Source organism: Oncorhynchus mykiss, chromosome 28, assembly GCF_013265735.2.
Source record: "Oncorhynchus mykiss isolate Arlee chromosome 28, USDA_OmykA_1.1, whole genome shotgun sequence".
Taxonomy (NCBI): Eukaryota; Metazoa; Chordata; class Actinopteri; order Salmoniformes; family Salmonidae; genus Oncorhynchus; species Oncorhynchus mykiss.
The window spans coordinates 32354627-32498805 of NC_048592.1; the positions used below are offsets into that span (position 1 = coordinate 32354627).

Genomic DNA, 144179 nt, shown 5'->3' on the forward strand with positions numbered 1-144179 from the left:
CAGCACTACAGACAGCCATGCCCTCCCCAGCACTACAGGCAGCCATGCCCTCCCCAGCACTACAGACAGCCATGCCCTCCTCAGCACTACAGACAGCCATGCCCTCCCCAGCACTACAGACAGCCATGCCCTCCTCAGCACTACAGACAGCCATGCCCTCCCCAGCACTACAGACAGCCATGCCCTCCTCAGCACTACAGACAGCCATGCCCTCCCCAGCACTACAGACAGCCATGCCCTCCTCAGCACTACAGACAGCCATGCCCTCCTCAGCACTACAGACAGCCATGCCCTCCCCAGCACTACAGACAGCCATGCCCTCCCCAGCACTACAGACAGCCATGCCCTCCTCAGCACTACAGACAGCCATGCCCTCCTCAGCACTACAGACAGCCATGCCCTCCCCAGCACTACAGACAGCCATGCCCTCCCCAGCACTACAGACAGCCATGCCCTCCTCAGCACTACAGACAGCCATGCCCTCCCCAGCACTACAGACAGCCATGCCCTCCCCAGCACTACAGACAGCCATGCCCTCCCCAGCACTACAGACAGCCATGCCCTCCCCAGCACTACAGACAGCCATGCCCTCCCCAGCACTACAGACAGCCATGCCCTCCCCAGCACTACAGACAGCCATGCCCTCCCCAGCACTACAGACAGCCATGCCCTCCCCAGCACTACAGACAGCCATGCCCTCCCCAGCACTACAGACAGCCATGCCCTCCCCAGCACTACAGACAGCCATGCCCTCCTCAGCACTACAGACAGCCATGCCCTCCCCAGCACTACAGACAGCCATGCCCTCCTCAGCACTACAGACAGCCATGCCCTCCTCAGCACTACAGACAGCCATGCCCTCCCCAGCACTACAGACAGCCATGCCCTCCTCAGCACTACAGACAGCCATGCCCTCCCCAGCACTACAGACAGCCATGCCCTCCCCAGCACTACAGACAGCCATGCCCTCCTCAGCACTACAGACAGCCATGCCCTCCCCAGCACTACAGACAGCCATGCCCTCCTCAGCACTACAGACAGCCATGCCCTCCCCAGCACTACAGACAGCCATGCCCTCCCCAGCACTACAGACAGCCATGCCCTCCCCAGCACTACAGACAGCCATGCCCTCCCCAGCACTACAGACAGCCATGCCCTCCCCAGCACTACAGACAGCCATGCCCTCCTCAGCACTACAGACAGCCATGCCCTCCCCAGCACTACAGACAGCCATGCCCTCCTCAGCACTACAGACAGCCATGCCCTCCCCAGCACTACAGACAGCCATGCCCTCCTCAGCACTACAGACAGCCATGCCCTCCTCAGCACTACAGACAGCCATGCCCTCCTCAGCACTACAGACAGCCATGCCCTCCCCAGCACTACAGACAGCCATGCCCTCCTCAGCACTACAGACAGCCATGCCCTCCCCAGCACTACAGACAGCCATGCCCTCCTCAGCACTACAGACAGCCATGCCTTCCCCAGCACTACAGACAGCCATGCCCTCCTCAGCACTACAGACAGCCATGCCCTCCCCAGCACTACAGACAGCCATGCCCTCCTCAGCACTACAGACAGCCATGCCCTCCTCAGCACTACAGACAGCCATGCCCTCCCCAGCACTACAGACAGCCATGCCCTCCCCAGCACTACAGACAGCCATGCCCTCCCCAGCACTACAGACAGCCATGCCCTCCTCAGCACTACAGACAGCCATGCCCTCCCCAGCACTACAGACAGCCATGCCCTCCTCAGCACTACAGACAGCCATGCCCTCCCCAGCACTACAGACAGCCATGCCCTCCTCAGCACTACAGACAGCCATGCCCTCCTCAGCACTACAGACAGCCATGCCCTCCCCAGCACTACAGACAGCCATGCCCTCCTCAGCACTACAGACAGCCATGCCCTCCTCAGCACTACAGACAGCCATGCCCTCCCCAGCACTACAGACAGCCATGCCCTCCCCAGCACTACAGTTGAGAACACCTTTATTTAACCAGGTAGGCTAGTTGAGAACACCTTTATTTAACTAGGTAAGCTGGTTGAGAACAAGTTCTCATTTGCAACTGTGACCTGGCCAAGATAAAGCATAGCAAATTCAACACATACAACAACACAGAGTTACACATGGAACAAACAAAACTTAGTCAATAATACAGTAGAACAAAAGAAAACAAAAAGTCTATATACAGTGAGTGCAAATGAGGTAAGATAAGGGAGTTAAGGCAATAAATAGGCCATGGTGGCAAAGTAATTACAATATAGCAATTAAACACTGGAATGGTAGATGTGCAAAAGATGGATGTGCAAGTAGAGATACTGGGGTGCAAAGGAGCAAGATAAATAAATAAATACAGTATGGGAATGAGGTAGGTAGATGGGCTGTTTACAGATGGGCTATGAACAGGTGCAGTGATCTGTGAGCTGCTCTGACAGCTGGTGCTTAAAGCTAGTGAGGGAGCTAAGAGTCTCCAGCTTCAGAGATTTTTGCAGTTCGTTCCAGTCATTGGCAGCAGAGAACTGGAAGGAAAGATGACCAAAGGAGAAATTGGCTTTGGGGGTGACCAGTGAGATATACATGCTGGAGCGCGTGCTACGGGTGGGTGTTGCTATGGTGACCAGTGAGCTGAGATAAGGCGGGGCTTTACCTAGCAGAGACTTGTAGATAACCTGTAGCCAGTGGGTTTGACGACGAGTATGAAGCGAGGGCCAACCAATGACAGCGTACAGGTCGCAAGGTTGGGTAGTGTATAGGGCTTTGGTGACAAAACGGATGGCACTGTGACAGACTGCATTCAGTTTGTTGAGTAGAGTGTTGGACGCTATTTTATAGATGACATCACCAAAGTCGAGGATCGGTAGGATGGTCAGTTTTACGAGGGTATGTTTGGCAGCATGAGTGAAGGATGCTTGGTTGCGATATAGGAAGCCAATTCTAGATTTAATTTTGGATTGGAGATGCTTAATGTGAGTCTGGAAGGAGAGTTTATGGTCTAACCAGACACCTAGGTATTTGTAGTTGTCCACGTATTCTAAGTCAGAGCCGTCCAGAGTAGTGATGCTGGACGGGCGAGCAGGTGCAGGGAGGGAACGCTTATTTTCCAGCCATTGCAAATAAATTCATTAAAAATCCTACAATGTGATTTTCTGTATTTCTTTCCCTAATTTTGTCTGTCATAGTTGAAGTGTACCTATGATGAAAATTACAGGCCTCTCTCATCTTTTTAAGTGGGAGAACTTGCACAATTGGTGGCTGACTACATACTTTTTTGCCCCACTGTATTTAGTTATAAAGAGACCTCTCAATACTCATTCTCATGATAGCAAATGGGTAATAATCAGGTGACAATTATGAAACCTAAGCAGGTTTAGGCTTGGTTAGAACCTTGGATGGGAGACCAAATAAATTGCAGTATATAAATAAACTCCTCAGTAGGAGGTGCTGCACAGCCTATTGATTTTAACATTGAAGATCTGACTTTGTTTCAAAGGTACAAATTCAACATATTGTATACAAGATTTGTCTACGTTGAAAATTGGTTACCATGATGACATAATTCTGTGGTTGAAATGTCACCCTCAAAACAACAGTTTACTAGGTTGAAGACTTTTTCCAATCCAATGTATTTTCCACATAGATCCCATGGCACAATACGTTGACAAATTACATTGAAACAACGTTGATTCAACCAGTTTGTGCCCAATGTGTAGTTTATTCTGCTTCATGCTGGCAGCATTAAAATTGACCATGTGTCTTTCAGTAGAGTATGTCTTTCAGTAGAGTATGTGTCTTTCAGTAGACTATGTCTTTCAGTGGAGCATGTGTCTTTCAGTAGACTATGTCTTTCAGTGGAGCATGTGTCTTTCAGTGGAGCATGTGTCTTTCAGTGGAGCATGTGTCTTTCAGTGGAGCATGTGTCTTTAAATAATATTGAGTTGACATTACACATGAGTTTGAGTTGACATGACATATGTGTCATGTCAACTCAAACTCATGTGTAATGTCAACTCAATATTATTTGTAATGTCAACTCAATCACATTGGTTGCTGATGTAACGGATGTGAAATAGCTAGCTAGTTAGCGGGGGTGCGCACTAAATAGCATTTCAATCGGTGATGTCACTTGCTCTGAGACCTTGAAGTAGTAGTTCCCCTTGCTCTGCAAGGGCCGCGGCTTTTGTGGAGCGATGGGTAACGATGCTTCGTGGGTGACTGTTGTTGATGTGTGTAGAGGGTCCCTGGTTCGCGCCCGGGTATGGGCGAGCGGACGGTCTAAAGTTATACTGTTATACTGATGTAAGTGTATTTCAAGCATACTTTGAACATCACATTTAACAAGCGAAAAGTACAAGTTGGAAAGTTGAAATTGATAATACTTTCTAATGATTTGACATGAACAAAAGCATCAACACATCAACAGAGACTGAAACTGACACATTCAACAATTCAGAGGTGTGGTGATTATACTGTAATACAAAACTAAAAGTTGGGAAAGCATTTGAAAGTAGTAAATAACCTAAGTAAAGTAGCATGGAGTGTGTCACACAAGGTCAGCGGCATTAGGAGGACATGCGTCATTAGAGAGATAATGGGAATACAGAGAGGTACAGCAACCGTTACATTATTCAATAACATGGAGGACGTACGGGCTTATTCTTAATTACGCTCTCAAAATGGTGGTGACTGTAAAACGTACGCAACCATCTATAACCAATACGTTCTTCTCCATGTTTATGTGTAGGGGGCTTTATGATGGTGTGATGGCAGAATTTGGGGTGAGCTGTTGTAACTTCTCAAGGGGATATGTTCTGTGTTGGACTGTGATGTCATGCCTTTCATAGACTCCTGGTATGTCTGCACCCTGACACAAGGCCATTGTGTTCGCGGAACTTTTGCTTGTATAAAGAACTGTTGTGTAAACAATATGATTGTATCGTCACTTCCCACAATATAAGAGACATGGAACCATTTACTCTTTGAGTTCTTCCCCGTGAAACCAGAGGTACATCTCCACTGAAGCTGCTTGTACTAAAGATTTTTCTATTATATAATTACATAGTCTCTGATTTAATCTTTTGGATCTAATTTTCCACAACAATGGTTAGTTGAATACTGTCTCCCATTTTCTCCAGTAAATCCTGAAATTAATATATATAGATTATGGAGACGTAATTTATAGAGCGGCAAGTAAGGGTGCTCTCGAGCGGCTAGATGTTCTTTACCATTCGGCCATCAGATTTGTCACCAATGCTCCTTATAGGACATCACTGCACTCTATACTCCTCTGTAAACTGGTCAACTCTGTATACCTGTCGCAAGACCCATTGGTTGATGCTTATTTATAAAACTCTCTTAGACCTCACTCCCCCCTATCTGAGATATCTACTGCAGCCTCATCCTCCACATACAACACCCGTTCTGCCAGTCCCATTCTGTTAAAGGGCCCCAAAGCACACACATCCCTGGGTCGCTCCTCTTTTCAGTTAGCTGCAGCAAGTGACTGGAACGAGCTGCAACAAACACTCAAACGGGACAGTTTTATCTCCATCTCTTCATTCAAATACCTAGTCATGGACACTCTTACTGACAGTTGTGGTTGGTTCAAGTGATGTAATATTGTCTCTACCTTCATGCCTTTGTGCTGTTGTCTGTGCCCAATAATGTTTGTACCATGATTTTAGCTGCTACCATGTTGTGTAGATACCATGTAGTTGTCATGTGGTGTTGCTACCATGCTGTGTTGTTGTCTTAGGTCTCTCTTTATGTAGTGTTGTGGTGTCTTTCTTGTCGTGACGTGTGTTTGTCCTATATTTCTTTGTTTTATCCCAGCCCCCGTCCCCGAAGGAGGCCTTTTGTCTTTTGGTAGGCCGTCATTGTAAATAAGAATTTGTTCTTAACTGACTTGCCTAGTTAAATAAAGGTTTAAAAATAAAACATAAAAATATACATTCAAGGATTTTTCTTTATTTTAATATTTTCCACATTGTAGAATAATAGTGAAAAAATCAAAACTATGAAATAACACATATGGAATCATGTAGTAACCAAAAAAGTGGTAAACACATGTAATTCCTCAAAGTAGCCACCCTTTGCCTTGATGACAGCTTTGCACACTCTTAGCATTCTCTCAACCAGCTTCATGAGGTTGTCACCTGGAATGCATTTCAATTAACAAGGGTGCCTTGTTTAAAGTTCATTTGTGGAATTTCTTTCCTTTCTTTCCGATCATAGATACAATTTGGCTACATAGGCCTACAAACATTTACAATGAAAAGCAAAATCACAATAATCACTAGAATGGCTTCAGATCAAAGTCCACGTTGAGACCGAAGGGAGCAAGAGTCCTTAAATTAAAGATCCAGGCAGCCTCTCGTTTTAACAATAAATTGTCGAGGTCACCCCCTCTCCTAGGGAGGGTGACATGTTCAATGCCGATATAATGTAGGGACGAAATCGAGTGGTTTGCTTCCAACAAGTGGGCCGCAACTAGTAAGTCGAGTTTTTGCACCGAATGGTGCTACGATGCTAACATCTGCAAACAATGTGTATGTGACCAATAAAATTTGATTTGATTTGACTTGTCCCGAAGCTACTCCTGCGTTGTCTTGGATGTCTGCTTAGGGTCATTGTCCTGTTGGAAGGTGGCCTTTCACCCCAGTCAGCGGTCCTGAACGCTCTGGAGTAGGTTTTCATCAAGGATATCTCTGTAGTTTGCTCCGTTCATCTCCCTCGATCCTGACTAGTATCCCAGTCCCTGCCACTAAAAAACATCCCCACAGCATGATGCTGCCACCACCATGCATCACAGTAGGGATGGTGCCAAGTTTCCTCCAGACGTGACACCTGGCATTCAAGCCAAAGAGTTCAATCTTGGTTTCATCAGACCAGAGAATCTTGTTTCTCATGGTCTGAGAGTCTTTCGGTGCCTTTTGGCACACTTCATGTGGGCTGTCATGTGCCTTTTACTGAGGAGTGGCTTCCGCCTGGTCACTCTACCATAAAGGTCTGATTGGTGGAGTGTTGCAGGGATGGTTGTCCTTTTGGAAGGTTATCCCATCTTCACAGAGGAATTCTGGACCTCCCTGACCAAGGCCCTTCCCCCCCGATTGCTCAGTTTGGGCGGATGGGCAGCTCTAGGAAGTCTCTTGGTGATTCCAAACTTCTTCCCTTTAAGAATGATAGAAGCCACTTTGTTCTTGGACCTTCAATGATGCAGAAATGTTTTGGTACCCTTCCCCAGATTTGTACCTCGACACAATCCTGTCTCTGAGCTTTACGGACAGTTCTTTTGGACCTCACATGGCTTGGTTTTTGCTCTGACATGCACTTACAAATGTGGGACCTCATATAGATAGGTGTGCCTTTCCCAATCATGTCCAATCAATTGAATTTACCACAGGTGGACTCCAATCAAGTTGTAGAAACTCAAGGATGATCAATGGAAACAGGATGCACCTGAGCTCAATTTCGAGTCTCATAGCAAAGGTTCTGAATGCTTATGTAAATAACTTATTTCTGTTTTTCATGTTTTCACTTTGTCATTATGGGGTATCGTGATGTCATTATGGGGTATTGTGATGTCATTATGGGGTATTGTGTGTAGATTGCTGATATTTGTATTTATTTAACCAATTTTAGAATAAAGCTGTAATGTAACAAAATGTGGAAAAAGTCAAGGGGTCTGAATACTTTCCAAAGGCACTGTATATAAAATAGGAAAATGCATTTTCACTGCTTAAATGAACTGGCTGTTTCCATGACACAATCTGTAGAGTACCTGGGGCAGCCAGCGGAAAATACGGAGCGCAAGGGTTGGTAATGTTCTTTAGTTTCCCTGCGATTGGCTCAGTGTTCTGTCACTCATGGGAACACTACGTCACAGCAAAATCTACAGGGAGAGCTCGAAAAATCAAGCCCTTTGGGTGCTGCCATAGAGTTACATTAGAAGTGCCCATTCAAGAAGTCTCACGGTCATTGGCAACAGACAAAACAACGTCAAATCACATATCTGCCGTAGTTTTGATTGGACTGATCATGTCAACATCATACTTTCAAAATCTTAGCTAGCAAGTTAGACAAGCAGTCATCATCATGAATCACGTCGACAGTCTACATAACACATGTTTTTATTTTTGCCCCACCAGGATTTACATGCTAAAATCCCCACTGCTAAAGAACATGGCCCTGGCTGCTGCCCAATTGAATATGCATGCGACTTTTAATGGGAGAAAGCTGCGTGCTATTGGGTGGAATGTTCAGTGACCATGATTCAATGTGCCAGCCTTGGCAAGTTGTTAATGTTAAATGAGAGGACACAATGAGTTTGTGTTGACAGGTGTTGCATTCATATGGTTCATGCTCCAGGAGCTACGTCTTTCATGACAAGTTCATCGACATTAACACCTTTTATCCATGTTCATCGATCCTCCTGTCTCACCTTATTAACGTTTCTTTGTGTTGCAAAATGAGATGTTTGTTTAGCTGGTGGCGCTGCACCTGAATGTCAACTATATTAAAGGAACACTTCTGTCCTATTCAAGTCATTTGTTCTTCTTCCTGGTTATGGTGGATCACGACTACGTACTTGTTGATGTCGTAGGATAAATACTTAGTCGTTACTTTTGAATTGTATAAACCAAATAATATTTTGTCAACACCTTGGCTTTCACACGTAGTGAATTTGACAGCAAAGTCATGCAACACAGGTAGGCTTTATTTTGCTCTATCTCTATCTTTGAGCTTTCACACATAGTGAATTTGACGTCAAAGTTATGGAACACAGGTAGGCTGTCTGTCTTTGAGTTGCACAACTATCTTGAAAGAACAGTAGAGCATATTTTAACATGTTTCTCTGTGATGGTAAAGCTATGTTTCAAACAATAGTGTTCTAGTTCAGTGTTGTTTCCATGACACGAAAGTGGGCAAGAGTGGTCATAAGCGGGTTGACTGAAGATTTACGGTGAAGAAATACAATGAATTACCATCATTAATCTAAATTAATGTTATAGTTGACAATCTGTCATTGAGTATGATTCATGCCATTTCATTCCTTAATATATAATCTATGAAATCGCTATTGAGCAAAATGTATAACTACTGTTGATCTGTCTATCTGTACTATCTAGTAGTCGAAAATCTTATGTAGTAATGGCACAATATAATGGGTAGTATAATGGGTAGTTAACAGCACAGGGTAGTTAACAGAATATTTAACAGTGTAGATAAGATTGTAGTTAACAGGGCAGTTAACAGCATATTTAACAGGGCAGTTAACAGCATATTTAACAGGGTAGTTAACAGCATATTTAACAGGGTAGTTAACAGCATATTTAACAGGGTAGATAACAGGGTAGTTAACAGCATATTTAACAGGGTAGTTAACAGGGTAGTTAACAGCATATTTAACAGGGTAGATAACAGGGTAGTTAACAGCATATTTAACAGGGTAGTTAACAGGGTAGTTAACAGGGCAGTTAACAGCATATTTAACAGGGTAGATAACAGGGTAGTTAACAGCATATTTAACAGGGTAGTTAACAGGGTAGTTAACAGCATATTTAACAGGGTAGTTAACAGGGTAGTTAACAGGGCAGTTAACAGCATATTTAACAGGGTAGATAACAGGGTATTTAACAGCATATTTAGCAGGGTAGTTAACAGCATATTTAACAGGGTAGTTAACAGCATATTTAACAGGGTAGTTAACAGCATATTTAACAGCGTAGATAAGAGTGTAGTTAACAGGGCAGTTACCAGTGTAGTTAACAGGGTAGTTAACAGGGCAGTTACCAGTGTAGTTAACAGCGTAGTTAACAGGGTAGTTAACAGCATATTTGACAGCGTAGTTAACAGGGTAGTTAACAGGGTAGCTCCCAAATTCAATCCTAAAATGTATTTTTAACACTACACAGCTGATTCAAAATATCAAAGCTTAAAGATTATTATGATTATTTGAAGCCATGTAGTGCTAGGGAAAAAAAACACCAAATAAACATGCACCCCTTGGGGTCGCGAGGACCGAGTTTAGGAAACCCTGCAGTAGTATATCTCATTGCCAACTGTCCAGCAATTTGAACTGTTGGCGAGTGTCTGAGAACAAACAGGTATATTGAATAGAGCAGTGATTCCCAACCAGGGGTACTTGGCCTATCCACAGGGGGTACTTGAGAAGACTCATAAAACCATTGGCCTACTGGTAAAATGCACATGACGGGGTACTTCAGGGGTACTCCGGTAAGAGCAAAATTCAGTTGCTGGTACAGTAACCAAAAAAGGTTGGGAACCACTGGTCTAGAGTGATAACAGACTGTTATTTTGTGCAGGTCATTCCATCAGTCTTTCCGCACCACTTCTTCTGTGAGAAGAGGAGGTCGTGAGACATCTGGAAAGAGGCTCTTTGTGACAGGTGCCAAAAGTGTGGGATGGGCAGCATCAGGAGGAGGAGCGACGAGGTACACTGTCACTCTTAAAAACACTATATTTTAGTCATTCATTTTAATATATTTTTTTCTGACATGCAGTGGGGGTTCCTCCAAGAAGGAAACAGATAATGGTTCTCCTAATTTAAATTGAGAAAAATGTCGATTCAACAAACTAAAAAAATCCTCTTTGTAAAATGAATTGAAATGGACTTGACCCCAACACTGGCCTGACCACTACCTCAGGTCCATCTACCAGAAGTTCCGAGATGTTGACCTGCTGGACAAGAAGAAGACGATGACAGCTATGAAGGCTGGGGAGGACCGGGCTATTCTCCTAGGCCTGGGCATGGTCATTGCGTCGGCCATGATGTACTTTGTCCTGGGCATCACTGTACTGCGCTCCTATGCCGACAGGTACTGGACTATCAATCTGACAGTGGATTGTTTTGTGTGGATTTTGTACTTTTGGGTGGACTCTGCTTTTGTTCATTCTGAAAGACTGTAATTCAATCAATCTGCCTTTGTAGTGTTGATGCGGTATGTTTGTTTGTCAGTCTTTTCTTTGTGCAAGTCACTGCACAGCATGCCACAGTATTATGGAGGGTTATCAGCGCCAATTCTAAAATGCAATGCTTAAATGCTAAATTGAAATGTTGAAAATGACGCATCTACCTCTCTACTTGGTATTTTTACACCCCAACATCTTTCTGCAATTTGATTTGAATACAGAGAAAAATCTGTATTTACATGCCACTGTGTAAATCCTACAATAGCCTTGAATTATTACCTTTATCTCTCCATATAGTGTGTGGACAGAGGGGAGTGTCTGTATCGTGCTCAACTCCACCATTACGGCAGACATGAACTGCTCTTACAGCTGTGGCTCGGACTGCTGGAGAGGCTCCAAGTACCCCTGTCTGCAGGTCTACGTCAGTGTCAACACCACGGGCAGGGTCAGCCGCTTATCCCACAATGAGGAGAGCTGGGACGCCAACTTTGAGGTGAACGGGGGGTCAGAACGGAGGTTGTGAAAGACTGGATAGCGTATGTTGACACTGGGCTTGTGATATTCTGACCACACCATATGTACACATACATGTTATTCACTCATTTCATCTAAACTGCTTGCGTGCGCCAGCGAGCGTCTGAGTAGCCAGGCGCTAAAATAGAACTTGGTTCTATTTTTGACGCTTGACACACTGCAAGTCCTACCTCTTCCATCTCCTCATTGGTTTTTAGGAGCAAATAGCTGTCACGCCCTGAGCATAGAGAGCTGTTTATTCTCTGTTGGTTGGGGCGTGATAGTGACTAGGGTGGGTCATCTAGGTGATTAATGGTTTATGTTGGCCTGGTATGGTGCGACAGAAGATCCCACCACCAAAGGACCAAGCAGCGTGGTCAGGAGGAGCAGGGATCCTGTGCCCGAGAGAAAAGTGAGTGGAGGACATCATGGACATGGGAGGAAGTTATGGCAGGGGATAAGACCCTGCCATGGAAGTAGGCAGAGGCAGCGAAGGAGGAGCAACGGCGACTCCGAAATTCACAACGACGACGGAAGCCCGAGAGGCAGCCCCCAAATTTTTTTGACAGCTAAGTCCGGAACCTCCTGAGACGGTCTACAGTCCGGAACCTCCTGAGACGGTCCACAGTCCGGAACCTCCTTAGACAGCCTACAATCCGGAACCTCCAGAACCTCCTGAGACGGTCTACAGTCCTGAACCTCCTAAGACGGTCTACAGTCCAGAACCTCCTGAGACGGTCTACAGTCTGAAACCTCCTGAGACGGTCTTCAGTCCGGAACCTTCTGAGACGGTCTACAGTCTAAAACCTTCTGAGACGGTCTACATTCCGGAACCTCCTGAGACGGTCGGCGGTCCAGAGCCTCCAGTGACCGTCGGCAGTCCAGAGCCTCCAGCGACGGTTGGCAATCTAGAGCCTCCAGTGACCGTCGGCAGTCCAGAGCCTCCAGTGACGGTCTGCAGTTCGGGGGGGGGGTACTGTCACGCCCTGACCATAGAGAGTTGTTTATTCTCTGCTGGTTGGGGCGTGATAGTGACTAGGGTGGGTCATCTAGGTGATTAATGGTTTATGTTGGCCTGGTATGGTTCCCAATCAGAGACAGCTGTTTATCGTTGTCTCTGATTGGGGATCATATTTAGGAACTCTACGCACGCTGCGCCTTGGTCTACTCCTTTCAACGAGTGTGACAATAGCCGCGTGGGTGATTGAAAGATGAACCAAGGTCCACACTCCAGTCCAGTTGGTGGTTTCATGTGTTTTGACCTGTTCCCAAATTAATATGGTTGGTTCAGAGTTCATTTTGATATTTCAACCTGCATGTTCCGATTTCATCTGGTGGGGATGGACAAAATCAAACGCGGACACACGCACGTGCCCTGTCTAGCCAGCATGGCCTGCTTCTTCCTGTTCAGGTGGTCTGGGAAACTCCTAGCCCTATGCCTGACTCATGATGCGCTATGTACCTGTTTCTCTCAACAGGAACAAATGTTTATACAAATAAATATTTATTTTGACTATCAAAGGATGCTTACTAAGCCTGTAGGTTAGGTATGCATGCTGAAAGCCCCTGAACAAACATCAATGTCACCCACCCACTTTTCTATTTCCAGTGTTTCTACGTGCCAAAGTGCCAGAAGGACACCAATGCCATGCACCACATTATCGTGAACATCTCAGAGCGCCTGAAGCCGCACCACCAGGTCCTGTGCTACTACGACCCCAGTGACCAGCAGGAGAGTGTCCTCCTGACCCGGCAGTACGGCCACAGTCCCGTCTTCCACTCGCTCTTCTGGCCCTCCTGTATGCTCACGGGGGGCACCGCCATCATCTTCATGGTCAAACTCACCCAGTACCTCTCCATCATGTGCGAGCAGGTTATCAAGATCGAAAGGTGAAGCTTGCTGGCGTGGCAGCTGAGAGCGTCAAACATGGCCGCCAGTCCGGACAGATGATGACATGAAAGGGATTGTTTCAACCGAAGGACCCTGTGACCTCTTGTAATGTCGCTCTCTCAGCGCTGAGAGATTTGGAACAGGTGGCTGGACTGGTTTCTGTTCTGAAACTGACATCTTGGAAAGCAGATAAATGAATGTTCGACCCCTGTTGCCTGGAAAGCAACTTGCATGCATGTTTTCTTACTGAATATGTAAACTTTTTATATACATTAACCGTCTATTTGAAAGTTATTAAATTATTCACCAACGTTGAACATGGGACTTTCACAGAAAGTTGGGTACAATCCTAAGTGTTGAGTATTGGTGAGCACTTTATCTAACACAGATGACAATGCCAAGCTACATTTGTGCTGACGGAGTGAGACAGAGAGTTCATTCTCCTAAATTGTCCAATGTATTTGCTGAAGATAACTGTTCACGTCCTACTGTGTCAAAGTTAGAACCCTGTTTCAGTTCCTGTATGTTCACAATGAAGAGGGTTAAAGACCATTGTGGATATACTCGAACTAGGTAGAATATGCAGAATCTAATGGGGAAAATGCTGAATGACACCATCAACATATTTTAGGGGTCAGCTATAGCTTATATTATTTATAGTAGATACCATTTTATTGTTCAGTCTGTCATACAGAACTTGTGTGCTATGCAGCAACAACAAAAATCAGTGTCTTGTTCTTGTCTTGCTCTGATGACAACCCCAGGGAAGCTGCAAATTCCATTCTGTTTATTTTGAATACATTTTGCTCTGTATGCAATAAATTGACCTCTCATTACATATACATGTACTTATGCCTTCCCATGGTGAGGCATATCAAAATGAAATAAATAATTTCATTGTTTACAAATGATGAAACTGTAATAAACCCTACATTCTTGTTCAGAAATTCCTTCCTTTGAGGGCATTTGGCATAACAGCCTTTGAGCCTTTCCTTGCTTGAGAAAAATGTCACACCTGGCTTTGCATAAGACTGGCTTTGGATAGAAATACACATTTTATGGCCGCATTAAATCACATCTTTGATATTGTCGGTTTCACTGCTCTCCCTTGTTATGACACACGTGTTGTTTGCTTGGCCAACTGCCGCTTCCATCTCCCTTTTACAGCAATGGAACGCAGCAAATATTTTACAATCAAGCAAGGGGGTTTCCTTGAATTTTCCCCCCTTTGCTGTCCCCTTCATGACAAGGTTATTACCCCTGACCAGAAGCAGTGTAGGCGGCCTAGTCCATTTTAGAGTGGGAGAGCTATAAGGCGTGCCCGGTAGGCCTAATGGCTGTCAAGACGGTTTCGGAAGATACATCTGCGTTTATGAAAATGGCGTCCCTTCAGAGGACAAGAACAAGATGTATGTCAGGAGAAGTGCAATATCATATGGAGACGTATACTTGGAATACAGAGGACTAATGGAAGGAAAAAGAGAGGCAGAGGAGGTCGAAGAGAGAGAGCGAAGATGAGGGGGAGCTTGAAGCAGAGGGAGCTGTACGCCAGATTTAAGACAGGAGGAGAATTGGAAGTGAGTGAGGGCAAGGTATTGGAGATGGTAGGTGTGATGAAGTTCTCGGAGTCTGAGGATTGCACCGAGGGTCAGGATAAATATGAGTCAGCGACGGTAGGAGGGTAATTTTGTGATAAGTGAACCTTTGCCTTCAGGCTGATCCATTTGTGGTTTCAGGATGGGTGAAAACAGTTGGATGCTGTGGAATCGGTGAAGGTGATAATTGTCTTGTGATAATTGTCTGTGTTTCTGCTGGTCAGAGGGAATAGGTGCTCTGCGTGTAACGAATGGCGACAAAAGATGTGAATTGTTTTCTCTCAAAAAAAGGGCGCCATTGACAGGAGTGATTTCTGGGATAGCGGTAAATGCAGTGGTGTAAAGTACTTAAGTAAAAATACTTTAAAGTACTACTTAAGTCGTTTTTTGGGGTATCTTTACTTTACATTTACCTATTTATATTTTTGACGACGTTTACTTTTACTTCACTACATTCCTAAAGAGAATTATGTACTTTTTACTCCATACATTTTCCCTGACTCCCAAAATTACTTTTTACATGTTGAATGATTAGCAGGACAGGAAAATTGTCTAATTCACACACTTATCAAGAGAACATCCCTGGTTATCCCTACTGCCTCTGAGACAGAAGACAAAGGACAGTGAGACACAGGCTTAATCCTAGACACATGGAAGGTAGGGTGAATACGGAGGGTACGGGGTAACACAAGACGGACAGCAGTGGAACTCTGGACTCTGGAGATGGGAAAAGGACCAATGAACCGAGGTCAAACCGAGGACCAATGAACCGAGGACCAATGAATCGATCCCTTCGGGGCAGATCCCGAGTTGAAAGCCATACCCTCTGCCCAATGCGGCAGCGGGGAGCTGGGGTCCGGCGACGATCAGCTTGTCGACGATACCTGGAGTTGGTCTTGAGAATAGCCGCCCTGGCTCTTCTCCAGGTATGTTGACAGCGGCGGACAAACCAAGGGTACACTGTCACGCCTGCTCCCGCTCTTCCTCCCCCTCCCCCAGCGCCTATGTCTCGGCCGGTTCGCCCAGGTGGGGCGCTGGGTGGCGGCCCTAGAGGGGGGGGGGTACTGTCACGCCTGCTCCCGCTCTTCCCCCCTCTGGCGCTCGAGGGTGCCAGACTCCCCAACATTACGCACTCAAGCCACCTTCAGTACGCACACCTGCCTTTACCCATCACAGGCATCAGCACTCATTGGACTCACGTGGACTCCATTACTTGTGTAATTTCCTTCGCTATATCTGTCTGTTTCCTAGCTCTGTTCCCTGCTTCAGGATTATTTGTCTCATGTCCATGTTACCCGTGTTCTGACGCGGTTCCTGTCTTGTTTCCTTGTCTGTCCCTGAATAAATGTCTGACTCCCTGTACCTGCTTCTCCTGTCCGGCGTCGGTCCTTACAAAACGTGAAAGTTGACCAACTGAAGGGGAAGTTTCCTGGTGTTTGTGATGCTCATTGTTTGGTAAGACGCAGAGAAACAGTGGTGGTGAAACAGAAGAGTCGTTGTCTGTTATTTTGAGTTTTGATGTTGAGTCTTTGTTCGACAAAGTGATGTTAGGGTATATAAGTTATCATGTACTATCTTTTGTGCCGAATACATTACGTTGTTACAGGTGTCAAGCTGATGGGCATGTGGCAGCAGTGTGTAGGAGGGAGGTTCATAGGTGGGAGAAGTGTGCAGAAGGGCATGAGACAAATGAATGTGTAGTATTGGGGAAAGTAGTGGTATGTGTTAATTGTAGAGGTGCCCATGGGGCTGGGGATCAGAAATGTCCGGTGAGAGAGAGGCAGGTTGAGGTTTCCAGGGTCAGAGTAGTGCAGAAGTTGTCTTGTGCTGAAGCAGTGAAGAAAGTAGAGGAAGTTGGTGCAAGGGGAAGGGATCCTGAGAAAAGTGGTGTGAGCAGTAGATCTCTACCAGTACATAGGGATAGGCCAGCAAGTGATATATTCTTCAGTAAGATTGGAACCAGAAGCCATGGATTACAGGCAACATTCGCACTGAGCTAAAGGGTAGAGCTGCCACTTTCAAGGTGCGGGACTCTAACCCGGAAGCTGATAAGAAATCCTGCTATGCCCTCTGACGAACCATCAAACAGGCAAAAAGTCAATACAGGGCTAAGATTGAATCATACTACACCGGCTCAGATGCTCGTCTTATGTGGCAGGGCTTGCGAACTGTTACAGGCTACAAAGGGAAGCACAGCCACGAGCTGCCCAGTGACACAAGCCTACCAGACGAGCTAAATCACTTCTATGCTCGCTTCGAGGCAAGCAACACTGAGGCATGCATGAGAGCATCAGCTGTTCTTGATGGCTGTGTAATCACGCTCTCCGTAGCCAATGTGAGTAAGACCTTTAAACAGGTCAACATACACAAGGCTGCGGGCCCAGACGGATTACCAGGACATGTGGTCTAGGCATGTACTCACCAACTGGCAGGTGTCTTCACTGACATTTTCAACATGTCCCTGATTGAATCTGTAATAAAAACATGTTTCAAGCAGACCACCATAGTCCCTGTGCCCAAGAACACAAAGGCAACGTGCCTAAATGACTGAAGATATTCTGAATGCTATTCATTGACTATAGCTCAGTGTTCAACAGCATAGTACCCTCAAAGCAAATCACTAAGCTAAAGATCCTGGGACTAAACACCTCCCTCTGCACCTGGATCCTGGACTTCCTGACAGGCCTCCCCCAGATGGTGAGGGTAGGTTTCAACACATCTGCCACCCTGATCCTCAACACCGGAGCCCCTCAGTGGTGCGTGTTTAGTCCCCTCCTGTACTCCCTGTTCACCCATGACTGCATGGCAAGGCATGACTCCAACACCATCATTTAGTTTGCAACCGACACAACAGTGGTAGGCCTGATCACCGGCAATGACAAGACTGCCTATAGGGAGGAGGTCAGAGACCTGGCCGGGCGGTGCCAGAATAACAACGTATCCCTCAACATAACCAAGACTAAGGAGATAATTGTGGACTACAGGAAAAGGAGGACCGAGCACGCCCCCATTCTCATCGACGGGGTTGTAGTGGAGCAGGTTGAGAGCTTTAAGTTCCTTGGTGTCCACATCACCAACAAACTAACATGGTCCAAACACACCAAAAGTCGTGAAAAGGGCACGACAAAGCCTATTCCCCCTCAGGAAACTAAAATGATTTGGCATGGGTCCTCAGATCCTTAAAAGGTTCTACAGCTGCAACATCGAGAGCATCCTGACTGGTTGCATCATTGCCTGGTACGGCAATTGCTCGGCCTCCGATCGCAAGGCACTCCAGAGGGTAGTGTGTACAGCCCAGTACATCACTGGGGCTAAGCTGCCTGCCATCCAGGACCTCTACACCAGGCGGTGTCAGAGGAAGGCCCTAAAAATTATCAAAGACCCCAGCCACCCCAGTCATAGACTGTTCTCTCTATTACCGCATGGCAAGCGGTAGCGGAGTGCCAAGTCTAGGACAAAAAAGGCTTCTCAACAGTTTTTACCCCCAAGCCATAAGACTCCTGAACAGGTAGTCAAATGGCTACCTGGACTATTTGCCTTGTGTGTGCCCCCCCCCCCAACCCCTCTTTTACGCTGCTGCTACTCTCTGTTTATCATATATGCATAGTCACTTTAACTATACATTCATGTACATACTACCTCAATTGGCCCGACTAACCGGTGCCTGTATATAGCCTCGCTACTGCTATTATCACTATTTTTTTATCGTTGTTTTTCTTTTTTTTTCACTTTTGGTTAGAGACTGTAAGTAAGCATTTCACTATAAGGTCTACCTACACCTGTTGTATTCGGCGCACGTGACAAATAATCTTTGATTTGATTTAATCTAGCATGGGTAGGATAGTCATCTGAATCAGTGTTAGTTTGGCAGCTGGAGTGAAGGGGAGCGATTACGATAGAGGAAATCAAGTCTAGATTTAACTTTAGCCTGCAGCTTTGATATGTACTGAGAGAAGGACAGTGTACCGTCTAGCCATACTCCCAAGTACTTGTATGAGGTGACTACCTCAAGCTCAAAACCCTCAGAGGTAGTAATCACACCTGTGGGGAGAGGGGCATTATTCTTATCAAACCACATGACCTTTGTTTTTGAGATGTTCAGAGCAAGGTTAAGGGCAGAGAAAGTTTGTTGGGCATTAAGAAATCTTTGTTGTTGAGTGTTTAACAAAGATCCGGGGAGGGGCCAGCTGAGTATAAGACTGTATAATCTGCATATAAATGGATGAGAGAGCTTCCTACTGCCTAAACTATGGTGTTGATGTAAATTGAGAAGAGTGTCTGGCCTAGGCTCGAGCCTTGGGGTACTCCCTTGGTGAAAGGCAGTGGCTGAGACAGCAGATGTTCTGACTTTATACACTGCACTCTTTGAGAGGTCGTTAGCAAACCATGCCAAAGACCCCTCAGAGACACCAATACTCCTTAGCCGGCCCACAAGAATGGAATGGTCTATCATATCAAAAGCTTGGATATAGTAATGGATATCATCTGTACTGCAGGAATTTAAGTTGTAGAAAATGTAATTTGTAGTGGCAACTGCAGAGAGGTATTTGAGTGTATGAGATTTGACCTCAAAAGAGTTACAGGGTGTGTTGAGTGGTGGTGTCCTGTTCTTTCAGGCTGTTGGCCTGAGGTAGGGTTAGATATATTAAAATAGTGGAGTTGGGTGGTGGGTGTATGGTTAGATGGTAGGGTATTTGTTGATTTATTCGTATTTTGTTTTTATTTAAAAAATAATAACAATTCAAGCAAAGTATAAGGGACGTATACTCCAGTTTAGTAGGTGGCCGTAATGCAACATTTATTGGATGCTAACCGCCATTAAACCTCAGATAAAAGCGTAATGGCTCTGGTGGGCTGTAGGTCAGGGTTTTGTTCAAGTCCCTCATTAAAACATTCGATTCCAACCATCAGTGGAACCCACCCCTGGTCCTCCCTAATAGCAATCCCTGGCCACCCAACTCCTGGCCTACTATTAAAGCATTTTTACTTGAGTTGTGTTGCTATGCTGTCAGAATTGAAATTGTGTTATTTATTTCAAGAGTGTGTTTTCTTACACGTTTAAACAGTATGTAAAAATGTATACAATGCTGTTGGTGAAATGAAAACGTTCTATGCATCATGTCTTCGAGGTCAAAGCCCGATGCCACTGGGGGTCTCTGATGGGGCGGTACTAACGACAAGCCAGGCGGCTAGCTGTGGCTAAACGAACACTAGCGGGCTTGTGAGCCATCAAAAAATGCCGTATTTTTCGCTATTGGGTTGGACTTCACATCATGGAATGTAATGAACTTATTCCTTGGGGAAAATTATATATTATAGCCAACGGACGTCTTTGTTGAGAAATCGGACTGCCCCTGAGACTTGGATGGAGTTGCAAGCAAGCGCCACGACCGAGGAGGTGTAGAACGGGTACGAATCGGGTTTGTTTAGCTAACGTCAGCTAGCTATTATCGGGAGAAAGTTGCCTGTTACGAGTGAAAACAGGGCGTTACTTGCGCGAGACAATAACCAAACTATTGTTTGTCTGCAGATGCCAGGTATTTAATCATAAAAGGTGTCAAAATACATATAAAATAAATACATACTTTTCAACGAGACGACAGTACGGTGTAGTTGTATAATGAGACGTTGGACAATTAGCTAGGCTAGCTGGCACACGCTAGCTAAGTCGGCACAAACAACTAGCTAATGGCTAGCGGTTTGTCAGCTAATATTAGCAAACTTGCTATAGGTAGTAGCACCGGTGTTTTAGCTAGCTAGGTAAAGTGTTTAAGCTAACTCTGTAACTAGACGCATTCTAGCAAGGAAAAATAAAATAACAATTGCCGGTTAGTTCTCGAACTTTTGCCATCCTAATACACCCATATTGGGCTGAATTAATAGGTTGCTAAACAACTGGCTAACTAGTTACTTTATTAGCAAGCTATCTAACCAGCTAGCTACTGTCTTCAAATTCCATTGGCATTGCTTGCTGTGACACAGCTTGTTCATTAGCTAGCTAATGATTACAGTGACTGAGCTGTCAACCTCTCCACTTAGCTACCAAACGACCTATTGTTATGTTAAATATTTTCTTCGAGCAACATATGTCCTTTTTCATGCTTGAGCTGCCCCCATGCATTTACATTTTCTGAGACAATTAACAATTTGAGTTCATCATTTTGTAATCTACTGTAAGCAACCGCCTGATTATAATGTGATAGTAATTCGGTTTTTGCACTTCCACTCTCATTCAATATATTTAGCTAGCAGTATGGAGATTTTTTAAACAGGTCACTGCGTCTTATGGAATTGTCCCCCTCTCTCTGTCCAGTTGGTCGACCCGTCTCATCCTAATTATTAGCATAGTGAGGAGCAGCCGACCTGACCATCATGCCTCCCAGACCGTCTTCTGGGGAACTATGGGGCATGCACTTGATGCCCCCGAGCATCCAGGTGGACTGCCTTCTCCCAAATGGGATGATTCTGACATTGGTGTGCACACGCGAGGCAACACTCATCTCAGTCAAACACGAACTCTTCAAAGAGGCCAGGAAGTATCCTCTCCACCACCTCCTACAAGAGGAGACCTCCTACATCTTTGTCAGCGTTACCCAAGAGGCTGAGAGAGAGGAGTTCTACGACGAGACAAGGAGACTGTGCGACCTCAGGCTTTTTCAGGCCTTCCTGAAAGTCATCGAACCAGTGGGCAACCGAGAGGAGAAAATACTAAACCGAGAAATTGGTATGCATGTCTCTCGTATTCTTTATACTTGGTCACTGACGTCACATAGGCGCTTTCTTTGAGTATAGTGTGACATCTGGCTGTTTTCAAATACAGCACTCAAATTTCATTAATGAATACTGAGTGTGATTAAGATTGATACAATGTGTCTTGAAGCTATAGGAGTACATGAAATGTTATTTTTCTTTGTACAGGTTTTGCAATAGGAATGCCTATATGCGAGTTTGACCTGGTCAAGGACTCGGAAGTGCAGGACTTTAGAAGAAACATATTGAATGTCTGCAAGGAGTCTGTGGACCTCCGAGACACTAATGGACCCATCAGTAGAGCGTTGTACGTCTACCCTCCCAATGTAGAGTCGTCAGTAGAACTGCCCAAGCACATCTTCAATAAACTTGACAAAGGTAGGAAATGGGAGACAGTGACACACATAAAGACAGGTTTTGGTCTGGGAAAGGCAAAATGTCCCAGCCACGTACAGCCTAATATTCTATAAACAGACACTATTGTGAACATTGATAGAATCACCATCCACTTGTTTCAAATATGTTTTTTTGTGATTTTAATCAATTAAAATAAAATTGAATTTGTCACATGCGCCAAATACAACAGGTGTAGTAGACCATACCGTGAAATGCTTGCTTTACAAGCCCTTAACCAACAACGCAGTTCAACAAATGGAGTTAAGAAAATATTTACTAAATAAACTAAAGTGCATATATATATTTTTTTTAAGTAATATAATCAGAAATGAATGGTGTGACATTTCTGATTGGATGGTGGAAGACTTGAACATTTACCTCACTTACTTTTACCATGTTACTGTAGTAGCACATTTATTCAGAACCCTGGGACTGACCACCATATTGTTTTCTCCCCCAGGTCAAATCATAGTGGTCATCTGGGTCATCGTGTCGCCGAGCAACGACAAGCAGAAGTACACCCTGAAGATCAATCACGACTGCGTGCCGGAGCATGTGATCGCAGAGGCCATCCGCAAGAAGACGCGTAGCATGCTGCTGTCCCACGAGCAGCTCAAGATGTGTGTGCAGGAGTATCAGGGAAAGTACATCCTCAAGGTGTGTGGCTGTGACGAGTACCTGCTGGAGAAGTACCCCCTTAGCCAGTACAAGGTAAACACAGACCCACACACACATTGCTCTGACGCGTACTCCACATCTTGAATAGGAAGGAATACAATTACACATCTGATGTAGTTCGACTCTTGCCGGTGTGTTTTTAAATATAATATAGAAATATGATACCAAATAAATAATTCCCAAATGCTGCTTTTTATGGAAACAGTCTGATCTGAAATGTTGGCGTTTGAGAGTAAAATAAGAAGAACACCACTTTTTTTACAAGTGTACTCTGTTAGGACATTTTTCCTTTGAATCCTGTCTGAAGCATTTTAGAATGACTAGCAATGTTGCACAGGTAAAAGCAGATGCGCAAAACATAGGTAGCCATTCGTTGCATGTTCAATTACCTCTGGCTTGGTGTAGTGTCTAATGTCCTTATGTCTATGCCTTTCCTTTCCAGTACGTGAGGAGTTGCATCATGCTGGGGCGCATGCCTAACCTCATGCTAATGGCCAAGGATAGCCTTTACTCCCAGCTGCCCATCGACACCTTTACCATGCCCTCGTACGCCCGACGGATTTCCACGGCAACGCCCTATATGAACGGCGAGACGGCCACCAAGTCCCTGTGGACCATCAACGGCACGCTGAGGATCAGGATACTGTGCGCAACCTATGTCAATGTAAACATCAGGGACATTGACAAGGTACTGTACTTGAGGACTTTTGGGTTGTGTTCAGTAGTGCATATCGTAATGAAATGTTTTGCAATTGATAACGAATACCTGTGTTTAGGGCTGTGGCGGTCATGCCATTTTTGTCAGCCGGTTATTGTCATGCAAAAGACTGCCGGTCTAACGGTAATTGATCGTTAATTAACAAACACGTTTAGCATCTCCAGGCTCCATGCATACAAGCCTCTGATGCCTGCCTTTGGAATATCTACATTTTAAAAAAAGTCTAATTAATTGATTATGCACCAACACAATAAATGCATTATTTATTTTAGGCAGGTCTAAAGAAACATGATATGAAGAAAAGGTATTTCAGAAGAACAGAATATGAGTTGGCCTACTGAATGTTATCTGGATATTCTCCATGTCATAGGCTGTAGGCTTGTTAGCATACAATATATGCTTATAAGTCCTGTGACATTATTTAATATTATGATTTTATAGTAAGCAAGAATATAATTCACAAAACAAAAGTTGGTGTTCTGTTCTTTGCCTCACGCTGTTCTCTCAAGTAATCATATTTTCACCCATCAGACTTCTCAATTTAATCTTTACTAACATGTACAATTAGTTTCAATTTAGAATGCCACATAATCAAATGGGCAGGGGAATATTATTTTAATGCATATGCACTGGAATAGCGAATGGAGGCCATTTTCCCACCGGTACATTTTCCACTCAAGTTATGTAGTCTACTCCGGTCATTTCGCTGTGCCACAGGGATATTGTGCCCAAACTCTGTATGCCATAGGCTCACCCAAACCCGTGTCCTGCAGCTACCCAGTGCTTAGTTTGAGTCTCTGCGTGTTGGAGAAAGGAATGAAGGAGAGGGGGAGACAGAAATGCAGTGGTTAGATATTCTGTAGCTGAAGGTATTGTCAGCCTATTAATTATATAAAAAATGCCCTCTTACTAGGTTATTAAAAATCTAAAGCAAATTCACTATAATTCTAGGCTAAATCTCAGTTTGATTTATTTAGGCTAGACCAATTATGTTTCGAAGAGATCTTAAGTCACTATGTTGGGGTATCTTTACTGTGTGTGAATGTTTTTCTGCCATGTGTAATATGCGGTAGACTATGTATTATATAACAGCACAATCATTATTTTAATTCTGTAATTTTTTGGGGTGCTTGGGCTCATATTTACTAATTTCATATGTAAATACTGTATTCTATTCTACTGTATATTAGTCAATCAAATCAAATTTTATTTGTCACATGCGCCGAATACAACAGGTATAGATAGCCCTTACTGTGAAGTGCTTACTTACAAGCCCTTAACCAACAATGCAGTTCAAGAAAGAGTTAAGAAAATATTTACTAAATAAACTAAAGTAACATTTTCTTTTTAAGCAACACAAGAAAATGACATAACAATAACGAGGCTATATGCAGGGGTACCTACAGTGCCTTGCGAAAGTATTCGGCCCCCTTGAACTTTGCAACCTTTTGCCACATTTCAGGCTTCAAACATAAAGATATAAAACTGTATTTTTTTGTGAAGAATCAACAACAAGTGGGACACAATCATGAAGTGGAACGACATTTATTGGATATTTCAAACTTTTTTAACAAATCAAAAACTGAAAAATTGGGCGTGCAAAATTATTCAGCCCCTTTACTTTCAGTGCAGCAAACTCTCTCCAGAAGTTCAGTGAGGATCTCTGAATGATCCAATGTTGACCTAAATGACTAATGATGATAAATACAATCCACCTGTGTGTAATCAAGTCTCCGTATAAATGCATCTGCACTGTGATAGTCTCAGAGGTCCGTCAAAAGCGCAGAGAGCATCATGAAGAACAAGGAACACACCAGGCAGGTCCGAGATACTGTTGTGAAGAAGTTTAAAGCCGGATTTGGATACAAAAAGATTTCCCAAGCTTTAAACATCCCAAGGAGCACTGTGCAAGCGATACTATTGAAATGGAAGGAGTATCAGACCACTGCAAATCTACCAAGACCTGGCCGTCCCTCTAAACTTTCAGCTCATACAAGGAGAAGACTGATCAGAGATGCAGCCAAGAGGCCCATGATCACTCTGGATGAACTGCAGAGATCTACAGCTGAGGTGGGAGACTCTGTCCATAGGACAACAATCAGTCGTATATTGCACAAATCTGGCCTTTATGGAAGAGTGGCAAGAAGAAAGCCATTTCTTAAAGATATCCATAAAAAGTGTTGTTTAAAGTTTGCCACAAGCCACCTGGGAGACACACCAAACATGTGGAAGAAGGTGCTCTGGTCAGATGAAACCAAAATTGAACTTTTTGGCAACAATGCAAGACGTTATGTTTGGCGTAAAAGCAACACAGCTCAGCACCCTGAACACACCATCCCCACTGTCAAACATGGTGGTGGCAGCATCATGGTTTGGGCCTGCTTTTCTTCAGCAGGGACAGGGAAGATGGTTAAAATTGATGGGAAGATGGATGGAGCCAAATACAGGACCATTCTGGAAGAAAACCTGATGGAGTCTGCAAAAGACCTGAGACTGGGACGGAGATTTGTCTTCCAACAAGACAATGATCCAAAACATAAAGCAAAATCTACAATGGAATGGTTCAAAAAGAAACATATCCAGGTGTTAGAATGGCCAAGTCAAAGTCCAGACCTGAATCCAATCGAGAATCTGTGGAAAGAACTGAAAACTGCTGTTCACAAATGCTCTCCATCCAACCTCACTGAGCTCGAGCTGTTTTGCAAGGAGGAATGGGAAAAAATTTCAGTCTCTCGATGTGCAAAACTGATAGAGGCATACCCCAAGCGACTTGCAGCTGTAATCGCAGCAAAAGGTGGCGCTACAAAGTATTAACTTAAGGGGGCTGAATAATTTTGCACGCCCAATTTTTCAGTTTTTGATTTGTTAAAAAAGTTTGAAATATCCAATAAATGTCGTTCCACTTCATGATTGTGTCCCACTTGTTGTTGATTCTTCACAAAAAAATACAGTTTTATATCTTTATGTTTGAAGCTTGAAATGTGGCAAAAGGTTGCAAAGTTCAAGGGGGCTGAATACTTTTGCAAGGCACTGTATACTTAGTCAATGTATGGGGGTACAGGTTAGTCGAGGTCATTTGTAAAGTGACTGCATAGATAATAAACAGCAAGTAGCAGCAGTGTAAAAACAAGGGGGGTTCAATGTACAGTAAATAGTCCGGGTGGCCATTTTGATTAATTCAGCAGTCTGATGGCTTGGGGGTAGAAGCTGTTAAGGAGCCTTTTGGTCCTAGCCTTGGCGCTCTGGTACAGCTTGCCATGCGGTAGCAGAGAGAACAGTCTGACTTGGGTGACTGGAGTCTTTGACAATTTTTTGGGCCTTCCTCTGACACCGCTTAGTATATGTGTCCTGGATGTCAGGAAGCTTGGCCCTAGTGATATACTGGGCTGTATGCTCTGCCCTCCGTTGCGCCTTACGGTCAGATGCCGAGCAGTTTCCTTACCAGGCGGTGATGCAACCAGCTGTAGAACTTTCTGAGGATCTGGGGACCCATGCCAAATCTTTTCAGTCTCCTGAAGGGGAAAAGGTGTTGTTGTGCCCTCTTCACAACTGTCTTGGTGTGTTTGGACCATTCTAGTTTGTTGGTGATGTGGACACCAAGGAACTTGAAATTCTCAACCTGCTCCACTTCAGCCCCGTCAATGTTCATGGGGGCCTGTTCGGCCCTCCTTTTCCTGTTGTCCACAATCAGCTCCTTTGTCTTGCTCACATTGAGGGAGAGGTTCTTGTCCTGGCACCACACTGCCCGGTCTCTCAGTTCCCGATAGCCTACCTCATCGTTGTCTGTTCTCAGCCCTACCACTCTTGTGTCGTCAGCATACTTAATGATGGTGTTGGAGTCGTGCTTGGCCACGCAGTTGTGGGTGAACAGGGAGTACAGGAGGGGACTAAGCATGCACCCCTAAGGGGCCCCGGTGTTTTAGGATCAGCGTGGCAGATGTGTTGTTGCCTACCCTTACCACCTGGGGGTGGCCCGTCAGGAAGTCCAGAATCCAGTTGCAGATGGAGGTGTTTAGTCCTAGGGTCTTTAACTTAGTGATGAGCTTTGTGGGCACTATGGTGTTGAATGCTGAGCTATAGTCAATGAACAGCATTCTCACAGGTGTTCCTTTTGTCCAGGTGGGAAAGGGCAGCGGGGAGTGCGATTGAGATTGTGTCATCTGTTGGGGCGGTATGCGAATTGAAGTGTGTCTAGGCTTTCCGTCATGGTGGTGTTGTTGTGAGCCATGGCCAGCCTTTTAAAGCACTTCATGGCTACCGACATGAGTTCTATGGGGTGCTAATCAATTAGGCAGGTTACCTTCACTTCTTGGGCACAGGGATTATGGTGGTCTGTTTGAAACATGTATGTATTACAGACTCGGTCAGGGAGAGGTTGAAAATGTCACTGAAGACACTTACCAGTTGGTCATCGCATGCTTTGAGTACATGTCCTGGTAATCCGGCTGGCCCCGTGGCTCTGGGAATGTTGACTTTTTTTAAGGTCTTGCTCACATTGGCTATGGAGAGCGTGATCACACAGTCGTCCAGAACTGCTGGCGCTCGCATGCATGCTTAAGTGTTGCTTGCCTCGAAGCAAGCATAAAAGGCATTTAGCTCGTCTGATAGGCTTGCTCCACTGGGCAGCTCGCGGCTGGGTTTCCCTTTGTAGTCCTATAACATTTTTCAAGCCTTGCCACAGCCGACGAGCATCACAGCCGGTGTAGTGGGATTCAGTCTTAGTCCTTTATTGATGCTTTGCCTGTTTAATGGCTCGTCTGAGGGAATAGCAGGATTTCTTATAAGCATCTGGATTAGTGTCCCACTCCTTGAAAGCGGCAGCTCTTACCTTTTAGCTCGGTGCGGATGTTGCTTGTAATCCATGGCTTCTGGTTGGGAAATGTACGTACGGTCACTGTGGGGACAACGTCGTCGATGCACTTTATTGATGAAGCTGGTGACTGAGGTAGTATACTCCTCAATGCCATTGGATGAATCCCGGAAAACATATTCCTGACTCCGACATTGCTCGTCCTAATATTTATTTTACTTTTAGATATGTGTGTATTGTTGTGAATTGTTAGATATTACTGCACTGTTGGAGCATTTTGATACACCCGCAATAACATCTGCTTAATATATGTGACCAATACAATTTGATTTGATATGTATAGTCATATGAACAAGTTCAGGCAGTACTGCTTTACAAAAGGTTTTCTCCCCACTGAACACACGATCCTGTTGTCAGTTCTGTTGTACATGTCAGTGCAGGTCCTCGTGAAGAAGAGGAACAACATTTAGATGTAATATCTGAATAGATCCGGTTTGGGCCCTAATGTCCTGGATGTCAGTTTCTGTATCTATGTAAATGATTGATGTGTCCCTGCTATTGATCTAGATCTATGTACGGACTGGGATCTACCACGGTGGGGAGCAGCTGTGTGACAATGTGAACACTCAGCGTGTGCCATGCTCAAATCCCAGGTATGCCATCCAGCGTCATAATAAACTGTGCTTTCTTTATGAAGTACTTGCTAAATCACATACTGCAGGTCGTTACAGTGAGACCATTTTTACTCGCATATGTATTTTGCTGTGCGACCTGGATTTTTAATTTAGGAGCACCAGTGTGCCTAGAAAAATGTATGATTCTACCTTTTTACTACCTCACATTTTGCGTTTGTGCTCCTAAATGTCTTTCGGTGTGCCTTTATTTTTCAACTTAGGCTCACATGTGCTCCTTGTAAATAGCGACGCCTATTGTTAGCTTCATAAGTATGTTTATTTGATTGATTGGTGAAATGTTCTTGTTGTCCATCCCAGGTGGAATGAGTGGCTGAACTACGACATGTACATTCCAGACATCCCACGTGCCGCCCGCCTCTGTCTGTCCATCTGCTCTGTGAAAGGGAGGAAGGGGGCTAAAGAGGTGAGCTCTCCCTCCTGCCTACCGGTGCCAGGAACTTAGTTGGGCCAAACCAAAAGTCACTTTTTTTCCCCTGTCAGAAAGTATCAGAGGTCTCAAACTCAAAATACCAGAGGGCCTATGTCGGTCTTACTGTTGTCAGGGGGGGGCCTATGTCGGTCTTACTGTTGTCAGGGGGGGGGCCTATGTCGGTCTTACTGTTGTCAGGGGGGGCCAATGTCGGTCTTACTGTTGTCAGGGGGGGCCCAATGTCGGTCTTACTTGTCAGGGGGGGCCCAATGTCGGTCTTACTGTTGTCAGGGGAGGCCAATGTCGGTCTTGGTGTTGTCAGGAGGGGCCAATGTCGGTCTTGGTGTTGTCAAGAGGGGCCAATGTCGATCTTGGTGTTGTCAGGGGGGGGCCAATGTCGGTCTTGGTGATGTCAGGGGGGGGGGGGCAATGTCGGTCTTGGTGTTGTCAGGGGAGGGGGCCAATGTCGGTCTTGGTGTTGTCAGGGGGGGGGGGCCAATGTCGGTCTTGGTGTTGTCAGGGGGGGGGGCCCAATGTCGGTCTTGGTGTTGTCAGGGGGGGGGGCCAATGTCGGTCTTGGTGTTGTCAGGGGGGGGCCAATGTCGGTCTTGGTGTTGTCAGGGGGGGGGGCCAATGTCGGTCTTGGTGTTGTCAGGGGGGGTGGCCAATGTCGGTCTTGGTGTTGTCAGGGGGGGGGGGCAATGTCGGTCTTGGTGTTGTCCGGGGGGCCAATGTCAGTCTTGGTGTTGTCCGGGGGGCCAATGTCGGTCTTGGTGTTGTCCGGGGGGCCAATGTCGGTCTTGGTGTTGTCAGGGGGGCCAATGTCGGTCATACTGTTGTCAGGGGGGGCCAATGTCGGTCATACCGTTGTCAGGGAGGGGGGGGGGGCAGGCAATGTCGGTCTTAGTGTTGTCAGGGGGGCCAATGTCGGTCTTGGTGTTGTCAGGGGGGGCCAATGTCGGTCTTGGTGTTGTCAGGGGGGCCCAATGTCGGTCTTGGTGTTGTCAGGGGGGGGCCAATGTCGGTCTTACTGTTGTCAGGGGGGGGGGCCAATGTCGGTCTTACTGTTGTCAGGGGGGGGGGCCAATGTCGGTCTTACTGTTGTCAGGGGGGGGCCAATGTCGGTCTTACTGTTGTCGGGGGGGCCAATGTCGGTCTTACTGTTGTCAGGGGGGGGCCAATGTCGGTCTTACTGTTGTCAGGGTGGGGGCCAATGTCGGTCTTACTGTTGTCAGGGGGGGGGGGGCAATGTCGGTCTTACTGTTGTCAGGGGGGGGCCAATGTCGGTCTTGCTGTTGTCGGAGGGCCAATGTCGGTCTTGGTGTTGTCAGGGGGGGCCAATGTCGGTCTTGGTGTTGTCATGCGGGGGGGGAAATGTCGGTCTTGGTGTTGTCAGGGGGGGGCCCAATGTCGGTATTGGTGTTGTCGGGGGGGGGGGGGGGCAATGTCGGTCTTGGTGTTGTCAGGGGGGGCCCAATGTCGGTCTTACTTGTCAGGAGGGGCCAATGTCGGTCTTACTTGTCAGGAGGGGCCAATGTCGGTCTTGGTGTTGTCAGGAGGGGCCAATGTCGGTCTTGGTGTTGTCAGGAGGGGCCAATGTCGATCTTGGTGTTGTCAGGGGGGGGGGGGGCCAATGTCGGTCTTGGTGATGTCAGGGGGGGGCCAATGTCGGTCTTGGTGTCGTCAGGGGGGGGGGGCCCAATGTTGGCCTTGGTGTTGTCAGGGGGGGGGGGGGGGCAATGTCGGTCTTACTGTTGTCAGGGGGGGCCAATGTTGGTCTTGGTGTTGTCAGGGGGGCCAATGTCGGTCTTGGTGTTGTCAGGGGGGCCAATGTCGGTCATACTGTTGTCAGGGGGGGCCAATGTCGGTCTTACTGTTGTCAGGGGGGGCCAATGTCGGTCTTACTGTTGTCAGGGGGGGGGGGGCAATGTCGGTCTTGGTATTGTCAGGCGGGGGGGGGGGGGGGCAATGTCGGTCTTGGTGTGGGGGGGGGGGGGGGCAATGTCGGTCTTGGTGTTGGGGGGGGCCCAATGTCGGTATTGGTGTTGTCAGGGAGGGGGGGGAAATGTTGGTATCACTGTTGTCAGGGAGGGGAGGGGCAATGTCGGTCTTGGTGTTGTCGGGGGGCAATGTCGGTCTTGGTGTTGTCAGGAGGGTGAAAATGTCGGTCTTGGTGTTGTCAGGGGGGGGGCCAATGTTGGTCTTGGTGTTGTCAGGGGGGGGGAAATGTCGGTCTTGGTGTTGTCAGGGGGGGCCAATGTCGGTCTTGGTGTTGTCAGGGGGGGCCAATGTCGGTCTTGGTGTTGTCAGGGGGGGCCAATGTCGGTCTTGGTGTTGTCAGGGGGGGCCAATGTCGGTCTTGGTGTTGTCAGGGGGGGCCAATGTCGGTCTTGGTGTTGTCAGGGGGGGCCCAACGTCGGTCTTGGTATTGTCGGGGGGCCAATGTCGGTCTTGGTGTTGTCAGGGGGGGGCTAGAGCGAAGCAGCTTTTGGGCCTGACGTGGCCCTCGGGCACCCGGTTTGAGACTCCTGTTGCAGATGGATATGGAGAAAAATACATTACCAGTACATTTCCTGGCTTTAACCAATCCTGCTGTTGTCTTTGTGCAACCATTGCCTTCAATTTTATCCTTCCATTGCTTGGAATGCTATATCGTTTAACAAAATAATTAACTATTTACATTAACCACGATTCCAATCCAACTCCATACATTTGACTACAATACAATCCAACGTTGCTCTATTGTTGCTGCAGGAGCATTGTCCGCTAGCCTGGGGCAACATCAATCTGTTTGACTACACCCACACTCTAGTGGCCGGGAAGATGGCCCTCAACCTGTGGCCTGTGCCCCATGGCCTGGAAGACCTGCTCAATGCCATCGGAGTCACTGGCTCCAATCCAAACAAGGTCGGAGGTGTTAGCTAGCTCGACTACACACACACACACACACACACAGAGACCGATGCAAAGACACACTTCCTCAAAGACACTCAGCTAGAGTGGCGAACGAGGAGCCGCACACACACATCTACACACACCTACAGAGACAAAGTTACACACACCATCACGACCCCAAATTCATTCACATACAGCTTGAGCGGCTAGCAATAATCCTCCGCTCTCGCTGTCTAAGCCTCGTATCTCCCTTATTAATGACTAATTGACGCGCCACCTAACCCCACAATAGGACACCGTGGTTCTCTTAAGGCCCTTTTGAATGACCCCGTGTGACCTTTTCATTATATCACCATGGGCCCACAGGAAACCCCTTGTCTGGAGCTGGAGTTTGATCACTTCAGTAACCCGGTCAAGTTCCCCGACATGCCGGCCATCGAGGAGCACGCCAACTGTAACATATCCCGGGAGCTGGGCTTCAACTACTGCCACACCGGTTTGGTAATTCCCAAGCGTTTGTGTTTCTAAGTCAATATTAACATTGTACGTTAATCTGTTATGTTGATTTAATGCTGTTGACAAGTCGGGTATACTAGAGACGTCACTAGCAGTCACCGCACAACCGGAGACGCCTGTGGTTTCATATTTCATTCATAGTGTCTCTCCCTGAGGCATGTTCATTAGGCTCAAAACAGGAAGGAAAATCCCCCATCTTGAAACAGGGAGGGTACTACCTGAGTGTGTCCAATAAGAACACAGATTTGAGTTTCCTGTGTTCATTGTGTTTATTGAACACAACCCTGTTTCCCACCAGTACTGTCGTTTTAATAAGCAGCATAATTGTCTCTATTGCAGAGTAACAGACTGGCGAGGGACAACCCCCTGACGGACAGTGACAATGAACAGCTGCGCTTGGTGTGTAACAGAGACCCACTGTCTGAAATCACTGAGCAGGAGAAGGACTTCCTGTGGAGGCACAGGTAATATGCAGTGTGTGTGTGTGTGTGTACATACAGTGTGTATGCTTCATCAACAAATGCATATTTGTTATGAAAAACTCGTAAACAAAACCCTTGCAAGATCTATCTAACATTTCTTACCTGAAATTGTTTGGTTACTTGCTCAAGCTACTCAACAAGCTCTTCTACTAACTATCCCAGTGTGTGATGTTAGGAGAGGAAACTAATGCACTATACTCTCCACCTGTAGACATTACTGCGGGACTATCCCAGAGATACTTCCCAAGATTCTCCTGGCAGTGAAATGGAACTCCAGAGATGAGGTTGCACAGGTAAACAGTCTCACATTTCAACTGCTGACACTTGTCTTTTTTAATAGCCTAGCATAGCATGGGCTATTTGCTGCATATTCATTTTAATTGATTTGACTCATTTAGCCATTTGGTTCCATTTCTGAGACGGTCATGTCAGTAAATATGATTTTTTTTTTTTTTTTTTTTTTAATAATTTCCTCGAGCTTTGCATTTTATTTTAGACATGCATTTTTATATTTGTTGTTCTTTGTCTCAGATGTATTGCCTTCTGAAGGACTGGCCAGCCATAAAGCCAGAACAAGCCATGGAGTTGCTGGACTGCAACTTCCCCGATCCCATGATTCGAGACTTTGCCGTGAAGTGCCTTGAGAAATACTTAACAGACGACAGACTCTCTCAATACCTCATCCAGCTGGTCCAGGTACAGTAATAAATACCTACTAGACAGACTCATTACCTCATCCAGCTGGTCCAGGTACAGTAATAAATACCTACTAGACAGACTCATTACCTCATCCAGCTGGTCCAGGTACAGTAATAAATACCTACTAGACAGACTCATTACCTCATCCAGCTGAACCAGGTACAGTAATAAATACCTACTAGACAGACTCATTACCTCATCCAGCTGGTCCAGGTACAGTAATACATACACTCGTGTTCAAAAGTTTGGGGTCACATAAAAATGTCTTTGTTTTTGAAAGAAAAGCACATTTTCTGTCCATTTTAAAATAACATCAAATTGATCAGAAATACAGTGTAGACATTATTAATGCTGTAAATGACTATTGTAGCTGGAAACGGCTGATTGTTTTATGGAATATCTACATAGGCCTACAGAGGACCATTATCAGCAACCATCACTCTTGTGTTCCAATGGCACGTTGTGTTAGCGAATCCAAGTTTTTAATTTTAAAAGACTAATTGATCATTAGAAAACTGTTTTGCAATTATGTTAGCACAGCTGAAAACTGTTGTTCTGATTTAAAGAAGCAATAAAACGGACCTTCTTTAGACTTGTTGAGTGTCTGGAGCACCAGCGTTTGTGGGTTCGATTACAGGCTCAAAATGGCCAGAAACGAATACTTTTCTTCTGGAACTCGTCAGTCTATCTTGTTTTCCTTTGCAGAGTTGCAAATAAAAATCCCTATCTCAGACTGGCCAATAAAAAGAAAATATTAAGATGGGCAAAAGAACACAGACACTGGACAGAGGAACTCTGCCTAGAAGGCCAGCATCTCAGAGTCTCCTCTTCACTGTTGACGTTGAGACTGGTGTTTTGCGGGTACTATTTAATGAAGCTGCCAGTTGAGAACTTGTGAGGTGTCTGTTTCTCAAACTAGACCCTCTAATGTACTTGTCCTCTTGCTCAGTTGTTCACCGGGGCCTCCCACTCCTCTTTCTATTCTGGTTAGAGCCAGTTTCCTCTGTTCTGTGAAGGGGGTAGTACACAGCGTTGTACGAGATCTTCAGTTTCTTGGCAATTTCTCGCATGGAATAGCCTTCATTTCTCAGAACAAGAATAGACTGATGAGTTTCAGAAACAAGTTCTTTGTTTCTGGCCATTTTGAGCCTGTAATCAAACCCTCAAATGCTGATGCTCCTCATACTCAACTAGTCTAAAGAAGGCCAGTTTTATTGCTTCTTTAATGAGCACAACAGTTTTCAGCTGTGCTAACATAATTGCAAAACTGTTTTCTAATGATTAATTAGCCATTTAAAATAATAAACTTGGATTAGCTAACACAACGTGCCATTGGAACACAGGAGTGATGGTTGCTGATAATGGGCCTCTGTATACAGATAATGGGCCTCTGTATATGTAGATAATCCATAAAAAAATCTGCCGTTTCCAGCTACAATAGTAATTTACAACATTAACAATGTCTACACTGTATTTCTGATATTATTTTAATGGACAAAAAAAATGATTTTCTTTCAAAAACAAGGACATTTCTACGTGACCCCAATCTTTTCAACTGTAGTGTACCTACCAGACAGACTCTCTGAATACCTCGTCCAGCTGGTCCAGGTACAGTCATACGACCCACTCATGGTCTGTGCTGTGTAGAGACAGAATGGCCACATAGAAACCACATACTATACTATTCTATTCATTTTCTTTGACTCAACATGAATGCCACTGCCATCTTGATAGTTGGGGTTTTGACACCATCTGACAACGTTTTAAATAATTAACACTACGTAATGACATAATTCAATATGATCCTTTAGGCTAAAATGCTTTATTTTACATGGTGGCTTTATTCCGTCTTATCTCTTTCTGTGGTTTGCTAAAGTAATCCTTTTTGATTTACAGTGTATTCAGAAAGACCCCCTTGACTTTTTCTACTTTTTGTTACGTTACAGACTTATTCTAAAATCGATGAAATTGATGAAGGAAAAAAACAATCTACACACACTACCCCATAATGACAAAGCAAAAACAGACATTTTTGACATTTATGCAAATTTCTTAAAATAAAAAAACAGATATAGTTTATTTACATAAGTATTCAGACCCTTTGCTATGAGACTTGACATTGAGCTCAGATGCATTGATCATCCTTGAGATGTTTCTCCAACTTGATTGGAGGCCATCTGTGGTAAATTCAATTCATTAGACATGATTTGGAATGGCACACACCTGTCTATAGAATGTCCCACAGTTGACAGTACATGTTAGAGCAAAAACCAAACCATGAGGTCAAAGGAATTGTCTAAAGAGCCCTGAGACAGGATTGTGTTGAGGCACAGACCCGACTTTCAATCCACATAAATCAAATCACATTTTAGTTGTCACATGTGCTAACTACAACAGGTAAAAAGACCTTACCATGAAATGCTTACTTACAAGCCCTTAACCAACAATGCAGTTCAATAAATTAGAGTTAAGAAAATATTTACTAAATAAACTAAAGTAAAAAAATAAACACAATAATGAGGCTATATACAGGTGGTACCAGTACCGAGTCAATGTGCGGGGGTACAGGTTAGTTGAGGTAATTTGTACATGTTGATAGGGGTAAAGTGACTGCATAGACAGTAAACAGAGAGTTGCAGCAGTGTAAGAACAAGTGGGGGGGTCAATGTAAATAGTCTGGGTGGATATTTCATCCCCCACATGGACATTCTTCCTGCTCGTATCTCATTTAGGCTACACTGGTTTCCAGTTAAGAGTTTACATCTATCAGCTCCTACAGAGAGGTAATGAACTCAACAGTTTAATGAATTGGACAAGTCGCTCCTAATTTTAGGCTCCTGCTATTAAGGAGAAGAACACGAAGGGTGAAATCGACTATTCACCTCAAATATTTAATACATTTCAGAACAAGGCTGTAATGTAACAAAATGTGGAAAAAGTCAAGGGGTCTGAATTAGAGGTTGAGCGATTATGATTTTTCAACGCCGATACAGATTATTGGAGAACCAAAAAAGCCGATGCCGATTAAAAAAATAAATAAAATGATAGTAGTAATAATAATAATAATATAAAAAATATAAATAAATAAATAATAATATAATAATAATAAAAAATTATTATACAGAATAATTTTGCACGCCCAATTTTTCAGTTTTTGATTTGTTAAAAAAGTTTGAAATATCCAATAAATGTCGTTCCACTTCATGATTGTGTCCCACTTGTTGTTGATTCTTCACAAAAAATACAGTTTTATATCTTTATGTTTGAAGCCTGAAATGTGGCAAAAGGTCGCAAAGTTCAAGGGGGCCGAATACTTTCGCAAGGCACTGTATATATATAATTATTTTACATGTATTTTATTGTTATTTGTAATAATGACAATCACAACAATACTGAATGAACACTTATTTTAACTTAATAAAATCAATTTAGCCTCAAATAAATAATGAAACATGTTCAATTTGGTTTAAATAATGCAAAAACAAAGTGTTGGAGAAGAAAGTAAAAGTGCAATATGTGCCATGTAAGAAAGCTAACATTTAAGTTCCTTGCTCAGAACATGAGAACATATGAAAGCTGGTGGTTCCTTTTAACATGAGTCTTCAATATTCCCAGGTAAGAAGTTTTAGGTTGTAGTTATTATAGGAATTATAGGACTATTTCTCTCTATACCATTTGTATTTCATTAACCTTTGACTATTAGATGTTCTTATAGGCACTTCAGTATTGCCAGTGTAATAGTATATCTTCCGTCCCTCTCCTCGCCCCTACCTGGGCTCAAACCAGCAACACAACGACAACAGGCACCATCGAAGCAGCGTTACCCATGCAGAGCAAGGGGAACAACTACTAGAAGGCTCAGAGCGAGTGATGTTTGAAACGCTATTAGCGCGCGCTAACTAGCTAGCCATTTCACTTCGGTTACACCAGCCTCATCTCGGGAGTTGATAGGCTTGAAGTCATAAACAGAGCAATGCTTGACGTACAACGAAGAGCTGCTGGCAAAACGCACGAAAGTTCTGTTTGAATGAATGTTTACGCGCCTGCTTCTGCCTACCACCGCTCAGTCAAATACTTAGATACTTGTATGCTTGTATGCTCAGTCAGATTAAATGCAATGCAGGACACGCTAGATAATATCTAGTAATATCATCAACCATGTGTAGTTAACTAGTGATTATGATTGATTGTTTTTTATGAGACAAGTTTAGTGCTAGCTAGCAACTTACCTTGGCTTACTGCATTCGCGTAACAGTCAGTCTCCTTGTGGAGTGCAACGAGAGAGAGGTAGGTCGTTATTGTGTTGGACTAGTTGACTGTAAGGTTGCAAGATTGGACCCCCCGAGCTGACAAGGTGAAAATCTGATGTTCTGTCCCTGTACGAGGCAGTTAACCCACTGTTCCTAGGCCGTCATTGAAAATAAGAATGTGTTCTTAACTGACTTGCCTAGTTAAATAAAGGTATAACATTTTTTTTACGGCAAATCGGCGCCCAAAAATACCAAATCTGATTGTTGTGAAAACTTGAAATCGGCCCTAATTAATCGTCCATTCCGATTAATCGGTCGACCTCTAGTCTGAATACTTTACGAATGCACTGTATGTGGGTGTGTGTTGTAAACGTGCCCTGTTTTTTTTCTTCTTCTGGCCACCAGGTTCTTAAGTACGAACAGTACCTCGACAACCCGCTGGCCCGCTTCCTGCTGAAGAAGGCTTTGACCAATCAGCGGATAGGACATTTCTTCTTTTGGCATCTCAAGTGAGTTTGTTTTCCGGTTGTTTCCACAGCGTGTATTATGGATGGCTTGATGTTGCCACAGGCAGCTGGAATGCCATTCTGCTGGTATAATACATCTTTCTCCAAGGTCCTCTAAAAAGCTTAATTTGTGCATATCAGGGTTTATGTAAAGAAAAGCTGACCGAGGGCAATTCGCCAGATCAAGTTACACATTTATTTTCACACATTTATTTGCGTAATCACAAGACATGTGTTTTTGAAAATGTTTTTGCATACATTTCTATGGGTCATGCATTTTGAGAAGTCTTGCATGTACATTTTGTATGAGGGTGCACAATTAGAGGTCGACCGATTTATGATTTTTCAACGCCGATACCGATTTATTGGAGGACCAAAAAAAAGCACATACCAATTAATCAGACAATTTTTTAAAATGTATTTATTTGTAGTAATGACAATTACAACAATACTGAATGAAGACTTTTATCTTAATAAAATCCATTTAGCCTCAAATAAATAATGAAACATGTTCAATTTGGTTTAAATAATGCAAAAACAAAGTGTTGGAGAAGAAAGTAAAAGTGCAATATGTGCCATGTAAGAAAGTTAACATTTAAGTTCCTTGCTCAGAACATGATAATATATGAAGGCTGGTGGTTCCTTTTAACATGAGTCTTCAATATTTCCAGGTAAGAAGTTTTAGGTTGTAATTATTATCGGAATTATATGACTATTTCTCTCTCTACGATTTGTATTTCATATACCTTTGACTATTGGATGTTCTTATAGGCACTTTAGTATTGCCAGTGTAACAGTATATCTTCCGTCCCTCTCCTCGCTCCTCCCTGGACTCGAACCAAGAACACAACGACAACAGCCACCATCGAAGCAGCGTTACCCATGCAGAGCAAGGGGAACAACTACTCCAAGTCTCAGAGCGAGTGATGTTTGAAACGCTATTAGCGCGCACCCCGCTAACTAGCTAGCCATTTCACATCGGTTACACCAGCCTAATCTCGGGAGTTGATAGGCTTGAAGTCATAAACAGCGCAATGCTTGAAGCATTCGAAGAGCTGCTGGCAAAACGCACGAAAGTACTGTTTGAATGAATGCTTACGAGCCTGCTGGTGCCTACCATCGCTCAGTCAGACTGCTCTATCAAATCATAGACTTAATTATAACATAATAACACACAGAAATACGAGCCGTAGGTCATTAATATGGTCAAATCCAGAAACTATCATCTCGAAAACAATACGGAACCGTTCCGTATTTTATCTAACGGGTGGCATCCATAAGTCTAAATATTCCTGTTACATTGTACAACCTTCAAAGTTATGTCATAATTACGTCAAATTCTGGCAAATTAGTTCGCAACGAGCCAGGCGGCCCAAACTGTTGCATATACCCTGACTCTGCATGCAATGAACGCAAGAGAAGTGACACAATTTCACCTAGTTAATATTGCCTGCTAACCTGGATTTCTTTTAGCTAAATATGCAGGTTTAAAAATATATACTTCTGTGTATTGATTTTAAGAAAGGCATTGATGTTTATGGTTAGGTACAGTCGTGCAACGATTGTGCTTTTTTTGCAAATGCGTTTTTGTTAAATCATCCCCCGTTTGGCGAAGTTGGCTGTCTTTGTTAGGAAGAAATAGTCTTCACACAGTTCGCAACGAGCCAGGTGGTCCGCAACGAGCCAGGCAGTTAACCCACTGTTCCTAGGCCGTCATTGAAATAAGAATGTGTTCTTAACTGACTTGTCTAGTTAAATAAAGGTGTAAAAAAAAAATATTGGCCAACTCGGTGTCCAAAAATACCAATTGCCGATTGTTATGAAAACTTGAAATCGGCCCTAATTAATCGGCCATTCCGATTAATCGGTCGACCTCTATGCACAATCAGGTCGATGATATATGATTAAATCTCATATGATGGTATTTGACATTGACGATATATCTTGAAGGTCAAGACTATGCTGTATTTGAACCTTACAAATCCATACTGTGCAGTTTTATCAGTTGAGCAATATCTATCTGTTAAATGAAGTCTAAATGAATTAACTAAGCCTTATTTTTTTCGCCATACTAAGATTGTTGAATGACTATGCGACTAAAATATATATATATTTTTATTATTATCTACTTATATTAATGTTGCAAAACGATTATATTGCAATATTTATAGTAGCATATCGTAGAAGAGGTCTGCTGCTGAACCAATCACAATCACATAAGTTATTGTCTCTGCCTCCAGGTCGGAGATGCACAACAAGACTGTGAGCCAGCGGTTTGGCCTGCTGCTGGAGTCCTACTGCCGGGCCTGTGGCATGTACCTCAAGCACCTGAGCAGACAGGTGGAGGCCATGGAGAAACTCATCAACCTTACCGACCTCCTCAAGCAGGAGAAGAAGGACGAGGCCCAGAAGGTCAAGTTTACACTGTGGTCAAGGCCCTTCCACTTCACGCCCTAATATGGAAGCCTCAATAGATGACCACGTTTTTCTTATCCTCAATACAACACAAAATAACAACCCACAGTCATACAACAAACTAGCGATACTAAGCAAAACGAGTAGAACTGCTATACAAGCCAACAGGCCCAAATGGTCTTCACGACTATGGACTCCTTGCAGTAAAGTGAAGCTCTCTCTCTCTGCCCTCAGGTTCAGATGAAGTTCCTGGTGGAGCAGATGAAACGGCCTGACTACATGGATGCCCTACAGAGCTTCACCTCTCCACTCAACCCAGCGCACCAGCTGGGAAACCTCCGGTACAGACGCTTTTTCATTCCAGAAAGCGCAGTAGACATGACCACAAACGTCCACATATTTCCCCGGAATGTTTGAACAAAGAAACCAAGAAATGTATCCTGTGAAATTGAGGGTTAATGACAGGTCAAATGTTTTGTTAACGTTATTCTCAGCATCTCCGTGTTGATACAATGTTTACGATCTGTTTTAGCTTGGAAGAGTGCCGGATGATGTCATCGGCCAAGCGGCCCCTGTGGCTCAATTGGGAGAACCCCGACATGATGTCAGAGCTGCTCTTCCAGAGCAACGAGATCATATTTAAAAACGGAGATGGTATGTCTCGCTAATGCATATCGAATCACTCAACCCCCTTGACTCGCTAGACGATAAACATGCTTACAGGATCCCATTTTACATGCATGTCCCCAAACTCACTTTGCATTGCCCTGGCACCGATTCATAATGCATTAAGGCAGGGTTTCCTAAACTCAGTCCTGGGGACCCCAAGGGGTCCACAACACTACACCACTGATTCAACTATCCAACGTTGATCATTAAGCTTTGATTATTTGAATCAGCTGTGTCGTGTTAGGGGTAAAAACCAAAACGTGCACCCCTTTGGGGTCCCCAGGACTGAGTTTGGGAAACGCTGCATTTTAAAGTGTGATCAAAGCTTGAACTGCTCATCATCTTGCTATTCTACCCCGCCCCCCCCGTCTCCTTCAGATCTGAGGCAGGACATGCTGACTTTGCAGATCATTAGAATAATGGAGAACATCTGGCAGAACCAGGGCCTTGATCTCAGGTACTGTCTCTTTGTATCCGCTCAGCAGCAGCACGCATGAATAGTCGATTTCACCCTTCGTGTTCTTCTCCTTAATAGCAGGAGCCTAAAATTAGGAGCGACCCGTGTAGCCTAAATGAGATACGAGCAGGAAGAATGTCCATGTGGGTGGACTGAAAGTCAGGTCGCTTTCTTATTAGTCTATTAACTAATTTATCACAGGCAGGCCAAAACTCCATCCCACCAAAAACAGGCTGACATTTCAGGCTGTCTTTTCAAACCGCTCTTACACTAAAAGGGCATTTATTATAATTTTCACAATTCCACAGTATTATTCCAACCTCATAGGTTGGAATTCCATGACAGACTGACCAGGTGAAAGCTATGATCCCTTATTGATGTCGCTTGTTGAATCCACTTCAATCTGTGTAGATGAAGGAGAGGAGGCAGGTTAAAGAAGCAGTTTTAAGCCTGTGTCGATGGCTGGATAGACGGAGGCATAGATGTGTTGGACTGTAGTATTTTGAGGGATTTATAGACCCATCCAAACTTTCATGATCATATTTTGTAAGTTACTTTTCTTAAATTGTAAATATTGTATATTTTGTTGGAATTGTGAATTTGTATGATTGTGTGCAGGGCTTCTTGGTCTCAAATGGGATTTCCTGTTTTAAATCAATTGAAATATATCCTATTGCTTCCTCTGTGTCATTCAGGATGCTGCCGTACGGCTGCCTGTCCATCGGCGACTGCGTGGGCCTGATAGAGGTGGTGAGAAACTCCCACACCATCATGCAGATCCAGTGTAAAGGAGGCCTGAAGGGGGCGCTGCAGTTCAACAGCCACACACTGCACCAGTGGCTCAAGGACAAGAACAGGGGAGAGATGTGAGTGATGCCTGGGCTAGGTTCCAATAGCCACACTTGAACACTACATAGAACGAATGCCCAGTAGGCCTATGTAGCTTTGTTCTTCTACATTGCTTCATTCGAAGCAATCCTAATTCATTCTAAATGATACTATTGTAATGGATAGAGATTTGGTGAGACATTTCATAGTTCTAAGCAGAGAAACTATTTGGAACAGTCCGTTGCTTATGGGGGGACAACATATCAAGTTTATTCTCCACAGGGCAAAGGTTTCCTGGAATTGCTTAGGAGTGGATTGTACTGTGTTTGGTATTCCTATTATGACAACTTCCTCTTCAGTTAAATGCCATAGGGTTATGACAACTTCCTCTTCAGTTAAATGCCATTTGACTCATGGAAAACCCATTAAACTGTGTCCAGGTACGACCAGGCCATTGACTTGTTCACACGGTCGTGTGCGGGCTACTGCGTAGCCACCTTCATCCTGGGGATCGGTGACAGACACAACAGCAACATCATGGTCAAAGATGATGGACAGGTACTTCACAGACTAACGGCGCTGCTACACTATAGCCGTCAGCCGTTGAGGAAATGCTTCCTTTTAAAATCAATGAAAGCTGCTTCACTGCCTGCGCTACGTCAAGTCCAATGGCAGGATCCAAGCTCAAGACTCTGAGGTTCAATTCTTGATGCACACGATCATTATATCTTGTGAATTGAAATAATGAGAAATCGTTTATTGGTTGCATATGGCCTCGACTACACACAACTGGTTATTTTACTAAGATTTATGACATCAAGAAGCTACTAGCAAAAACTCTAGCGAGATACATTGACTAGCTAAGTTCAGAATATAAACAAAAACAACTTAATTAGAGGATCATTTAGAACGACCACTAGCAACAATGTACAAATTTAAATAAAAAAAACTGGACCTAAGCTGTTGTACTGACACATAATTGATGACTGTGGTGCAGTAGGGGAGAATAGAGTAAAGATGTTCCTCCGCTCTCAAAACAACACGCTCTATGTAGCAGATAGAACTGGTTGGAAGATTCCTGGAATAAGCAGGAAACCTGGGAATCCTCCAACCAGGATTTCTGAAAAACTGGGGAATTTTGTGAAAGTTGCCAGATTTTTTTGCAATCCTACACACTACTCTTTTCTCTTGACGTTCTTTGGTTATAGGTTAAAAAATAGTTGTAAAAAATAGTTTCTCCTTGCAGCTATTCCACATAGACTTTGGCCATTTCCTGGATCACAAGAAGAAGAAGTTTGGCTACAAGCGAGAGCGGGTGCCCTTCGTCTTGACACAGGACTTCTTAATCGTCATCAGTAAAGGAACCCAGGAGTGCACCAAAACCAGGGAGTTTGAGAGGTACAGTTTCACTATTTTGTTATGTTTTATTATGTTAGCGTTCCTACAAGTGAATATTAGGTGTTAGGTTCACTACCCCAAAGGGAAAGGTACGTGTTTGAATATACGATGCCGTACCTTTTTTGACTTCCTTTGCTTTAAATGGATGAGTACATGTCATTGTGTTACAGAATGATATCATTACTCCAACCGATACATAAAAATGCAACTTTTTATGTATCTCTCTCAGACACTCCTAACCCAGGTAGGTTCAACATTTCGCAGACTAATCGTCCCTCACCGCTGTCCTTCCATTCCCACCAGGTTCCAGGAGATGTGCTACAAGGCCTACCTGGCCATCCGGCAGCACGCCAACCTCTTCATCAACCTGTTTTCCATGATGCTGGGCTCGGGGATGCCCGAACTGCAGTCCTTCGACGACATCGCTTACATCCGCAAGACCCTGGCGCTGGACAAGACGGAGCAGGAGGCTCTGGACTACTTTATGAAGCAGATGAACGACGCCCACCACGGCGGCTGGACCACCAAGATGGACTGGATCTTCCACACAATCCGCCAGCACGCCATGAACTGAGATGGGGCCATCTGCCCGGAGAGTAGCAGCAACGCAGAGAGGACGAGGGCGGATCTTTACATCATCCGCCTGGACTGTGTGTCAACGGAGAGACTAGAGCGGATCTCTGCACCATCCGCCAACTAAGCATGCCATGAGCTGAGATAGCAGAGCGGACAACACTAGCGTTCACGGATGGAGCTATGAATGGATAGAAACCATTGACTGAATTGAGAGGCTAGAACGGATCGCTACATCATCTGCTAACTTCTGAGCTCTGAGGGAAATGCACATCTGTACACCATCCACTAGGAGGCGCCAAAAGTGGATATTAGGGATGCATCGATAGGGAAATGACGGACTGATGCGATAATCATATTTACTGGACATTATCTTTCTCATATTGGTATGGCAATATAGCCACAGTTTTCTCTTTGTAAAATTAGGGGAACAACCACGATTGTAAACAGCCATTTTGCAAAAGTTATGTCATTTGTAAGATGAAAGCGATCTATTGTATTATCAGCCGATACCGATATGATGCCCGTTTTTTTTCTTCCTATATCAAAGCCTGCCCAGGGTCATGTCCTGCTAACACACCAGGATACCGTGAAGGCCTGCCCAGGGTCATGTCCTGCTAACACACCAGGATACCGTGAAGACCTGCCCAGGGTCATGTCCTGCTAACACACCAGGATACCGTGAAGGCCTGCCCAGGGTCATGTCCTGCTAACACACCAGGATACCGTGAAGGCCTGCCCAGGGTCATGTCCTGCTAACACACCAGGATACCGTGAAGGCCTGCCCAGGGTCATGTCCTGCTAACACACCAGGATACCGTGAAGACCTGCCCAGGGTCATGTCTTGCTAACACACCAGGATACCGTGAAGACCTGCCCAGGGTCATGTCCTGCTAACACACCAGGATACCGTGAAGACCTGCCCAGGGTCATGTCCTGCTAACACACCAGGATACCGTGAAGACCTGCCCAGGGTCATGTCCTGCTAACACACCAGGATACCGTGAAGACCTGCCCAGGGTCATGTCCTGCTAACACACCAGGATACTGTGAAGGCCTGCCCAGGGTCATGTCCTGCTAACACACCAGGATACCGTGAAGACCTGCCCAGGGTCATGTCCTGCTAACACACCAGGATACCGTGAAGGCCTGCCCAGGGTCATGTCCTGCTTACACACCAGGATACCGTGAAGACCTGCCCAGGGTCATGTCCTGCTAACACACCAGGATACCGTAAAGACCTGCCCAGGGTCATGTCCTGCTAACACACCAGGATACCGTGAAGGCCTGCCCAGGGTCATGTCTTGCTAACACACCAGGATACCGTGAAGACTTGCCCAGGGTCATGTCCTGCTAACACACCAGGATACCGTGAAGACCTGCCCAGGGTCATGTCCTGCTAACACACCAGGATACCGTGAAGGCCTGCCCAGGGTCATGTCCTGCTAACACACCAGGATACCGTGAAGACCTGCCCAGGGTCATGTCCTGCTAACACACCAGGATACCGTGAAGGCCTGCCCAGGGTCATGTCCTGCTAACACACCAGGATACCGTAAAGACTTGCCCAGGGTCATGTCCTGCTAACACACCAGGATACCGTGAAGACCTGCCCAGGGTCATGTCTTGCTAACACACCAGGATACCGTAAAGACCTGCCCAGGGCACGCAACGGAAAATGGATTGATACGGAAAACAAAACAAAAATTCTTATTGGACAAATCTTGTCAGTCTCTTTCTCTTTCAATCATGTTTTCTTCCTCTTGGTGCCCATTGAACACGACCCAGAATACCACCAGCATTGTTAATTCCCAGTGATGGATGGTTGACAGACACTAGGATGTCCTTTTCATCGTCTACTGTCAACTCTAAGACTAGCGAAGAGAACTGACAAATCGTGTTAGATCTCAATTGATGATCACACATCTTGTCCCCCCCCCCCCCTCCACAGATGGAAACGGTCATGTTTCGTGACCTCAAAGTTTGAGATTTTGTACAGAAGTATCCCAATGGTCTTGTATGCATACATTATTCCTTTTTAGTCTTCATTTTCTACTGAGCCAAAGTACTATATATATATATATATATATATATATATATATCTCCCCTACTACATCGGACTTATCAGTCTAACCATGAGTCACTACTATTCCAATCCCTGTGTATCTCCTTTGTAGCACTGATCTCTACAGTATTTGTTTGTCCATCAGTATTATGATGCGTGTGCAGCGTTCTGGAGTAAAATGGCTGCCGTCCAGCACCCAGTTGGATGCAACACAGAAGTTTACGATGACCGACAGAAAATAACTGTAGATTTATCCTGTAACTGTAAATTCATTGAATTCATCCTCTTCGTTTTGTTGTTTTTTCAGGGTTGTATTTTTAAAGGGAAATGGGGGCAAAATGGATGTGCAATGTTATAGTTCTGTTACACTATGCAATTTGTGATCTTTATGTACTGTACTGCAAAGTAGAGTCGATGGGAGTATCTAATCATATACACAGCATTAAAGATGTCTTATCAACTGTACAGACAAGACAGTACACAGAAGACGAATGCACAATTATGCACTGACAGTATCACCGATTTCTTCCCTCACAGGATGACTCTGGAAGAACGGAAGAACTGTTAAAAAAAAAAAGAGCCTCTTGTACCCTGCCTTACACTTTAGTTTTTTCTTCAGATCTAACCAGACATTTTCAGAAAGCGTTTGGAACTACCGTAGATTTCTTTTTTTTTTTTTTGGTGACTTGGAATTTGCTTCATCCTATATTTTCAGAATACAAGTATGTATAGATTTGACCCTATTCCAGACTTCCCCAGCATTCTATGTCATATGAACTCCCTAATCAGTAAAGTTGTTTAAGATCAATAAAATAAAAGTGTAACAGGTGAATTTGTGGTTTTGCCTTCCCTGACAACTACCCTTTTTTAAGTGTGGATTCTGCAGTTTTCTCATTGCATACATATCATTTTATTAGTCAGTTGTTTGCCAGTTTTTACCAAATTACATGGTATGTGTTTCTGTGCAGGTTACAGATGGTTGGGCAGGTCCCATTCAAAACAAGACAACTACAATAACTGTATTACAAACAATATGCAAGCGCTATCATAGGACATTTTTCCTTTTCATTTGTGTTGTGGTTAAATGTCATTATTTTCTTTTCACTGTTAATGCATGAGGTCCCTGAAGATACTTTGTTCTTGAAGTTCATGTTTTAAATGACATTTTGTTACTTGTGAGGTACAATGTCATCACACCATGAAGATAAGCAATACTACCCTGGGGCCAGGGAATAATGTCTGGCACTCATGAACTATATGCGTGTAAATCGCTTTCCTTGAGTAACTACAGAGGTAATATATTTTTGTATTCTAAATGTAGACTAACTCTCAATATAATCACTAAACAAAACAAAAAACTGGAATTATGCATAGTACATCGTTTCACACCCCACTAGACAGCTTGTAGTTATTGAAATATGAGACACTAGTGATGGACAACATGAGCTTGGTAAGGAGGAGAATGTACTGAGTGTAATTTCACTGAAGGTCTTCTGCTCTGGCTAGGAGTACAGTGTAAAAGCACAACGATGAAAAGCGATCCTGCATGTTTTCAAACCCACTATTCATGAGTTATCTATTCATCCCTGTACTATGCACTCATTATTCTTTCAAACTAATTCATATACCATGTCTGGATAGAACCCTGTATTCATTCACTCATTGTACTGTTTGCTCTGTATCCCCAGATATTTTGAGAACCAATAAATGTCATTTCTAATGATCCATTTCTTGCCTCATTTTATCATTAATCTCATAATTAAAAGAAAAATATATTTATAAAAACCTAAATGAATCCTAAATTGTTTCAATTTGATACATTCAGTGTCAGTAAGATCTAGCCTCTTCGTCAGTAAGATCTAGCCTCGTCAGTAAGATCTAGCCTCGTCCCCAGGCTAACTGCTGCCCCATATCGACAAAGTACCTGCTATGAGAAACCAGACCAGGAAAAATGTCCCTTAAAATCAGCAAATTCAGACATGCAGTGGGAGTTCCTATAGTCCTTCGTGCATGAAACTAACTTTCCAGGAGATAGTTGGTAATGTGATCATCCTCTTTTCCATTTCACACTACATCAACCCATTGACTTCTCTCCATACAGTGGGAATCACATACACAGTATATAATCTCCATATCCTGTCACTGGCTATGTTCAAATACACATTGCAGTATGCCACTGTCACCTTGACTTGAGTTATCCTACGTAGGAGACCTAGACCACCTTGGAAGCTGGTAGATTTAGCTTTTCGTCAGTGTCTGCCTACCCGTCAGCGCTGCCTCACTACCCAGCTCCAGTCTCTGGTTGAGCTTCGCCAGGCCACCAAGTAGGCCACCAGCCAAATATTTTTTCATAACTAACCCAAGATAGATCACAGCCTGTCATTTCCAACACAAGACGCAAAAGCCTTCGTACCTGTTTAGGTGGGGTTTGACCAGAGTACATGGTGAAGCCCAGGATGACGATCTGTTACTATTACCTGGGCCTTGGCCCTGTCCCTTCCCCTACCCACACCTGTTCCTGGAGGATCTTCCTGTGACATACAAACATATGGAATACACACAAGATACAGGTGGCCGCTAAAGGGTGTCCTACCCTACTGGATGTGTTCTGCCAAGCCTCCTTGTCACGTTGGTCTCCCAAGTTGTTGGTGGAAAGACTGAAATGTCCAATCACATTCTATATGACCGTGACATCAGGAGTTTCATAAACATACATTTATGAATAAATTATTAATGATTTTACTATACCAAAACAACTTGTATTATTCATGCAATGTTGATTATGTAAAAGGAAAACATATGGACATGTGGAGATATTAACTCAATGACGTAATTGTTTAACACCCCCGGGGCATCTGGCCCACACCAGCTTGTGAATGGGGAAAGGCAACTCAATAACGCATTAGCCTACAGTAGTTAGGCCTATGTCCATTAGTAACCTGAGTCTGAGCATGATGGAGGAGTAAGCTCTATATTTTCTGTGATGGAGGATTTACAGTATATTACAATATGTTTGACCATCATGTGAAATCACAGGAGGCTGCTGAGGGGCGGACAGGCTCATGTTAATGGGTAGAATGAAGTGAATGGAATGGTATCAAACACAACCATTTATTCCATTCCAGGCATTAGTTTGAACCTGTCCGCCCCAATTAAGGTGCCGCCAGCCGCCTGTGTGTGCAATTTATTCATCTTATGATAAAGGGCCTTTGGAAAGTATTCAGACCCCTTGACGCTTTCCACATTTTGTTACATTACAGCTTTATTCTAAAATTGATTAAATAAAAAAAACTCCTCAGCAATCTACCCACGATACCACATAATGACAAAGCAAAAACAGGTTTTTAGAATTTTTTTCAAATGTACTAAAAATAAAAAACAGATATAGTTTATTTACATAAGTATTCAGACCCTTTGCTACGAGGCTCGAAATTGAGCTCAGGTGCATCCTGTTTCCATTGATCATCCTTGAAATGTTTCTACAAACAGGATTGTGTCGAGGCACAGAATTGGGGAAGGGTACCAATTCCAATTTTGCTTTGCAGCATTGAAGGTCCACAGTGGCCTCCATCATTCATAAATGGAAGAGGTTTGCAACCACCAAAACTTCCTACAGCTGGCCGCCCGGACACACTGAGCAATCAGGGGAGAAGGACCTTGGTCTGGTAGGTGACCAAGAACCCAATAGTCACTCTGATAGAACTCTCGAGATCCTCTGTGGAGATGGTTGTCCTTCTGGAAGGTTCTCCCATTTCTGCAGCACTCCACCAATCAGGCCTTTATGGTAGAGTGGCCAGACGGAAGCCACTCCTCAGTAAAAAGCACATGGCAGCCCACTTGGAGTTTGCCAAAAGGCACCTAAAGGACTCTCAGACCACGAGAAACAAGATTCTCTGGTCTGATGAAACCAAGATTGAACTCTTTGGCCTGAATGCCAAGTGTCACTTCTGGAGGAAACCTGGCACCATCCCTACGGTGAAGCATGGTGGTGGCAGAATCATGCTGTGGGGATGTTTTTCAGCGGCTGGGACTGGGAGGCTAGTCAGGATCGAGGCAAAGATGAACGGAGCAAAGTACAGAGAGATCCTTGATGAAAACCTGCTCCAGAGTGCTCAGGACCTCAGACTGGGACGAAGGTTCCCCTTCCACAGGACAATGACCCTAAGCACACAGCCAAGACAACGCAAGAGTGGCTTTGATACAAGGCTCTGAATGTCCTTGAGTGGCCCAGTCATAGCCCAGACTTGAACCCGATCAAACATCTCTGGAAAGACCTGAAAATAGCTGTGCAGCAATGCTCAACATCCAAAATGACAGAGCTTGAGAGGATCTGCAGAGAAGAATGGGAGAAGCTTCCCAAATACAGGTGTGCCAAGCTTGTAGCGTCATACCCAAGAAGACTTGAGGCTGTAATCGCTGCAAAGGTGATTCAACTAAGTACTGTGTCAAGGGATCTGAATAATTATGAATGCACTGTATATTTGATTCTTATGTGAACTACTGAACAAAAATATAAACGCAACATGCAACAATTTCAAAGATTTTACTGAGTTACAGTTCATATAAGGAAATCAGACAATTAAAAAAATTAAATAGGCCCTAATCTATGGATTTCACATGGCTGGGCAGGAATGCAGCCATGGGCAGGCCTGGCAGGGCATAGGCCCACCAACTAGGGAGCCAGGTACAGTCAATCAGAATGAGTTCTTCCCCACAAAAGGGCTTAATTACAGGCAGAAATACCATCATTCACTAAACCCTAAACCTCAATGAAATTGTGTAATGAATAATGTGGAAATTTAGCAAGTTGAGGTGACAAAACTGCTTGGAGTAACCCTGGATTGTAAAAACATATTGAAACAACAGTAGCTAAGATAGGGAGAAGTCTGTACATCATAAAGTTCTGTTCTGCATTCTTAACAGCACTATTACCAAGGCAGGTCCTACAGGTCCTACTTTTGTTGCACCTGGACTACTGTTCAGTTGTGTGGTTAGGTGCCACAAAGAGGGACTTTTGCAATTGGCTCAGAACATGGCAGCCCGGCTGGCCCTTGGATGTACACAGAGAGCTAACATGTCAATCTCTCCTGGCTCAAAGTGGATTGACTTCATCACTACTTGTATTTGTGAGAGGTATTGATTGACATGTTGAATATTTTAACAACTGGCACACAGCTCGGACACCCATGCATACCTCACAAGACATACCACCAGAGGTCTCTTCACAGTCCCCAGGTCCAGAACAGACTATGGGAGGTGCACAGTACTACATAGAGCCAGGACTACATGGAACTCTATTCCACATCAGGTAACTTATGCAGCAGTAGAATCAGATTTTATAAACTGATAAAAATACACCTTATGGAACAGCAGGGACTGTGAAGAGACACAAACACACGATAACATACGCACTATACACACACATAAATAAAGGTAAAATAAATAAAATAAACATACAGCATTTGTAGATGTGGAGTAGTGGCCTGAAGGCACACACTTAATGTGTTGTGAAATCTGTTGTGAATGTATTGTAACCTTTTTAAAATTGTATAACTGTGTTAATGTTGCTGGACCCCGAGAAGAGTAGCTGCTGCCTTGGCAGGAACTAATGGGGATCCATAGTAAATACAAATACAAATGCTCTTGCAGTTGAATAGAAGCAAGTCCCAGTGGAAAGCCTTCCCAGAAGAGTGGAGGCTGTTATAGCAGCAAAGGGGGGACCAACTCCATATTAATGCCCATGATTTTGGAATGAGATGTTCAGGTGTTCATCCACTTACTCTATCCACTTACTTTTGGTCATGTCATGTATCATGTTCTGTGTGTTTTACACCTTTTAACACAACATGGCCGAAGAAGAGATTGGCTATACCTTTATGGAGATGCAGAGCTCAAATGCCAATTGCTGAAAGCAAACTGCATTTTCCTTGAGGTATTTGAATAAATGACGGCTCATCTGGGCTGTTTTCTAATTGGATTATAGGGGTTCATGGAGGATAATGACCCCAATGCTGACATCTAGGCATGTCTTATTTTACCAGCTCTGCCGAGGCTCCTATAGTACCTAGCTGTGGGGACAACTACCTGTGGGGACAACTACCTGTAGGGACAACTACCTGTGGGAACAAAGTGGATAGAGCCCCACCTAGGCCTACTCATTATCAGACTATTGTCGGCAATAGCCTGAAGATGCCATTCCGCAACTCTATTCCCCAAATTCCGATGTTTAACTGGGGCAAAAGGCTTAATGGAGTCATCATCCCTCTAATTTGCTACATTTGTTCCTGGACGAGGTTGAATATTACCGGTGCAACATGTGGAGGCAAAACTGGATACGCAATAGCCAGAAAAGCCATTTTATTTGATGGATTATCGTCAAAAGAAGAATCGTACGTTTCTCACTATCAGTGGTGTAAAGTACTTAAGTAAAAATACTTTAAAGCATGACTTAAGTAGTTTTTGGGGGTATCTGTACTTTTCTTTACTATTTATATTTTTACAGCTTTTATTTTTACTTCACTACATTCCTAAAGAAAATAATGTACTTTTTATTCCATACATTTTCCCTGACACCCAAAGTACTCGTTACATATTGAATGCTTAGCAGGACAGGAAATGGTCCAATTCACACTATCAAGAAAACACATGGTCATCCCTACTGCCTCTGATCTGGCGGACTCACTAAACACACATGCTTCGTTTGTAAATTATTTCTGAGTGTTGGAGTGTACCCCTGGCTTTTGGGAAATAAAAAAAAACAAGAAAATGGCACCATCTGGTTTGCTTAATACAAGGAATTTAAAATTATTGATACTTTTGCTTTTACTTTTAATACTTAAGTATATTTTAGCAATTACATTCACTTTTAATACTTAAGTACATTTAAAATCAAATCCTTTTAGACTTTTACTCAAGTAGTATTTTACTAGGAGACTTTCACTTTTACTTGAGTCATTTTCTATTAAGGTATCTTTACTCAAGTAGTATTTTACTGGGGGACATTCACTTTTCTATTAAGGTATCTTTACTCAAGTAGTATTTTACTGGGGGACATTCACTTTACTATTAAGGTATCTTTACTCAAGTAGTATTTTACTAGGAGACTTTCACTTTTACTTGAGTCATTTTCTATTAAGGTATCTTTACTCAAGTAGTATTTTACTGGGGGACATTCACTTTTCTATTAAGGTATCTTTACTCAAGTAGTATTTTACTGGGGGACATTCACTTTTCTATTAAGGTATCTTTACTCAAGTAGTATTTTACTGGGGGACATTCACTTTACTATTAAGGTATCTTTGCTCAAGTTTGACAATTGGGTATTTTTTTCCACCACTGTTCACTGTTATATTGATTTTTCAGTTAAGTGCATTGAGTATAGTAAGTTAATTTCAACTGCTGACACTTCATATTCTCACAGTGAATAAAAACATGTCTGTCATATTATTTGTATGTTTTTGTAGGCTTTTGTCATATTCCAATCTAAAACATGCATAATAAGAAATGTTGCTCTTTCAAATGTGGTTATTCGGTAAGAGAGACGTCTAATTCACACAGTCAATGATCCCTCTCTCTCTCTCTCTCTCTCTCTCTCTCAGTTGTCATCCTCCCTACACTCTTAGACAAAAATTGTTTCACATGGGTTCTGCAGCTGTCCCCATTGGAGAACCCTTTTGATTTCAGATAGAACCCTTTCTGTTTCCAGGAATAACTATTCTGGGTTCCATGTAGAACCCACTGTGGAAAGGGTTCAACCTGGAACCAAAAGGGTTCTACCTAGAACCAAAAGGGGTTCTTCAAAGGGTTCTCCTATGGGGACAGCCAAATAAACATTTTTGGTTCTAGATAGCACCTTTTTTTTCTAAGAGTGTACAATAAAGAGGTGCCTCCATATTTCCTGGTTCCTGGCCTGTCTGCGTTTACCATCATCTTCTACTCCAATGTCGTTGAGATTGTTGGTGAGCTTCACAGCCTATAATTGTTTCCAGGCAGGAGGACAGGAGCCTGCTGTCTCATGGCAGATGAAGGCCGCATCCCAAATGGTACCCTATTACCTACATAGTACACTACTTTTGACCAGGGCACATACGGTGCCATTTGGGACGCAAACAAAGAACCAAGTGATTTATTGAACTGAGACATGAACAACTTGGGAGTCATAAAGAAAATCATTTGATTCCATTCAACCCTCTCAGCTAGCCTGCTGATGTGATGTTGCAAAGACAGTAAAGAAATGCAGGGATTTGGGGTTGGAGTCCTTGGAAAGTGAAATATTTTGGATAGCCTTTTGTTTTACTTTTAATAATATGTGCAGACTTGTTACCAGGTTAAGATTTTGTGGTGTTTTATGAATAAATCAACCAAACCTCCAACAGCAGCGATAAAGTCCATGTGACAGTGCACCCCTTTGCACTCATGACAACAGCAGTAGGCAATTCATTCCTAAGACCAATTCAAAGAGGGCTTAGTGCCAGCGTCAGATGATACAACTAATGATGAAATGACATATTTTCTCCCTCAGGTAACCTGCGTTTTATGGGATACTCAAAATGGCTACTGTTCTCCAGTCTACTTGTAGCTAGTGAGACATAAACATTCTGGAGTGTTAGTGGTTTTTCCTGTTGCTGCACTGTAGGCCTATACCCTGTCATTTGAACGGTAAGTCAATTATTTACAATTGTGTGTGTGTGTGTGTGTGTGTGTGTGTGTGTGTGTGTGTGTGTGTGTGTGTGTGTGTGAGAGAGAGAGAGAGAGCTTGATAGAGAAAGAGATGGATGGTGTGGTCCTGTTATTTTTTATAGCCAATGATTCGGTCACACAATCCAGACCTATTTAATCTGTGTTGATGCCACAGGTACTGGCGCAGGAGCAGGTTCCTCCATCTTTTGCTTCCTCACAAGGAGCAGCCGTTTTCGCCTCCATCATGACATGTCGCCAAGCTGGCCTCCTGGTTGGTCAGTCACTCTTTATTCCTCATATGTCATCATACTCTTATTAGTACTGTGGCTTCATCTGCTACAACAAAAACAAGTGTATCTTATCGTAAAGGCCCAGTGCAGAAAAAAATAGATTTTCCTGTGTATAAGTTTATATATATTTCCACACTATGAGGTTTGAAATGTGAAATGGCGAAAATTATTATAATTCCCGTTTAGTGTAAGAACTGTTTGGAAAGACCACCTGAAATTTCAGCCTGTTAAGGTTAGGCTTATATTTAAAATCAGTTTTTATAAATTTGTGTCTGTGCCTCCAGAACAAGATTCACGATGAAAAACGCTAACCTGCTGTTTTTAAGTCTGTTTTCTTCCTTTTGATGCCTAATGAACACAACCTTGGTATCGTCTCTATTTGCAGGGTCAGCGTTTACCATCACCAATACGATCACCACCATCATCACTGCCATCACCATCATCACCACCATCACCATCATCATCATCACGACCATCACGACCATCACCACTATCACCATCACCACCACCACCATCATCAACACCATCACCAAAACTATCACCACCATCACCTCATCATCACCACTACCATCACCACCATCATCACTGCCACCACCATCACCACCATCACCACCACCACCATCATCACCATCACCATCACCACCACCACCATCACCACCACCATCACAACCATCACCACCACCACCATCATCACTGCCACTACCATCACCACCATCACCACCACCACCATCATCACCATCATCACCATCACCCTCATCACCATCACCACCACCATCACAACCATCACCACCACCACCATCACCACCATCACCACCACCACCATCATCACCGCCACCACCATCACCACCACCATCATCACCATCACCATCACCACCACCATCATCACTGCCATCACCATCATCACCACCATCACCATCATCATCATCACGACCATCACGACCATCACCACTATCACCATCACCACCACCACCATCATCAACACCATCACCAAAACTATCACCACCATCACCATCACCACCATCACCACTATCACCATCACCACCACCACCATCCCCACCACCATCAACACCATCAACACCACCATCATCACTGCCACTACCATCACCACCATCACCACCACCACCATCATCACCATCATCACCATCACCCTCATCACCATCACCACCACCATCACAACCATCACCACCACCACCATCACCACCATCACCACCACCACCATCATCACCGCCACCACCATCACCACCACCATCATCACCATCACCATCACCACCACCATCATCACTGCCATCACCATCATCACCACCATCACCACCATCACCATCATCATCATCACGACCATCACGACCATCACCACTATCACCATCACCACCACCACCATCATCAACACCATCACCAAAACTATCACCACCATCACCATCACCACCATCACCACTATCACCATCACCACCACCACCATCCCCACCACCATCAACACCATCAACACCACCATCATCAACACCACCATCACCACTATCACCATCACCACCACCACCATCATTAACACCATCACCAAAGCTATCACCATCACCACCACCACCATCATCACCACTATCACCACTCTCACCATCACCACCACCATCACCAAAACTATCACCACCATCACCATCATCACCACTATCACCACCACCACCATCATCAACACCATCACCACCATCATCACCATCACCACTATCACCATCCCCCCCACCACCACCATCATCAACACCATCAACACCACCATCATCAACACCACCATCACCACTATCACCATCACCACCACCACCATCATCAACACCATCACCAAAGCTATCACCACCAACACCATCACCACCACCACCATCATCAACACCATCACCAAAGCTATCACAACCATCACCACCACCACCATCATCAACACCATCACCACCACCATCACCATCATCACCATCACCATCACCATCCCCATCACCACCATCACCACTATCACCACCACTACCGTCATCAACACCATCACCACCATCATCATTACCACCACCATCACCATCACCCCCACCACCATCATCAACACTGTTACCATACCACCACCATCACTATCATCACCATCACCATCACCACCCCCATCAACCCCATCACCATCACCACCATCATCACCACCATTTTCACCACCATCACCACCACCTAGATAATCAACCCTCCAAGGTTTACCCACTACAGCTCTATGCTTCACGAATTCTAACCCACACAGCAAACATCCATTCTTATGCATGTATTTTCAATCTCCTGTTCAGAGTTAGTGGGTACATTAACACTAGCCTACAGTATATGATGTTGTTAAACTTGCATATGCATACTAATTCATAACTCATATATACATACTTTATAAAACCAATGTAAACACTTGGAAACATTTGTAAAACACTGCACCCTCAACACCCTCACAAATTAAAATGCTGAAATGTTTTACTCAACCATCTCAGCACCCCTCCCTGCCCTTTTCCTCTCCTCCCTCTCCTCCCCCTCTTCCAAACCGTCATGTGTCTGATGTGGATCCTACTCCAGTTCGTGGTGCTGGCCCTGTACTGGGACATACAACCTATCAGCTCCGGGGAGGAGGGTATGGCTGTGGGGAGAGATCAAGAGAGACCTAGAGACGTACGGGGCGATCAGATAGAGATATTTCCAAGAAGGTGTGCTGTTAGTTTCTCACCGTCTTGTCTGTTGAGTAGGAAGAGATGTCACTGTCTATTAGTGCATGTTAGGTGTCTCCTGTATCGATTCTGTCTCAAGTATCTGTTATGTGCCAGCTTGTATGTGTGTGCGAGGCTGCGTGTGTGTGTGTGTGTGTGTGTGTGTGTGTGTGTGTGTGTGCGTGCGTGCGTGCGTGCGTGCGTGCGTGTGTGCGCGCGCGTGCGTGCGTGTGTGTGTGTGTGTGTCACACTCTTCAACCAGACAGCGCTGGAGGTGAGAGCAGCTGCAAAACTGTAGGACTACATCGTTTTTTTATTATCATAAGACAATTATACAATTTTGACTTTGCAGCTTGATCATAGAGTGGGTGCTGAGAGCCCTTTCCCATCAAGGGTGCGTTTGTAAATTCACTCTGGCTAGCTAAATTCACTCTGGAGATCTTTGTGGGCTATACTCGGCCTTGTCTCAGGGTAATAGGTTGGTGGTTGAAGATATCCCTCTAGTGGTGTCGGGGGCTGTGTTTTGACAAAGTTGTTGGGGTTATAGCCTGCCTGTTTGGCTCTGTCTGGGGGTATCGTCAGACAGGGCCACAGTGTCTCCCGACCCCTCCTTCCTCAGCCTCCAGTATTTATCCTGCAATAGTTTATGTGTTAGGGGAGTATTTCTCCTGTCTTATCCGGTGTCCTGTGTGAATTTAAGTATGCTCCCTTTAATTCTCTCTTTCTCTCGCTCTCGCTCTCTCCTTTTCTCTTTCTCCTTCTCTCTCTCTTTCTCTCGGAGGACCTGAGCCCTAGGACCATGCCTCAGAACTACCTGGCCTGATGACTCCTTGCTGTCTCCAGTCCACCTGGTCATGCTGTTGCTCCAGTTTAAACTGTTCTACCTGCACCTACGGAACCCTGACCTGTTCACCTGACGTGGTACCTTGTCCCGGACCTGCTGTTTTGGACTCTCTCCACCGCACCTGCTGTCGAACTCTGAATGTTCGGCCATGAAAAGCCAACTGACATTTACTCATGAGGTTGCACCCTCTACAACCACTGTGATAATTATTATCCGACCCTGCTGGTCATCTATGAACGTTTGAACATTTTGGCCATGTTCTATTATAATCTCCACCCTGCACAGCCAGAAGAGGACTGGCCACCCCTCATAGCCTGGTCCTTAAAGTAGTTTGCAAGCTAGCCAACGTTAGCCAGTTAGCTTGGGTACTTTACTGAGGTCAGAAGGCTTGGATCAACCCTACTCCTCCGCTCTGAATTTACGATTTACTAACAGACAGTCTGACAACACTCTGAATTTATGAACGACCCAGAGTGCACTCTGACACTCCACAGTGAATTTACAAACGCAGCCAAAGAAGTAAAGTAATGGTGATGTAATTTCCCTGTCTTCCCCTCCCTCTCTAGTGACTGACCCAGCACTCTCATGGTGACTGACCCAGCACTTCAGCGAGCTGGCCAACAGCCTGATGTACAGCCTGTGTGGCGTGGAGGTGATCCTGGGCTTCTCCTTGGTGCTTTGGTTCAGCTGCCTGGTGGAGGATCGCATGGTGCTGGCTGTCTGCAGTGTAACCTGCATCTGGTGCCTCATCTTCCTGGCCAACCCCCAAGGTGAGTGGGTGAGAGTAGGGTGAAGTTACCCCTCGACTTTACCCCACTAATGGTTAATGTTAGGGTTGGGGGAGGGGGAAGATCTGTACCTAGGGGAAATTTCACCTCAGAGTAAGTGGCTGAGAGAGCCTGCATGTACCACCACCACCCACTGTGTGTGGCATGTCATTCCATACCCAGGTTTGATGTGAGACTCTAAAGTCACAGCAGAGAAAACACAAGGTGTTTGACTTACACGGCCACCGTTTGACTCATGACATGGCAGTTTGACTCCGTATCACTCCTGTTACGTAAGCAGATGTGATCATTGCATGTATTGGATCATTGAGCTGGATAAAATCATGATTTATGGTTAAGACCTGTTATTTCCTTGAAGGAATACAAAGATTGATATTAAAGATTTATAAAAAATTCAATAATGAAATGTTTTAGCTTGCTTTTGTTTTATTAAAGGTCCATTACAGCTGTTTTTATCTCAATTTTAAATCATTTCTGGGTAACAATTAAGTACATTACTGTCATTGTTTTCAATTAAAATGGTCAAAAATAAACAAAAATAGCTTCTTAGCAAAAAGCAATTTTTCTAACAAGAATTTTGCTAGGACTTCCTGCTAAAGGTCTGAGCGGGGAGGGGAAAACTGAAAAATAGCTGTTATTAGCAGAGAGGTTTGGAATTCACTTTCTTATTGGTCTATTAACTAATTTACCGCCTGGTGATGTCATCAAAATTCCATCCCATCAAAACAGACTGAAATTTCAGGTGGTCTTTTCAAATAGTTCTTACACTAAAAGAGCATTATCATAATGTTCACATCTTCACAGTATTATTCCAACCTCATAATGTGGAAATATATCTATAAAATCACGTTTTTGTCTCCACTTCTGAAAAGGTGCCAACAATGCACTTGTGTGAAGGCTTAGTCAATCTCAGTGAATCAAGCCATTTGACTAACCCCCCTAGGCAATGAGGCAATGAGGCTCTGACTCATGGCAATGCTGAGATTGATTAGGGGAATGATCATTAACTAGAGGAGGCCACGATGCTCTCAAATCACTAAATGGTCATTTGTTTTACAGGAAATAGAGGTCATTAATCACTACAATGAATGGGATTGTGCATGTGTGTTTGTGTGTGTGTGTGTGTGTGTGTGTGTGTTTGTGTGTGTGTGTGTGTGTGTGTGTTTGTATGTGTGTGTGTATGTGTGTGTGTGTGTGTGTGTGTGTGTGTGTGTGTGTGTGTGTGTGTGTGTGTGTGTGTGTGTGTGTGTGTGTACGTGCGTGCGTGCGTGTATATGTACAGTACATGTGTGTGTGTGTGTGTGTGTGTGTGTGTGTGTGTGTGTGTGTGTGTGTGTGTGTGTGTGTGTGTTCCTGGTAGTGTCTAAGGTTCAGTCAAGACGTGAGGGGATCTGTTGGGGGGCTGGCGACTATCCCGGGGCCTCTCTGGGCAGGAGGGCTGACTGGTAACATATCTGATACTTGGAACGATGCTGGCTCTTCTCCTTATACGTCACAGTAAGTAGTCAGTGTACGGTGTGCACTGCTGAACTCTACCCTGCTGTCAACCTGAACGACAGCTGAAGCCCTAAAAAAAAAGGTCAAAGGTGAGATGATATGACACAAATATCTCCCATCTTCCATGAGAAGGTCAATGAATGCACATCACAATGAACGTGTAGTGTGTGTCTAAACTGTGAAAAGCAGAAGAGATCCAACCAATTACCTATATGTATCCAACACACTTTTACACTCTGTGGGGTTCATTCTACTATACCAACATTCAACTTTGCACATTTTAGCGAACCTGTTTGATATATAGTTGTTATTTGTGTTTCTGTAGTGTAGAGTCTGTCTATATTTACCAGAGGATGTAGACATGAATATATAACGGTCTATTATGGCTGTACACAAGGGGGCGCCGTCACGCTCTGTGTGAAAATTCAGAGTAATGTAATTGATGTTAAATAAATCAAGTTTTCAAACAGTTATTTATAGCGCACATGTTAATGGAGAACATTTGTATTTCTTCCCTTTCCTAGAATAGATAGTGTTGTGCCTGGAGGAACTAACTTTCACCTCTCGTTTAGCCCTCTCAGATCAGCGCTAGATGTTCAACGTAGCCAAGGCGTTTCCCAAACTAAGTAACAGAAAAAAATCATTTGTGTTGCTTATGTAGAGAGGAAGTACATATTTCTATCCTTATTTTGGATATTTGAACTTGAACATTTGAAAACATTTACAATGGACAATAAACTAAGTTTCACATATACTGTGAGATTTACTCCATAACGTTTAGTAAATCAAAACAAAAAAACAAGCATCATCAATTAGTGTTGCGATTGCTGTGACATTATTTTTAGCGTTGGTGTAAAGTACTTAAGTAAAATAAGTAAAAAATACTTTAAAGTACTATATAAGTAGTTTTTTAGGTATCTGTACTTTACTTTACTATTTATATTTTTGACTACTTTTACTTTTACTTCACTACTTTCCTAAAGAAAATAATGTACTTTTTACTCCATACATTTTCCCCTGACATCCAAAAATACGTTTTCAATGCATAGCAGGACAGGAAAGTGGTCCAATTCCCATCCCTACTGCCTCTGATCTGGAGGACTCTCTAAACACAAATGCTTCGTTTGTAAATGATGTCTGCATATTGCAGTGTGCCCCTGGCTAAAAATCACTGTTGTGCCATCTGATTTTGTTCTTATAAGCAATTTGAAATTATTTATACTTTTAATTTGACTTTTGATATTTATGGAATTATATTTACTTTTGATACTTAAGTATATTTAAAACCAAATTTATTTAACCAGGGAAGTCAGTTAAGAACAAATTCTTATTTTCAATGATGGCATAGGAACAGTGGGTTAACTGCCTTGTTCAGGGGCAGAATCATAGATGTTTACCTTGTCAGCTCAGGGATTTGAACTTACAACCTTTTGGTTACTAGTCCAAAGGCTACCCTGCCACCCGAAAATACTTTTAGACTTTTTCTCAAGTCATATTTTTCTGGGTGACTTTCCCTTTTACTTAATTAAGTCATTTTCTATTAATGTATCTTTACTTTTACTCAAGTATGACAATTGGGTACTTTCCCAATCACTGCTTTTTAGCCCTATTAATCCTCGACTGTCCAAAATACACCACTAGGGGGCACTGTGTGCTCTGCAGAAAAGCGAAATGCTTGGAGCGTTAAGGATCCATAGCTAAATCTGCTTCACACAGACAGGTTGTGGGCTATAATCCTGTGATCAGATGTATGAAATCATGTTCAGGTTGTTTCCAACTAGACTCTATAACTGTCAATAAGTCACGACTAATCACAATGCCAAAAATGGGAAAGTCCATGTCCTTGTATCTTACATACACCCTGATGGAAAGTTAGGTGGGTCATGAAATATTAAAGGCCTACATGTAACAGCCATTAGAGGCTCAGACTGAAAGTTATTTGTTTTTACAGCAGATGAAGCGTCTATATGCTGAGGTGAATCTTCTAGACCAGGGGTGTCGAACTCATTTTGATTAAAAACTCAGCAAAAATAAAAACATTCTCTCACTGCCAACTGCGTTTATATTTAACATGTGTAAATATTCTTATGAACATAACAAGATTCAACAACTGAGACATAAACTGAACAAGTTCCACAGACATGTGACTAACAGAAATGGAATAATGTGTCCCTGAAGAAAGGGGGAGGGGGGGGGGGGGTCAAAATCAAAAGTAACAGTCAGTATCTGGTGTGGCCACCAGCTGCATTAAGTACTGCAGTGCATCTCCTCCTCATGGACTGCACCATATTTGCCAGTTCTTGCTGTCAGATGTTACCCCACTCTTCCACCAAGGCACCCGCAAGTTCCAGGGCATTTCTGGGGGGAATGGCCCTAGGCCTCACCCTCTGATCCAACAGGTCTCAGACGTGCTCAATGGGATTGAGATCCATGCTCTTCGTTGGCCATGGCAGAACACTGACATTCCTGCCTTGCAGGAAATCACGCACAGAAAAAGCAGTATGGCTGGGTCAGGTCAGGATGAGCCTGAGGGAAGGGTACCACATGAGGGAGGAGGATGTCTTCCCTGTAACGCACAGCGTTGAGTTTTCCTGCAGTGACAACAAGCTCAGTCCGATGATGCTGTGACACACCGCCCCAGAACATGATGGACCCTCCACCTCCAAATCGATCCCGCTCCAGCATACGGGCCTTGGTGTAAGGCTCATTCCTTCGACGATAAACGTGAATCTGACTATCACCCCTGGTGAGACAAAACCATGACTCATCAGTGAAGAGCACTCTTTGCCAGTCCTGTCTGGTCCAGCAATGGTGAGTTTGTGCCCATAGGCGACATTGTTGCCGGTGATGTCTGGTGAAGACCTGGCTTAAAACAGGTACAAGCCCTCAGTCCAGCCTCTCTCACCCTATTGCAGACAGTCTGAGCACTGATGGAGGGATTGTGCGTTCCTGGTGTAACTCGGGCAGTTGTTGTTGCCATCTTTTACCTGTCCCCATAGGTGTGATTTTCGAATGTACCGATCCTGTGCAGGTGTTGTTACACGTGGTCTGCCACTGTGAGGACGATCAGCTGTCGTGCCTTAGACATGCTGCAAGGAGGCATGAGGACTGCAGATGTGGCCAGGGCAATAAATTGCAATGTCCGTACTGTGAGACGCCTAAGACAGCGCTACAGGGATCTTTCTTAGGCGTCTCACAGTACGGACATTGTAATTTATTGCCCTGGCCACATCTGCAGTCCTCATGCCTCCTTGCAGCATTCCTAAGGCACTTTCACGCAGATGAGCAGGGCCCCTGGGCATCTTTCCTTTGGTGTTTTTCAGAGTCAGTAGAAAGACCTCTTTAGTGTCCTAATTTTTCATAACTGTGACCTTAATTTCCTACTGTCTGTAAGCTGTTAGTGTCTTAACGACCGTTCCACAGGTGGATGTTCATTAATTGTTCATGGTTCATTGGACAAGCATGGGAGACAGTGTTTAAACCCTTTACAATGAGGATCTGTGAAGTTATTTGGATTTGTACAAATTAACTTTGAAAGACAAGGTCCTGAAAAAGGGACGTTCCTTTTTTTGCTGAGTTTATTTCCTTGGCGTCAAAATTTGCAGAAAAAAGTCCTCTATCCATCGTTTTGGGAATTTCCAATGCTCCCTGATTGTCTAGTGATTATTAACGAGTTGGACAGTGAAGAAACTGTGCAAATATAAGCCCATTATCATTTCTACACAGTTTCGATTTGGGTTAAGCAATTTAAAAGTATATATATTTGTATATGTTTTCTCCTCAAACAACCCCGCGGGCTGTATCCCGTCCCTGGGCCGTATGTTTGACACCCCTGTTCTAAACACTAGAAGGCTAGTTAGGACAGTATGACATAATCGCTGAGTATATTGCAGTAATGCAGGTTTCACGGCATAGACATACTCTAATATCAAAGTAAATTAAGGAGACTACACTCTTAGAAAACAAGGTGCTATCTAGAACCTCAAAGGGTTCTTGTGCTATCCCAATAGGATAACCCCTTGAATAACATGTTTTTGTTCCAGGTAGAACCCTTTTGGGTTCCATGTAAAACTCTTTCCACAGAGGGTTCCACCTGCAACCAAAAAGGGTTCTCCTATGGGGACAGCCTAAGTACCCTTTTTCTAAGAGTGTACCATGTAACTACTGTTTAACAACGGAGTAAGTACATGAATGAAGTACTTGCCATTTTAGTAATGATTGTGATATGTGGTTGTTTTGCCTACCTTAGTTAAATTAACTGATTGTAAGTTATTCCCTATAGGGCTCAATCAGGGCTGGTAAGTAAGCATTTCACGGTAAAGTATACTACAACTGTTGTATTCGGCGCATGCTAATTTACCAAAATGTAATTGTAGCCTACTGCCTAGTTTACCGTAATTACACAATTTATTCCCCATAGTGATTAAGGAATACTACTCAAATACATAGTGTTTTCCCAATCTCTAAGCACTGATTTAGAGTCATGTCATGTTGGAGTGTCTAGACCGAGCATGTCAGGAATATTCTTCCTATAACGAATCTGCTCTGAGGTAAATTAACTTTTCGGCAACATGACAAAGATAAAGGTAAGTGAGCTGCAAGAATAACAGCACATCATTTGAAGGCAGGAGAATAAGAGCATAGGCTATCATTTGACGGCAGGAGAATAACAGTATAGCCTATCATTTGACGGCAGCCGATATATTACAATTATCTTTCTGAAAAAATAGACTGGTAGACTACAGGACCCTTCCCTGATTGTATTATTTGTCTTGGAAGATGATTGTTAATGGGCCGTGGATGATTGATGAGCGAGTCAGAAGAGAAATATGAAAGAGACCAAAACAGACCAGGGATATTTTCTCATTCCATAACTAATTTTAGTCTTGGATATTGTCATGTCCACCCTCGCTCCCCATCTCCCGCGTTCGACGTCGCCGGCCTATTAACCACGGGTCCTGGCAACCCATCGTGGCGCACACCTGGCAACCTTCATTATGAACACCTGTTCCTCATTATGCACACCTGGACCTCATCACCTCCCTGATTACTTCCCCTTTATATAACACTCCGTTGTTATCACACACCAGGCAATGTTGTTTATGGTTCCACGTTTAGATGCGTGTCTTGTTTTGGATCGGCAATGTTCTTCGTCATTTTAGCTCACTAACGGCACTTGCTTCCTGGCAAGTACTCCATTCATGTACACACATATATATATATATATATATATATACATATATTAAGAATACATTGTCATTAATTAATAACATTTTGTTGGGTTCGGTTTGTTTTATTAAATGCATTGTAATAGATATCAGTACTATCAGTTATATACAGTCGCTGGTGGTCCAGGAAATGCTGGGCAGTTGTTGGCCAATAAGTTGTTTTCAACCTTGGTCTTGATTTTTACATGATATGCAGATATTTGTTCTTGACCAGCACAAGCCCTCTCAGTACATCGAATCAACTAATCATCGGGCCCTTGTTTAGTTGTCGGATGTGTCAGTCAGCAGTACTGGGTTGGAACGAAAGCCTGCACATCCTGTGCATCCCTAGGTTGGAGGTCCAAGATTGAATATCACTATAGCTTATAAGGATCTTAGAAGGATCCTTCTAGATAGCTTGTAAGGATCTGGTCAGACAGCCTCCATATTGTAACTGTATCAATTGTTGGGTCTGTGGGAGAGATTATGTGGCTGGTTGCACTGGGAGACCAATGATCAGCCAGGATGATCCATTTAACATCTTTGAAATGTCTGGATGGTTACTCTATTCCTTGATATGCCTTGTTTTATATACAAGAGCCTATCCACTGAGTGTACAAAACATTAGGAACACCTTCCTAATATTGAGTTACAACCCCTGTTTGCCCTCAGAAAAGCCTCAATTCGACGGGGCATGGCCTCTACAAGGTGTTGAAAGCGTTCTACAGAGATGCTGGTCCATGTTGACTCCAATGCTTCCCACAGTGGTGTCAAGTTGGCTGGATGTCCTTTGGGTGCTGGACCATTGTTGATACATGAGGGAAAAACCCATCAGAGTTGAAGTTCTTCTTTTCTTTTTAATTTTACCCCCCTTTTTTCTCCCCAATTTCGTGGTATCCAGTTGTTGTAGTAGCTACTATCTTGTCTCATCGCTACAACTCCCGTACGGGCTCGGGAGAGACGAAGGTTGAAAGTCATGCATCCTCCGATACACAACCCAACCAAGCCGCACTGCTTCTTAACACAGCGCGCATCCAACCCGGTAGCCAGCCGCACCAATGTGTCGGAGGAAACACCGTGCACCTGGCAACCTTGGTTAGCGCGCACTGCACCCGGCCCGCCACAGGAGTCGCTGGTGCGCGATGAGACAAGGACATCCCTACCGACCAAGCCCTCCCTAACCCGGACGACGCTAGGCCAATTGTGCGTCGCCCCACAGACCTCCCGGTCGCGGCCGGTTACGACAGAGCCTGGGCGCGAACCCAGGGACTCTGATGGCACAGCTGGCGCGGCACCCACTGCGCCACCCGGGAGGCCAGAGTTGAAGTTCTTGACACACTGAAACCAGTGCGCCTGGCACCTACCTCGTTCAAAGCCACTTAAATCTTTTGTCTTGCCCATTCACCCTCTGAATTGCAAACATACACAATTCTCAATTGTCTCAAGGATTTCATACAGTAGCTTTCAGCTGGATTTCCCTGGTCAGCCTGTCATGGAAATGTTTTTTTTCCCTTGATGTTTTGTCCACTCAGTGCATATTTAGTGCTACAAAGGTGGCAAAGGGCACAGCTGAATGAATAAATCTGTATGGACATCCTCTTGTCTATAGGCCAGACAGTATAAGCTACAGTTAGTTCTACTACAATGTGAAAAGCCCATGTGAAAATATTGTGAGAGAGGAAGAGAGAGGCAACGGTTCACGGCTCACTATCAACGAACACAAACCACGTTAATATTTGCCCTCACAAGCCACTTGAGTTTTAAATGTGTCAGCCAAATGAATTTAACATCAAATACAGAGAGGAGAGCAGGCAGGAAAGCCAAAAGATTGGATTTATTCTCTGTGACGTCAGTGAACAGGGGTTTAGATGTCGGTCACAGATATTTAGCGACTAGCGAGTCCGCTGCTGGATTCATTAGCTGTAGCCACGGCTTCTATCAGGTGTCTTTGTGTGTGTGTGTGTGTGTGTGTGTGTGTGTGTGTGTGTGTGTGTGACTCTATATTCAGAGGAACAACCTCAGATATACTGAATCAATGGCCCCCACCCAGTCCCCGGGTCGGCTCTCCACCCCATGCACTCATATCTGAATACCCTCTGTGTTGGGTTGGAGGCACGGTTCATTGATACTGCCACTTGTAGTATATTGCCAATTGACATCTATCCAGGCTCTTTAATCAGCCAATTAGTAGGTCTACCTATTGAGAATTGGATTGAATTGAACATCTGTGTCATGTGTCGCTCTTTGAGATGAAACACAGAGATTGAATGTTATTTTCAGGAACAACTCCTGGCCCTAGATATATGTGATATAGGGAAAAACCATTTTTAAAAATGACCTTTGTTAGCGCCTCATTCCAAAAGCCATGCAGCTAATCCTGGAGGCAGCACTTCAACCCTCCCACTGCTCAGCAATGTTGAGATATCTAAAACAACTTTTCTTCTGTCATCCATTACGACATTGACTGGCTGCAAAAGACAGTTTCAACCATGAAAACAAAGCCAAATCAAAAGCGCCACAAATCGATAACCTCTTACCCCGGACATCTGAAAAAATCTATCAAGCCTAAATATCCAAAGCGGCATGACGGGCATCCTCATATTGCATTTTATTGATTCCTATTGAGAAATTAGCTACCCTAAAAATGTTCTGTGGATATTACAGTAAGTGCACGGTCATGGTGGGTTTTTGTTGCTACGGTCACGCTCTGTCTGTAGCGCTATCCACGGGAGACCATTGTTCTCATTAACAGGATATTATAAAATGATGAGCACTTAATAGGAGGTCACCAAGGGATCAATGTTAAACCCTCTCTCATTTATAATCCTCAGCACTGCAATGCAGCACCGGGCTTTAAACATGGTTCTGTTGATCTATTCCCAGTTATACTCTGATGGATAAATAAATGAAATTATACTGTGTGGTGCCGTGTTGGGAGATAGCTAGTACAGTAATATATTCGAAGACCGAACACACAGGCATACAACAGACACAGGGATACACACACACACTGATCTCATACAAATTCATGCAACACACACATGTACAGTACCTGGTGAAATTCGACACACCCTCCTTGCACAGTCTCCACATTTACAGTGCCTTGCGAAAGTATTCGGCCCCCTTGAACTTTGCGACCTTTTGCCACATTTCAGGCTTCAAACATAAAGATATAAAACTGTATTTTTTTGTGAAGAATCAACAACAAGTGGGACACAATCATGAAGTGGAACGACATTTATTGGATATTTCAAACTTTTTTAACAAATCAAAAACGGAAAAATTGGGCGTGCAAAATTATTCAGCCCCTTTACTTTCAGTGCAGCAAACTCTCTCCAGAAGTTCAGTGAGGATCTCTGAATGATCCAATGTTGACCTAAATGACTAATGATGATAAATACAATCCACCTGTGTGTAATCAAGTCTCCGTATAAATGCACTTACACTGTGATAGTCTCAGAGGTCCATTAAAAGCGCAGAGAGCATCATGAAGAACAAGGAACACACCAGGCAGGTCCGAGATACTGTTGTGAAGAAGTTTAAAGCCGGATTTGGATACAAAAAGATTTCCCAAGCTTTAAACATCCCGCGATAATATTGAAATGGAAGGAGTATCAGACCACTGCAAATCTACCAAGACCTGGCCGTCCCTCTAAACTTTCAGCTCATACAAGGAGAAGACTGATCAGAGATGCAGCCAAGAGGCCCATGATCACTCTGGATGAACTGCAGAGATCTACAGCTGAGGTGGGAGACTCTGTCCATAGGACAACAATCAGTCGTATATTGCACAAATCTGGCCTTTATGGAAGAGTGGCAAGAAGAAAGGCATTTCTTAAAGATATCCATAAAAAGTGTTGTTTAAAGTTTGCCATAAGCCACCTGGGAGACACACCAAACATGTGGAAGAAGGTGCTCTGGTCAGATGAAACCAAAATGGAACTTTTTGGCAACAATGCAAAACGTTATGTTTGGCATAAAAGCAACACAGCTGAACACACCATCCCCACTGTCAAACATGGTGGTGGCAGCATCATGGTTTGGGCCTGCTTTTCTTCAGCAGGGACAGGGAAGATGGTTAAAAATGATGGGAAGATGGATGGAGCCAAATACAGGACCATTCTGGAAGAAAACCTGATGGAGTCTGCAAAAGACCTGAGACTGGGACGGAGATTTGTCTTCCAACAAGACAATGATCCAAAACATAAAGCAAAATCTACAATGGAATGGTTCAAAAATAAACATATCCAGGTGTTAGAATGGCCAAGTCAAAGTCCAGACCTGAATCCAATCGAGAATCTGTGGAAAGAACTGAAAACTGCTGTTCACAAATGCTCTCCATCCAACCTCACTGAGCTCGAGCTGTTTTGCAAGGAGGAATGGGAAAAAATGTCAGTCTCTCGATGTGCAAAACTGATAGAGACATACCCCAAGCGACTTACAGCTGTAATCGCAGCAAAAGGTGGCGCTACAAAGTATTAACTTAAGGGGGCTGAATAATTTTGCACGCCCAATTTTTCAGTTTTTGATTTGTTAAAAAAGTTTGAAATATCCAATAAATGTCGTTCCACTTCATGATTGTGTCCCACTTGTTGTTGATTCTTCACAAAAAAATACAGTTTTATATCTTTATGTTTGAAGCCTGAAATGTGGCAAAAGGTCGCAAAGTTCAAGGGGGCCGAATACTTTCGCAAGGCACTGTAGCTTCCTTAAAATGAAATCTAAAAAGGGATTGGATTAAACTTTTTTCCTACACAACTTACTCCAAATGTTCAAAGTAAAAGAAAATTATACAATGTTTACCAAATTAATAAAAAATACTAAAAGGAAGATGTCTTAACTGCCTATGTCTTCACACCCCAGAGTTAATACTTGGTGAAAGCACCTTTGGCAGGCATTACAGCTGTGAATCATTTTGAATCCAATTCTACAAACTTACCCATAACATGACGCTGCCACCCCAATACTTTAAAATACAGAGTGTTTCTCTCTGTGTTGTACTGTATTGGATGTGACCCAAGCCTGTAGTTTTGAATTAAATAAAGAGTGTTTCTCTCTGTGCTGTATTGTATTGGATGTGACCCAAGCCTGTAGTTTTTAATTTAGGCCAAAAAGTTAATGTATTTGCCATGTTGTCTTGCAGTACTACTTGTTGAGTGGATTGTTTAACACAGGCTTCCTTCTTTTCTCTTTGTCATTCAGGCCTTTAATGTGGAGTGAATGCAATGTTGTTGATTGTCTGTATTTTCAAGTCTTGTGGTGGCAGCATCATGTTATGGGTATGCTTGTACACCCTGGAATGATCAGAAATCATTAATACAGTGCATTCAGAAAGTATTCAGACCCATTAACTTTTTCCACATTTTGTTGCATTACAGCCTTATTCTAAAATATATTAAATGCATAAACAATTCTCATCAATCTACACACTATACCCCATAATGACAATGCAAAAATAGGATTTTTTGATATTTAGAAAATGTATTTAAAAAAAATAATATTTAGACCCTTTACTCAGTACTTTGTTGAAGCACCTTTGGGAGTGATTACAGCCTCGAGTCTTCTTGAGCCAAGCTTGACGCTACAAGGTCGGCACAACTGTATTTGGGGAGTTTCTCCTATTCTCTGCAGATCCTCTTAAGCTCAGTCAGATTGGATGGGGACTGTTACTGCACAGCTATTTTCTGGTCTCTCCAGAGATGTTCGATCAGGTTCAAGTCTGGGCTCAGTCTGAGGTCCTGAACGCTCTGGGGCAGGTTTTCAGCAAGTATCTCTTTGTACTTTGCTCCATTTATCTTTCCCTCAATCCTGACTAGTCTCCCTGCCGCTGAAAACATCCCCACAGCATGATGCTGCCACCACCATGCTTCACCATGGGGATGGTGCCAAGTTTCCTCCAGACGTGACGGTTGGTGTTCAGGCCAAAAGAGTTCAATCTTGGTTTCATCAGACCAGAGATTCTTGTTTCTCATGGTCTGAGAGTCCAAGCGGGCTGTCGTGCCTTTTACTGAGGAGTGGCTTCTGTCTGGCCACTCTACAATAAAGGCCTGATTGGTGGAGTGCTGCAGAGATGGTTGTCCTTCTGAATGGTTCTCCCATCTCCACAGAGGAACTCTGGAGCTGTCAGAGTGACCATCGGGTTCTTGGTCACCTCCCAGACGAAGGCCCTTCTACCCCAGTTGCTCAGTTTGGCCGGGAGGCCAGCTCTAGGAAGAATCTTGTTGTTTCCAAACTTCTTCCTTTTAAGAAATATGGAGGCCACTGTTCTTGGCAACCTTCAACGCTGCAGTCATTTTTTGGTACCCTTTCCCAGATCTGTGTCTCGACACAATCCTGTCTCGGAGCTCTACGGACAATTCCTTCGACCTCATGGTGTGGTTTTTGCTCTGACATGCACTGTGAGCTGTGGTACCTTATATAGACAGGTGAGTGCCAATCCAAATCAGGTCCAATCAATTGAATTTACCAGAGGTGGACTCCAATCCAATTGTACAATCCAAATGACCTCGACTAACCTGTACCCCGACACACTGACTTGGTACCGGTACCTGTATTTTTTATTACATTTTTTACTTTAGTTTATTTAGTAAATATTTTCTTAACTATATTTTGTGAACTGTATTGTTGTTTAAGGGCTTGTATGTAAGCATTTCACGGTAATACCTGTTGTATTTGGCGCATGTGACAAATAAAATTTGATTTGATTTGTAGAAACTTGTCAAAAAGGATTAATGGAAACAGGATGCACCTGAGCTCAATTTTGAGTCTCATAGCAAAGCGTCTGAATACTTATGTAAATAAGGTATTTGTGTTTTTTCTATTTTTAATTAAAATATCAAAAATGATCTAAAAATGTTTTTTTGCTTCGTCATTATGGGGCGTTGTGTGTATATTTATGAGGAAAAATAAGGCTGTAACGTAACAAAATGTGGGGGAAAAAAATACCAAGGAATCATTGTGTAAGACAAATCAGAAAGGCTAAATCTGATTATTATGTAACTGCTCTGTTGGATTGTAATGGGAACCCAGCTAAATTCTGGAAAACTGTCTAATCACTTAAGGGTTTTACCTCTTCCTCTCTGCCACAACAAATTAATTCAGACACTGGCCTCTTTATGGAAAAAAATGCCTTCATTGATGCATTTTATCACCATTTTATTTCAGCGGGCTATCTCTTTGAAATAACTTCTAAGCCTATTCACAGTGATTTTGGGCTGGATGCTGATAGGGGAAACTTGCTGAATGATCAGAGAAATAATAGTTAAAGCTTTTCTTTTAGGTTATTTACAGAAACATAAGTCCTGGATGCTTTGCTAGCAATAGACAAAAATAAATCCACAGGGACCGACCAATTGGATCCTGGTCTGCTTAAGTGTGCAGCTCCCAGCATTGTTGGCTGAATAACCCAAATTTTTTATTTAACATTGTTATCCGGAAATATTCCAAAAGTATGAAAATCAGATCTGGTGCTGCCACTCTATAAGGGCGGGTATAGTAGTGATCTTAATAATTACCGCCCCATTTCAAGGCTTCCTTGATTCTAAGATTCTAGAATCCTTGGTAAACGTACAACTTTTCTCTTTGGTATCTGAGAAATGTATTTAGAATGTAAACCAATCAGGGTTTAGATCTGAGAATAGCATTATTAAAGCAACCACTTTAGATGTTAATGATCTTGTCAATGTTTTAGACACTACAATGAAATGTGCTGCTTTGTTTGTGGACCTGTCAAAGCTTTTGATACTGTTTATCCGGCTATTCTATTGAATAAATTGTCCTTGATAGGCCTGAGCTCTGATGCCTGTTCATGGTTTCATGATTATCTTAGTGACAGAACTCAGGCCATCATGATTGATGGAATTATCTTGGCAAAGGCGACATGCTCACTAACAGGGGTGTTAACAAATTTGCGGCCAAAATTTGAGGGAAATAAGGTTTTTGTGCCTGTGGAAAGTGTCTTAGATATTTTATTTCAGCTCATGAAACATGGGACCAACACTTTACATGTTGCGTTTATATTTTTCATTTATTTTATTTTATTACATACAAATGAATGCCAGTGACACACCAGAATGACTTTCCAATAGGTGTTGAGTGTTCCTAAATGATCCAGTCTCAGTCCTGACTTAAATTTGTTTGAAAATCAGAGACAAGGTTTGAATATTGCTGTCCATCATTGACTCCCAACCAAATGTATTGAGCTTGAGCAATTAACAAAACAAACAATTGATATATGTTTATAGAATCTGATTTAAAATGATTCCCAGCTGTAATGGCTGCAAAAGGTGCTTCCACCAGGTATTAGGTCTGGGCTGTGAAGACATACACAATCAAGAGGCATGTTCGTTTTTTTTATTGTCATTCATTTGGAAGTTTTGCTTTCACTTTGAAAATGTGGAGTAGGTTATGTACATCGGTAGGGAAACAATCTAATTCAATAAATGTTTTGATTCATAATCCTCAGGACTGCAATACAGCGCCAGGCTTTAAACATGGTTCTGTTGGTCTATTCCCAGTTATACTCTGATGGATACAGTGCATAAATGAAATTATACTGTGTGGTGCCGTGTTGGGAGATAGCTAGTACAGTAATATATACAAAGACAGAACACACAGGCATGATCCTGTACACATTTATGCAACACACACACACACACACACACACACACACACACACACACACACGTACAGTACCTATAGAAAGTCTAGATTTTTTTCACATTTTGTAAAGGGGGATTGAAATAGATTATTTTCACATTTTGTAAAGGGGGATTGAAATAGATTATTTTCACATTTTGTAAAGGGGGATTGAAATAGATTATTTTCACATTTTGTAAAGGGGGATTGAAATAGATTTTTTTTCACATTTTGTAAAGGGGGATTAAAATATATTATTTTCACATTTTGTAAAGGGGGATTGAAATAGATTTTTTTTCACATTTTGTAAAGGGGGATTGAAATAGATTATTTTCACATTTTGTAAAGGGGGATTGAAATAGATTTTTTTTCACATTTTGTAAAGGGGGATTAAAATATATTATTTTCACATTTTGTAAAGGGGGATTGAAATAGATTTTTTTTCACATTTTGTAAACGGGGATTAAAATATATTTTTTTCATATTTTGTAAAGGGGGATTGAAATAGATTTTTTCCCCACATTTTGTAAAGGGGGATTGAAATGGATTTTTTCCCCACATTTTGTAAAGGGGGATTGAAATGGATTTAATTGTATTTTTTGTAATTGATCTACAAAAAATACTTCATACGTGAAAAGAAAATTCTCCACATTTTTACAAATTAATAAAAATAAAATAACTAAAATATAGTCATTGCCTAAGTATTCATCCCCTTTGTTTAGGCAAGCCTAAATTAGTTCAGAAGGCTTAACAAATCCCATAATAAGTTATATGGACTCACTCTGTGTGAAATAATAGGAGTTGACATGATTTTGAAAACCCCTTCCTCTGTCCCCCATACATACAACATCTGAAAGATCCCTCAGCCGAGTATTGAATTTCAAGCACAGATTCAACTCGAAAGACCATGGAGCTTTTCAAAATTCTCATAAAGGGTGATTAGATGTGTAACAATAACAAATCAGACATTGAGTATATCTTTAAAGCATGGTCAAGTTAATAATGATGCTGTGGATTTTATATTAAACCACCCAGACACATCAAAGATGTAGTCGGCATTCTGAACTGAGCTGCAGGACAGGAAGGAAACTGCCCAGGGATGTTACCATGACGCCATTGGTCATTTTTAAACAGCTACAGAGTTCTAGGCAAGTCAGTTAAGAACAAATTCTTATTTACAATGACAGCCTACACTGGCCAAACCCAGACAACGCTGGGCCAATTGTGCACTGCCCTATGGAACTCCTAATCACAGCTGGTTCTGATACAGCCTGGAATTGAACCAGGGTGTCTGTAGTGCAATGCTTCAAGCACTGAGATGCAGTGCCTTAGACCGCTGCACCACTTGGGAGCCCTAGCTCCCAATGGCTGATGGGAGAAAACTGTGGATGGGTTGTTGTAGTGACTTGACAATAATGACAATAATGAGTGAAAAGAAGAATACAAATAATATAATAAAATATTCCAAAACGTGAACTGCAACAGAGAACATGGCAAAAGGAATACACTTTTGGTCTAAATGCAACTGAGTAAATGACTCCTTATTTTCAACCATGGAAATGGCTGCATCACCATGGTGAATTCACCTTTCAGCAGCACAATGACCTACAACACGAAGCCAAATCTACACTGGAGTTGCTTTACCAAGAAGACAGTGAATGTTCCTGAGTGGCCGAGTTACACTTTTGACTTAAATCTGTTTGAAAATCAATGGAAAGACTTGATCTGTCTAGCCATGATCTCCACCACCTTGACAGAGCTTGAAGAATTCTGACAAGAATAATGGCCAAATATTGCACAATACAGGTGTGCAAAGCTCCTATGAGACTTACCCAAGAAGACTCAGCTGTAATTGGTGCCAAAGGTGTTTCTAAGATGTATTAACTTGGGGGTGAATGCTTATCTAATCAAAGAATATTAGTGTTGTATTTTTCATTCATCTTTAAAACAAAGTTTTAGAATTTTTTTTCCACTTTGACATTACAGAGTATTTTGTGTAGATCGTTCACACACAAAAATGATAATTAGATCCATTTTAATCCACAGTCCCACAGTATATGGATGTATATTGTGGAACTGCTCGATAAAACTGCTATTAAAACAAACTAAATTAAATGAGTGGGTGTATAGTTGACCCATAACACTTTTCTCTCCAAAACATCATCACATAATATATCAAATGTTTTAGACAAAGGTTGACATTTTGTTTGCCATACTGTTAAACAGGCACAAATGAACCCCTAAAAAATATATTCCTCAAAAATGTTCAAGTGTGATGTCTCAAAATGTCTCTGAAACAATGATACAGGCTTTTAACCCATAAGTCGCTTATGTCAATGAAGTCGGATTTTCAGGCTGACATTTCCTGTATCAATTACAGCAAATAGGGGACTTTTGACATACAGCAATATATGAACTAGAAGTACGACCCAAGACATGTTTAAGCTTAGGAGCTTTGCGTGCACCTGTCTGCCAGCCTATCTCCATTCTCTAAAACACAACATCCTCAGTTAGAGGATTAAAGTAGTTAATATACATATCAGTAAAGGACTGTCATTCTCCCAACTAAACTTTGAAGGACTGGGTGTCGGTATAGATCCTGAGTTGAAGGATTGAAGTAGCTAATATACATATCAGTTCAAGAATTAAAGTAGTTAATATACATATCAGTTGGTGGATTAAAGTAGTTAATATACATATCAGTTGGTGGATTAAAGTAGCTAATATACATATCAGTTGGTGGATTAAAGTAGTTAATATACATATCAGTTGGTGGATTAAAGTAGTTAATATACATATCAGTTGGTGGATTAAAGTAGTTAATATACATATCAGTTGGTGGATTAAAGTAGCTAATATACATATCAGTTGGTGGATTAAAGTAGCTAATATACATATCAGTTGGTGGATTAAAGTAGTTAATATACATATCAGTTGGTGGATTAAAGTAGCTAATATACATATGAGTTGGTGGATTAAAGTAGCTAATATACATATCAGTTGGTGGATTAAAGTAGCTAATATACATATGAGTTGGTGGATTAAAGTAGTTAATATACATATCAGTTGGTGGATTAAAGTAGTTAATATACATATCAGTTGGTGGATTAAAGTAGTTAATATACATATCAGTTGGTGGATTAAAGTAGCTAATATACATATCAGTTGGTGGATTAAAGTAGTTAATATACATATCAGTTGGTGGATTAAAGTAGTTAATATACATATCAGTTGGTGGATTAAAGTAGCTAATATACATATGAGTTGGTGGATTAAAGTAGTTAATATACATATCAGTTGGTGGATTAAAGTAGTTAATATACATATCAGTTGGTGGATTAAAGTAGTTAATATACATATCAGTTGGTGGATTAAAGTAGTTAATATACATATCAGTTCAAGAATTAAAGTAGTTAATATACATATCAGTTGGTGGATTAAAGTAGTTAATATACATATCAGTTGGTGGATTAAAGTAGCTAATATACATATGAGTTGGTGGATTAAAGTAGTTAATATACATATCAGTTGGTGGATTAAAGTAGTTAATATACATATCAGTTGGTGGATTAAAGTAGTTAATATACATATCAGTTGGTGGATTAAAGTAGCTAATATACATATCAGTTGGTGGATTAAAGTAGCTAATATACATATCAGTTGGTGGATTAAAGTAGCTAATATACATATCAGTTCGTGGATTAAAGTAGCTAATATACATATCAGTTGGTGGATTAAAGTAGTTAATATACATATCAGTTGGTGGATTAAAGTAGCTAATATACATATCAGTTGGTGGATTAAAGTAGTTAATATACATATCAGTTGGTGGATTAAAGTAGTTAATATACATATCAGTTCGTGGATTAAAGTAGCTAATATACATATCAGTTGGTGGATTAAAGTAGTTAATATACATATCAGTTGGTGGATTAAAGTAGCTAATATACATATCATTTGGTGGATTAAAGTAGTTAAAGTAGTTAATATACATATCAGTTGGTGGATTAAAGTAGTTAATATACATATCAGTTGGTGGATTAAAGTAGCTAATATACATATCAGTTGGTGGATTAAAGTAGCTAATATACATATCAGTTGGTGGATTAAAGTAGTTAATATACATATCAGTTGGTGGATTAAAGTAGTTAAAGTAGTTAATATACATATCAGTTGGTGGATTAAAGTAGTTAATATACATATCAGTTGGTGGATTAAAGTAGTTAATATACATATCAGTTGGTGGATTAAAGTAGCTAATATACATATCAGTTGGTCGATTAAAGTAGTTAATATACATATCAGTTGGTGGATTAAAGTAGTTAAAGTAGTTAATATACATATCAGTTGGTGGATTAAAGTAGTTAATATACATATCAGTTGGTGGATTAAAGTAGTTAATATACATATCAGTTGGTCGATTAAAGTAGCTAATATACATATCAGTTGGTGGATTAAAGTAGTTAATATACATATCAGTTGGTGGATTAAAGTAGTTAATATACATATCAGTTGGTGGATTAAAGTAGTTAATATACATATCAGTTGGTGGATTAAAGTAGTTAATATACATATCAGTTGGTGGATTAAAGTAGTTAATATACATATCAGTTGGTGGATTAAAGTAGTTAAAGTAGTTAATATACATATCAGTTGGTGGATTAAAGTAGTTAATATACATATCAGTTGGTGGATTAAAGTAGTTAATATACATATCAGTTGGTGGAATAAAGTAGCTAATATACATATCAGTTGGTGGATTAAAGTAGTTAAAGTAGTTAATATACATATCATTTGGTGGATTAAAGTAGTTAAAGTACCTAATATACATATCAGTTGGTGGATTAAAGTAGTTAATATACATATCAGTTGGTGGATTAAAGTAGTTAATATACATATCAGTTGGTGGATTAAAGTAGTTAATATACATATCAGTTGGTGGATTAAAGTAGTTAATATACATATCAGTTGGTGGATTAAAGTAGTTAATATACATATCATTTGGTGGATTAAAGTAGCTAATATACATATCATTTGAAGAATTAAAGTAGCTAATATACATCAGTTGGTGGATTAAAGTAGTTAATATACATATCAGTTGGTGGATTAAAGTAGTTAATATACATATCAGTTGGTGGATTAAAGTAGTTAATATACATATCAGTTGGTGGATTAAAGTAGTTAATATACATATCATTTGGTGGATTAAAGTAGCTAATATACATATCATTTGAAGAATTAAAGTAGCTAATATACATATCAGTTGGTGGATTAAAGTAGTTAAAGTAGTTAATATACATATCAGTTGGTGGATTAAAGTAGTTAATATACATATCAGTTGGTGGATTAAAGTAGTTAATATACATATCAGTTGGTCGATTAAAGTAGTTAATATACATATCAGTTGGTGGATTAAAGTAGCTAATATACATATCATTTGGTGGATTAAAGTAGTTAAAGTAGTTAATATACATATCAGTTGGTGGATTAAAGTAGTTAATATACATATCAGTTGGTGGATTAAAGTAGTTAATATACATATCAGTTGGTGGATTAAAGTAGTTAATATACATATCAGTTGGTGGATTAAAGTAGCTAATATACATATCATTTGAAGAATTAAAGTAGCTAATATACATATCAGTTGGTGGATTAAAGTAGTTAAAGTAGTTAATATACACATCAGTTCAATAATTAAAGTAGTTAATATACATATCATTTGACGAATTAAAGTAGTTAATATACATATCAGTATCAACATCAACAGTGAAGAGGCGACTCCGGGATGCTGGCCTTCTAGGCAGAGATGCAAAGAAAAAGCAATATCTCAGACTGGCCAATAAAAATAAAAGATTAAGATGGGCAAAAAAAACACAGACAATGGACAGAGGAACTCTGCCTAGAAGGCCAGCATCCCGGAGTCGCCTCTTCACTTTTGACGTTGAGACTGGTGTTTTGCGGGTACTATTTAATGAAGCTTCCAGTTGAGGACTTGTGAGGTGTCTGTTTCTCAAACTAGTCACTCGAATGTACTTGTCTTCTTGCTCAGTTGTGCACCGGGGCCTCCCACTCCTCTTTCTATTCTGTTTAGAGCCCGTTTGCGTGCTCTGTGAAGGGAGTAGTACACAGTGTTGTACCAGATCTTCAGTTTCTTGGCAATTTCTCGCATGGAAAAGCCATTTCTCAGAACAAGAATAGACTGACGAGTTTCAGAAGAAAGGTCTTTGTTTCTGGACATTTTGAGCCTATAATCGAACCCACAAATGCTGATGCTCCAGATACTCAACTAGTATATAGAAGGCCAGCTTTATGGCTTCTTTAATCAGAACAACACTTTTCAGCTGTGCAAACATAACTGCAAAAGGGTTTTCTAATGATCAATTAGCTTTTTAAAATGATAAACTTGGATTAGCTAACACAACGTGCCATTGGAACACAGGAGTGATGGTTGCTGATAATGGGCCTCTGTATGACTATGTAGACATTCCATTAAAAATAATCAGTTTCCAGCTACAATAGTCATTTACAACATTAACAATGTCTACACTGTATTTCTGATATTATTTTAATGGACAAAGAAATGTGCTTTTCTTTCAAAAACAAGGACATTTCTACGTGACCCCAAACTTTTGAATGGGAGTGTACATAGCAGTTGAAGGATGAAGCTAGTTAATATACATATTAGTTTGAAGAAGTCCTTGAATGGGTATCAGTATAGATCAGAGATCAGGGTTGGCCTAGTATGATCACTGGTTCACGTCTCAGTGCTACTGTCGATTAAAGATCTGAGAGAGCTCAGAAGAGCTCAGAAGAACTCAAAAGCCCCAAATCTGATAATATAACCTTAGATCTGGTATGTCTTCTGGGCCAATTAAGCTGTAGGGGGGCTTTTTGAAGTTCTACATTGAAGGGCGGGAGGCTGGCTTTCCAGCACGGCCTGAACTTACCAGTGAGGGGGGAAGAGAGGGGAAGACCCCAGGGGTCCCGGTTCCCAGAGCCTGGCTGTGTAATCCAGTCAAACACGCATGCAAATCTCATCTGTGCCCGCACACAATGGCCTGTCTGTGCTCGAGGCCTGGGAGGAGAGCAAGGTGGACATGGTGGATGTTCCCTGCGTGCCACAGATACCCTGATAGGCATATATGAACAAACAAAGCAGACCTGGGTTCAAATAGTATCTATTTTCTTTAGAAAGGGTTGATCGAGCGTCTAGAGCCAGATGGCGGAGTTTGGGGTTCCATTGTCCGGGGCCGGCAGACGAGCTCAATCAAGCGCAGCTCAACGTTATTGAGAGACAATAGAAATATGCATCCCAAATAAAAACGATTTGAACCCAGTTCTGATAGCTACAGTAAATAGACACACAGAGAAAGATTGAGAAACTAGCGTCTTTCTTAAGGGCTGTTACACAAACATCTCGCTAATTAGCCAGACATTTTTATTGCTAATGGCGTCTGAAGAGAGAAGATACAGCGTCTCCAATAGAGGAACAATGTGCGGATAGCTACTTGGCACTTCTCGTGATACGGGTCTCTGCAGGCAAACAAAGTTGGCAAAGTGCATCTCTGGGGAAATTAAAAATCTTTCTATTTTCTGGCCAATTAAATTGAATCCCATTTTCAAAAAATGTGTTGCGGCTCCTCCGAATAAATGTTTTATTTGTGAGCTGTGTCTGCCATGTCTATCTAGTCTATGCCCATTGTTGAGCTTCATTGAGTTTCCCGACATGGAACAGTGTGGGAGTTGGGAAGGGGACTGGATGAGGGGGTGTATGTGGGGATTTTTCCCAGGGTTCCAGATCAGAGACACAGGGAACTCAGTTTACATCTGTCGCTATTTTATAGATTTATAGGATTAGGGCATATGCTCTTCAGCACACACTGGCTCCAATCTTTAATCTTAAACATTGGATTAGATGGTCCTGTGAGATTGTGTGTGTGTGTGTGTGTGTGTGTGTTTCCCTTCAAATGGATATGGTCCCTTTTCTCTGGCATCCCCTTATGCTATTGTGTGTGAGGATGTATGCGTGCCTGTGTGTGTGTGTATTCTCCCCTAGAACCTGTTCTATTGTGATCCCAGTTAGTAGACTATAGCTCAACAGGCAGCCTTCTCTCCAATTTGCCATCGTTTGTCCCCATTTGTTCACCCAACAAACATAAGTTGGCCTTCAATTTTTCCTGTTGGTCACACACACACACACACACACACACACACACACACACACACACACACACACACACACACACACACACACACACACACACACACACACACACACACACACACACACACATACACACAATCACTGACAATCCTCCTCTCTTAATATAATAAGAATTTGTTCTTAACTGACTTGCCTAGTTAAATGAAGATACATTTTTTTTTAAATGTACCGATGAGAATCCAGTAGGTCTATACCATTATTGAATACTCTAGGCCTGCATTGAATTGCCATATTGTTAGTATATTATCTGACATTAAAGTGTAATTCAGTAACTGTCATTGCATTATTAATGACAGTTGATTATAATACTGTTAATCACAGGTGGCTACATGCTGTGACAGTTGTATTGTGTCTTTATCATGAGAGCTCCCAGGCTCAGTAAAGTTTCAAGTTTCATGTAAAGTGAAATGCCTTTCTTGCAAGCACTAACCCCAGCAATGCAATAATCAATAACAATGTAGCACAAAAAATAACAAGGTAGTACAAAAACACACAAGATTTAAAAATAAGAAATAAGAAGAACATGAGAAAGAAGCTTTATACAGGATCAGTTCCAGGGTCAGTAGCTATATACAGGGTTAGTTCCAGGGTCAGTAGCTATATACAGGGTCAGTTTCAGGGTCAGTTCCAGGGTCAGTAGCTATATACAGGGTCAGTTCCAGGGTCAGTAGCTATATACAGGGTCAGTTCCAGGGTCAGTAGCTATATACAGGGTCAGTTTCAGGGTCAGTTCCAGGGTCAGTAGCTATATACAGGGTCAGTTCCCGGGTCAGTTTCAGGGTCAGTTCCAGGGTCAGTAGCTATATACAGGGTCAGTTTCAGGGTCAGTAGCTATATACAGGGTCAGTTCCCGGGTCAGTTTCAGGGTCAGTTCCAGGGTCAGTTTCAGGGTCAGTTCCAGGGTCAGTTTCAGGGTCAGTTTCAGGGTCAGTTTCAGGGTCAGTTTCAGGGTCAGTAGCTATATACAGGGTCAGTTCCAGGGTCAGTTTCAGGGTCAGTAGCTATATACAGGGTCAGTTCCCGGGTCAGTTTCAGGGTCAGTTCCAGGGTCAGTAGCTATATACAGGGTCAGTTCCCGGGTCAGTTTCAGGGTCAGTTCCAGGGTCAGTAGCTATATACAGGGTCAGTTCCAGGGTCAGTTTCAGGGTTAGTTTCAGGGTCAGTTTCAGGGTCAGTTTCAGGGTCAGTTTCAGGGTCAGTTCCAGGGTCAGTAGCTATATACAGGGTCAGTTCCAGGGTCAGTTTCAGGGTTAGTTTCAGGGTCAGTTCCAGGGTCAGTTCCAGGGTCAGTTTCAGGGTCAGTTTCAGGGTCAGTTTCAGGGTCAGTAGCTATATACAGGGTCAGTTCCAGGGTCAGTTTCAGGGTTAGTTTCAGGGTCAGTTCCAGGGTCAGTAGCTATATACAGGGTCAGTTCCAGGGTCAGTTTCAGGGTCAGTTTCAGGGTCAGTTCCAGGGTCAGTAGCTATATACAGGATCAGTTCCAGGGTCAGTTTCAGGGTCAGTAGCTATATACAGGGTCAGTTTCAGGGTCAGTTCCAATACCATATGTACACTGTGCAGGAATACTGGAGTGATAGAGGTATACTGTTTGTATAGGGGTAAGGTGACTAGGCATCAGGATATGATGATAAACAGAGCAGCAGCAGCGTATATAATGATTGTATATGAGTGGGTGTGCGGATGTGTAGAGGCAGTATAAATGTATGTGCATATTATGTGTGTGTGAGCAAATGATGGAGTGAGTGTTTGTGTGTGTTGGAGTATCAGTGTGCATAGTGTGTAGGGCCCTGTGGGTGTTCATAGAGACAATGCAAAAATGAAGATTTTTTGGGGGGTCAACTCAGATAGTGCATATAGCCATTTTGTTAGCTGTTTAGTTAGCTATTTAGCAGTCCTATGGCCTGGGGATAGAAACTGTTCAGGAGCCTGTTGGTGTCAGACTTGATGGTCCGGTACCACTTGTCGTTCGGAAGCAGAGAGAACAGTCTAAGGAACAGTCAATGGAACAGTCTATGGAACAGTCTATGGAACAGTCTAAGGAACAGCCCAAGGAACAGTCTAAGGAACAGTTTATGGAACAGTCTAAGGAACAGTCTAAGGAACAGTCTATGGAACAGTCTATGGAACAGTCTAAGGAACAGCCTATGGAACAGTCTATGGAACAGTCTATGGAACAGTCTAAGGAACAGCCCAAGGAACAGTCTATGGAACAGTCTATGGAACAGTCTATGGAACAGTCTAAGGAACAGCCTAAGGAACAGTCTAAGGAACAGTTTATGGAACAGTCTAAGGAACAGTCTAAGGAACAGTTTATGGAACAGTCTAAGGAACAGTCTAAGGTACAGTCTAAGGAACAGTTTATGGAACAGTCCAAGGAACAGTCTAAGGTACAGTCTAAGGAACAGTTTATGGAACAGTCCAAGGAACAGTCTAAGGAACAGTCTAAGGAACAGCCTAAGGAACAGTCTAAGGAACAGTCTAAGGAACAGTCTAAGGAACAGCCTAAGGAACAGTCTAAGGAACAGTCTAAGGAACAGTCTAAGGAACAGCCTAAGGAACAGTCTAAGGAACAGCCTAAGGAACAGTCTAAGGAACAGCCTAAGGAACAGTCTAAGGAACAGCCTAAGGAACAGTCTAAGGAACAGTCTAAGGAACAGTTTATGGAACAGTTTATGGAACAGTCTAAGGAACAGTCTAAGGAACAGTCTATGGAACAGTCTAAGAAACAGCCTAAGGAACAGCCTAAGGAACAGTCTAAGGAACAGTTTATGGAACAGTCTAAGGAACAGTCTATGGAACAGTGTCTCCTAGTGTATTGGGCATTTAGTTTGGCGTTTCTCACCAACTAAGGCAGACAATGGTGACGCCCCAAAAGGCACCCTATTCCCTATATAGTGCACTACTTTTGACCAGAGCCATATGGGCCCTAATCAAAAGTAGTGCACTATACAGGGAATAGGGTGCCCATTTGGTGTGCAGCATTATAACAGCGACACACATCCCTATTACCAGACTGGCGGACCCTCACATTCCAGATTAATCATGTTATGCTGCCCACCGAATCAAACACTGCACGGTAGTTGTACTTCGCTAATGCTACTCAAACTTTCTCACGCAAAATCTTAGATTCTGGCTGCAGGGGTAACATGAGAAGACTCTATGTCATCGGATTGTTACTGTTGGTTTCAGTTGGTGGTGGTACCATCGCAGTGTTCCCATCTCAACCGCTGTCTGTGGTGAACCTGAAGCATGATAAAATGGTCTATAGCTCCATAAATGCCAGCGGAAGGTCAAACTGTTAATGATCTGTACTGGCTGGGAGGCGAAGCGTCTCTTTAGAGCGCCTGTAAATGGTTGGGCCATAAACTTTAGGTGACTGGGAGTTTAACGGTCAGGAATGAATCCAGTCAGTTGGAGGGATTCAATTTCAACACTCATTCTCTACCATAATATTTCAACACACATTCTCTACCACATTATTTCAACACTCCTTCTCTACCACAGTATTTCGACACTTATTCCCTCCCACACTGATCTGATGTTCTGTGTTATTATGTTTTAGAGATGAGTTGTCGGATGAAACAGCCTGGTCTCATAGACTAGACATAATAAATGTTAATGATGTTACGTTTGGTATGTTTTAAGGCAAAAACGAAAGTAGGGTGGTTAGTCAGGATGGATGGGTGGGCATATAACGTGAACGTCTAGCAACCCAAAGTTGCGAGTTTGAATCTCATCACGGACAACTTTAGCATCTTAGCTAATTAGCAACTTTTCAACTACTCACTACTTTTTAGATACTTTGCAAGTACTTAGCATGTTAGCTAGCCCTAACCCTAACCCTAACCCTAACCTTTTAACCTAACTCCTAAACTTAGCCCTAACCTTAACCCTAACCCCTAGTCTAGCTAACATTAGCCAGCTAGCTAATGTTAGCCACCTAGATAGAATTCGTAACATATTGCACGTTTGGCAAATTCGGAACATATAATACGAAATGGGTGATGTACATCCACAAATGAATACATAACATACGAAATGTAGCATATCAAACATATCATGGAGTGTCTCAGATTTATGTACAGAATAATACAAAATGCTCTAAGACCAGGTTGGATGAAGAGAGAGAGAGGGAACTGTTCCGTTTGGTGGTTCACTGTGTTAATGTGTAACTACATAAGGACAAGTTGGCCAAAGCAGGACACCCACAGATGTGGGCTCTAAATTCAATCACCCTGTTGCATGAGAACTTTCCTGCAATTCAGAACATTTTAAACGTGTAGTGTTTTTGTCATTTTAAAAGATTCCTGAAGTGTGCAATTTCCACTTAGAAATGTCAGACTTGATTTTCTCTTATGGAAAATTGATCAACCCCTACAGAAATTAATTATAATTCACATAGTAATTCACATTTCCTGTTGCTACAGGATTATTTTCCTGCTGCAGCAAACTGAATCAAATTAAGATCCTATATCTGTATAGGCTAAAAAAAATCATTAAAAAAAGGGAAGTGCAGATACTTGAAGTGTTAAAATATATATTTTTTAAATGCAGTGAATTTAAACTCTTAATTAACCTGTTACTAGGAAGAATTTGTTGTCAAAAGCATGTATGTTGTACATATTTAAAACAGCATACTAAACTTTTAAATAGTATGTCCTTACTTTAACTCCTTCATAGCGTACCTGATTATAAATTCTCTCATTACTTTGATATAAACTGTCTGCTTGTGTGGATCTACTAGGAAGGCCATGTGAGCTCAGACAGCAGTTAGTGGGTAATTGGAGACAGAGATGTTGACCTGGTAGTACATTTTCCAGACCAAAGTAAAGACCGACCTTGCTACTTTTATGTTTCTTTGCCTCTAGGGCTTTACGGCTCATGGGATATTTATTGCAAACATAAATCCAATGTTTAAAGACTGTGTGCAAATATGTTCAAGATGGTCTTGCTGATACCCTGTGATGTTGTAGGAATAAATAAATAAATAAACAGTTAACATGTATTATATTCCATGAAGTCTATTGATGTGTTGTCCCTCTGATGGTTATAAGGTTTGATGGTAGGTTTGTAATACTGCATGTTAAAATTAGGACTAATATATTGTGTCCCCAAGCAATTATGACCCACACGATTAAGGCGAGTAACACATAAAAAAGGTACCCATAGTCTTATAGAGAGCAGGCTATTCACTAGTCTTATGAGAAGACTAGAACGAGGGTGTAACGGTACCATGGAAAGCCCCGCTGACAGCTGTGTGTAGGCATTTATAAGAGAAGTGCCTACATGGTCTGCAGCCACTAACATATGTTGCATAGCAAGTAACGCCAGGAAAATCGTTGAAGACGCAAATGGGTTAATGTGGGAGATTACCAAGTGTTGTTTGGGAACAGTACTTAGTGAATGTGGATGTGAAAGTTGTGAGATATGAGATATGACATATTAAGCTGATTGAAATTTGGATAATAAATGGATTGAAATTATTACTGTTAAGATTGAAATTTGGATAATAAGATTGATACAAATTTGGTTAACAAGAAAAATGGATAATAAACTGATTGAAAATTGTATAATAAGAGATTGAAATTTAGCTATAACGTACTGAGTGAATGAGAGCTGTCAGTGAAAAACTCAGTGAATGTGAGTTTTTCAATCTATAATGTTATCTAGGGGTTCTGTCCACCACTGCCCATCATAGTCTGGGGCTACTAATAATAGCACTGATGTTATTGAGCACAGGTTGTTGTTTTATATGTATAGGACATAGTGGTCTATAGACATTTCTGGAATTGTCTATGTGGTCTGGGATCACTGTACCATAGTCTCCACCATAGTCTCTATGGTAACCATTTAAGATACATATGGAGTGGTGTGTATGTGAATACCTTATATTTATATAGGGAAAATAATGAACACCCCAACCTGTTCTGTGAGCTGAGTTTTTCAATCTATAATATTACCTACGCTTATTATATATGTATAGGAAGTAGAAGGTGTGAGAATGTCTTCCTGTTGGGATGAAGGGAGTCCTGGATGAAGGAAACAGATATGGAGACTAGTGAAAGTAACAAAGTGAATGGTAATTGGCTTTCAGATAGCACTCTAATAATGCAATATCTTAGTAATTTGAAGAAGTAAATTTAAATATAAGGTCACATGACGAACAGAGGTATAAGTCCACCATCTGGTGTTTGGGTTAGAGATAAGCTTTCTGTGAAACAATAGATAGCCGTCAGTACACACTGAACTCAAACAGGCTGTAAGGGAAACAGTGCGGAAATTTGGGGCGAAGATATGAATAATTGAATAAGACACATTGACAATTTATTACTCAATTCTATTGTTTGTGTAGCACCAGTGAACTAAGTAAAACATTTGATTTTACTAGGCATGTCAGTTAAGAACAAATTCTTATTTTCAATGACGGGCTAGGAACAGTGGGTTAACTGCCTCGTTCAGGGGCAAAATGACAGATTTTTACCTTGTCAGCTCAGTGATTCAATATTGCAACCTTGTGGTTACTAGTCCAACGCTGTAACCACTAGGCTACCTGCAGCCCCTTTACTACTGACCACTGTGAAGCTGTGAAGGGATCTCCCAAATTAAGGCCAGGCCATTTTATTTGTTTTTACCCTACGATTTTTACCTCACACACCTCAGCACCCAAACACAACCCACCTTGATAAGAAATGTACCGAAAAACCCAATGCGAACTCGTTTCAACAAACGTTAGAAATGTTTGAAATATCCTCCTGATCGACATGTGTACTTGGTGCATTGAGTTGTTTGGAACCTCTCCAGCGCACTGATAATAAACAACGATTCATTTAAGATTGACTTCGAGTGTCCCTGCGTAGAATTTCCACGACAGACCATTTATACAAACGGGTGGGTCTAATCTTATGACCACATTTATATTTGTCAGAGATATGGGTAGATCGGTTCAATAAAAATGCAATGAGGGGAGTCAGGGGAAAAACAACCCAATCCCGGGCCCCCGCTGGCGAGGCCCTTCCTCCTAATCAAATCACATGTCCCCTTAACCTTAACTTTAACTCAAATTCAGAACATGGTACTGTGACTTGGCTGAGGTTAAATAAATAAATGAAGTATCAGTGAGATAATTTAAAGGTTATTTCTGATTGATCAGATATATGTGTTTACTGGGAATGCCATCTCGTCGACCGTGGGAACATTGCCTTTAATTGTCAATCGCGGTATAAAGCGGATCTTTAGCACTACGAATTAAATCAGCTGGGCGGCGGGGGGGGGGGGGGGGGGGGGGGGGGGGGCACTACTTCATTGACTCCTCCCCTCAGAAGGCAAAATTACAGAACATGGGTACTCGTGAGCCATTATGGAGGCTTAGCTTCTGCGTTTAAAGGATGATTAAATATTGCCATTAGATTAAAGACAGCAAACCCACATGGTTATGTGATATACAGCAATTTCGGGCCACCTTACATTTGATGTTTTGTTGGTTTTTTAAAACGGACAAATGTGAGATTTTTTTATGAACTATAATAGCAATGCAATGCAATTAATTATGCAGCAATACAAAGAAACTAACACCATGGTATTTCTTTCAACCACTGAAGCAGTATTGTCAGTATGAATGAGAACGACAGAAAAAAGTGGAAACAATATAAAAGATGAATACGACCCCCTATATGCCACCTGTTCTAAATAGGCTTCAATGTGTTTGTTAATCATTAATCTACAGGTAACTGCCCAAATAAAATAAACACTTCGGTAAATGAGAGATATAAAGTATATTGAAAGCAGGTGCTTCCACACAGGTGTGGTTCCTGACTTAATTAAGAAATAAACATCTCATCTTGCTTAGGGTCATGTATAAAAATGCCCAGATGCCAATTATTTTGGCCACCATGAAGAAGAGATTTCAGTGACTTTGAAAGAGGAGTCTCAAAGGAGCATAGGTGTTTTAAAGGGTGTGTGTATGTATGTGTGTTTGTCTATGTGTGTGTATGTATGTTTGTCTATGTGTGTTTGTCTGTCTGTCTGTGTGTGTGTGTGTGTGTGTGTGTGTGTGTGTGTGTGTGTCAAAGTCACCAGATCTCAATCCAATTGAGGACTAATGGGAGATTCTGGAGTGGCGTCTGAGACAGCGTTTTCCACCACCACCATCAAAACACCTAATTATGGAATTTCTCATGGAAGAATGGTGTCACATCCCTCCAATAGAGTTCCAGACACTTGTAGAATCTATACTAACACCTATTAAGACACTTTATGTTGGTGTTTCCTATATTTTGACAGCTACCTGTAAATGTGTCTATTAAGGTATACTTTGGGGTGGCAGGGTAGCCTAGTGGTTAGAGCGTTGGACTAGTAACTGAAAGGTTGCAAGTTCATATCCCCGAGCTGACAAGGTACAACTCTGTCGTTCTGCCCCTGAACAGGCATTTAACCCACTGTTCCTAGGTCTTCATTGAAAATAATGATTTTGACTTGCCTAGTTAAATAAAGGTAAAATAAAAAAAGCAGTGATACAAAGCCTAGTTTCAAACATTCATCAAAGTTAAGATAGCAATATTAAGTTAAAATAGTACACAGAATCAGTCATCTTTTATAGTTAAACTATTATAATATACATTTTGGCAGCGCCTAGCCCATAAAATTATATGAATTTAAGATACAGATACAGATCAAATCAAATTGAATGTGTCACATGCTCCGAATAGATTTAAAGAGACCTAAAGTGAAATGCTTACAAGCCCTTAACCAATAATGCAGTTTTAAGAAAAACCAACAAAAAAAGTAAGAGATAAGAATAAGAAATGATGCAGCTCTAAAACCTTTTGAGGATCTGAGGACCCATGCCAAGTCTTTTCAGTCTCCTGAGGTTTTGTTGTGCCCTCTTCACGACTGTCTTGTTGTGCTTGGACCACGTTAGTTTGTTGGTGATGTGGACACCAAGGAACTTGAAGCTCTCAACCTGCAGCCCCGTTGATGAGAATGGGGGCCTGCTCGGTCCTCCTTTTCCCATAGTCCACAATCATCTCCTTTGTCTTGATCACATTGAGGGAGAGGTTGTTGTCCTTGCACCACATGGTCAGGTCTCTGACCTCCTCCCTATAGGCTGTCTCATCGTTGTCGGTGGTCAGGCCTACCACTGTCATCAGCAAACTTAGTGATGGTGTTGGAGTCGTGCCTGGCCGTGCAGTCATGAGTGAACAGCGAGTACAGGAGGGGACTGTGCACGCAGCTCTGAGGGGCCCCCGCGTAGAGGATCAGAGTGCCGGATGTGTTGTTACCTACCCTTACCACCTGAGGGCAGCCCGTCAGGAAGTCCAGGATCCAGTTGCAGAGGGAGGTGTTTAGTCCCAGGGTACTTAGCATAGTGATGAGCTTTGAGGGCACTATGGTGTTGAACGCGGAGCTGTAGTCAATGAATAGCATTCTCAAATAGGTGTTCCTTTTGTCCAGGTGTGAAAGGGCAGTGTGGAGTGCAATAGAGATTGCATCATCTGTGGATCTGTTGGTGCGGTATGCAAATTGTAGTGGGTCTTGGGTTTCTGGGATAATGGTTTTGATGTGAGCCTTGACCAGCCTTTAAAAGCCTTTCATGGCTACAGACGTGAGTGCTAGTCATTTAGGCAGGTTAACTTAGTGTTCTTGGGCATGGGGACTATGGTGGTCTGCTTGAAACATTACAGACTCAGTCAGGGACAGGTTGAAAATGTCAGTGAAGACACTTGCCAGTTGGTCAGGACATGCTCGGAGTACACATCCTGGTAATCCGTCTGAATGTTGACCTGTTTAAAGGTCTTACTCACATCAGTTGCGGACAGCGTGATCACACAGTCGTCTGGAACAGCTGATGCTCTCATGCATGTTTCAGTGTTACTTGCCTCGAAGCGAGCATAGAAGTTATTTAGCTCGTCTGGTAGGCTTATGTCACTGGGCAGCTCTCAACTGTGCTTCTCTTTGTAGTATGTAATGGTTTGCAAGTTTCGGAGCTGGTGTAGTACGATTCGATCTTAGTCCTGTATTGACACTGCCTGTTTGATGGTTCATCGGAGGGAATAGCGGGATTTCTTATAAGCTTCCGGGTTAGAGTTTTTTTTAAAGCTTCCGGGTTAGAGTCCCGCTCCTTGAAAGCGGCATCTCTACCCTTTAGCTCAGTGCGAATGTTGCCTGTAATCCATGGCTTCTGGTTGGGGTATGTACGTACTGTCACTGTGGGGACGACGTTCTCAATGCACTTATTGATAAAGCCAGTGACTCTCAGCCCAAAACCCCTTCCTGGACTGTGTCTCATGTTGCATCCCACATGGCACCCTATTCCCTACATAGTGCACTACATTTGATCCGAAGTAGTGCACTACTTCAGTTGAATACATCCAGTTGGACAGCTGACTAGGTATCCCCCTTTTCCTTGACTTACTTTTGACCCGAAGTAGTGCACTACTTTTGATCCGAAGTAGTGCACTACTTCAGTTGAATACATCCAGTTGGACAACTGACTAGGTATCCCCCTTTTCCTTGACTTACTTTTGACCCGAAGTATTGCATTATATAGGGAATAAGGTGCCATTTGGAGCACATCATCTTCTTTAATGTCGAGGGCTTTGTTCACACCAACTCCTGTAAAGGCTTCTTTGTGGCTCTAACTACAGAATAAGATTAGAGAGAATTCGCATGCCAACACTTTGATGACAAAGACAGAAGAGACGCACAGAAAATGTCATCCTTCAAGAACCATAGTAACCAAACCAATTTAACCTGTGGGGGTTCAGTTTAAAATGTCAGTTTTTAACAGCTGTTTTCTGTGAAATGTGAGAGAAGAGCATGTTAACTTCAGTCAACCCTAAGAAGCTTTGTGGATGAATCCTTTGAAACTGAATTATTCATAGTTTTGTTACTCAAGTTCAACCTGCGCGTAATCCAAAGCGTCTAATCTTCTCCCTCTTTTGCAAACATGAAAGTTATTTTAAGTATACTATTTAAATATACATATTTAAAGGCCCAGTCCAGTCAACAACATGATGTTTCCTGTGTTTTATACATTTCCACAATATGAGGCTGGAATAATACTGTGAAATTGTGAAAATGATGATAACCCATTAAGCACAGATGTCAATTCAACGTCTATTCCACGTTGGGTCAACGTATTTTCAGTGAAATGACGTGAAAACAGTGATTCAACCTCCCTCTGGGCACAAACTGGTTTAATCAACATTGTTTCAATATCATTTGGATTTGAAAATAGTAATCAAAAAGTAATCAACAATAAACTGTTGTTTTGAGTGTTCAACCACAGGATTATGTCATCATAGTAACTATTTTAAACAGACAAACCTTGTATAAAATATGTTGAATTTGTATCTTTGAAACAATGTCAGATCTTCATGTACAGTGCCTTGCGAAAGTATTCGGCCCCCTTGAACTTTGCGACCTTTTGCCACATTTCAGGCTTCAAACATAAAGATATAAAACTGTATTTTTTTGTGAAGAATCAACAACAAGTGGGACACAATCATGAAGTGGAACGACATTTATTGGATATTTCAAACTTTTTTAACAAATCAAAAACTGAAAAATTGGGCGTGCAAAATTATTCAGCCCCCTTAAGTTAATACTTTGTAGCGCCACCTTTTGCTGCGATTACAGCTGTAAGTCGCTTGGGGTATGTCTCTATCAGTTTTGCACATCGCGAGACTGAAATTTTTTCCCATTCCTCCTTGCAAAACAGCTCGAGCTCAGTGAGGTTGGATGGAGAGCATTTGTGAACAGCAGTTTTCAGTTCTTTCCACAGATTCTCGATTGTATTCAGGTCTGGACTTTGACTTGGCCATTCTAACACCTGGATATGTTTATTTTTGAACCATTCCATTGTAGATTTTGCTTTATGTTTTGGATCATTGTCTTGTTGGAAGACAAATCTCCGTCCCAGTCTCAGGTCTTTTGCAGACTCCATCAGGTTTTCTTCCAGAATGGTCCTGTATTTGGCTCCATCCATCTTCCCATCAATTTTAACCATCTTCCCTGTCCCTGCTGAAGAAAAGCAGGCCCAAACCATGATGCTGCCACCACCATGTTTGACATTGGGGATGGTGTGTTCAGCTATGTTGCTTTTACGCCAAACATAACGTTTTGCATTGTTGCCAAAAAGTTCAATTTTGGTTTCATCTGACCAGAGCACCTTCTTCCACATGTTTGGTGTGTCTCCCAGGTGGCTTGTGGCAAACTTTAACCAACACTTTTTATGGATATCTTTAAGAAATGGCTTTCTTCTTGCCACTCTTCCATAAAGGCCAGATTTGTGCAATATACGACTGATTGTTGTCCTATGGACAGAGTCTCCCACCTCAGCTGTAGATCTCTGCAGTTCATCCATAGTGATCATGGGCCTCTTGGCTGCATCTCTGATCAGTCTTCTCCTTGTATGAGCTGAAAGTTTAGAGGGACGGCCAGGTCTTGGTAGATTTGCAGTGGTCTGATACTCCTTCCATTTCAATATTATCGCTTGCACAGTGCTCCTTGGGATGTTTAAAGCTTGGGAAATATTTTTGTATCCAAATACGGCTTTAAACTTCTTCACAACAGTATCTCGGACCTGCCTGGTGTGTTCCTTGTTCTTCGTGATGATCTCTGTGCTTTCAACGGACCTCTGAGACTATCACAGTGCAGGTGCATTTATACGGAGACTTGATTACACACAGGTGGATTGTATTTATCATCATTAGTCATTTAGGTCAACATTGGATCATTCAGAGATCCTCACTGAACTTCTGGAGAGACTTTGCTGCACTGAAAGTAAAGGGGCTGAATAATTTTGCACGCCCAATTTTTCAGTTTTTGATTTGTTAAAAAAGTTTGAAATATCCAATAAATGTCGTTCCACTTCATGATTGTGTCCCACGTGTTGTTGATTCTTCACAAAAAAATACAGTTTTATATCTTTATGTTTGATGCCTGAAATGTGGCAAAAGGTCGCAAAGTTCAAGGGGTCCGAATACTTTCGCAAGGCACTGTATGTCCTCTATCAGAAAATAAACAATAGGCTGGGCAGTACCTCCTACTACTAGAGAGTTGATCTATCTACAGCCATCCATTTGGTCTCCCATCCAGGGTTTTAATCAAGCCCTGCTTAGCTTTGATATTTGTCACTGACTACTACCAAGTTTAACAGAGCAAATTAAATGCACGTTATAGGCCATACAGTATATCATCAATTATACTATTAAGGCCTATATAGGTGAAAAATATCCCCATAGCATGATGTTGATACCACCATAGTTCACAGTAGGGATGGTGCCAGGTTTCCTCCAGATGTAACGCTTGGCATTCAGGCCAAAGAGTTCAATCTTGGTTTCATCAGACCAGTGTCTAATGGTCTGAGAGTCCTTTAGATGCCTTTTGGTAAACTCCAAGCTAGCTGTCATGTACTGAGGAGTGGCTTCCGTCTGGCCAGTCTACTATCAAGGCCTGATTGGTGGAGTGCTGCAGAGATGGTTGTCCTTCTGGAAGGTTCTCCCATCTCCACAGAGGAACTCTGGAACTCTGTCAAAGTGACCATTGGGTTCATGGTCACCTCCCTGACCAAGGCCCTTCTCCCCCAATTGCTCAGTTTGGCTGGGCGGCCAGCTCTAAGAAGTCTTGATGGTTCCAAACATCTTCCATTTAAGAATGATGGAGGCCACTGTGTTCTTAAGGGACCTTCAATGTTGCGGAAATGTTTTGGTGCCCCACCCCAGATATGTGCCTAGCCACAATCCTGTCTCGGAGCTCTACGGACAATTCCTTCGATCTCATGGCTTGGTTTGTGCTCTGACATGCACTGTCAACTTTGGGACTTCATATAGACAGGTGTGTGCCTTTCTAAATCATGTCCAATCAATTGTAATCTATCACAGGGGGACTCCAATCAAGTTTTAGAAACACCTCAAGGATAATCAATGGAAACAGGATGCACCTGAGCTCAACATCGAGTCTCATAGCAAAGGGTCTGAATACTAAGGTATTTCTGTTTTTAAGTTATAAGAAATGTAAAAAAAAATCAAAATACTTGTTTTTGCTTTGTTATTATGGCGTATTATGTGTAGATTGATGAGGAAAAGGTTTATTTAATCCATTTTAGAATAAGGCTGTAACGTAACAAAATGTGGAAAAAGGGAAGGGGTCTGAATACTTTCCAAATTACATTTTGATATTTGGTTGCATTGTCAACCAAACAATTTAATATAACTTTTGTAATACAATAAATACACTAAAGTTAAGGCTATCTTACAAACTAATATAACAGTTTTATTCAACCTTAAAATGAGTAACACATCCATGGCCACATTTTGAGGTTACTGTAACTATAAATGTCTTCTTATGTAATCATATAAAGCATGTATGTTCAAGATAGCAAACATAGGTCATTGCAGGTCTGTGGAGATCTTCACAATTGACGCAATAATCTGCGCAGAATTTCAAACAGCATCGATCACTTTCAACATGTAATTTTAATGTACTGTAATCTCAACTGCAATCCAGATAATTTGTGTGTGCTATTAGATGAAGCACAGTGATAACACATTAAGTTGTTATATAAATACCAAATATCTGACATTGTATTCCCATTTGAACTTTTTTGTGTTTCTAAATGGTTGAAAGCATAGTGATAACACATTTAGATGACAACTAAACCAAAACGTGAAATTGTTTTAACATTGGAATTTGGTTGTGCTTCTATATGGTTGAAAGCATAGTGATAACACATTGGGAATTCAACAAACTTCTGGCTGTCTTTTTGAGTGTGTGAATAAAGGTTGAAATATCATTGGTCAACATCTCAACCAAATACAATCCACATTTCCACGTTGAAATGACGTGGTGTGCCCAGTGGGAATGCCCTTATTGAGTATGAGAGCTGTTTGAAAAGACTGCTTGACATTTCAGCCTTTTTTGGTAGGATTGTGTTTAGGCCTGCCTGGTAACATCACCAGCCACTAAATTAGTTCATAGACCAATAAGAGAGTTCCAAACCTCTCTGCCAATAACAGCTAATTTTCAGTTTTCCCCTCCCCACTCAGACTATTCCCAGACAGTCCTAGCAACATTTTAGCTTGAGAAATTGCTCTTTGCTAAGAAGTAATTTTTGTTTAGTTTGACAGTTTTAATTGAAAACAAGCACAGTAAGGTACAGTACTTAATTGTTACCCAGAAAGGATTTGATATTGAGATGAAAACGGTTGCATTGAACTTTAATATATCCATGAATTAAAATAATCCTTCCTTAATTTCTAGAACTAATATTTTATTAAAATGGGAGTTTTCAGGGCAGAAACTGGCATAGGCAATAAAATATACTTGCAGCACTGAGTTGTTCAAGCGAATAGCAAGAAACAAACTACAGCATCCCTCTCTACTGTACTCCAGTCTATTCCCCAGCACTCATTACTGGGAGGAGGAGGTGGGGGGGTAGAAGAATAGAGGATGAATCTCAGAGCTCGTAGTGTTTCGGGGAAGTAGACTCATATCTCGTTACATACAGCTGGAGCTCAATTAGCGGCCATTTTGCCTAGTTAGGCACACTCAGCCCGATTCACTGCTGCGAAAAACAAATGTTGTTTGTCCAATCACACCCCACATCTGTCAAGTTGCCTCTGAGGCAGCCTTTAAGACCTAAGTAAATACTGAAGCATACAAGCAGCCTCTTTGGCAGTGTGAATACAACAACAACCAAAATGAAGTGAGGCGCTATAACAATTCCAGTGGCTTCTAATCCAAGGTAGCTTTGATTTTGAGTTTGAAAGTTTTTGGTGTACCCAAATTTCCCTCACTATTTTGTTGTTGTTATTGTTTATGAACAGCAATTATTCCAAGAGGAGTGAGTCGTATCATGTAAAGTAGGTTGGCTTGCAAAGAGTGTTTCTAATAGTGCGTGAGCGAAAAACAAAGTTGTGGCAACTTCAGTCTCGATGAGTAAAGAGAGAAAGACCCACCGAGAGAGACTTGTGTTAATTGCCTCAGAAGTGTCTGTGTAGTTAACAATCTTGTCTCATGAGATGTGTTAAATTGCCCCCCGAGGCCATTTGGGGACAGAAACTGTCCAGCTCTATACTCCAACTGCGTTTGGTATTAATTTACAAGACGAGACAGGTCCTCAACAGAAGGGTCAGTCTTCTCCAAACGATCTGTCGACCCCTTCATCCCTTTCTTTCATCCCTTATCATGGGTGCTCTTTCCTCCATCTAGCTGTTGCCATGGCTACTGGTCGCAGGGACGAAGGAATGAGAAGCACGCTGGAGTTTAGAGAAGAAGAACTGCTATCACTGGAGTTTAGAGAAGAAGATCTATCACTGGAGTTTAGAGAAGAAGAACTCCTATCCCTGGAGTTTAGAGAAGAAGAACTCCTATCACTGGAGTTTAGAGAAGAAGAACTACTATCACTGGAGTTTAGAGAAGAAGAACTACTATCACTGGAGTTTAGAGAAGAAGAACTCCTATCACTGGAGTTTAGAGAAGAAGAACTACTATCACTGGAGTTTAGAGAAGAAGAACTACTTTCACTGGAGTTTAGAGAAGAATAACTACTATCACTGGAGTTTAGAGAAGAATAACACCTATTACTGGAGTTTAGAGAAGAATAACTACTATCACTGGAGTTTAGAGAAGAATAACACCTATTACTGGAGTTTATAGAAGAAGAACTCCTATTACTGGAGTTTATAGAAGAAGAACTCCTATTACTGGAGTTTATAGAAGAATAACTACTATCACTGGAGTTTAGAGAAGAATAACACCTATTACCGGAGTTTATAGAAGAAGAACTCCTATTACTGGAGTTTATAGAAGAAGAACTACTATCACTGGAGTTTATAGAAGAATAACTACTATCACTGGAGTTTAGAGAAGAATAACTCCTATCACTGGAGTTTAGAGAAGAAGAACTACTATCACTGGAGTTTATAGAAGAAGAACTACTATCACTGGAGTTTAGAGAAGAAGAACTCCTATCCACACACACCCTCTGTTATGCCGGACTAAATCCCTTCTTTTGATCCTCCTTTGATGGAGCCATTAAGGATGTATCTTCTGTACAGTTTGACTAGCTGAGGTATTCAGTTCAGAATGTTTTAGGCTCTCGAGTGGCGCAGCGGTCTAAGGCACTGCATCTCAGTGCTAGAGGCGTCACTACAGACCCTGGTTTGATCCCGGTCTATATCACAACCGGCTGTGATCAGGAGTCGGATAGGGTGGCACACATTTGGCCCAGCGTCGTCCTGGTTAGGGGAGGGTTTGGCCGGGGTAGGCCGTCATTGTGAAATAAGAATTTGTTCTTCACTGACTTGCCTAGTTAAATAAAGGTACTTCCATTTGCAATATTTGAAGATAGAGCGGCAGGTAGCCTAGCGATTAGAGCTTTGGGCCAGTAACTGAAAGGTTGCCAGTTCAAATCCCCAAGCCAACAATATGAAAAATCTGTTGATGTGCCCTTGAGCAAGGCACTTAACCCTATTTGCTCCAGGCTAGCAGTTGATAATAGTAGACCCGGGCCGTGATCCCACTCTCCTAGGATGTCTCAGGGGGAGAAAAAAAACAACAACAAACATTTCCCATTCATACATATGTGAATTTGGACAAATATAAGCACCCACCAAATTATAATTATTACACACAAACACAATGAGGATAATGAACTCTGCTGTGGTTTATGATAGAGTGTTGTGCACTACTCACTCCTAGTACTCTTACAAAGAACAAGCTCAATTCAATTACGGAGGTTAGCATCAAGATACATTGCACTTCAAAACTGACAAATGTAGTTTACGAAGGTTGAATCAGGAAGGCGGGTCTGAATGGCTTGTCACTTTTAAATTCATCTAGTAAACACAATATAATTCACATCACTTCCTATCGCACGGGCATAGCAGGTATAACATACAGTAGTGTTTATCATGTTACCTCATCAGCATAGCAGGTATTTACATGAATATAGGGGTTCGATGCCAGCTGCCTAGCATAAGACAACCTGTCATCAGCATCTGGCTCCGAGGAGCAATCCTCAGAGAAGAGGCCATACCTCAAACTATTCAATAAAATTCCATATTGCATTCTGTCCTTGTTGTCATTCAGTTAAGCCTGTACTCGATTTAACAGAACTGAACGGTCGTCATGGGTAACAGTACACTAGAAAATCAAGAGAGGACATTCGTATTCATCACATGCCGCCTGGCACAATCATTTATAACCGCTCATGTCCATCAATGACAAATGATGCATCGCACATAGTGGCATGCGCCAACTAGCTGACACGTTAACAAGGTCGTTGTGATTTGATTGGAGTGAGCCGTATGCATCGTTATACTCCCGTGAAGTCATTTGTCAGCTAGGGGTTCTAAAAGTTAAAACTGGTGTCGTGTTGTGTGTATGCTAGCTGGAGTTCTATGGGGTGTGTAATAAATCGTTGGTGTCAGGTGTTTCCATGGGGATGATTACTTGAGAGCAAGACAAGGCAGTATAAGCATGTGGGATTTGGAGCCAGCCCATCAAACGCTCGACAGGCCCATCTATTTCACATATACCAGGTAGTTTCAGATAATAAGAATCTGCCATGGTATGCCTTTGTGTTTATTAGTTTCGGAATCAAATGTTCAGAATATGGCAAAGGTTGCCTATAAATACCTGTATGAACCAAACAACCCAAAAAAGTAATTTGAGGTGGCTTTGTTGCTATGGTAAACGCGTCTCTACATCAATACTTTTTTGTTGGTTCGGGTAATCTGTTTGCCTTTCTCTCCTTGTATTTTTAATATAAATCTTGTTGAAATGGTTCCCAGAGCCGTGCCAGTCTGTTCACATTACAAAGAGTCATCATGCCCTCTGGCCACACTCTTGAAATACCCTTTTAGATCTACGGCTGACTGCTATACTACATTCTACAGATATTCGTTTTTTTGGTGAAATATTCCCAGGCTTTATATCTAGTAGTCCCTTGCACTTTCTCTCTTTCTTCCCCAATTTTCACCATCTGTTCAGAGACCTCAGACCTCATCACCCCCATATCAAACAAAGTTTGCTCAAAGGCCTATGTTACCCATCTATCTCTCTCTTTTCTTTGTTCTATCCTTCTCCTTCCCCTCCCTGGTGGGGTTTGTAATGCAAGCAGGAGGTTTGTGAGACCTTCCAATCCCATCAGCAAACACTCAGATGCATAATCTGTCTAAATCTGCCATTTCTCCCTCACCCATCCACATGCAAGCTAATTTGTCTTGGTAGGTTCTTCTTTTGAGCCAATGTCCATCACTGTGACTGGGATGACTGCTGGGCACCACAAGCCATGAATCAAGACTTATTTTCTAGGATGTATATTGGTTAACACTTAAAGCTGACAGGAATATATTATATTATGTTATTACTCGTTTTTAACTAATAACAATGCTTATATTTGTCCTGTTACACATGGAGACACCCACTGTAATGAGTTATTATTTGTTACATAAGCATGTATGTTATGAGATGACATAGCACTGTATAATGGGTTCATACATGCTTATGACATGTCGTAAAATGCATTATAACGGCACAATACACTATACCTATTGGGTTTAAGTAAAGTGGTACTTGATAAAATCTCCCTAGCATATTTTGTGGAGTGAAATGTAGAAATCACCACATAAATGCATATCTGCGGAACATTATCAGAATGAGAGTGAAAAACAGAGGTGATGATATTGTACTTTGTATTCAAGGGTTCAGACTTGTACTTTGAAAGCCGAAGACATGCACAGTACTGTATTTGAAGAGTCAAATAAAATGATGGAATTTCAGTTGAAATATACAATATTTTTGACTGTTGCCAATGGCTCAAATTTGAGGGATTTTGAGCTTGCATGACTCCAATTAAAGGGCATATTTTTGTCGAGTGTTGTCAGAGTCAATCATCTCAAACTCACATCAGTGGATTGGCATACTTGTGATGCAGCTCCACGCGATGATGTGTAGATCAGTGAATTAGTGTCATCCCCCGAGCTATGATGAGCAACCGTCAATTAACAAACCACACAGGTTCAATTAGACCAATGACTTCAGATTGATCTATTTTAGAATACAGATTAATTCACACACAAGCACCTGTGGGTGGCACAGACAGACAGACAGACAGACAGACAGACAGACAGACAGACAGACAGACAGACAGGCAGACAGACAGACAGACAGACAGACAGGCAGACAGGCAGACAGGCAGACAGGCAGACTGGCAGGCAGGCAGGTAGGCAGGCAGGCAGGCAGGCAGGCAGGCAGGCAGGCAGGCAGGCAGGCAGGCAGGCAGGCAGGCAGACAGACAGACAGACAGACAGACAGACAGACAGACAGACAGACAGACAGACAGACAGGCAGGCAGGCAGGCAGGCAGGCAGGCAGGCCTTGGGTAGTTGAGCAGTATTGGAAGAGCGTGGCTCTCTGTTTGTGAATGTAGCCAGGCACATTGTGATGCGTATCCTGCATCCTATCCATCAGACTCAGGCCCTTGGGTATTGACACCCATTTAATCAATGGCAGGCTTTAGGCCTTTAGTGGATCGCATCACACTGAACTATACAAAACAGACACACAGGCCTTACCCTCTTCAGCCTCACCGGCCGCACACAAAGTGCACTGTCATGCTAATCTGGAAAACACTGGAAGCTAAAGACATTAATGACAAAGACTGGCGGGAGTTGTGGAGTTGACTTGGAACTGCGTTGCTTTGACTATTTTTGTTTGTCTCAATTATATAATTTTATTTGAATGAATATTGGGGTAAATAACCTTGTAAATGAGTGTGCAGTATGTTGACTCACCTGAACAATGTGATGCCTTCACTATAACAGCATTATGTAGATCGTTGATGGCACAACATCATTTTGTCATTTCCCAACAACTTCCCCTGTCAACTTTCCCCATCCTCCTTGATAAACCCTTCAATCTGCTGTGTTGAGGTTTCCTCCCAATGAGAGATAGCAGGCACAGTTGAAAGGCAGATCTTTTTGTGACTAGCCCGGCAGTTTTCAGCCGAACAGCCTGTCATTTTCTACATGAAGGGGGTAGTTTTCCACTGATGAGGCTGCACAGACAGCATCGGCCGTCTCACCGGCAGCAAATCACTACTCTGTTAAAAGTCCCTGATGCGTAGCAAACTCTGCCTGCCAAACCTCGCTTCAAATCTGCCTGCTAGCACAGCCTCCAGTAATTGGAGGCATTACACTAGCTTTGGACAGAATAGCAAATGAGCGCTATGAGCTTAGGCAGAAACCGTACCGATGGAACCAAAAGGTGATACTGAAAGATAGGGGGGGTGGAATCAGAAGAGGCTACTGAGAGATGGGGGAGTGGAATCAGAAGAGGGTACTGAGAGATGGGGGGGTGGAATCAGAAGAGGCTACTGAGAGATAGGGGGGTGGAATCAGAAGAGGCTACTGAGAGATAGGGGGGTGGAATCAGAAGAGGCTACTGAGAGATGGGGGAGTGGAATCAGAAGAGGGTACTGAGAGATGGGGGGGTGGAATCAGAAGAGGCTACTGAGAGATAGGGGGTGGAATCAGAAGAGGCTACTGAGAGATAGGGGGGTGGAATCAGAAGAGGCTACTGAGAGATGAGGCGGTGGAATTAGAAGAGGGTACTGAGAGATAGGGGGGTGGAATCAGAAGAGGGTACTGAGAGATAGGGGGGTGGAATCAGAAGATGGTATTGAGAGATGGGGGGGGGGGGTGGAATCAGAAGAGGGTACTGAGAGATAGGGGGGTGGAATCAGAAGAGGGTATTGAGAGATAGGGGGATGGAATTAGAAGAGGGTACTGAGAGATAGGGGGTAGAATCAGAAGAGGGTACTGAGAGATAGGGGGGTAGTGTGTGTGTGTGTGTGTGTGGCTGTGTGTGGGGGGAAGGGAGTGTGTGCAAGCAAATGTGCATGTGTACGTGCATGTATTAGTCTCTCACTCTGTGTGTATGTGTGTGTGTGTGTGTGTGTGTGTGTGTGTGTGTGTACACATGCTGGCATGTGTGTGTGGTTGGATGATTATCCTTCCCCACACACACTCTCATGTACACACAGTGGTAAGTACAAGAGCTTGCCTGTTGTTAATCTCCCAGTAATCACATGGCTCACTCTGGAGATTTGACGTTCTACTGCACGAGTGTCTGGCCATCAAAAAGCATACGACAAGCAAGCAGGAAATTGCCTGCCATCTACGCGCCGCGTCCTCCGTTCTTACTCCATCAAGCACGCTCATTAAAATCTACAGATGAACTGTCTCAGTTGATTTGTCATTACCTAATAGGCTGTAATATGGGGATGGTGTCACATCCTTTCCTGAGAAGTTTGCTGTCGTCTAGCATTAAATTGGAAGGATTTTAAAAAAAAAAAGAGTTTCCGAAACAGTTTTATTGAGATTAAGTGATGGAAGATTGAAGATTTCTAGCTTCTAGTCCGTGGTGGTCCTGAGAGAGATTGTGTTGGATCAACATTGATTTCATTGTAGAAAAATAGAATGCGAAACCCCACTCCTGACACCACGTGTCAACGGCGCTACACACAGTCAATATCGAACATACACTCTGGCTGAAGGCATTAGTTAGTCAAGGCCCTCGTCTTCAACACCTAATGCACTGAAGTGCTGTATACTCAAAGCTCTACACAGCAAAAACCTACAATACTATTCTTCATTCTTTAACCCAACCTTTATTTGACCCATTGACATAGATAGACTCTTCTCCAAGGGAGACCTGGCCAAGATGGCAGCTTCAGTATCTATATTAATAGGTTTTCTCCCATCTACGTCTAGTGCTGTATGTTCCTAAACAACCTGTACTGGGGGCTACAGTACAAGAAGAGTATCTATAACAAGACCCATTATAGCCCAGATATACAGTACTCTATTATATACAAGAAGGAAATCATGCCAGATCTAACCATACAGCTCAATGACCTATTCCCACATTCTTAATCAACTGGGACACTATATGGTGTTGGTGGCAGTACGTCTATCTTCTCAAGGACAAATTCGGAGGAGAACGGACATGTCACCACCGATCTCTCCTCAGGGAGATTATCATACGCCTTCTTGCTCAGCATCGGGTCCAAAAAAAACCGATAAATATCTGCATTAGCCTTCCAGGCCATCCACGAGGGTCGGTTTTAACACAGTCAATAAAAACAGAACATCAGTAAAGTGTCCACCGCCAGGGTGTTGCCAGGTGACAGCACCGCTCATCAATATTGGCAAGACAAGACCGATGTGACATGATGCGGTTGTGTACAGGTTGTGTACAGGTCGTGTACAGGTTGCCAAGAAATGCACATAGATCCACTACCAGTGCTGGAATGATGTCAGGGTATATCGCTTCCTTGAAGCCTCTCTCATGACAGAGGACGAATCTATAGTCCTGCTTTCTCACTAATTAATGAGCTGTGTGGACTGGTCTTTGATTAAGCTTAAAAGTGAATGAGTTTCATAACTAATATGATATTCTAAAAGAAAAAACATACTTGCTATTCCCTATGTTCGTCCTACAACTGGAAGAAGAGAAGACCTGGAATGACTTTGTGCTGGACCCGCAGAGAAATAAAAGAGAATACCATAGATCACTTTAATAATTGATTTGCATATGATTATCGAAAAAATACTAAGAGAGAAATGCGTATTTTGTTCTAGTTTCTTTTTTTTCTTCTTTCTTTTTTTTTTTACAATTCCATACACCTTAGTCTTACAGAAAGAAGTCTGCCCTGGCAGACAATTCCATACACCTTAGTCTTACAGAAAGAAGTCTGCCCTGACGGACATTTCCTTGTTTTTCTTATTTCACATAGATTTTTCTATCCTGGTACATGGCCCCTTTAAACTGTAATTTTTCTTTTGATGTTGCCAACAACAAACAAACATACGGAGGTTCACACGGAGGTCAGAGGGGCCAAATGAAGATGAACTCTGAGCGGATTTAGTAGGGATGGGGAGATCATATAACACGGAAGATACTGACAGCTGGCGTACTTAAAAAAAAAAACATGTCAAGAGTAATTCACTGAATAATTCAAACTTTTTGTGGGTCAGGTTGATATTGAGGTCACATAGTTATCATCTTAATGGTAACATATTTCATTTGCACGGGATCCTTGACACATTTTACTTAAGAAAACATCCGACACTTCAACATAGTTAGCCAGTTAGCCTGGTCCCATATTCTATGTGCTTTAGCCAACTTCCCTGACTATCGGTGTCAGACCAAACATGTTCGGCATGACAATGGAAAAACACAGAGACGATTTGGTTAAAGCACAAACAGACTGGAACCCCAGGCTAAGATATCAGTAGCGTGTCCAGAATAATGGAATTGACAACTGTACTGACAGGCTGGCGATGTGGGCCAGCAATGGTGACTAGAAGTAGCTATGGTTCATCATTAACCCTTTCCTACGAGCTACAGCTGCCACAAAATATTTGAATATTGTTTAATCATTAAATTCACTGTCTAGTGTATTAAGATAACGTGTCGAAAAAAAAACAAGATATCCCTCAATTACTGTAGAAAACGCAATACTATATTCAACTATAAGTAATAACTTAGCATCCAAAACAAGACATAGTTGAATAAAATAAGAGTAAGAAAATAGACTAATAGTTATGCGGAACCATTGTCTCTTGTTCACATGACATTCATCCACAACAGTTCCAATTTGGCATGCAAATGATGGTGTGTCCTGTACTGTATTACAGTCAAATACGTCCTACTCAGTCAGCCCCTTTATCCAGGGAAGGTGAATGGGACACGCAAAGACACATACAGTATCATGAGACCGAAACCTTCCACTGACATGAAAGACCACAATTAAAGAAAGTGGACAAAACAAGATAATAAAAAACAGCAATTCTTATAGAAGTCTGCAATCAAGTTCTCTGACCAAGGGCATTAGGATACAATATTTTCAGGTGTCCGCGTTCCTTCAGAATCCATAGAATACATCCTCAAAGACTCATCATTCGAACAAACCCTTTTGTATCATCATTGCGCCTGTATCTTTCCAGTACATAGTATCCATATCGGTTCCCATCCGTGGTCAAAGTCAATGATAAAGGCAGGGAAGACATGGGAATCACTTTGGCAAAAAGGACGCTTCCCAGGCAGCAGAAAACACATGCAGACATGCAAACATAACCTGAGGGAGAGTTTGGCTTTCTGTCAATGGACGGTTCTCGAAATCACAAATGTCAATACTGAGTGCGAGCACACACCAATAAACAAGTTCTCCACAAGCTGCTCAAGAGTCTGTTCTCAACAGAGCTCCACTGAAGCTGTCCAAAGTCAAGATGTCCTTTTCCCATGTTAGTTTTGTGTAGGTACAGCAGACCACTTTTGTTTTTGTCTAGGAATGGGTCATCCATTTATTCACTCATTGGGTTCTGCAAGTAGAGCTCCTAGGTGGTTTCTAGTGGGTCCAGTTTCCTCTGCTGATGTGTTGGTTTGTTGTTCTGTTGGTCCAGATCCAAACCTCAGACCCTTATGGGGAGAGTTGCGCTCATCTGTTGTCGAACGATGTCATTCTGACTGCTGTCCAGGCTCTTTATGTGGTGGCCAGGCAACGTCCCCCCGATCCGCATCAGATCCCTGTCAACAGAGGTAATAGGTCAGTCACGTGTGGTTTTTTTTCAAGAGTACAAACTGTTACACCAGTGTTATTAGATTCCTGGTTCTGGAGCAGAGACCCATAGGGTGTGCAGGGTTTTGTTCCAGCTCAGTGCTAGCACAAAATGTTCAACTTATCAACTAATCATCAAGCCCTTGGTTTGTTCAATTACCGGTAGGTGTGTTAGTGCTACACTTATCTATTTCAAACTGTATTTACCCAGGAGCAGGACTGAAGAACGCTGCTGTGTTAGGTGGTATAGTATTACGCTGTCAACAACATTGAGGATGGGAGACAGCACACAGCACAGCACACAGTGAGAATCCATCAAATATGTGTTGATACCGATCATGGAAAAGACAATCTAGAAGCCAGTTCCACCACTTACAAAATCCAATTTAACCTCCGAGCAGAATAAATTAATCACGTTGGGGTTGTAATAAAAACTAGTACCTCCGCCATCTCCATTCTAAAGATACTACAGTATCCGTACAGTATTGATAAGGCTCTCACTCACTCTCACACTCTTACACTCTTACACTCACTCACTCACTCACTCACTCACTCACTCACTCACTCACAGATGAGGCCATAAATGAATCATCAGCATACATTGACACGTAGCATAACACACGCAAGACATACACCTACATACACACATTGATACACACACACACACAATGACACACGCACACAAACACACACTTCCCCATTTGGCCCATCACAGCAATGGGCTTGGCCTCCCTTAGCAACCTAATTAAATACATTCCTCTTTTAGCTTCTCCTCAATCTGTCTTATTACCCACACTCCATCCCCTCAGCTCTCTGTTAGTCTGTTTCTACATCCTCCATTAGTCTGTTTCTACATACTCCATTAGTCTGTTTCTACATCCTCCATCACCTCAGCTCTCTGTTAGTCTGTTTCTACATACTCCATCACCTCAGTCTGTTTCTACATCCTCCATTAGTCTGTTTCTACATCCTCCATCACCTCAGCTCTCTGTTAGTCTGTTTCTACGTACTCCATCACCTCAGTCTGTTTCTACATCCTCCATCCCCTCAGCTGTCCGTCAGTCTGTTTCTACATCCTCCATCAGTCTGTTTCTACATCCTCCATCACCTCAGCTGTCCGTCAGTCTGTTTCTACATCCTCCATCAGTCTGTTTCTACATCCTCCATCAGTCTGTTTCTACATCCTCCATCCCCTCAGCTGTCCGTAAGTCTGTTTCTACATCCTCCATCAGTCTGTTTCTACATCCTCCATCACCTCAGCTGTCCGTCAGTCTGTTTCTATATCAGCAGCCCTGACTCTGTCTGCGCCATCTCTTTCTCTGTCCTATTACCTACATTCAGGAGGCAGCCAAGAGCACGGGGAATTAAACCTAGGTCAGACATTACATTTCCACACGCAATTAGCTTCACAGAGGCCCGCTCCTGGCAATAGGAATCACTCTTGGGGTAATGCTGCAACAGTGAAACTGGAAGACATTGAGGCTCAAGCGAGAAACTGATAAGTGGAATATGATAATTTTGTGGTTTTGTTTAGTGGGGTACAAAGAGCTGAACCAGAACTTCATGCCCTATTCATCAGTTTAGGCCCAACATGCTGCTGTTGATATTGTTGATTGCACGCCAAAACAACAAATCAAACCAACAACAACAACAAATATGGCCATGTCTGTAAAAACCACTAAATGTGTAGGTTGGTGTTTCGATAATTATTACTATTGACAGTATACTTTGAATTTTTGTTCATTATCATGGGAGAGGTTTTTGTGCAAATCTGTAGGTTTCTCGGGTGCAGACGCACGTATGCTTATTTAGAAACTGTTGTTTAGAAACCATTAAAAAAGTATTTACACCGGTCTTGTTGTGCATATAAAATACACATATATATAAATATATATAAAAACATGAATAAAACAATTATATAAACTCAGTAAAACAATAAAGTCCTCTCACTGTCAACTGCGTTTATTTTCATCAAACTTAACATGTGTAAATATTTGTATGAACATAACAAGATTCAACAACTGAAACATAAACTGAACAAGTTCCAAAGACATGTGACTAACAGAAATTGAATAATGTGTCCTTGAACAAAGGGGGGGTCAAAAATCAAAAGTAACAGTCAGTATCTGGTGTGGCCACCAGCTGCATTAAGTACTGCAGTGCATCTTCTCCTCATGGACTGGACCAGATTTGCCAGTTCTTGCTGTGAGATGTTACCCCACTCTTCCACCAAGGCACTTGCAAGTTCCCAGAAATTTCTGTTGGAATGGTCCTAGCCCTCACCCTCCGATCCAACAGGTCCCAGACGTGCTCAATGGGATTGAGATCCGGGCTCTTAGCTGGCCATGGCAGAACACTGACATTCCTGTCTTGCAGGAAATCACGCATAGAACAAGCAGTATGGCTGGTGGCATTGTCATGCTGGAGGGTTATGTCAGGATAAGCCTGCAGGAAGGGTACCACATGAGGGAGGAGGATGTCTTCCCTGTAACACACAGCATTGAGTTTGCCCGCAAAGTTGAGTTTGCCCGTTTTTTTACATTTTTACAACAAGCTCAGTCCGATGATGCTGTGACACACCGCCGCAGACCATGATGGAATGTCCACTTCCAAATCGATCCCGCTCCAGAGTACAGGCCTCAGTGTAACGCTCATTTCTTCGACGATAAAGGCGAATCCGACCATCACCCTTGGTGAGACAAAACCGCGACTCATCAGTGAAGAGCACTTTTTCCCAGTCCTTTCTGGTTCAGTGACAGTGGGTTTGTGCCCATAGGCAACGTTGTTGCCAGTGATGTCTGGTGAGGACCTGCCTTACAACAGGCCTACAAGCCCTCAGTCCAGCCTCTCTCACCCTATTGCGGACAGTCTGAGCACTGATGGAGGGATTGTGCGTTCCTGGTGTAACTCGGGCTGTTGTTGTTGCCATCCTGTACCTGTCATGCAGGTGTGATGTTCGGATGTACCGATCCTGTGCAGGTGTTGTTACACGTGGTCTGCCACTGCGAGGACGATCAGTTGTTCGTCCTGTCTCCCTGTAGCGCTATCTTAGGCGTCTCACAGTACGGACATTGCAATTTATTGCCATGGCCACATCTGCAGTCCTCATGCCTCCTTGCAGCATGCCTAAGGCATATTCACGCAGATGAGCAGGGCCCCTGGGCATCTTTCTTTTGGTGCTTTTCAGAGTCAGTAGAAAGGCCTCTTTTAGTGTCCTACGTTTTCATAACTGTGACCTTAATTGCCTACCGTCTGTAAAGTGTTAGTGTCTTAACGACCGTTCCACAGGTCCATGTTCATTAATTGTTTATGGGTCATTGAATAAGAAGATCTGTGACGTTATTTGGATTTTTACAAATGATCTTTGAAAGACAGGGTCCTGAAAAAGGGATGTTTCTTTATTTGCTGACTTTAATAATAATTATTAAAAAAATATATAATAATAAAGAAATAAATACATGATAAAGAAATAAAGAAATAATTCCTCTCCAGTCTCTTCCACTCACCCTGAGTATGTGCTGGTGACCACTTTGAGTGTGGCGGCGTTGCGGAGCAGCTTGTCCAGGGTGCTGACGATCTGGCAGAATTTGGGCCTCAGGTTCCTCTCCTTCACCCAGCACTCCAACATGAGCTGGTGCAGCACCATGGGGCAGTCCATAGGAGGGGGCAGACGGTAGTCCTGTTCAACCGCAGTCATCACCTAAGGAAAGGGTTAATACGATATGATACAATGTGATTGTATACAATCTGGTACGATACAATATGATACGTTATGATACCACAGGATACAATACCATATGATATGATAGAATAGGTTTAGGGATCAATTCCATTCTCAATTCCTGTCCATTTAAAAAGTGTATTGAAATTCTAATTCATGAGGAAGAACAGAAAAGAAAGTAAGAGTCAGTTAATTCAGTTGATTACTGTTGATTACTGTTGATTACATGTGATTACTGTTGATTACAGTTGATTACTGTTGATTACATGTGATTACTGTTGATTACAGTTGATTACTGTTGATTACTGTTGATCACTGTTGATTACAGTTGATTACAGTTGATTACAGTTGATTACAGTTGATTACTGTTGTTACAACATGCTATTTTCTGTTCTACTTTCTATAAACTTCACATGTATTTGACTACTTGCTACAAAGCAAATGGGCCTTTGTAAAAAATGAAGAATCTCTCTACTGCACTGCACAACTTGCTCTCCCCGTTTCCTCCTTTATTTGTCATGACGTGTTTGTATTCTCTACAAAGCTATTTATATCCATATGCTGTCGGTATGTATTTTGGTTACTTCTTGCTGCAATGCAAATTTGCCTTTGGGATCATACAACATCTGTACTATTCATATTCCTATTTTTCGCTGCTCACAAATGTAATGATTATTTTGAAACTGGCTACTGCAGTGATACAACATGTTGGATGCCACGTTTGGATGAGCATAATTGCTCTCTATTCATTAATAAGGTAGAAGCCCAGTGAGATGGTAAGATGTGTTTTGGGGATAGAGAGTGGGTGTGTGTGCGCGTGAGCTTGTGCGTATGAGTGTGTGTGTGGTAGTTAACTACTCTGCCGTAGTAAATATCTGTGGATTGAAGATACAGGCGGAGACGTGGTTAGCAGGAGACATTAAAGTTAAAAAACGCCAACACAGCCGCACTAACCACCTGCACAGTGAAGATAAAAACTCTCAAGCATAACTGTCAAGCTCAAACTAAAAGTGCAACTGCAATGTACCTCAGTGTAAACTATCCCTTCAAGACTATGAATCTGAAATAAAACAGTGGCTCCATTCCAACAGCCATACTAGCACACTACTTTAAATTCATGACCAATAAATTATTTCATTCCAAGTAATTAATTCAGGGAACACGGATTAAAATTTGCTTTGTTGCTAAACGGGGAGTTTTACATTGATGTTGAAACTGAAATGTTTTAATTCAATGACTAATGTGCACTGTCCCTATCAAATAAATACCCTGAATAAATCAATAAGTGGTAAGGTAGTGTGGGTATTGGAACAATATTCAACACGCTGTGTCGATCTGTCAGACGCAACGGGAGCTAGGAACTAACTAACTGACATCCAGGTCGCATGCTAGTGTGTTCTAGTCTGCTACAGTAGATATTGAAACACTTCTTCTGGTAGTATGAGCCTATCAGACGCAACAGGAGCTAGGAACTAACTAACTCACATCCTGGTTGCCCATGTCCCAGTAGGGCCTCTCTCCGTAGGACACCACCTCCCACATGACGATGCCGTAGCTCCAGACGTCACTAGCCGAAGTGAACTTCCTGAAGGCAATGGCCTCAGGGGCGGTCCAGCGGATGGGAATCTTCCCTCCCTGCAGAGACACAGGGGGAGGCGGGGTTGATACAGTGGAGCATGCTGGGCGATGGAGCCATTATAAACACTCACACAGGGAGAGGAAGGTAGACACATGCAGACACACGCAGGCAGAGACACACACACATACGCAGAGACACAAACACGCAGAAATACACACACACGCAGAGATACACACAGAGACACACACACACACTTACACGCAGACACACAAACACACGCAGAGACACACATACGCAGAAATTCACACACACACACACACACACACACACACACACACACACACACACACACACACACACACACACACACACACACACACACACACACACACACACACACAAACACACACACACACACACAGGTAACCAAAGTCTCACAAACATGATCACAGAATGCAGAGAGACACAAAGACACAAATGAGTGAGCACACTCACACACACACAAAATTGCAAACAAACAAAGAAAGCAAACAAACAAGCAATCTCACAGATAAACACACACAGACAAAAATAGAAAGACCGATTAAACACAGACCAAGCTAACAAGATCCATACCTACAACCCCCCTCTCCATCCAGGTCACTCATACCCACAACCACCCTCTCCATCCAGGTCACTCATACCCACAACCCCCCTCTACATCCAGGTCACTCATACCTACAACCCCCCTCTCCATCTAGGTCACTCATACCCACAACCCCCCTCTCCATCCAGGTCACTCATACCCACAACCCCCCTCTCCATCCAGGTCACTCATACCCACAACTCCCCTCTCCATCCAGGTCACTCATACTCACAACCCCCCTCTCCATCCAGGTCACTCATACTCACAACCCCCCTCTCCATCCAGGTCACTCACCAGAGAGCTAGTGTAAGTGGGATCGGCTGATGAGTCGTCTAGGAAACGGGACAGGCCGAAGTCGGACACCTTACACACCAGGTTGGTATTAACCAGGATGTTGCGGGCAGCCAGGTCCCGGTGAACGTAGTTCATATCCGAGAGGTACTTCATGCCCGCCGCGATGCCACGCAGTATGCCCACCAGCTGGGTCACCGTGAAGCGCCCGTCATTCAGCTGTGAGGGAGGCGAGGGGTAATGGAGAGGGGGTTGGGGAGAGAGGGTAGATAGATTGAGGGTTAATGCAGAAAGAGATAGTGGGTAGATAGAGGGGGATGGGAGAGGAAGAGAGGGAGGGAAAGAGAGAAGAGAGGAGAGAGAGAGACAGAAATGGGGGAGAAGGGGGAGGAAATATATATAGGTGAGGGAGAGAGAGAGAGACCGAGTGTGAGCGAGAGAAAGGACACCACCTCAGCACACAGGGGGACAAACACCTACCTGGAGGTGACAGCATTCCCTCCCCCATATATGCCCCCCTAGACACAACTACGACAACATAACCAACAGAAATGGGTCACAACTCTTGCAGCTCTGTCACACGCTGGGTATGTACAGCACCTAGTCAATGGTAGGCTTTGAGGGGACTCCTACGGTAGATACATTTTTAGCTCATCTCTTGGCAGTAGTACTGTAGACTACATTATCACTGACCTCAACCCAGTCTCTCAGAGTGTTTACAGTCAGCCCAATGACACCCCTATCAGATCACAGCAATATCACAGTCTACTTGAACAGAGCAATACTCAGTCATGAGGCATCAAAGCCAAAGAAACTGAATAATATTAAGAAATGCTAGAGATGGAAGGAAACAACAAATTCAATCCCTTTTAGACAATTTCCTGGACAAAAAGTTTCACTGTAATAGGAAAGTTGTAAACTTGGCAGTAGAAAACCTAAACTGTATTTGACTTCTCAGCTTCCCTATCAAATCTAAAAAATTGCAAGCAGACAGCCTAAGAAAATGAACAACAATGACAAATGGTTTGATGAAGAATGCAAAAACCCAAGAAAGACATTGAGAAACCTATCCAACCAAAAACATAGAGATCCAGAAAACCTGAGCCTACACCTTCACTATGGTGAATCACTAAAACAATACAGAAATACATTACGGAAAAAGAAAGAACAGCACGTCAGAAATCCTCTCAATGTAATTGAAGAATCCATCGAATCTAACTGCTTCTGGGAAAATTGGAACACACTAAACAAACAACAACAAGAAGAGTTATTTATCCAAAATGGAGATATATATACAGTGCCTTGCGAAAGTATTCGGCCCCCTTGAACTTTGCGACCTTTTGCCACATTTTAGGCTTCAAACATAAAGATATAAAACTGTATTTTTTTGTGAAGAATCAACAACAAGTGGGACACAATCATGAAGTGGAACGACATTTATTGGATATTTCAAACTTCTTTAACAAATCAAAAACTGAAAAATTGGGCGTGCAAAATTATTCAGCCCCCTTAAGTTAATACTTTGTAGCGCCACCTTTTGCTGCGATTACAGCTGTAAGTCGCTTGGGGTATGTCTCTATCAGTTTTGCACATCGAGAGACTGACATTTTTTCCCATTCCTCCTTGCAAAACAGCTCGAGCTCAGTGAGGTTGGATGGAGAGCATTTGTGAACAGCAGTTTTCAGTTCTTTCCACAGATTCTCGATTGGATTCAGGTCTGGACTTTGACTTGGCCATTCTAACACCTGGATATGTTTATTTTTGAACCATTCCATTGTAGATTTTGCTTTATGTTTTGGATCATTGTCTTGTTGGAAGACAAATCTCCGTCCCAGTCTCAGGTCTTTTGCAGACTCCATCAGGTTTTCTTCCAGAATGGTCCTGTATTTGGCTCCATCCATCTTCCCATCAATTTTAACCATCTTCCCTGTCCCTGCTGAAGAAAAGCAGGCCCAAACCATGATGCTGCCACCACCATGTTTGACAGTGGGGATGGTGTGTTCAGCTGTGTTGCTTTTACGCCAAACATAACGTTTTGCATTGTTGCCAAAAAGTTCAATTTTGGTTTCATCTGACCAGAGCACCTTCTTCCACATGTTTGGTGTGTCTCCCAGGTGGCTTGTGGCAAACTTTAACCAACACTTTTTATGGATATCTTTAAGAAATGGCTTTCTTCTTGCCACTCTTCCATAAAGGCCAGATTTGTGCAATATACGACTGATTGTTGTCCTATGGACAGAGTCTCCCACCTCAGCTGTAGATCTCTGCAGTTCATCCAGAGTGATCATGGGCCTCTTGGCTGCATCTCTGATCAGTCTTCTCCTTGTATGAGCTGAAAGTTTAGAGGGACGGCCAGGTCTTGGTAAATTTGTAGTGGTCTGATACTCCTTCCATTTCAATATTATCGCTTGCACAGTGCTCCTTGGGATGTTTAAAGCTTGGGAAATATTTTTGTATCCAAATCCGGCTTTTAACTTCTTCACAACAGTATCTCGGACCTGCCTGGTGTGTTCCTTGTTCTTCATGATGCTCTCTGCGCTTTTAACGGACCTCTGAGACTATCACAGTGCAGGTGCATTTATACGGAGACTTGATTACACACAGGTGGATTGTATTTATCATCATTAGTCATTTAGGTCAACATTGGATCATTCAGAGATCCTCACTGAACTTCTGGAGAGAGTTTGCTGCACTGAAAGTAAAGGGGCTGAATAATTTTGCACGCCCAATTTTTCAGTTTTTGATTTGTTAAAAAAGTTTGAAATATCCAATAAATGTCATTCCACTTCATGATTGTGTCCCACCTGTTGTTGATTTTTCACAAAAAAAATACAGTTTTATATCTTTATGTTTGAAGCCTGAAATGTGGCAAAAGGTCGCAAAGTTCAAGGGGGCCGAATACTTTCGCAAGGCACTGTACATGACCAAATACAAATCTTAGAATCAACAATTAAAGACTCCCAGAACCAACTGGATTCTCCAATTACTTTGAATGAACCCCAGGACAAAATACAAACCCTCTCACCTCAAAAGGCTTGTGGTGTTGATGGTATCCTAAATTACATGATAAAATATACAGACCATAAATTCCAATTGGCTATACTTCAATTATTTAAAATCATCCCTGACATCTCTGACATCTTCCCCAATATTTGGAACCAAGGACTGATCACCCCAATAACTACCGTGGAGTGGGATATGCGTCAACATCAACCTTAGGGAAATCCTCTGCATTATATCATTAACAGCAAATTCGTACATATCTTCAGTGAAAACAAGGTACTGAGCATATGTCAAATTGGCTTTTTACCAAATTACCGTATGACATACCACGTATTCACCCTGCACACCCTAATTGATAAACAAACCAAAACAAAGGCAAAGTCTTCTCATGCTTAGTTGATTTCAAAAAATATTTGGACTCAAATTGGAATGAGGGTCTGCTATACAAATTGATGGAAGGCGGTGTTGGGGAAAAAAACAAGACATTCTAAAAATCCATGCACATAAACAAAATGTGTGTGGTTTAAATTGGCAAAAGAACACACACATTTCTTTCCACAGGGCTGTGGGGTGAGACAGGGATGAAGCTTGAGCCCCACCCTCTTCAACATACACCACTGTTCAAAAGTTTGGGGTCACTTAGAAATGTCCATGGCCTTCTAGGCAGAGTTGCAAAGAAAAAACATTTCTCAGACTGGCCAATAAAAATAAAAGATTAAGATTGGCAAAAGAACACAGACACTGGACCTCTGCCTAGAAGGCTATTTATTGAAGCTGCCAGTTGAGGACTTGTGAGGCTTCTGTTTCTCAAACTAGACACTCGAATGTACTTGTCCTCTTGCTCAGTTGTGCACCGGGGCCTCCCACTCCTCTTTCTATTCTGGTTAGAGACAGTTTGCGCTGCTCTGTGAAGGGAGTAGTACACAGCATTGTACCAGATCTTCAGTTTCTTGGCAATTTCTCACATGGAATAGTCTTCATTTCTCAGAACAAGAATAGACTGATGAGTTTCAGAAGAAAGGTATTTGTTTCTGGACATTTTGAGCCTGTAATCGAACCCACAAATGCTGATGCTCCAGATACTCAACTAGTCTAAAGAAGGCTAGTTTTATTGCTTCTTAAATCAGAACAACAGTTTTCAGCTGTGCTAACATAATTGCAAAAGGGTTTTCTAATGATCAATTAGTATTTTAAAATGATAAACTTGGATTAGCTAACACAACGAGCCATTGGAAAATAGAAGTGATGGTTGTTGATAATGGGCTTCTATACGCCTATGTAGATATTCCATAACAAATCTGCGGTTTCCAGCTACAATAGTCATTTACAACATTAACAATGTCTACACTGTATTTCGGATCAATTTGATGTTATTTTAATGGACAAAAAATGTGCTTTTCTTTAAAAAACGAGGACATTTCTAAGTGACCCCAAACTTTTGAATGGTAGTGTATACAGTATATCAACGAATTGGCGAGGGCACTAGAACAGTCGGCCTCACCCTACTAGAATCAGAAGTTAAATGTCTACTGTTTGTTGATGATCTGGTGCTTCTGTCCCCAACCAAGGAGGGCCTACAGCAGCAACTAGAACTTCTGCACACATTCTGTCAGACCTTGACCCTGACAGTGAATCTCAGTCAGACAAAAATAATGGCGTTCCTAAAAAGGTTATGCAGGTTATGCATTCCATCTAGACACCGACAACTCTACATACCTCGGCCTAAATGTCAGCGCCACAGGTAACGTACACAAAGCTGTGAATGAGGCAAGGCAAGAGGTGCCTTCTACGCCATCAAAATAAACATTACGCTTCAAAGCCATACAATACTCCTTCCGTGGCCTCCAACTGCTCTTAAGTACTAGTAAAACTAAATGCATGCTCTTCAAAAGATCACTGCCCGCACCCGCCCGCCCGACTAGCATCACTACTCTGGACGGTTCTGACTTAGAATATGTGGACAACAATAAATACCTAGGTGTCTAGCTAGACTGTAAACTCTCCTTCCAGATTCACATTTAGCATCTACAATCCAAAGTTAAATCTAGAATCGGCTTCCTATTTTGCAACAAAGCCTCCTTCACTCATGCTGCCAAACTTACCCTCGTAAAACTGACTATCATACCGATCCTTGACTTCGGTGATGTAATTTCCAAATTAGCCTCCAACACTCTACTCAGCAAATTGGATGCAGTCTATCACAGTGCCATCTGTTTTGTCACCAAAGCCCCATATACTACCCACCACTGCGACCTGTATGCTCTCGTTGGCTGGTCCTTGCTGCATATTTGTCGCCAAACCCACTGGCTCCAGGTCATCTATAAGTCTTCATTCGGTATAGCTCCGCCTTATCTCAGCTCACTGGTCACCATAGCAACACCCACGCGTATCACGCGCTCCAGCAGATATATTTCACTGGTCATCCCCAAAGCCATCACCTCCTTTGGCTGCCTTTCCTTCCAGTTCTCTGCTGCCAATGACTGGAACGAATTGCAAAAATCACTGAAGTTGGAGACTTATATCTCCCTCACTAATTGTAAGCGTCAGCTGTCAGAGCAGCTTACCGATTGATGTAGCTGTACACAGCCCATCTGTAAATAGCCCATCCAACCAACTACCTACCTCATCTCCATATTTGTTTTAGTTTTTCCGCTCTTTTGCACACCAGTATTTCTACTTGCACATCCTCATCTGCACATATATCACTCCAGTGTATAGTGCTGAATTGTAATTACTTCGCCACTGTCATGACGTTGGCCTGGGGGTAGGTTTATGACAGTCATAAATACCTCTTCCCCCCTTTTTCCTCTCTCTACCCTACTGATGTTACATTTGCAAACACCTTGGTTAACATAGAGATTCTAGGAACATCAGTAGGTGGGGGGAAATGAACTATATTCTGGTAATCCGACCAATTGAACATATTCGGTGGTACTTAATGAATATGATGTCAGTTCCGTTGTCATCTGAGACATTCTCATCAATGATAAGATGACATAAACTCTACAGTGGAAAGTCTACACATCAGAGTTATCGGATTCACATGGAATTGTTGTTCAATTGAAATGTTTGAATATGAAATTATTCGTGATGGGATGAAATGTGATTTTGGCTTCTAAAATGTGAGAATTGGGTTTTTATAAGGTTAGGGCTCTGCTCAATCAGTGGCCCGCCCCTGTGAAGGGACATGGGCTATAAAACTTTTCAAACACGCCCTCCTCTCCCTTCCTATATAAAGCCTTGACGACAATATAACCTCCGGTTCCGAGGATGCGAGGACGACGGTCCGATGTCAAAATGGTTCAGATAATAACTACAGAACGAAGCCAACATCAGCGTGAGCTTTGGTTGCGAATGGTATGAACTTTGAACTCTTATTCACTACAGAAGTGATACCTCCTAGCCGTTGAGTTAGCAACAGCAGCTGCAAACGCAGGTTAGGAAGGAACAGACAGAGTATCCCATCTACCACACAACGATGTTACTACAACATATTCAATTTACCAGCAGAGACATTCTTCAAAGGACAAAGGACTCGGTTGGGCAACACGGCCTTCCATCTACCACCAACCTACCGAAGCGCAGCTCAGAGTAAATATTTATTGTATTTTCCTTTTCCAAATGGGCGGTAATTTAGAAGGCATAAGATACTGTATTTACGATAGCACAGCTTCTCCCTGTGTCCCTCAGTCTTCCCGTTTTTTCCCTCAAACCCAGACGCTTTTTTTTTGTGTAACCAGCTGTCATATCTGTTCCGCCCGCTAGGGATGTTTTCCTTTATGATGTCATTTGTAATCAAGTTATGATTAATTATGTGTATGTGTAATTCTGTGTGATTAGTTAGGTATTTAGTAAATAAATAATTAAACTAAATTTTGTATTGCTGATTCAACTTGTTAGCCAGGGTTCGTGCAGATAACCAAGAATTTACAACTTTCAGATGAGACTGAATTAAGGTGAGGATTAATATTGACTGCTACTGATGTAAAATATTACTAGGTCTTTAAGAGTTTATTCGGAAGATAACAGCTCTATAAATATTATTTTGTGGTGCCCGACTCTCTAGTTAATTACATTTACATGATTAGCTCAATCAGGTGATATTAATTACGGATACATTATTTTATAGAATAGCATGTCATATCACTTAATCCGGCATAGCCAAAGACACGACACCACTATTGGCCTATTTATTGCCTTACCTCCTTACTTAATTTGCACACAGTGTATACAGATTTTTCTATTGTGTTATTGACTGTTCATCCCATGTGTAATTCTATGTTGTTGTTTTAGTCACACTGCTTTCCTTTATCTTGGCCAGGCCGCAGTTGTAAATGAGAATGTGTTCTCAACTGGCCTACCTGGTTAAATAAAGGTTAAATAAATAATAATAAATAATAATAAATAAATAAAATTGACATACCAATTAGGATCTGGCTAAAAGTACTTGAATCAGATATATAACCCTTTATGGCTGTGAGATCTGGGGTCTGCTCACCAACCAAGAATTCACAAAATGGGACACACACCAAATTGAGACTCTGCATGCAGAATTCTGCAAAAATATCTTCAGTGTACAACATAAAACACCAAATAATGCATGCAGAGCAGAATTAGGCCGATACCCACAAATGATCAAAATCCAGAAAAGAGACGTTCAATTCTACAACCACCTAAAAGGAACCGATTCCCAAACCTTACAAAACAAAGCCATCACCTACAGAGAGATTAACCTGGAGAAGAGTCCCCTAAGCAAGCTGGTCTTCTCCCAAGAGAAGACAGGCTATATGCACACTGCCCACAAAATGAGGCGGAAACTGGGCTGCAATTCTTAACCTCCTGCCAAATGTATGACCATATTAGAGACACATACTTCCCTCAGATTACACAGACCTACAAAGAATTCAAAAACAAATCCAATTTTGATAAAATCCCAGATCTACTGGGTGAAATACCACATTGTGCCATCACAGCAGCAAGATTTGTGACCTGTTGCCACAAGAAAAGGAAAAACGCCATTGTAAATACAACACATATTTATATATTTTCCTTTTTGTACTTCAACTATTTGCACATCATTACAATACTGTATATAGCCAAAATATGACACTTTCTTTGGCAATGTAAACATGTTTCCCTTGCCAATAAAGCCCTTTGAATTTTACTGAATTGAGAGAGGGAAGAGGGAGATCAAATCAGTCCGTAGGTCAGTCTACATAAGCATAAACCTACATAAGCCTACATAAACATAAACTTACATGAGTCTTCATAAACATAAAATGACATGGCTACATAAGCATACACCTACATAAACATAAACCTACATAAACCTACATACGCCTACATAAACATAAACCTACAAAAACATAAACCAACAAACGCCTTCATAAACATAAGTCTACATAAACCTAAATAAGCCTACATTGACATAAAGCTACATAAGCCTTCATAAACATAAACCTACATAAGACCACTTCGCCACTAGGTCAGTCTACATAAACATAAACCTACATAAGCCTACATAAACATAAACTTACATAAGTCTTCATAAACATAAAATGACATAAGTCTACATAAACATAAACCAACATACGCCTTCATAAACATAAGTCTACATAAACCTAAATAAGCCTACATTGACATAAACCTACATAAGCCTTCATAAATATAAACCTACATAAGCCTTCATAAACATAAACCTACATAAGCCTACTGTACATAAATATAAACCTACATAAACATAAACCTACATAGGCCTACATAAACATAAACCTACATAAATATAAACCTACATAAGCCTACATAAACATAATAAACATAAACCTACATAGGCATACATAAACATAAACCTACATAAGCCTACATAAACATAAACCTACATAAGCCTTCATAAACATAAACCTACATAAACATAAACCTACATAGGCCTACATAAACATAAACCTACATAAATATAAACCTACATAAGCCTACATAAACATAATAAACACAAACCTACATAGGCATACATAAACATAAACCTACATAAGCCTACATAAACATAAACCTACATAAGCCTTCATAAACATAAACCTATATAAACCTACATAAACATAATAAACATAAACCTATATAAACCTGCATAAGCCTTCATAAACATGAACCTACATAAGCCTACATAAACATAAACCTACATAAGCCTTCATAAACATAAACCTATATAAAGCTACATAAACATAAACATAACATATGGCATAACTATCCATGACTAGTTCTGTCAGTCTGCAACAGATTACCATGTGTCTGATCCCATCTAATGAGTCATTTAAATATTTAATAGTTAGAGGTGTGTGTGTGTGTGTGTGTGTGTGTGTGTGTGTGTGTGTGTGTGTGTGTGTGTGTGTGTTGCTACAGCATGAAAGTGAATAGGACAGTCCACTGATAATTAGTTACAGTTAGAATTAAATTATCTTTTCCCAGAATGACTAGAGGTTCGACCTTTCTCTGCTTATCCAGTCTTGACTGAAATTAATTAAGCATTGAGTTGATGGGAACCATGCTACCACTCACAACACCTCCATAGAATTAGAATAACTAGAATGGAAAATCATGTCTCCTTGACTTGAAGCAGGTTGACATTTATTGTCATGAATCTTGCCTTGGAGGCCAACCTGAGCGATGTACGCTAGATGGGCCAGCTGCAAAGTAAAATGGGCAAAATCGTAAAAATGAATGCAAACAAAAATGTTTAGGTTAGGGTTAGGTTAATTTAAGGTTAGGGTTAGGCATTAGGGTTAACAGTGGGTTAAGGTTAGGTTTAAAATCAGATTTTTATGACTTTGCGGCTGTGCCAGCTAGTGACCACTCTACAGAGCTGCCTCCAGTACATGAGTCATGACAATAAATGCCAACCTTCTGACTTGAATGGGGATGTTAGTTCTAATGATTCTATTTTTATAAACAGCTCCATAATCAGTCCCATTTCTCATTAGTTTTGTGATGGCATACTTCCCATGTCTCAAGGAGCCTGGAAATCAAGGTTTATTTGTCATGAACTCAGGAGGGTTAGATTCCCAACGTGCCAAGTATCTAAACATACTGCTTTGTTCTTTACACATGAATGGAGTTTGACATTAAAACACATTTGGATGGGTATGTTAACAACATGATTCATCAGGGGGGGAACTCAGGGGGGCAACTTTCACATTTTGAAATTGTCTCCCCCAGTTTTATCATAGGAATGTGATACAAAACGAGGCAACGTTGTGCTTTAGGACCATGCGGACGCCTCCGAGCGGTCGGGTAAGCTGTTTGGAGTGTTTATCCGACTGGATTTAAATGAATAAAAAATAAATACAAATATGCCCCCCCCCCCACTAAAACCAAAGTTGCACCCCTGTGATTCATAACAAGGCTGGGTGGCAAGGAAACAAAACCCTAAGCAGATGTACCTTCTTTAGGAAAACAGCTCTAATGTTGGAAACAAACATCATTATGTTGTCGTCCAGAGTCACATTTATTTATTTTACAAGCTATAGCACAACAGCACAGTTTGGTCTGCTTTGTGTTTTCATTTTTGCAATGGAAAATATATCACAATGCTGGTATCGTCACAGCCCTAATGCATTGGAGGCATAGATGGATAGGACAGTCCTGCTTGGGAGTGTGTGTTTGTGTTTATGAGTGCAAATGTGTTTCTTGTTGTTATGCATGTGTTATGTGCGTTCGCATGTGTTATGTGCGTTCGCATGTGTACATGTGTGTAGTTCTGCCTGCATCCCAGAGCCAGGCACCGTAGTTTGACGGGACATCACTAGATCACTGCAGTGTGTATCTATGAGTCACACACACAAACACACACAAATGTAGCTGGATGGACATCTGACTGACAGGAGTGTGTGAGAAGGAGTGAGAGGATGAGCTTGAGTCACAAGATGAGCTTGAGTTTGAGTCACGAGAGATGAAATGAAATGAGATGAAATGAAATTAGATGAATTGAGATGAGATGAAATGAACCAAGGAGGGTTATGGACATTGCTCTGTACTTTATGATCGTAAATCTATCCAATAAGAGAGATTATTTGTATATATTAACGTTATACACCATTTATTTTTTATTTAACCTTTATCAAGGCAAGTCAGTTCTTATTTACAATGACGGCCTACCAAAAGGCAAAAGGCTTCCTGCGGGGACGGGGGCTGGGATTAAAAAAATATATATAGGACAACATTGGACTGTAATAATCTGGGTTAACTGTTACAGAAAGGACAGGAGCTACTGCATAACTACACAGAGATTAAGCGATTCCATATTATAAACTGGGTGGTTCCAGCCCTGAAAGCTGATTGGCTGACAGCCGTGGTATATCAGACCGTATACCACGGGTATGACAAAACTGCTCTATTTACGTTATTTCACCTTTATTTAATCAGGTAGGCTAGTTGAGAACAAGTTCTGATTTGCAACTGCGACCTGGCCAAGATAAAGCAAAGCAGTTCGACACATACAACAACACAGAGTTACACATGGAGAAAAACAAACAGTCAATAATACAGTATAAACAAGTCTATATACAGCATGTGCAAATGAGGTAGGATAAGAGAGGTAAGGCAATAAATAGGCCATGGTGGTAAAGTAATTACAATATAGCAATTAAAACACTGGAATGGTAGGATGTGCAGATGATGAATGTGCAAGTAGAGATACTGGGGTGCAAAGGAGCAAGATAAATAAATACAGTATGGGGATGAGGTAGATTGGATGGGCTATTTACAGGTGCAGTGATCTGTGAGCTGCTCTGAAAGCTGGTCCTTAAAGCTAGTAAGAAAGATATGAGTCTCCAGCTTCAGTGATTTTTGCAGTTCGTTCCAGTCATTGGCAGCAGAGAACTGGAAGGTAAGGCGGCCAAAGTAAGAATTGGTTTTGGGGGTGACCAGTGAGATATACCTGCTGGAGCGCGTGCTACGGGTGGGTGCTGCTATGTTGACCAGTGAGCTGCGATAAGGCGGGATAGCAATAATAGCAATAAGGCACTTAGGGGGTTTGTGATATATAGTCAATATACCATGGCTAAGGGCTGTATCCAGAACAGCCCTTAAGCCCTTAGCCGTGGTATATTGGCCATATACCACACCCCCTGGTGCCTTATTGCATAAGTATGACCACCGATGAATGGACTTGAACAGTGCACCATTCTCGTAAGAGCTCATCGAGGTTAATTAACTCTTACTGAGTGAGAGAGCATTACTGTGTGTGTGCACTGCCTATTGCCTACTGTAGGAATCATGTAATAGAACTCTTTAGGTTGTAGAAGTTCTGTACTTCCCCCATCAGCGTCCACTGTCCTGTAGGAGGTGGTGTGTGTCCTTGTCCCCAGGCTTTTGTGTAGTAAAATAATAATACAAATTTTATGTCATTTAGCAGACGCTTTTATCCAAAGCGACTTACATGGATGCGTGCAAAAATGTTATTTATGGGTGGTCACGGGAATCAAACCCACAACCCTGGTGTTGCAAGCGCCATGCTCTACCAACTAAGCTACAGAGGTCCGGATGTAGTCCAGTAAAATATGGTTTTGTACAGCTGAATTCCTATCAGTCAGCGATGTTGTGTCTGACTACGCATGTCTCTGTATTTTCAACAGCACAACTCCTATCACTATTGGTCAGAGGTATCATGAACGGTTCAGCGTATCGCCATTACTGGTGTGTGTGCGGTACGACTCTAAGCATTACTGGTGTGTAGGTGGTGGTATGTGTGATTATGCGTGACTCCAGGTTTTTATGAAGTACGGTAGAATCGATATCAATTAAAATGTATCATGTACAATTCCGCACATCATCGCAACTGTCAGCTTCACTCACCCTGAGGAAGGAGTCCAGCGCTCCGTTCTCCATGAACTCGGTGATGATGAGCACGGGGCAGCTGCGGGTCAGCACGCCCTCCAGCCGGATCACGTTGGGGTGGTCAAACTGGCCCATGATTGACGCTTCGCCAAGGAAGTCCCGCCTCTGGCGCTCTGTGTAGCCTGCCTTCAGTGTCTTAATGGCCACCACCGCCTCACGGCGCCCGGGCTGCTTCAGGCGCCCGCGGCACACCTCCCCAAACTCACCTGGGTGGAGGGTTGGGGGGAAGGGGGGTGGGGAAGAGGGTGTGACGGTTGGGAAGGGGGAGGGAAGTGAAGGAAGAGGGAGGAGAGAGAGGGGAGTAGAGGAACAGGGAGGAGGGAGAGAGGGGAGTGGAGGAAGAGAGAGTAGAGAGAGGGGAGTGGAGGAAGAGAGAGGAGAGAGAGGGGAGTGGAGGAAGAGAGAGAGGGGAGTGGAGTGGAGGAAGAGAGAGGGGAGTGGAGGAAGAGAGAGGAGAGAGAGGGGAGTGGAGGAAGAGAGAGAGAGGGGAGTGGAGGAAGAGAGAGGAGAGAGAGGGGAGTGGAGGAAGAGAGAGAGGGGAGTGGAGGAAGAGAGAGGAGAGAGAGGGGAGTGGAGGAAGAGAGAGGGGAGTGGAGGAAGAGAGAGGAGAGAAAGGGGAGTGGAGGAAGAGAGAGGAGAGAGAGGGGAGTGGAGGAAGAGGGAGGAGGGAGTGGAGGAAGAGAGAGAGGGGAGTGGAGGAAGAGGGAGGAGGGAGAGGGGAGTGGAGGAAGAGGGAGGAGGGAGTGGAGAAAGAGAGAGGAGGGAGAGAGGGGAGTGGAGGAAGAGGGAGGAGGGAGAGGGGAGTGGAGGAAGAGGGAGGAGGGAGAGAGGGGAGTGGAGGAAGAGGGAGGAGGGAGAGAGGGGAAAGAGGAGGAGGAGGAGTGAGGGAGAGGGAGGGAGCATTACTGGTTGAACCGAAGAGGAGGAAGAAGAGGAGGAGGAAGAGGAGGAGGAACTCTAGAAATATAGGAGTGAAAGGAAGAAGGAGATTGTAAAAGAGCGAGGGATGGGGGTTGAGCTGTGTAGGAGAGAGAGTGAATGAGGAAGGTAGGAAAAGAGAGAGACAGGAAACTTAGGGGTCTGAGAGGTTGGGGAGGGATGGAGAGAAGGAAAGATCATCCCGTGACCGGGAGTGGAGCCTGGGACCAGTGGAGGGGGAGAGGGAACGGATAAGGAGCCTGGAAGTTTTGGTGCCTTGGTAAAAAGTTGTGTGTTTATAAAGGAGAAGAGAGAAAGAGGAAGAGAAATAAAGGGACATATGGTTCAGGGTGAAGTCAGGAGAAAGAACACATGCTCTCGGAGAAGAAACAGCAAACTAGCTGGATGACAGAAGAAGTTGTTTCACTGACACCTCTCCTCCACACCTCCCCCTCACATCTCCCCCACACCTCCCCCTTACACCTCCCCCTCACACCTACCCTCCACATCTACTCCCCACCCCCCCCCCCCCCACACCTCAACCTCCACGCCTCCTCTCCACGCCTCCCCTCCACACCCCCCCACACCTCCCCTCCACACCTACTCTCCACGCCTCCCCTCTACACCTACCATCCACACCTCCTCTCCACACCACACCACACCTCCCCTCCACACACCCCCACCCCCCCTCCACACCCCCACACACCACCCCCACACCTCCTCTACCCTACACCCCCTCTCCACACCCCCCCCACACCACCCTCACACCTCCTCTCCACACCTCCCCCAACAACCCTTTTGCCCTCTTCCACCCAACACACATCTTGTTCAACCAACAACCCACCCCAACATCACCCACTCCCCTAAACACACAGCTGTCCCAAAACATCTCTCCATCTTCACAAATATCTCCCCTACCCCCAAACACAAAATCCACTCCCTCCCAAAAGCCTGCCTTCTGAACACCGCACTTCAACACCTAGCTATGTTGGTTACCTGCACCAATGACCTCCTCAATCTTCACACACGAGATGTCAATCTCCTTGGCAAACTCATGGACTGCCTCATTGGGGTCCTCGTAAGTGAACGGATCAATGTACACCTTCACCCCGGGAGAAACTACAGAGATGAAGGGAGGGATGCATCAGATGTTCTTGAATATACACATTCATCAGATATTCATGACACAGTTTTTGTTGTTGTTGTGTTCCAATGCATAATTATTAACTAATACAGTTATGAATGGAAATGGAATCACATTTGATGCATGAACAGCAGTTGGACATATCTATCACGCAGCTCTTTTGAGTCTTGAAAAGCTGAAAAGCCAGGGAGTCTGCTGCAAAAACCACCTGATCTAGATAATCATGGTTTCATTGAGCAAATGCAGTTTCCTGCTTTGGTCAGGTGATTGGATAATTGATTAAATCAGGTGGTTTACTGTCCTGGTTTGAACAAAGGACCACAGAAAGGCGTAGCTCTCCAAGTCTGCACTCACAACATGCACGCACGCACACAAACCCCAACACACACACACACACACACACACACACACACACACACACACACACACACACACACACACAACCCCCTCCCCCAACACACACACACACAAACCCCTCCCCCAACACACACACACACACACACACACACACACACAACCCCCTCCCCCAACACACACACACAACCCCCTCCCCCAACAGACACACACCTTCCCCTCAGTACTCACCATACTGCTGCAGCTTCTCCGTGTACTCCAGCTCCGAACCGCTGCGTTGTTTCCTACAAACAAGGACCACACACGTACAATCTCATTCACATCATCCATCCTCTGTCCTGGCAGGCACTCCACAGTAAATACACAGGCTGCTTTCAAATAACAAGCAGAAGATAGTAGATTGTCTGCAGACAGTCGGGATTGGAAGAATGGAACAATGCTCAGGGTGGCTAAAGCCTTTCTAAGGGCCTTTTCAGGATTCAAGGAACCAAGATACCAAACAATGACCAAAAATGTCAAAATAATGACCAAAAAGGCCTGTTAGATAAATACATACAAGTCAAACACTTACCGAGAGCAAACTATGGCAATGACCACAAGGGCGACGATGACCACAAGACCGGCGGACGCTGAGCCCACTATGAGAGGCAGCTGGTCCTGCACTGACTTCATAGGGTCACCTAAAGGTCACCGAAGAAATAATAATCAAAGAATAAACACCTGGAATGTCACTGAAGAACTTCTTAAAGAAACAGCTAGTGAAATATGGAGGCAGATTCATGGCAAAACAAATAATGGGTATTGTATTCCAATCTGTGTTTACATGTATATATATATATATATAGATAGATTTTTTTTCTTCACAATAAATACATGTCATTATGAAAAGCAATGCATAGTAAAAAAAAAACACAACAATATTCTAATATTAATTTGACTTCAATGTTATTTTGTATTCGCCTTGCATTCATCTGCTACCATAATATGCGACCCTGAGTATATAGCCGTGTGTTTATTCCTTGTGATATTATTTTTCACTTTTTTCCTTTACATTTTATTCTGCATTGCTGGGAAGGGCCCGTAAAAAAAAAGCACAGCTCCTTGAAATAGCTTGTTCGGAGTTCTTTCACTGCTTGGATGGATTGTACTGATTAAAGATAACAGAGAAAATCTTTAGAACACTGGTGAATAAAAAGATGAGGCATTATCAATGGTGAAGGACAATGATAAATAGTGATGGGACAGAAGGGAAGGGAGAGAGACAGAGAAAGAGAAGGAAAGACAAAGTAGTGAAGGCGGAGAAGGAGGAGAGAGAAGGAAAGAGAGAGAGAGAGAGAGACAGACACAGAACGCAGAGTGTGACAATGAAGTAGCGAAGGAGGAGGCGGAGGAGGCGGAGGAGGAGGCGGAGGAGGAGGAGGAGGAGAAATGAAATGACTTACTGTGTGTTGAGGTGCTGAAGTCCTTAGGGATGCTGTAGCGGCCATAGCCAGCCACGGTGCGAGCCCGGACCTGGACCACGTAGGGAGTGGCAGCCCGCAATCCCTCCACACGGACTGAGCTGTGCTGGGCTGTCACCGTGTGAGACATGGCCTGGCCCTGTGGAACACATCAATCAATCACATGTATTTATGAAGCCCTTTTAATATCAGCAGTGGTCACATGCTTTTACAGGAACACAGCTTAGACCAGTGGTATTCAAAGTCGGGGGTCTGCAGAAATTCTGGCGGAAAAAACAGGCTCCCCTGAATTAGACTTGTTGGATTCTAGCTGGAAATATACTTATTCATGTTACCATACTACAACTTACTGATTACTTTATATGTATAAGGAATGTGTATATTAGGGGTCAAGGAAATGTCAAGAGGAACTTGGTATGTGGGAAGTTACTGACTGAGAAAAGGGGAAATGCAGAAAGTTATTGTGGAAAAGGGAAACAGTCTAGTTTCAGTTCCTGATAGGGCAGGCCAGTTCCTGATAGGGCAGGTCAGTTCCTGATAGGGCAGGCCAGTTCCTGTGGAACCAGGAACATGAGGGATGTGGAACTCAACTTGAGATAAGGTCAACAGATGAAGAGAGAAGACACTGCTGGAAGGGGGGCCACAGGGGCCCACCCTGAAGACCATCTGATTATAGTAGGGCGTGGTTGCGTTGTCTAGCGGTTACGATTCGGCACTCTCACCGCAGTGGCCCGGGTTCGATTCCCTGTCAGGAAACTACTTATTATAGGGCTCCCGAGTCGCACAGCGGTCTAAGGCAAGAGGGTTACTACAGTCCCTGGTTTGAATCCAGGCTGTATCACATCTGGCCGTGATTGGGAGTGTCATAGGGCAGCGCACAATTGGCCCGGGTTTGGCCGGGATAGGCCGTCATTGTAAATAATAATTTGTTCTTAACTGACTTGCCTAGTTAAATAAAGGTTAAATACAACAACAACAACAAAACATGTCCTATCTCTCACACACACACATTTCCACGCCCATGAGGGTCCTATCTCACACACACACACATTTCCACGCCCATGAGGGTCCTCTCTCTCACACACACACATTTCCACGCCCATGAGGGTCCTATCTCACACATACACACACATTTCCACGCCCATGAGGGTCCTATCTCACACACACACACATTTCCACGCCCATGAGGGTTCTATCTCACACACACACACATTTCCATGCCCATGAGGGTCCTATCTCACACACACACACATTTCCACGCCCATGAGGGTCCTATCTCACACACACACACACACATTTCCACGCCCATGAGGGTCCTATCTCACACACACACACACACATTTCCACGCCCATGAGGGTCCTATCTCACACACACACACACACATTTCCACGCCCATGAGGGTCCTATCTCACACACACACACACATTTCCACACCCATGAGGGTCCTATCTCACACACACACACACATTTCCATGCCCATGAGGTCCTATCTCACACACACACACATTTCCACGCCCATGAGGGTCCTATCTCTCTCACACACACACACACACACACACACACACACACACACACACACACACACACACATTTCCACGCCCATGAGGGTCCTATCTCTCACACACACACACACACACACACACACACACACATTTCCACGCCCATGAGGGTCCTATCTCACACACACACACACACACACATTTCCACGCCCATGAGGGTCCTATCTCACACACACACACATTTCCACGCCCATGAGGGTCCTATCTCAACACATGACAACAACATGGCAGCATCACAAAATGGTAGCAGCACAAAACATGGTAGCAGCACAAAACATGGTACAAACATTATTGGGCACAGACAACAGCACAAAGGCAAGAAGGTAAAGACAACAATACATCACGCGAAGCAGCCACAACTGTCAGGAAGAGTGTCCGGGATTGAGTCTTAGAATGAAGAGATGGAGATAAACGTTTTTTCCAGTTTTTGCAGCTTGTTCCAGTCGCTGCAACTATAAGAGAAGCGACCCAGGGATGTGTGTACTTCGGGGACCTTTAACAGAATGTGACTGGCAGAACGGGTGTTGTATGTGGAGGATGAGGGCTGCAGTATAGAGTGCAGTGATGTGTCCTATAAGGAGCATTGGTGGCAAATCTGATGGCCGAATGGTAAAGAACATCTAGCCACTCAAGAGCACCCTTATCTGCCGATCTATAAATTACATCTCCGTAATCTAGCATGGGTAGGATGGTCATCTGAATCCGAGTTAGTTTGGCAGCTGTGGAGAACGAGTAGAGATTACGATAGAGGAAGCCAAGTCTAGATTTAACTTTAGCCTGCAGCTTTGTTATGTCCTGAGAGAAGGACAGTGTACCGTCTAGCCATACTCCCAAGTACTTGAATGAGGTGACTACCTCAAGCTCTAAATCCTCAGAGGTATGAATCACACGGGTGGGGAGAAGTGCATTCTTCTTACCAAACCACAATGGTTTGGAGATGTTCAGAACAAGGTTAATGGCAGAGAAAGCTTGTTGGACTCTAAAGCTTCAAAAACACAGACGCCAGAATTGGTACACCAGATTTACATTCATTTCCAATGAAACGCTGCGTTTCCCTTGCAGCATAGCGTTGCAGAGGCAGTTGCAGTGTGTTCTGTGTGGTGCATACAGTATGTTGGATGTATCTAACGTATGCAATCAAACTGTATGTGTAGACGGTTTGACAGAAATGGTAGCAGAAGGTGAATGTTGAACTTTTGTTGCACACATCCAGATGATGCTGTGTACTATTTTGCGCCATGACGCTGTCAGTGTGTCCGAAGCATAAGAAAGCTTCGTTGTAGAGCGTTTAACACAAAATCCGGGGCTGAGTATGAGACTGTATCATCTGCATATAAATGGATGAGAGCTTCCTACTGCCTGAGGTATGTTGTTTTTTAAAGTTTTTTTTAAAGAGGTGGATCAGCTTTAATATTACAGATAGATTGTAGCTTCCATCAACGTAATTGCCTGCATCATTTCCAATCTCCCATATATATTTTTTTGGTATATATATATATATCCATATACATACACGTACATACACATATGCATACATATACACATACCTATATAGATATACATACTTTTTTTAGAATATACCTTTATTATTCCCCACAAACCCTACCACCCCTCCCCCAATTGGAGTAAACTAATAAACAATAACACTTCGGCTTCTACCTTCAGTTTATACATAATATACACATTTTACAGACACAGTCTATTTTACAATAGCTATATTTTGTTGGTTTTTAGTCCTTCCTCTATTTCTGATGTCCATCCAGTTTGATTTCTATTTGTAACTGTGCTATTTCACAACATTTCTGAACCTTTATACATTTTACAGACCCCGTATGTTTTGCATTGGTTATCTTGTTATTAGTCCGACCCTTCAGCTCCATTCAACCCCTCCCATCTATCTCTTAACACCATCCATTTTGGATTTCTATTTGCCATATATTTTTCAACTGTGCTGTGATGCTTCACAAAAGTACTGAACCTTTCTATTCTCATAGCTTCTACAGATTGTAAATTAAAGATAAACATTATTGCTAAAATAATTATTATATTATTGATTGATTGACTATGGCTTTTCAAATCACCCAGTATTGCTATCTGCAGCGTTAGTTCTCGGCAAATGTTGCAATTCTTCAGACATTCCTTGACCTGTGACCAAAAACGAGCTACATATGGACAATACCAAAATAAATGATCTAATGACTGCCTCCTCACAGCACAATCTGCAGAGCTGGGAAGATTGTATCCCCCATATATATAACATTCTATTGGTTGCAAGAATTTTGTATAGTAATGTAAATACAAAAATTAGAAGTTTTGCATCCGGCGTTGTTTTGCATATCAATTCATAAACCATGTGCCATGGAATGAGTACATTGAAAATCTCTTCCCAACTATTTTGTCATTTATATGGCACCGCAGTCAGTTTTTTGGTCCTTAAATTAAATTGGTATATGTTTATATTTATCAGACCTTTCTTTAACCATTTATGTTCTTTAATACAGGGCCAACATACAAGTTCCATACGTTTCCCCCTTCTACTTGCCTCTTCCATTTTTGTGGTAATGCTGCAAATAGTTAATAGTTAATATTTAATCATTTCTGCCCTCAGAATTCATAATCGTTATATAAATAGGCCCTTTTAATTTTGTCTGGCTTGCCATTCCAAATAAAATTGAATATTCTTTGATCGTATAATTTAAAAAGCAGGTCACTATGTGTAGGCAAAACCATAAGCAAATAGGTAAACTGTGATACGACTGTGATACGATCCAGAAGAAGATTGGGAGAATGCCATATGGTCAGATGAAACCAAAATATAACTTTTTGGTAAAAACTCAACTCGTCGTGTTTGGAGGACAAAGAATGCTGAGTTGCATCCAAAGAACACCATACCCAGTGTGAAGCATGGGGGTGGAAACATCATGCTTTGGGGCTGTTTTTCTGCAAAGGGAACAGGACGACTGATCCGTGTAAAGGAAAGAATGAATGGGGCCATGTATCGTGACATTTTGAGTGAAAACCTCCTTCCATCAGCAAGGGCATTGAAGATGAAACGTGGCTGGGTCTTTCAGCATGACAATGATCCCAAACACTCCGCCCGGGCAACGAAGGAGTGGCTTCGTAAGAAGCATTTCAAGGTCCTGGAGTGGCCTAGCCAGTCTCCAGATCTGAAAATCTTTGGAGGGAGTTGAAAGTCTGTGTTGCCCAGCAACAGCCCCAAAACATCACTGCTCTAGAGGAGATCTGCATGGAGGAATGGGCCAAAATACCAGCAACAGTGTGTGAAAACCTTGTGAAGACTTACAGAAAATGTTTGACCTCTGTCATTGCCAACAAGTATTGAGATAAACTTTTGTTATTGACCAAATACTTATTTTCCACCATAATTTGCAAATAAATTCATTAAAAATCCTACAATGTGATTTTCTGGATTTTTCCCCCTAATTTTTTCTGTCATAGTTGAAGTGTACCTATGATGAAAATTACAGGCCTCTCTCATCTTTTTAAGTGGGAGAACTTGCACAATTGGTGGCTGACTAAATACTTTTTTGCCCCACTGTTTACCACTTGGGTCCTGTTTCAGTAATAATGATATCAGACCTTCTTGTTGTGTGTCTAATAATATACCATTTATATAGGAGTGGTTAAAACATGCTAATAATGGTCCTCTGAGTATATCAAAAACAGTTTAGTATACTTCCACTGGTATGCCATCCAGCCCTGGAGTTTTCCCATTCTTAAAGGCTTTCATTGCATCAAGAAGTTCCTCCTCTGTAATTTGGCCTTTACATGAGTCTTTCTGTACATATGTTAATTTTACATTATTATTAGGAAAAAAATCCATACAATTAGATTCAGTTAGTGGAGATGGAGGAGACTGAAATGAAAACATATTCTTAAAGTACTTTACCTCCTCTTTCAAATGATCATTCAGTGAATCATGCTTGACTCCATCATTTGTAACAAGTTTCAATAAAAAAACATTTTGGTAGCATTTCTATATTGAAGATTGAAAAATAATTTTGTGCATTTTCCCCATATTCCATCCAGTTTGTTTTATTTTTATAATATATTACACTGGATCTTTCTTGAATAAGTTCCTCCATTTCTTTTTCTTTTTCCTCTAACTTATTCTGTGCCTCTATGGTACAGTTTTTATTGCTATCTAACTGTACTGTTAGTCCTTCAATTTCCTTTGTTAATATGGACTCCTTTGATCTAAATTGCTTTTGTTTTATAGATGAGTACTGAATTGCATGGCCTCTAAAGGCACATTTAAAAGTGTCCCATACAATAAGAGGATCTGCTGTACCTATGTTATGTCTGAAAAAGGCAGTTATAAACGATTCTGTCCTAGTTCTAAACAATTTATCATCTAGTAGGATTTGATACATTTCTAATATCCACGCCCACGTGGAAATTCTGTAAGAGTAATATATATGCCAATTATGTGATGATCCGACCACATTCTGTCCTTTATCAACACTTTTTAAAGTGTTGGTGCCAGAGAGAATGACATTAGAAAGTAATCAAGACAACTAGCTTGATTAAGCCTCCGCCATGTATATCTCACTAGGTCAGGGTATTTAAGTCTCCATATATCCACTAATTCCAATATATCCTTGACATTCATGATTTCCTTAAATGCCTGAGGGTGATAGTTTGTAGTGTGATTTCCTTTCCGGTCCATAGAGGTATTTAAGATCATATTAACATCTCCCACCAAAATAATAGAGTCTAGTGTTGCTTGTAGAGTTGATACATTCTTATATATATTTTCAAAGAAGCTTGGATCATCATTATTTGGACCATATAGGTTAATAAGCCATATCTGTTTATTGTCCAATAACATATTTAAAATCATCCATCTACCTTGATGATCTGTTTGGACAATTTGCACATTTAAATCAAAATTACTATTAATTAAAACCATCACCCCTTTTGAATTTCTTTGCCCATGGGAGAAATATATTTCGCCCCCTAAAACTTAATCTAAAATTGTTGAATGAGTTTCCTGTAAACAATATTACAGATATTATATTCCTTCTCTTTTAGCCAGGTAAATACTGATCGTCTTTTCATATTATCTGCTAAGCCATTACGATTATAACTGTCTATACTTATTTCACCACTTACCATAATGAGACACAACTTTCAATTCAATTTATCAAAATATATGTTAGTAAACGTACCATTAAAAAGTAACATGATGATTGAGTGTCTATATAGCTGTACCATGGTATTTGCATTGCTACTAAGTAAACCTCCAATTGGTCCCCACTATTCCACCCGCTAAAAGCCCTCCTCATCCCGAGTTGGGTTGTCATCCCAATGCCCGGCAGAACACCCCCGACCACCCGGATCCCATAGCCCCGGAGACACCGGGATCCATCATTCGAAAAGAGCACACAGTGCCATTCAAAGAACAGAAGTAGAACAACCGCCAAATGCATTTCCATCGCCCTCACCTCCATTTGTATTATATATAGCCATCAAAAAATATATATTTTAAAAAAATCCTGTTTCTTATTTTCCATAATTAGCTATCAATATTTCTAGTAGTGTAGGCAATTTATGCAAAGGATTTTACCTATCACCAGTCTCGCCATTACCAAAATGACATTATTGCAAGCAATTATTATATTAGTAAACAATTATTGTGAATGATTCTATATTGTCCCTAACATCTTTTACTCCTTCGCAGCAGTTGTGGGATGCACATACACCCACACACTCATACACACCCACACACTCATACACACCCACACACTCTCAACCCTTTCCCTCCACACAACCATAGGCTCATATTCTCAACAGTTGCACCATCCCAGAGCCCAACTCAATAAAGGTCTTGATTTACGAATGCATATACAGTTGCAGCTGTATGAGAAGGCAGGCAAGACTGTGCAAAAGAAAATTGGCAGAAATGGGGAGATTTTATTAACCATGGAGGTCAAATGTACACATTTGTGCTTCTACACCTGCATTGCTTGCTGTTTGGGGTTGTAGGCTGGGTTGCTGTACAGCACTTTGAGATATCAGCTAATGTACGAAGGGCTATATAAATAAATTAGATTTGATTTGATTTCCCATGAAATACCCACAACACGTTCATTGATCATATTCCCAAGCATTTATATGCAGTCAGACTTTTGATTTTGTGCCACCAGGGCCACAATAATATACCCCTCTCTGAATATCCGAGTGTGACCCCTTCCCCATGGGTTACTGCAGCTAGTGACTGAGCTATGTTGTTGATGTAAATTGAGAAGAGGGTGGGGCCTAGGATAAAGCCTTGGGGTACTCCCTATGGGGTACTCCCTATGATCTATGCTATGCTATCCATTCATGCTTTTTATATGTTCTATTTATATATTGAAACTGACTAACGAAATCAAGCCACACCTGGCCATGATTATAGACGCCTCAGTGTCCCTTGAAACTATATAAACAAGTGACCTGAAGTCTTTGTCATTATACCCTGATGAAGACAACTTGTCTGTCGAAACGTTGATTATTAGGTTATTGCATCTGAGCTCCTAGAGTGTGAGGCTCTCCTTTTCTTTTTTTAAGGGCCATGACAATACCAGTAAGAGGAACCTACCTGTGTTTCTGACTAACAACAGAGAAGGACTGTCTGTCTTAGACATGGAAGGAGATGACTCCGCCTAGTTAGACATGGAAGGAGATGACTCCGCCTAGTTAGACATGGAAGAAGATGACTCCACCTAGTTAGACATGGAAGGAGATGACTCCGCCTAGTTAGACATGGAAGGAGATGACTCCGGAAATTTAGACATGGAAGAAGATGACTCCGCCTAGTTAGACATGGAAGGAGATGACTCCGCCTAGTTAGACATGGAAGGAGATGACTCCGCCTAGTTAGACATGGAAGAAGATGACTCCACCCAGTTAGACATGGAAGGAGATGACTCCGCCTAGTTAGACATGGAAGGAGATGACTCCGCCTAGTTAGACATGGAAGGAGATGACTCCGCCTAGTTAGACATGGAAGAAGATGACTCCGCCCAGTTAGACATGGAAGGAGATGACTCCGCATAGTTAGACATGGAAGGAGATGACTCCGCCTAGTTAGACATGGAAGGAGATGACTCCGCCTAGTTAGACATGGAAGGAGATGACTCCGCCTAGTTAGACATGGAAGAAGATGACTCCGCCTAGTTAGACATGCGAGAAGATGACTCCGCCTAGTTAGACATGGAAGGAGATGACTCCGCCTAGTTAGACATGGAAGGAGATGACTCCGCCCAGTTAGACATGGAAGGAGATGACTCCGCCTAGTTAGACATGGAAGAAGATGACTCCGCCTAGTTAGACATGGAAGGAGATGACTCCGCCTAGTTAGACATGGAAGGAGATGACTCCGCCTAGTTAGACATGGAAGGAGATGACTCCGCCTAGTTAGACATGGAAGAAGATGACTCCGCCTAGTTAGACATGGAAGGAGATGACTCCGCCTAGTTAGACATGGAAGGAGATGACTCCGCCCAGTTAGACATGGAAGGAGATGACTCCGCCTAGTTAGACATGGAAGAAGATGACTCCGCCCAGTTAGACATGGAAGGAGATGACTCCGCCCAGTTAGACATGGAAGGAGATGACTCCGCCCAGTTAGACATGGAAGGAGATGACTCCGCCCAGTCGGAAGGTATAAAGATGTGCTTGTGTGACTTGTATGTTCTCTTTGCAGCTGCATGACCCTGTGGGTGAATAAACGTGGTCTGAGCTTTTCCTAGTCGTCCCTTTGAGTTTTTACTCTTTTTGTTAAGAACCTAACAGACTGAAATCAGAAGCAGAGGCACATTGGCTAAGAAAAACATCAGGAACAGGAACCCAGCAACAACAGGAACCCAGCAACACATCTACTAGAATAGAAAACATGCTAAACTCTTCGTTCTTTTGTTAAAGGGACAGCGTTCACTTGATGCAGTCAAGTGTATTTGTTTCATATTATTTTCTATAGCAGCAGCATATCTATGTCCATGCTGACATAGTACACATGATGCTTTTGAAGAAAACGCTACACAGCTGCATCAAGTCAGCACTAACCTGTGGAATGCCAAACAACTCTGTCAACCATCTACATCAGACAGGACACACATGGCATATTCATTTTCAAACATATTTCATACAAGGGTTTTGTCTCCAGTGGCTCTTCAAAATTAAGGTACAGAGTAAATGTTTACTTCAGTGAATCATGTTTGAATTAGAGAACAGGAGGAGTGGAATCCACCACATAAACAGATCTGGGACCAGGCTAGATAATTCTGACAATGGCAATTGGAGTGAGCTACACAGCATAAACAGATCTGGGACCAGGCTAGATCATTCTGACAATGGTAAAATGAGTGGGCTACACAGCATAAACAGATCTGGGACCAGGCTAGATCATTCTGACGATGGCAACTGGAGTGAGCTACACAGCATAAACAGATCTGGGACCAGGCTAGATCATTCTGACAATGGTAAAATTAGTGGGCTACACAGCATAAACAGATCTGGGACCAGGCTAGATAATTCTGACAATGGTAAAATGAGTGGGCTACACAGCATAAACAGATCTGGGACCAGGCTAGATCATTCTGACAATGGCAATAGGAGTGGGCTACACAGCATAAACAGATCTGGGAGCAGGCTAGATCATTCTGACAATGGCAATAGGAGTGGGCTACACGGTATAAACAGATCTGGGAGCAGGCTATAAAACAGTGCCTTACCCTTTCGTAGTACTTAATCTCGTAATCTAGGATAACCCCGTTGGGTTTCTCTGGGGGAAGCCAGGACAGGCTGAGTGTGTCTGATGTGGACTTCATCAGGTGCACTGTGGGTATTGCTGACGGTGCTGTGATTGGACAATAAAAATGGGTGACTTTAATAAAAAAATAAATATATAAAGCTTTCATGTCGAATATGTTAAGAGTATTTTTGTTCCTGTATACATGAAATTAGCAAAAATGTACACGCTCTTCATCTAGCATTGTTTACGATGACCTCACTTCTTACCATGCCATTCATCTGTGCCTTCTACGTGACGTTTCAGTTTATTAATTTGGTACTAAGCTGAAATGACACATACTGAGTCCATAAACTCAGGCAACACATCAGTACTGATCACAAGATGAGGCAGTAAAAGTAAGTGCCATTGTAAGATGCAGCTAGCCTGAGTTGAGAGGTAAACTTGAGTGGTGATGTTAAGTGGTCGCTAGCTACTGTACTTACAGTGGTGACCTTGAGTGTCGTGGGGTGAGGTGATAGTGAGTGCTGATATCAAGTATTAATGTTGAGTGCAGCTAACGTTAAGTGCCGGCGTCCAGCGCAATGGCGATACTTACCGGCCTGGTTGGTGGTGATGTTGACGGTGGCGTAGCGCGGTGCGCCGGGGCTCTTCCCAGAGACGCCGTTGACCGCCTGGATCTCAAAGCTGTAGCGGGTATGAGCCTGCAGGTTCCTCATTACCACCTTCTTCTGGGTCAGGCCCAGTCGGCGCGGCGATATGTCCACGTTGTCGTCACAGCGCGTGCACGGGCTCCGGTCGTGCAGACACTTCTTGCACACCACGTTGTAGATGACGTCATCCCGTCCGCCGGTGTCCAGCGGCTCTTCCCACTCCAGGGAGATGGAAGTCTCGTTCACGGTGGAGATTACGTATTGAGGTGGCGAGGGCTTGGCTGCACAGAAACACCACAGACGTGTTAGTGATATCCTCTGAACACTGTTTATAGAGGCAAATACAGTAGAACCTCACTATTAAAACCTTACTCTTAGAACCTCACTATCAGAACCATAATCTTAGAACCCCACTTTAACAACCCCACTCTTAGAACCCCACTCAAGAACCTCACTTTTAGAACCCAGACTCTTAGAACCCCACTCTTAGAACCCCACTCTTAGAACCTAACTATTGACGGGGTAAATTATTTTGTTTATGATTAGCTTACTAAGATAGCCATTAGTCCATTAGCGCCTATCTTCCTGGGCCCGTACAGTTCACTG

At 42.6% G+C, this 144179-nt stretch overlaps 3 protein-coding genes across 5 annotated transcripts in view; 2 read left to right on the forward strand and 1 right to left on the reverse strand.

The window, feature by feature from the left end:
- Window positions 1-8411: 8411 nt before the first annotated feature.
- On the forward strand, window positions 8412-14289 carry LOC110509002 (calcium-activated potassium channel subunit beta-2). 2 transcript variants are annotated; one of them, XR_002471388.2, is made up of 6 exons: window positions 8412-8712; window positions 10330-10458; window positions 10672-10842; window positions 11234-11429; window positions 13059-13881; window positions 13914-14289. XR_002471388.2 is itself a non-coding variant. In XM_021589935.2 (5 exons), the coding sequence occupies exons 1-5, from the start codon at window positions 8702-8704 to the stop codon at window positions 13341-13343; spliced, it is 792 nt and encodes a 263-aa protein (XP_021445610.2). In that variant the 5' UTR covers window positions 8412-8701; the 3' UTR covers window positions 13344-14289. The 2 variants fall into 2 exon arrangements, 1 of the variants encoding a protein (XP_021445610.2); XM_021589935.2 differs by having other exon boundaries at window positions 13059-14289.
- Window positions 14290-20064: 5775 nt separating this feature from the next.
- Window positions 20065-48867, forward strand: LOC110508222 (phosphatidylinositol 4,5-bisphosphate 3-kinase catalytic subunit alpha isoform). Of its 2 annotated transcripts, none has more exons than XM_036966102.1 (21): window positions 20065-20472; window positions 21249-21659; window positions 21854-22063; window positions 22542-22792; window positions 23202-23447; window positions 28855-28940; window positions 29280-29385; window positions 32146-32298; window positions 32653-32787; window positions 33142-33266; window positions 33496-33577; window positions 33816-33980; window positions 38639-38742; window positions 40980-41151; window positions 41389-41495; window positions 41687-41808; window positions 42202-42280; window positions 42976-43146; window positions 43549-43666; window positions 44355-44506; window positions 44810-48867. In XM_036966102.1, exons 2-21 carry the CDS (start codon window positions 21308-21310, stop codon window positions 45078-45080), a joined length of 3207 nt encoding a protein of 1068 aa, XP_036821997.1. In that variant the 5' UTR covers window positions 20065-20472; window positions 21249-21307; the 3' UTR covers window positions 45081-48867. The 2 variants fall into 2 exon arrangements, with proteins under 2 accessions (XP_036821997.1, XP_036821996.1); XM_036966101.1 differs by having other exon boundaries at window positions 20065-20344.
- A 58690-nt stretch (window positions 48868-107557) lies between these two features.
- LOC110509003 (ephrin type-B receptor 3) overlaps window positions 107558-144179 on the reverse strand; it is a 52683-nt gene continuing 16061 nt past the window's right edge. The window contains exons 5-15 of the mRNA XM_036966281.1: window positions 143519-143854; window positions 142904-143028; window positions 132588-132744; window positions 131717-131825; window positions 131377-131429; window positions 130644-130766; window positions 128688-128935; window positions 115845-116060; window positions 114832-114981; window positions 113132-113325; window positions 107558-109594 (exon numbers count right to left, since the gene is read on the reverse strand). Coding sequence (XP_036822176.1) covers window positions 109480-109594; window positions 113132-113325; window positions 114832-114981; window positions 115845-116060; window positions 128688-128935; window positions 130644-130766; window positions 131377-131429; window positions 131717-131825; window positions 132588-132744; window positions 142904-143028; window positions 143519-143854 — 1826 coding nt within the window. The 3' untranslated portion in view covers window positions 107558-109479. The remainder of the gene's footprint in view (window positions 109595-113131; window positions 113326-114831; window positions 114982-115844; window positions 116061-128687; window positions 128936-130643; window positions 130767-131376; window positions 131430-131716; window positions 131826-132587; window positions 132745-142903; window positions 143029-143518; window positions 143855-144179) is intronic.

Excerpts from the sequence above, each read along its gene's own strand:
- LOC110509002 (XM_021589935.2), top strand. Across the intron at positions 10,459-10,671 it reads TCAGGAGGAGGAGCGACGAG|GTCCATCTACCAGAAGTTCC; the intron begins GTACACTGTCAC and ends CCACTACCTCAG. Across the intron at positions 11,430-13,058 it reads GCTGGGACGCCAACTTTGAG|TGTTTCTACGTGCCAAAGTG; the intron begins GTGAACGGGGGG and ends TTCTATTTCCAG.
- LOC110508222 (XM_036966102.1), top strand. The coding sequence starts at position 21,308 with ATGCCTCCCAGACCGTCTTCTGGGGAACTATGGGGCATGCACTTGATG. Across the intron at positions 23,448-28,854 it reads ACATCAGGGACATTGACAAG|ATCTATGTACGGACTGGGAT; the intron begins GTACTGTACTTG and ends CTATTGATCTAG. Across the intron at positions 41,152-41,388 it reads AGAAGGACGAGGCCCAGAAG|GTTCAGATGAAGTTCCTGGT; the intron begins GTCAAGTTTACA and ends CTCTGCCCTCAG.